Source organism: Phyllobates terribilis, unplaced genomic scaffold (genome assembly GCF_046119375.1).
Source record: "Phyllobates terribilis strain yellow unplaced genomic scaffold, ASM4611937v1 Scaffold_12__6_contigs__length_324123572, whole genome shotgun sequence".
Lineage (NCBI taxonomy): Eukaryota > Metazoa > Chordata > Amphibia > Anura > Dendrobatidae > Phyllobates > Phyllobates terribilis.
This window is the reverse complement of record NW_027362772.1, coordinates 67435241-67579419: the sequence shown is the minus strand read 5'-3', so window position 1 is coordinate 67579419 and position 144179 is coordinate 67435241. Positions and strand designations below refer to the sequence as shown.

General features: G+C 46.6%; 2 protein-coding genes across 2 annotated transcripts; both read right to left on the bottom strand.

Annotated features, from left to right (window-relative positions):
• Positions 1-24022: 24022 nt before the first annotated feature.
• On the bottom strand, positions 24023-93145 carry LOC141172089 (cell adhesion molecule CEACAM8-like). Its single transcript, XM_073655930.1, has 8 exons — positions 93063-93145; positions 88264-88617; positions 87136-87402; positions 86658-86915; positions 85684-85812; positions 25912-25973; positions 25694-25726; positions 24023-24969 (listed from the first exon to the last, which is right to left on the bottom strand). Exons 1-8 carry the CDS (start codon positions 93082-93084, stop codon positions 24922-24924), a joined length of 1173 nt encoding a protein of 390 aa, XP_073512031.1. The 5' UTR covers positions 93085-93145; the 3' UTR covers positions 24023-24921.
• A 23325-nt stretch (positions 93146-116470) lies between these two features.
• On the bottom strand, positions 116471-128448 carry LOC141173075 (cell adhesion molecule CEACAM7-like). Its single transcript, XM_073657713.1, has 7 exons — positions 128374-128448; positions 127877-128230; positions 126333-126599; positions 122976-123125; positions 121003-121061; positions 119002-119034; positions 116471-117308 (listed from the first exon to the last, which is right to left on the bottom strand). The coding sequence occupies exons 1-7, from the start codon at positions 128393-128395 to the stop codon at positions 117261-117263; spliced, it is 933 nt and encodes a 310-aa protein (XP_073513814.1). The 5' UTR covers positions 128396-128448; the 3' UTR covers positions 116471-117260.
• Between the last annotated feature and the right edge of the window lie 15731 nt (positions 128449-144179).

Here is a 144179-nt window from a genome sequence, read left to right as displayed (position 1 = left end):
GACGTAGGAATTAAAGAACCGATACGGTGGTATACTTGTCCTTGTATTGTAAAGGTCGGGCAAAACCCTAGCATTGAGACAATTTGATCTGCTCCAAAAGACGTCATATGAAAGCACATGTTGTATTTTCTTATATTATTTAGAAAAAGGCGAGATTCATCAGTTTCATTAGAGAAAAGCTCTTTTAACCCCTTCGCAACCTTGGGTTTTGTCGTTTTTGCTTTTTCGTTTTTTGCTCCCCTTGTTCCCAGAGCCATAGCGTTTTTATTTTTTGGGCAATATGGCCATGTGAGGGCTTACTTTTTGCGGGACAAGTTGTACTTTTCAACGCCATTACTAGTTTTACCATATCGTATACGGGAAAACGAGAAAAAAATTCCAAGTGTGGTAAAATTGCAAAAAAAGTGCAATACCTCAGAGGTTTTTTATTTTATTTTTTTACCACGTTCACTGAATGCTAAAACTGACCTGCCATTCTTATTCTCCAGGTCATTACAAGTTCGTAGACACCAAACATGTATAGGTTATTTTATATTTAAGCGGTGAAAAAAAATTCCAAAATTTGGTAAAAAAAACAAAAAAAAAATAGCGCCATTGTCCGAGACCTGTAGCGTCTCCATTTTTGGTGATCCGGGGCTGGGTGAGGGCTTATTTTTTGCGCGCCAGGCTGACGTTTTCATTGATAACATTTTGGGGTAGATCAGATGTTTTGATCGCCCGTTATTGCATTTTCTTGCAATTTTGCGGCGACCAAAAAACGTAATTCTGGCGTTTAGAATTTTCTTCTCGCTACACCGTTTACCGATCGGATTAATTCTTTTTTTATATTGATAGATCGGGCGATTCTGAACGCGGCGATACCAAATATGTGTATGTGGGGTTTTTTTTTTATATTTTATTTTGAATGGGGCGAAAGGGGGGTGATTTAAACTTTTATATTTTTTAAATTTTTTTAATATTTTTAAAAACATTTTTTTTTCACTTACTGCATGCTTCAATAGTCTCCATAGGAGACTAGAAGCAGCAGTTGTCTGATCGTCTCTGCTGCATACAGGGGACGAGCAGATCCCCTGCATGCAGCAGAAATGGTCCTGTGCTATGAGCGCAGACCACTAGGTGGTGCTCATAGCGACCAGATCATGACAACCACAGGCGTCTGCTGCAGACCCTGGGTTGTCATGCACGCCCATCGGCGACCCGCGATCACGTGACGGGGTCGCCGATGGGCGGGGCTTATGACGCGCAACCCAGAAGCGCGCGTTAAATGTCGCTGTCGGAGATTGACAGCGGCATTTAACATGTTAACAGCCGCGGGTGGATCGCGATTCCACCCGCGTCTGTTGCGGGCACATGTCAGCTGTAAGAATCAGCTGACATGTGCTCGGTTCAGTGTGGGCTCAGCGCAGCAGCCCTCACTGACCGGGTGGGACGCAAATGTGCGTACTAAGACGTCATGGGTTGAAAAGGGGTTAAAGGTTGAACTGGCTCGTCTATATAAGGAAGAGCTACTTTCCCGCCCAAACAACACACACCTGCTGCTTCCTCTTTCCACTTAAGAGCTCCGCAATATTTGCAATCTATGGTCATTGCTTCTATTTTTATAAGCTTGTGAGTTTCATAATCAAGAGTCTCGTCATACTCAAATGCAGCTTTATTAAACAATATCCATGTATTTCTTGTAAATGTTTGACATCGCTGTGCTGCCCTATCAGCAACAGTGCGTCTGCGAGATTCGGCTATTTCATAAGTTTCAGTGGCTCTTTGGGACGCCATGTAAGTCACTTGCTGCTGACGTCGGGCTTGGGACTGTTCTGGAGTTTCAGCAGCCCGTTGAGATGCCAGATACTCTGCATGCTGTTCACGTCGGGCTTGGGACTGTTCTTGAGTTTCAGCAGCCCGTTGAGACGCCAGATACTCCGCATGCTGTTCACGTCGGGCTTGGGACTGTTCTTGAGTTTCAGCAGCCCGTTGAGACGCCAGATACTCTGCATGCTGTTCACGTCGGGCTTGGGACTGTTCTTGAGTTTCAGCAGCCCGTTGAGACGCCAGATACTCCGCATGCTGTTCACGTCGGGCTTGGGACTGTTCTGGAGTTTCAGCAGCCCGTTGAGATGCCAGATACTCTGCATGCTGTTCACGTCGGGCTTGGGACTGTTCTTGAGTTTCAGCAGCCCGTTGAGACGCCAGATACTCCGCATGCTGTTCACGTCGGGCTTGGGACTGTTCTGGAGTTTCAGCAGCCCGTTGAGATGCCAGATACTCCGCATGCTGTTCACGTCGGGCTTGGGACTGTTCTGGAGTTTCAGCAGCCCGTTGAGATGCCAGATACTCCGCATGCTGTTCACGTCGGGCTTGGGACTGTTCTGGAGTTTCAGCAGCCCGTTGAGATGCCAAAAACTCCGCATTCCGTTCACGTCGGGCTTGGGATTGTTCTGGAGTCTCTGCAGCTCTATGTGCCGCACAACGCACCGCCTGCTCAAGCCTTCATTGCTCGGCTTGTTGAGACGTCTCATCATGTCTAATTATTTTCATAGCTCGGGCTTTATTAGAGCTTTGCGAAATGTTAGACTTACGCTTTCGCGGCATTTTTATAAGTACTAATTACAAAATAGGTACTTAGTAAAGTCCAAACAAAATACTAAAACAATCTAATTAGTTATATTACGATCGCTGTACAGACGATATCAGTTGTATATGACTGGTCTATGAGGAGCAGCTGTGGCGCGGTTACCCATAGCAACCATTCCCAGTGCTCTGTGGGAGCTGAGAGCAGCCTGCTGGTGCTGTGGGTGACATGCTGCGCTGCACACACACAGGGGTGCTGCTGCCGGTGTTGTCAGGCTGCAGTGTGTGCATCCTCCATGGAGCCGCGCTCAGGTTACTTCCCCTCCGCCCAGGTGAGGCGCTCGGAACTTTCCCGGCTGCAGCAGCTGGCGCAGGTGAGCGCATGTTTTATTATACGGTGTTATGTGGAGGGACAATGGCGGCGGGGACCCCCTGTGTGAGGACAATGACGGCCCGGTGCCCCCGGGCAACCTGCAGGAGGAAGCCTCACACTCCTCCGGGCTGTGGGCGCGGGCTGGCCGTGCTGGCACGTGTAGTTCCCTAGTAACCTGTTCCTGACATATGGGCTGTTTTCTGGGCTATTTTTTTTTTTTTTTTAAGTCTGAGAAAATGTCATAAATTATCCTTCTCCCTTCAGCTGTTTCCAGAGTGTAATGTATCAGGGTGAGCTCATGACTGACAGCTGCCAAAGTTTCTAGGAAATGTCAGTCCCTGGGGGTCGTGTGTGAACCCCCTGTGCCACACTTGTACCTGGCCACGGTATATGATCACCCCTGTATTCTGACTGTGGACAGGTGGCAACTGTGACCTCACTATACAATGATCCACTATGGGCAAATTATTGTATTATCAATCTCTTCTGACTGCTGTAAATCAGCCATTTAAATATCACCTGTGTATGTGTGTATATAAGAGTTTGATAAATATACTAAAAAGTTTGATAAATATACTAAAATGTGCATTGTAAAATAGTATCTAATTTAATTAAATTTATGGTTCACAATTTTGGTCATAGTGGCTTCCACATAAAAGGTAGATATATGCTGTCGCAGACTTTTATTTAGAACTATTCAAGACAAACAATTCTACGGTACATCATCTTTGTGTAACTCCAACGGTTTAGGCAGCGTACGCCAAGATAACTCTCAGAGGCCAGATTTTTTTCCGACTTAATTGACATGTATCGTTATATTACGACCAAAATTACATAAAATCATTACAAATTGTAGCCTATATGTTATTCCGAAGTATAATCTATATTACTGTAAAGTTTCATGCAAATCCGTTCAGTAGTTTTTTCGTGAAAGAGTAACAAACATACATACTCACAAACTTTCGCATTTATAATATTAGTAGGATGATTCTTCTTGACTAAATTAGGAAAATCCTCGATAAGCCCCTTATATTCTGTATTCTTAAAAGAAGACGATTTATTGTCAATTCAACGAGGCTTTGTTTTTGTGGAGATAAGTTTTCCATATATACCAACCACAACCGTCTTTTTCTTCGTAAATTCTTTAGCAACTTCAGTACTTTCTTCACATCTAAAATTGCACCATCTATCAAAATTGTGTGTCAGGAATCGGATGTGGTCAATGCTTTGTAGGATTCTTCCTCTATAGCAGAGTCTGAATATGAGTGTGTCCATGTAAACTAAAGTTAAAAAGAAGCAAATAGGAATAAAAGGTGAATGTCGTCTAGTGTGTGAGAGTTGTGTGAAAGACGAAAAAGATGTGCTATAAGAGTAATGCAGAAAGAGACCTGGATCAATTACAATCAAAATGATTCAACCACCACTGCAAATTCGTTTTTTTTGGCAAATGTACAAATGACCTGCTGTTTGCAATAAACCAGTTAAAAAAGAGCAATCTACACAACTCATAACTGACACAATAAGTGGTTTCTTCAAATTCAGCACAAAATGCCAATTTAACTGACTACTGCAGTCTCAGAATTATACAATTCCTTCAAGACAAACATTTTTAGTACTTAGTAGAGAACCTCTTGCTGCAAATGTGATGTATAGCCAGACACCAGCTTCTGGCAGCGTTCCTGAGTCCAGATATGCAAGTCGGGTGTTATTTCAAGTACACTTAATGCAATTAATCAAAGTCTTCATTAACTGTGTCAGGTATCCTTGAGTTAAAACACATCAAATACCTCTACTGGCTAGGGGGCTTGTTAACTCTTATATTTGATTGCATGTTAGAAATGTGTCAAGAGAGTGGACTGTCTTGCATGAATAAGGGAAAAGGATACAAAAATATACAAAGGCAATAAATGTTCCTAGAGATACAGCTGGAAGCAGAGTTTATGACGCGCCCCCAGGGCCGTGGGGTGCTCGGCAGCCGGGCCTCTGGTTGCCGGGGGATATCACGGTGGCTGGCCCGACCAGTGGCCCAGGGCAGTCAACAAAAGGGGGATTTCTGGGGGTTTTGGGGATTTTTCGTGACGCCACCTGTGGTATCTGGTGAGGGTCACCAGCGCTGCAACAGTCCTCTAAGGCAGATGTTAGGGCAGCTCGAGATGGGACGGCTCCACACAGGTGGAGCAGGCCTCAGGGCAGTGTAAGATGGAGTGGTGGTTGCGCTGGGCGTTGTAGTGCAGGGAGAAAAATGGCGCCGATGAAAGAATGGACGGAGGCAGTACAGTGCAGTCATCTGAGATTTTACTCACAATTCTTCAGACAGTCCACAGGTGCACTGTACAGGTTCAGGCCTCCCACGTCGCGCTGCGTTCACCGGACAGGGGTTCAATCCTTCCTCAGGCAACTTGGGAATACCTGGCAGAACCCCACTTTTTCATGTTCCTATTTTGGCCGTCTTCACACTGGTCTTCCTCCCTCCTGCTCTGCACTGCCCACTCTCAGTCCTGTTCGGGTACTCTAAAGTCCCTCCTGTCCGTCGGAGTTACACAGACTTGCTTGACCCTCAGATGACTAGAATGCGGCTACGATCCTTCTGTCTTCTGACAGATGCGGGGCATACGGGTGCCGTCCTGCACGCGCCGTACCCCCTGGGATCCTTTCTTAGAACGGAGCCTACTCCCTGCTCCCCTCCGGGGCCTCCTGACTTGGCCCTACTTGTGGAGCAGATCTCCTAATGAGACTCTGCTCCCGGACTGTTCTTCTGAACTGTCCCGAGCTGTTCTTCTGAACTGCTCCCTAGAACTAACTTCCCCCACCCTAAGATGGCTTCCCTGTCTTATACTCCTACCAAAGTGCTCCCTCTAACTACTTCCACCACCCACACCCCCTACCTTTGGGTTCCTCCCACTCCAGCCAGGGTCAGGGCTCAGCAGTTGCACTCTGCATGTTGCCCCTCCAGCTGGCCTGGAGCAGTGTAGTGTTGGATGCATGTGTTTGGGGTTCCGTGCAGCACTCCCACCTTACCTGAGAGAAGGGAGACACCACACCTCTGGGTGAGGAGCAGTACCTCTGTGGCTACTGAACCCTCAGGGGCGCCACATTTACATGTTTAAGATTACAAATGGAGATGAATGGATGGATCTGCAGTAGGAATGAGCAGTCCCATGGAAATCCGGGTTCTTCTGATTCGACCGAACGCTAGTCTCTTTCTCTCCTTCCCTCTCTCTCCTCCCCTAACTGTGAAACAGACTTTCAGGAGAAGTCTGTGTTCGCAGTTCAGCACCGGACACTGGGTGTTCGGTACGGACCCCAAGCTTTACAGTTTTGGTTCGCCCATCTCTAATCTGCAGAGGATCGACTTTGAGTCGAATTTCCACAATTCGCAATTCTCCATGAATAAGGACACTTTGCAATTCGATTTGCGAGGGCTGCAAAACAAAGGCAATGCGTCATTTCACATACTGAAGAGTCACAGAGCAGGTTAATGACATCAGGCTTCCCCACAATACCTTGCAGCTGTCACATAACATGGTCTATCTAAGCCAATAATGGGGCTATCACAGGCAGTTTAAATGATTAAGGCAAGCCAACATGCACCATTTTATGTTTGTATAGTGTAGGAATAGGAGGTCAGAGCGCACAGCTCATTCCACAGTGATGGAAAAACATCTTAATCTGATTGTGGTGTACTACTGCACTGCTGAAAATGATTGAAAATGGCAGTAAAAAAAAAAATTATACATAGTTTTTTATTTATTTATTTGCACACTTTCCTATTGGAGCAGTCCAATATTAGATCCATACATGCCACCCAATTACAAGGATTGGTTAAAGAAATCAGAAGGGTTCAATACAGTTCTAAGAGTCATCCAAATGTTATCAACATCTTTTCCAGGCAGTATTAAGATTCATAGCGGATTTATTTGCCGTGAAACACATTTTTTGGAAGACTTGGCGAACCTGACATATTTTGAATTTCAAATGATCCACTCATCTCTAGATAAAAGAACAATGGATTCACTTGGCACAAAGCAAAGCTGTCACCTGCTGCCACCAGATTCACGAGTAAGCAGGTGGTCAAAAACCCTTAAGTGACTGCAAAAGATGTGCAGCAAGATTTGCTACCAACAGGCACTGAGGTTTCAGTTTGTACATTAAAGAACATCCTAAAAGCTGAATGTCTCCCTGCCTATATTCCAAGATGTACACCTTTGCTATCGGATAAGAAAAAAAATCTACTCCAGTGTGCTCAAAACCATATAAATAAGCAACAGAAGTGTTAAGATTCTGTTCCATGGGACAATGAAACAAAATTGGAATTTTTCAGGTCTTTAGATCATCAATAAGTCTGGGGGAGGAAGAATGAATCCTAATTGAAAGGAATACTCTGCCTATAGTAAAGCATGGCAATGGCTCAGTAACGTCTACAGTGAAGCATGGCAGGGGCTCAGTGATGCCTACAGTGAAGCATTTTTAAGGGTTCAGTAAAGACTATAGTGCTGCATGGCGGAGGCTCCGTAAAGACTACAATGCAGCATGGCGAAGGCTCAGTGATGCCTACAGTGAAGCATTTTTAGGGGCTCAGTAAAGTCTACAGTGAGGCATGGTTGAGGCTCAGTAATGTCTACAGTGAAGTGACTCGTCCCCTGGGCCGTGGGGCACTCGGATCCGGGCAATAGGGGAACGATGGGGGTAGTAGTGGTGACCCGGTCCGTGGCTCAGGGTGGTCAGACCAGTGGTAGTCCCTTTATAAGTTTTAAGTGATGTCCGACTACGCCACCAGTGGATTGCGGTCAGTGCGGACCGCCGCTGCCAGGTAGACCGCTGGGGCTGATGATGTATGCAACTGGGATAGTGTGACTCCCCACGGGAAGAGTGCGGCCCAAGGGCAGTATAATGGAAGATGGGGGTGATGGTGTAGGGCGTCCCAGTACCGTTAGTGCTGGAGGAGCAAGGAGCACACAGACAACAGATTGCAGTCCAGGGTCTTTACTAGAACAGGTGAACTGACCCACAAACAGTCCCGGCTAGGAGGGGACCTGGATGTCTGAGAGCAATTGGGAAATTGGCCCTGGTCAGGGTGAGGGTGTAGGTCTACCGTGCTCTCTGCACTCCTTCTGGCTATCTCCTCCTGGTAGGGTAACAGCCCACGGTTCCGAGCTCTCCGTGTATTCTCGCCTGTATGGCCTGCAACGTGGGTCTCTTTCTACTCCCGGCCTGGTACGGCTTTGCTAGTCCCTTCCCTTCTCCGGGCTTCTTAGACCAAGGAACATACAGTCCCCTGCGGACTGGTTAACTGCTGCAGGACGTGGAATCCTCATAGCCTCAGACTCAAAAGTCTGGTAAAATGGAGTTCTTTGTCTGCCAAGACAGGCTCACTTCGCTTCTTGTCTCTGGCTTGTGGCTCTTCTACTGCCACACTTCCTCTTAGGGTGCAATACAACTGTCCCTCTCTGCTCTGGGACACCTCTCAGTCCTGAGACAGGTCGTCCAGTTCTCCCTAACCCTGCCCCCAGTTCCAGCTTTTATAGGGGCAGCTTGCTCCCCCTACTGGCCTGAGACAGGAGGTATTGCATGCTAATGTTCCCCTGACTAGAGAACCTCCTCCTTGCTCTCAGACACAGCTTTATTATATTTGTGGCATCCAGGCCAGGGTGACACATTCCCCCCTAGTAAAACTCCGGGACTAAACAGTAAACAAGAATAACATGTATGACCATAAAACATTAACAGACAGACGACACACAGGTTGAGTTCTTAAGGTCACAGTGTGGTCTGTGACCGGGTGTCCATATCACCAATACAACGGGGAGCCTTAACCAGGTGGGGGTCTGTCCTACCCCAAGTCCTTTACAGTCTTAGTTCATTCCTTGGTTAGGCTCCGAACGCAGTCCATACAAGGTCCCGGTTATAAAAAGTCCATAACCTTTGAGTCCTTACGGTAACTGCAAGAAACTGAAACACAGAATTACCAGACATGCATGTAACTTTGCAAACATTTCAACATTTGGCAACAGGGTTATTTACAATTTTAGTGCACCCTATATTCTCCAGCGAGCGGGCATCTGCCCCTTTGTGCTCCTGGTTGACCTCCTTAACCCACTGTCTGGTGGTGGACCGACCTGGCTTTCCCCACTAGAGTTAGGGGTACAGCTACCAGCTGGGTGTACAGGTAGGACAGGCAGCTGTCTGCGGGTCCTTTGGCTCACCGCAGGCATGGCGGGCTCACTGTCAGCAGAGGGTTGACTCCCCTGGGCTGCTGGTACAGTCTCTTCTGCCTCTGGAACTGCTTGCTCCTCTTCACCTTCCGGCTCTGGTGCAGGTCGTTGCTCAGTCGGTTGCAGGAAATGCAGGACGGGTACCACTATTGCATCATTTATTCGAGTCCAGGACTGAGGGAACTCTCCGAGAATGGTGCTGATCATTTCTTCCTTGTCCTCTGCGGGTTCAAGGTCACTTTGATCCTCTTCTGCACTACGGAGTTGCTCGGGGCATCTTTTGAGGTGGTCTCTGGAGACGGTACTAGTGGTTTCTCCTCCGTCCTTGGTGATCACACACACCTTCGGGTTGTCATGATCAGACTGCAGTACGATGTAGGGTTCCCTTTCCCACTGGTCGTCCAACTTATGTAACCTTCTCTTTCGCTTCAGGACCTGCTTACCAGGTTCTAGGGGACCAGCAGGGGCGTGTTGGTTGAAGAGTTTTTCTTGCCTCTCTCTCACCTGGGCCAGGCTCTTCTCCACACTCTCCTGTACCTTCTTGTACTGCAGTTGCCTTTCCGTATCCCAGTCCGCATCCGGGGAGGTGTCCTCAGGTGTTAGGACTCCCATCTCCGGGTCTACGGGAAGCTTACCTGGTCTGGCTCACATCAGGTAAGCCGGGGTGCAGTTTGTAGCATTCACCGGGATATGGTTGTATAAGTCTATCAGGTCCGGCAGTTTTTCTGGCCACAGGCTGCGTTCCTCCAGGGGCAACGTCTTCAGAAGATCAATGACTATATTGTTCATTTTCTCACACATCCCGTTGGTTTGTGGGTGGTAAGGCGTTGTCCGAATCTTCTTACAGCCATAGAGGTTGCAGAATTCTTGGAAGATTTCAGCTTCGAACGCTGGACCCTGGTCCGTCAGGACCTGTTCCGGATACCCGTGTGGACGGCAGAAGCATTGCTGGAAGGCTCTGGCCGCCGTTTGGGCTGTCAAGTCTTTCACCGGGACCACCACTAGAAAACGGGAATAGTGGTCCACGATTGTTAGGGCGTAGATGTATCCTGACCGGCTTGGAGCCAATTTGATGTGGTCTAGGGCTACCAGCTCAAGAAGTTGCTGGGTGACGATGGGCTTCAAGGGTGTCTTCTGGCTGGTGCGGTCTTTTCTCCTTAAGTTACAAGGGCCACAGTCCCGGCACCACTTCTCTACAGCACCTCTCATGCCGACCCAAAAGAACCGTCCTCTTAGCAGGAACTCCAGTTTCTTCCAACCGAAGTGCCCCGCTCTGTCATGGTAAGCCCCCAGGACCATAGCTGCATCCCGCCTTGGAACCACGACTTACCAGGTCAGCTTGTGCGTCCGGTGGTTGACAAGCCTTCTGCACAGCTTGCCTTCGTAGAGGAACAGCTTGCTCTTCTCTTTCCGTAGCTGCTTGGCTTCCTCTGGAGCATCCGGATCTATGCGGGCGTCTCCCCGGGTCAGCAGATTTTTCACCAGGCGGATTGCAGAGTCACTATCTTGGTTCTCGGCCCAGCTGTGGTGAGGTAGGGGATTGATCATAACGGTGGTTAAATCTTCCTCCTTCACGCGGTGGGAGTATTGAGTGGCTCCATACCGGTGAAACGCAGGGAGTTCTACGTCCTCCAGCTCTTCTGGGTCTTCGTCACCTTCAGATAAGTGAGGCATTCTTGATAGGGCATCAGCGTTGGCATTGGTTTTGCCTGCCGGGTACTTAATCACGAAGTCATAATTGGAGAGACGGGCCATCCACCGCTGTTCCAGGGCACCAAGTCTTAGATTGTCTAGGTGTGTTAACGGGTTGTTGTCCGTGTACACCGTGAACTTTGCGGAGGCCAGGTAATGCTTGAAGCATTCCGTTACGGCCCACACCACCGCCAAGAATTCTAGCTTGAAGGAGCTGTAATTCTCCGGGTTCCTGTCGGTGGGCCTCAGCTTCCGGCTGGCGTATGCGATCACCCTTTCTCTGCCCTGTTGATTTTGTGACAGTACGGCTCCCAGTCCCACATTACTGGCGTCTGTGTGGAGAATAAAAGGCTGGCCATAATCAGGGTAGGCCAGGATCTCATCCCCTGTGAGGGCCATCTTCAACTGGTGGAAGGACTCCTCTTCCGGTTTATCCCACTTGAAGGGCGGCTTTTGGCTTCTGGACTTAGACTGTCCTATCAGGAGGTCCTGCATAGGAGCTGCCATCTTAGTGAACCCGGGGATGAATCTTCGATAGTAGCCTACCAACCCGAGGAACTGCCTTACTTCTTTGATGTTCGAAGGGCTTGGCCAGCTCTTGATTGCCGTGACCTTGTCAGAGTTGGGGGCTACTCCTTCCGCACTTACCACGTGCCCTAGGTACTGGACCTTCGGTTTCAGCAGGTGACACTTTGATGGTTTCACCTTCAGGCCATAGCCTGCCAGGGCTTCGAACACCTCGGCCAGGTGCTTTAGATGATCCTCGTAAGTCTCCGAATAGACGATCACGTCATCCAGGTAAAGGAGGATCATCTCGAAGTTTCGGTGCCCTAGACAGCATTCCATCAGCCTCTGGAAGGTCCTTGGTGCGTTGCAGAGCCCGAAGGGCATACAGTTGAACTCGCTCAGTCCCATCGGGGGGGGTGAATGCGGTCTTCTCCTTGTCAGCCTCTGCCACAGGAACCTGCCAGTACCCGCTAGTAAGGTCCAAAGTAGAAAAGAAGTTAGCTGATTTTAGTGCGGCTAAAGACTCCTCTTTTCTAGGTAGCGGATATGCGTCTTTGTGGGTGATATGGTTGATTTGATTTGTCTATAGTCCACGCACATTCTCATGGTGCTGTCTTTCTTTTTTACCAGAACCAGGGGGGCTGCCCAGGGGCTACAGCTATCTCTAATGACCCCAGCTTCTTTCATTTCCCGCAGCATGCCCTTGGCGTTCTGATAATGTGCAGGGGGTACAGGCCTGTGTCTCTCTTTTATTGGTGGATGGCTCCCGGTGGGGATGTGGTGTTCTATCCCTTTTACTCTGCCGAAGTCAAGCGGGTGCTTACTAAAGACTCTCTCGTACTCCTGTACCACCCGGTAGACTCCTTGTTTTTGGTGCAGGAGAGTGGAGTCAGCACCCACATGGAGTTTCTGGCACCAGTCCTCCTTTTGTTTCTGGGAGCCATTACCCTCCGCCTGAGGAGATGGAGGCAAGGGTTCCACGGCCCTGATAGCTTTGTGTTCGACAACAAACAGTTTGGCAAGTGTAGCGTACCTCGGTAAATGTACCTCCCTCTCCCCAATGTTGAGGATGCGAACGGGCACCCTCCCATGACGGACATCAACCACCCCCCTGGCTGTCAAAATGGTGGACCTGCTGTCTGAGTACACGGGTTCTATCATGGCTTGGTAGTCTCTACCTCTCAACCCGATTGCAGTCCGACACCAGATCATCATTTCACTTTTGGGAGGCATGGAAATGGGGAATGGGTCACTCAGTCTTACGCTACCGATTTCACCACCAGACAGTTCTACCTGCTGCCGTCTCATCAGGGCTTTTATCTCCTTGTTGAGGACTCTCTGTTGGCTGGAACTAGCATTCACCGCCACCTGTTGTAGAATTACAATTACCTCTGAAAGACAATTTTCAATCACGTTAGTACCCACAGTTATTTTAGGGTGACTTTCACGACGGTCAATGTCCACAATAATCACTCCCTGTGCCGGTAGTTCAACTTTACCAATTTTAATGGTGATCTCCTTGAACCCCATCTGCGGCACGGGTAAGCCATTACTGGCGATGATGCTCAAGTTACTGTCTGGATACCGTGTGATATCAGCATCAGTCCAATACTGCTTAAAAAGTACATAAGGGATAGTGGTTACTTGCGACCCAGTATCCAGCAAGGTGCTCATGGGGATACCGTCCAGCACCACGGGTAAAACCGGGCGCCCCCCAACGTACTTATCACGCCAATTATAAGGGCCTGGTGATCTTATGCCTGGGGGTCGGCCCTCTGCCCCAGGTTGGACCCGTTTAAATTACAGTACCTGGAAATGTGTCTGGGCTGGTTGCATCGACGGCAAATGGGCTGTCCATCCTCTGCGCAGCGGTCTGTGGGCCTCCCTCGGAACGACGGGATCCTCCTCTGTCGACACCATGGGACATCCTCCGGACTTGAAGCCAACTCGATGGGTCTTGACGGGTCCACTTGTAACGCCTGGACGGTCCTGGTCAACGCCGCGACGCTCCTGGTCAGCTCCTGGACTTGGTGGTGCAGATCTTTCGACGGGGCTTGGTTCAGGGCCTGTGCATCAGCCCCCACGGAGTCCATAGAGGAGGGCGCCGCCTCCTGGTGGTAGGTGAGAGCAGGGCACCGGGGGTTTATAGCGCCACTTATTGCAGGTTCACGGAGCACCCTAATGGCCCTGTCCTTGAATTGGGCAAAGGTCAGATCAGGGTTCTGAAAGAACATGAGGCGCAGTTGGGCCCTGTGGGCACTAGACAGCAGTCCTTCTATGAATTGTTCTGTTAGCAGCTTATCCGTTTCCTGCACACTGCCAGGGTCAGTTTGTTTGATGGCCCTCAAGGCTTCCTGCAAGTTTAGGGCATAGTCTCTGATGCTGTCCTGTGCCCGCTGCTTACATCCATAGAACCGCATTTTAATTTCAGTGGAGGTACGAGTATCAAAGGTACCTCGCAGCCGGGCCAGAATGTCCTTCACAGTCCTTTTCTCCTCAGGTGGGCCATGACTTTACCTCCCGCTGGGCTGCGCCAGTTAACTGCCCTGTCAGTATGCTAACCTTCTGTTCCTCTGTCAGGGGTTAAACTTGGAACAAACTGTACAGCCTTTCCTTAAAATCAGTCAGGGCAGTCCCCTGAGTACTTAGGCAGCCAGGCCGCTCCAGGGATGTAGGGCAGGGAAAATGGCATCACCGCTGCTGCAGCTGCGCTGGTGGTAGTGGGTGCCTCTGCGTCCGACATCTTCCACCCCACTAGTTAAGCGCGGCCTACCTTCCGACGATCCTCTTCTGTAGGCCGCGGCTCCGCTGATGCTGCTCTGGACGAGGACCTTGCGTCGCGTCCTGGTGACATCAGCGTCGCTCTCTCTCCCTTCCAGGACCTTGCGCAGCGTCAGTGCGTGGGGCAGAGCTTCAGGTCTCGCGTGGTTTGGACGTCTGTGACACCCCAGGGGTCTGGTTGCCACATTGATAGAGATGTTATGTCTGAGAGCAGGTGGGAGGTCCTTTGGTCAGGGATCCTGTGCATGCCACACCTCCTGCCCAGTCTTGGGAGGGGAAGAACTTCCCCTATATAAACCCGGGGCTGAAGCAGGGTTAGGAGTCAAGGAGAGTAGAGACAAGAGACAGTCATAGGAAGAAACAGCTGGAGCTCAGTGGGAGCAATACTACTATGAGTCAGGGGCTGGCAGCTGCAGAGCTCGCCCTGACTGAGAAGCTTTCTTACCGGACCCGGCGTCCGAGGCTGTGGGGACTAACTCTTACCCAGCAGCAGAAGCCGACCGGCAGGGGATTTCAGGTCCTCAGGCCCAGAAACCCGAAGGCACGGTCACACGTGTGGGACCAGCACCGCCATCGTGGAGCGGAAGCCAATAGAAGGCCCCGAGTCACCGGCCATACGGGTGAGCACCACACGGTACACTCAGGGACGTGGGCTACTTATATCCGCTTCTAGCAAGGTAGCCAGAAGAGTACAGTCAGTTTGGGAGGCCTACAACTCCGCCTGGCCAGGGGAGATCCCATCTGCTCAAGGACTGACCAGGCCCCGTTCGCTAGCAAGTACTCCGGGAGGGTCTATCGTTGTTACCAGTAAAGACCCTGAATTACACCGCACCGTCTCTGAGTGGTTCCTGCTACCCCCATCTTCCACGTCGGCTGCCCTGAGGCCATACCCCTCCCGTTGGGGGTTATACTATCACGCTGCACAATTCTATACCGGCCTCAGCGGTCTGCCCTGCAGCGGCAGCTCCATAGCTGCAAATCAACGGGTGGCGTAGTCGACACTCAAATAACATCTATCAAGACTGCCACACACTGAGTCTGACCCCCTGGGCACGGACCGGGTCCCCGCCACTCGGAGACTACAACCCTCATCTGATCCGGTTCCGGGTAAGCCCCCGTGCGCGAGACGCTGCGCGACACAGCAGGCCCAGGGGCGCGTCAACTTTGGCGTAGTCGGCAGGATTTCGTGCCCGCAACCACCGGGTACTGCGTGCCTGAAAAGCAAAGACTGTTCAAACTTACCAGTGGTGAGGTTTCCCGCCATCCGGCGCCATCTTCTGCCTTCTTCCCGCCATCCGCGAAGTTTTCCCGCCATCCGGCGCCATCTTCGGCCTTCTTCCCGCCATCCGTGGAGTTTTCCCGCCGTTGGACGCCATCTTGAGGACGCCGCGCGGGAAGAAGAGGGGCGTGGACTTCGAAAGCGCGCGAGAACTGAAGCCCCGCCTCACGTCCGGACGTTGCATAAGGTCCTGAAAGGAGCCCAGCAGACGCCGACGTCACCGGAGCGCGACGGAAGGTCCTCAACCCTGACGATCTACTGCGGAGCCGCGGCCTACGGAACAGGATCATCGCAAGGTAGGCCACGGTCCACTAGGGGGGAGGAAGATGTCGGATACGGAGGAGAGCTTCACTGCCTCAACCCCCGCCAGCACCACCGCTGCTGCAGTTATGCCCTTCACCATGCCCTATATCCCGGGAGCAGCTTGGCTACCCCAGTACTCAGGGGAGTCACATACCCTGCATGACTTTAGAGAAAAGCTGGATAGCCTCTTCCAGGTGTACCCCCTCACAGAAGAGCAAAAAGTGAGCATCCTGGTGGCCCAACTAACCGGGGCAGCTAAAAGGGAAGTAAAATCCTGGCCACCTGGGAGGAAGACTGTCGCAGGGATACTAACCCGGCTGAAGGATACCTTTGATACCCGCACCTCAGCCGAGATTAAGCTTAGATTCTACGGGTGCAAGCAGCGAGCGCATGAGAGTATAAGGGACTATGCACTAAACCTACAAGAGGCCCTGAGGGCCATTAAGCAGACCGACCCTGATGGAGTGGGAAACGAGGACAGGCTGTTGACTGAACAATTTATAGAGGGACTGTATTGTAATGCCCACCGAACCCAGTTGCGGGCGATGGCCTTACAAGATCCCCATCTGGGCTTTGCACAGTTCAAGGACAGAGCCATCCGGGTGCTCCGAGAACCGGCACCGGGTGGCGTTATGACCCACAGGCGCCCAGCTATTACTTACCACCAAGAGGCGGCGCCCTTGTCGGCAGGGCCTGTGGGAGCTGATGCGCAGGCTTTGGACAATGACCCGGCTCCAGACCTACACCATCAGGTCCAAGAGCTAGCTAAGAGCGTTGCTGCGCTAACCCGAACTGTGCAGTCTTTACAGGTTTCCACCCCAGGGAAGATCCAGCTGGCATCCGGACCGGAGGACATCCCGTGGCGTCGACCAAGGAGGACCCCACCGGCCAGAGGAAGACCCAGTGACCGATACAGCGAGGACGGACGACCCATCTGCCGCCGCTGCAATCAACCCGGACATATGGCAAGGTACTGTTCTTTAAACGGGCACAACCTGGGGTAGAGGGCCAACCCCCAGGAAAAAGATCACCAGGCCCATCGAACTGGCGCGACAGATATGTGGAAGGACGTCCAGTCTTGCCGGTGGTACTGGATGGCATTCCCATCAGTGCCCTACTGGACACCGGGTCGCAGGTCACCACCATCCCGTACGTGCTCTTTAAGCAGTACTGGAATGACTCGGATATTACCCGCTACCCTGACGACGACTTGAGTATCATCGCCAGCAATGGCCAGCCCGTGCCACAGATCGGATTTAAAGAGGTGACCATCAAAATCGGTAGAGTCGAACTGGCAGCACAGGGACTGATCATTGTAGATATTGACAAACATGAGAGTCACCCAAAAATAACTCTAGGAACTAATGTAATTGAAAATTGTCTTGCAGAGGTGATTTTCCTTTTACAGCAGGTTGCCAAGAACGCCAGCTCTGGCGAGCAGCGGGTGCTCCAGAAAGAGATCCGGGCACTGATGCGACGGCAACAGGTGGAACTCTCCGGCGGTGAGATTGGTAGCGTAAGAATGTGTGACCCTTTTCCTATTGCCATGCCCCCAAAAAGTGAAATGATGATTTGGTGCCGGGCAGCTATTGGTCTGAGAGGTAGGGATTACCAGGCAATGGTAGAACCAGTTTACTCAGACAGTAGGCCCACCATTTTGACAGCACGGGGGGTGGTTGATGTACGCCATGGGAGGGTGCCCGTTCGCATAATAAATATCGGGGAGAGGGAAGTGTACCTGCCCCGGTATGCCACGCTAGCCAAATTATATACCATTAACCAAAATTCTATACAATCTGTGGAACCCTTGCCTCCATCTCACCCGGAGGAAGGTAACGGCTCTAAGAAAAACATGGAGGACTGGTGTCAGCAACTACATCTGGGTACTGACTCCACTACCTCACACCAGAAACAAGGAGTCTATCGGGTGGTTCAGGAGTACGAGAGAGTGTTCAATAAACACCCGTTAGACTTCGGGCGAGTCAAGGGGGTAGAACACCACATCCCCACGGGAGACCATCCTCCTATAAAAGAGAGGTATCGACCCGTACCCCCTGCCCACTACCAACACGCCAAGGGGATGCTTAGAGACATGAAGGAGGCTGGGGTGATCAGGGATAGCTGTAGCCCCTGGGCAGCTCCACTAGTCTTAGTCAGAAAAAAAGACAACACCATGAGGATGTGTGTAGATTACCGGAAAATCAACCGTATCACACACAAGGATGCGTACCCCTTACCAAGGATAGAGGAGTCATTGGCTGCTTTAAGATCTGCTAACTTCTTCTCTACCTTGGATGTCACTAGCGGGTACTGGCAGGTTCCTGTAGCAGAGGCGGACCGGGAGAAGACCGCATTCACCACCCCGATGGGACTTAGCGAGTTCACCTGCATGCCGTTCGGACTCTGCAACGCACCAGGAACCTTCCAACGACTAATGGAGTGTTGTCTGGGCCACAGAAACTTCGAGACGGTCTTGTTGTACCTGGACGATGTCATCGTATATTCCAAGACGTATGAGGACCACCTGAAACACCTGGCGGAAGTGTTCGAAGCTCTGGCGAGTTACGGCCTAAAGGTGAAAACCTCCAAGTGTCACCTCCTGAAACCAAAGGTGCAGTACCTGGGACACGTGGTGAGCGCTGACGGAGTGGCTCCCGACCCTGATAAGATCACCGCAATTAAGGAATGGCCAAGCCCCTCCAGCGTAAAAGAAGTGCGGCAGTCCTCGGGTTGGTAGGCTACTACCGAAGGTTTATTCCCGGTTTCACCAAAAAGGCAGCACCTATGCAGGACCTCCTGATAGGCCAGTCCCGGAAGGCCAAGAACCAGAAGCCGCCCTTCAAATGGGAGGAGTTGGAAGAAGAGTCCTTCCGCCAGCTGAAGATGGCCCTCACGGGGGACGAAATCCTGGCGTACCCGGATTATAGCCAGCCCTTTATCCTCTACACCGACGCCAGTAACATCGGGCTAGGAGCCGTACTGTCCCAGATCCAGCAGGGGAAGGAACGAGTAATCGCCTACGCCAGCCGAAAACTGCGACCCACCGAAAGGAACCCCGAGAATTACAGCTCATTTAAGCTAGAGTTCCTGGCCGTAGTATGGGCAGTCACCGAGCGCTTTAAGCATTACCTCGCTTCTTCCCGGTTCACCGTGTACACGGATAACAACCCGTTGACACACCTGGACACGGCAAGACTCGGTGCCCTGGAGCAGAGGTGGATGGCCCGTCTGTCCAACTACGAGTTCACAATCAAATACCGGGCCGGACGCTCCAATACCAACGCGGATGCCCTGTCCAGGATGCCCAACCTGCCGGACGAAGGAGAAGATCCGGAGGGACTGGAAGAAGTTGAACTCCCTGCGTTCCACCGTCATGGGACTATCCAGTATTCCCACCGGGTAAGGAGTAAGCAGGCTGCTACGTTGAACCCCTTACCTCACTACAACTGGGCGGAAACGCAAGACAGCGACCCTGCCGTCCGACTGGTGAAGGAGATGCTGACTCGCCCGGAGGCTTGCCTTGAACCAGACGCTCCGGAGGAAGCCAAACAACTATGGGCAGAGAAGAGTCGACTGTTCCTTTACAAGGGGAAGTTGTGCCGCAGAATGGTTAACTCCCGGACGCATGAACTACTCTGGCAAGTAGTGGTGCCACGAAGAGACGCAGCCATGGAGATGGAGGCATACCACGACGGAGCTGGACACTTCGGGTGGAAGAAGCTGGAGTTCCTGCTGCGCGAGCGATTCCACTGGGTAGGCATGAGGGGAACCATTGAGAAGTGGTGCAGAGACTGTGGCCCGTGCAACCTGAGAAGGAAGGACCGTGCCAGCCAGAAGACTCCCCTGCAGTCCATCGTCACCCGGCAACCGTTGGAACTGGTAGCCTTGGATCATGTAAAACTGACCCCAAGCAGAAGTGGCTACGTCTACGTGTTAACCATCGTGGATCATTACTCCCGGTTCTTGGTTGTCGTCCCCGTCAAGGACTTAACGGCTCAAACAGCAGCTAGAGCCTTCCAGCAGCACTTTTGCCGTCCACACGGGTACCCGGACCAAGTGCTGACGGACCAGGGACCTGCCTTTGAAGCGGAGGTCTTCCAGGAATTCTGCAATCTGTATGGCTGCCGGAAGATAAGGACGACACCCTACCATCCGCAAACTAATGGACTTTGTGAGAAAATGAACCAGGTGGTAATGGATCTTTTAAAAACGTTGCCCCTGGAAGAACGCAGTCTGTGGCCTGAGAAGTTGCCCGATCTGGTGGACCTATACAACCACATCCCGGTAGGTTCCACCAACTGTACCCCGGCTTACCTAATGAGGGCAAGACCTGGTAAGTTACCTGTTGACCTGGAAATGGGAGTCCTGACACCCGAGGACATTTCACCAGAAACAGACTGGGACACGGAGAGGCAGCAGCAGTACCGGAGAGTACAGGAGAGCGTGGAGCGAAGTCTCTGTCAGGCTAGGGAAAGACAAGAGAAAACTTACAACCAGTATGCTCCCGCTGTTCCCCTGGTACCCGGAGAGCAGGTCTTGAAGAGGAAGAGACGGCTCCACAAGTTGGACGACCAGTGGGAAAAGGACCCATACACCGTACTGCCCTCAAGCCACGAGAACCCGAAGGTTTGTACCATCAGTAAAGACGGAGGGGAAACCACAGCTATTGTATCCCGGGACCACCTGAAGAAGTGTCCCGAACAACTGAGGAACCCTGAAGAGGAACAAGAAGACCATCGACCCGTAGAGGAAAGGGAAGATATGGTTAGTACTGTGCTCGGGTACTTCCCTCGGTCTTGGACTCAAGTCAATGGTGCAGTTGTGGTACCCGTACTCACCTTCCTCCAACCAGCATCCCAAGCACCTACGGAGCAACAGGTAGAGCTGGAAGAACAGCCGGTCCAGGAGGCAGAAGACCCCACACCCGCAGACCAGGAGGATCAACCCTCTGCTTGCAGTGAGCCTGCCATATCCCTAGTGAGCCAAAGAGCCGGTAGACAGCTGCCCAGTTTACCCTTGACAGCTCCTACACCCTGTAGTTCAGGGCTAGGCAGTCAGCTCCGTAGGTCCACTAGGGCCACTAGAGGCCAGTTACCCGCACGGTGGAGGATTTGAAGTGTATAAATTGTTTTATTTATGTTTACCTGTGTATTGTTGCTTGTGTATAATTTTGTGTTTCTAGTTATTTGTAGGAGTCCTTGGTGGATTTACCGGGAATCCTTGTACATAGTTGGAGTGTAACCCAGGACGGACTAAAGACTGTTAAGGACTCGGGGTAGGACAAACCCCTACCTGGTTATGTCTCCCTGTTTTGGTGAAATGGACACCTTGCTTTTCTTCAAAGACTGCACCCGGTTACGGACATGCCGTAACCATCTTTATATGTTTTTCTTATTGTATTATTATTGTTTTTATCTTGTTATGTTTTTCTAAAATATGTTTAGTCCCGGAGTACTAAATTTCACTAGGGGGGAATGTGACACCCCAGGGGTCTGGTTGCCACAGTGATAGAGATGTTATGTCTGAGAGCAGGTGGGAGGTTCTTTGGTCAGGGATCCTGTGCATGCCACACCTCCTGCCCAGTCTTGGGAGGGGAAGAACTTCCCCTATATAAACCCGGGGCTGAAGCAGGGTTAGGAGTCAAGGAGAGTAGAGACAAGAGACAGTCATAGGAAGAAACAGCTGGAGCTCAGTGGGAGCAATACTACTATGAGTCAGGGGCTGGCAGCTGCAGAGCTCGCCCTGACTGAGAAGCTTTCTTACCGGACCCGGCGTCCGAGGCTGTGGGGACTAACTCTTACCCAGCAGCAGAAGCCGACCGGCAGGGGATTTCAGGTCCTCAGGCCCAGAAACCCGAAGGCACGGTCACACGTGTGGGACCAGCACCGCCATCGTGGAGCGGAAGCCAATAGAAGGCCCCGAGTCACCGGCCATACGGGTGAGCACCACACGGTACACTCAGGGACGTGGGCTACTTATATCCGCTTCTAGCAAGGTAGCCAGAAGAGTACAGTCAGTTTGGGAGGCCTACAACTCCGCCTGGCCAGGGGAGATCCCATCTGCTCAAGGACTGACCAGGCCCCGTTCGCTAGCAAGTACTCCGGGAGGGTCTATCGTTGTTACCAGTAAAGACCCTGAATTACACCGCACCGTCTCTGAGTGGTTCCTGCTACCCCCATCTTCCACGTCGGCTGCCCTGAGGCCATACCCCTCCCGTTGGGAGTTATACTATCACGCTGCACAATTCTACACCGGCCTCAGCGGTCTGCCCTGCAGCGGCAGCTCCATAGCTGCAAATCAACGGGTGGCGTAGTCGACACTCAAATAACATCTATCAAGACTGCCACACACTGAGTCTGACCCCCTGGGCACGGACCGGGTCCCCGCCACTCGGAGACTACAACCCTCATCTGATCCGGTTCCGGGTAAGCCCCCGTGCGCGAGACGCTGCGCGACACAGCAGGCCCAGGGGCGCGTCACGTCCACGCCCCTCTTCTTCTCGCGCGGCATCCTGAAGATGGCGTCCGATGGAGGGAAAACGGTTGAAGATGGCGGGAACCGACGGAAGATGGCGGGAGACGGCTGGAAATGGCGGGAAACGGCTCTGGATGGCGGGAAACCTCTTTTCAGGTATGTGTACAGTCTCTTTCAGGCACGCAATACCCGTTTGTGGCGGGTTGGTTACTATCATGCCGACTACGCCAAAGCTGACTTCCCCCCTGGGCCGTGGGGCACTCGGATCCGGGCAATAGGGGAACGATGGGGGTAGTAGTGGCGACCCGGTCCGTGGCTCAGGGTGGTCAGACCAGTGGTAGTCCCTTTATAAGTTTTAAGTGATGTCCGACTACGCCACCAGTGGATTGCGGTCAGTGCGGACCGCCGCTGCCAGGTAGACCGCTGGGGCTGATGATGTATGCAGCTGGGATAGTGTGACTCCCCACGGGAAGAGTGCGGCCCCAGGGCAGTATAATGGAAGATGGGGGTGATGGTGTAGGGCGTCCCAGTACCGTTAGTGCTGGAGGAGCAAGGAGCACACAGACAACAGATTGCAGTCCAGGGTCTTTACTAGAACAGGTGAACTGACCCACAAACAGTCCCGGCTAGGCGGGGACCTGGATGTCTGAGAGCAATTGGGAAATTGGCCCTGGTCAGGGTGAGGGTGTAGGCCTACCATGCTCTCTTCGCTCCTTCTGGCTATCTCCTCCTGGTAGGGTAACAGCCCACGTTTCCGAGCTCTCCGTGTATTCTCGCCTGTATGGCCTGCAACGTGGGTCCCTTTCTACTCCCGGCCTGGTACGGCTTTGCTGGTCCCTTCTGTTGTGGCAAAGCCTCCGGGCTTCTTAGGCCAAGGAACATACAGTCCTCTGCGGACTGGTTATCTGCTGCAGGACGTGGAATCCTCACAGCCTGAGACACCAAATTCTGGTAAAATTGAGTTCTTTGTCTGCCAAGACAGGCTCACTTCGCCTCTTGTCTCTGGCTTGTGGCTCTTCTACTGCCACACTTCCTCTTAGGGTGCAATACAACTGTCCCTCTCTGCTCTGGGACACCTCTCAGTCCTGAGACAGGTCGTCCAGTTCTCCCTAACCCTGCCCCCAGTTCCAGCTTTTATAGGGGCAGCTTGCTCCCCCTACTGGCCTGAGACAGGAGGTATTGCATGCTAATGTTCCCCTGACTAGAGAACCTCCCCTTGCTCTCAGACACAGCTTTATTATATTTGTGGCATCCAGGCCAGGGTGACACAGAAGCATGGCAGAAACTCAATAATGCCTACAGTGAAGCATAATGGAGACTCGGTGATGTCTACAGTGAAGCATGGTGGAGGCTCGGTGATGTCTACAGTGGAACATAGTGGAAGCTCAGTGATGTCTACAGTGAAGCATGGCGGGTGCTCGGTGATGCCTAGATTGATTGAAGCATGGCGATGGCTCCGTGATGCCTACAGTGAAGTATGGCAGGGTAGGGGCTCGGTAATGTCTACAGTGAAGCCTGGCAGGGGCTTGGTGATGCTGTAGGGGTTTCTTTGTTTCAGCTAATATTGGAAATCTGCAGAGTGTGGTGCCAGATGGATTTAATAAGGTATCAGCATATCTTGTGAAAAACCATCATACCTTCTGCAGGGAAATATTTTACACACTTAACTCCAGCACGAAACTTTAATGCAAGGATTGGCACATAACAAGAGATTATACAATGTTTCTATATGTAAGTGAAAGATAAATACTAACCTAATAATAAATGACAAGCAAAAATCTTAGAAAAGCAATAACAAGACATAGAAGAGAATATGATAATTCCATAGATCACCCAAAGTTTAGAATTCTGTACTGTTTTACTACATAAATTGAAGCTCCACAGATATGATACTGATCGCTTATTAGTAGCCGTTGTTTCAGATGACTTTTCAAAAATACTGCCCTGTGTGCATATATGAGGAGTTATACCATGTCTTGCCATTATATGATTTTTATTCGGCATTTTCACCAAAGTTTCCCTTTGCAGATTCTAGCTTTACTTTCAGTTGTCTCTGAGCTAGTGGGTGGTGGCTTATTGCTATGTTGTCCCCCATGTACAGCACAGACAGACATGAGTGATAACTGTTCTCCTGTCTCTATGTAGAGCATGTTCAGAAGCAGTAATAGCATGGAAGACATCTGCAGTACTGAGCAGTGTATTTGTGAATCCAGATCTGGATTGATATAAAACTTTTACTATAAAGCAACAGCTTATACCTGTGCCCCTTTATTTCGCTATACTTAGCTCCCCACTTCTCAAATCTCTTGCCTTCCTCCATAGATTTTAATAGGCGGCTGTAATTTGACGCCTCAGTGAATAGGCGGTTGCTCTTGTGTTGACTGAGATTTATATTAGCTGTTTCTGTAAATGTTTAGTTTAGGAGACATGGGGGGGTAGAAGAAGTGGCTGATTTGTGGAGAAAGAAGCAGATTTCTCTGATGCAAAGTTTCTTGTTTGCTTGTACTATTGATTTATACAAAGTTTGTTGAAACAACAGCAAAAATTTAACATGGTATTTGTAGTTCTATAGCATAAAAATATAACAAAACTGATCAGTACAACATTTTGGAACAAACAGTTTAGGTAGGAAAAATTGTTTAGAAATATTTGGTTTTCATAGAAGACGTTTAGGGTTTGATTTAAATAAATTTTTTGTTTTGACTAGAAGGTCACAGAAGAGGGATAACAATCTTTTATGCTTTCATCTCTGCATATGTATCCTCAGACTTGAAGTTCAAACCCTGCAAGATAAAAAAAAGTTTTAAAATTATTCAAAAAAATGACAAAAGTATTAATTTGACAGGACACCGTGTGGTAGGTATGGCCCCAGCCTCTCATCAAAGATTTCAACCTCTTAATATATTGCAATCATCATATTATACAGCACTGTGTACTTACAATTGCTCATTTTGCCTTTTTACCCAGATAATTCTTCTCTTTTCCATTAGGTCTATGATATCACATGATTAGAAACTGACTAGCTGAATCCTTCTAAGCTCTATGTAGAAACAGGAAGTCTCTTTTCCCTGCATGAGTCATCATAAGAACTACAATTATACATCACTGTTATTCCCTGGCAGCCCAGCTCCGACCACCTCTTTAACTGCTGCTCTGCTCCTCCTCACTGCCAGTGACTTTGCAGTGATGTAGAATTGTAGTTCTAATGATGACTCATGCAGGGAAAAGAGACCTCCTATTTCTACATAGAGCTTAGAAGGATTCAGCTAGTTGGTTTTTAATCACGTGATGTCATAGAACTAATGGAAAAGAGATTAATTAACTGGGAAGAAAGGCAAAAATGAGCAAATGTAAGTACACAGTGCTGTATAATATGATGATTGCAATATATTAAGATGATGGGAGGAAGAGAAGTGCTTCTTTAAGTCTAATATTAGACTCATTTAGACGGCAGAGAACTTTCTGTTTTTTGGTTGGCCTCCTTAGCATGTACTCCATTGCACTCACCATGTATGATGATTCTTCCTTTGGTTGCTCGGCCTGCACAGTCAATAGAAAAAAAAATCATATTTCATATATCATTTCCAGCTAGTTTCTGCTGTATCTACCAGTTACTAAAGTGGTTTATCAGGGGTTGGATCAGAAGATAAATAGGGGTTTTAATTACCATTTTTCATGTAATTTATTTATTTTTACCAAATCATTGAACCACAATCTCCACATACCATCACCTTGTCGAACACATTTTCATAGACAGGGTTTTCTTCTTGTGTCTTTTCCGTTGACTCTGGAGAAGGATTATAAAGACATTTAAAAAACAGTGCATATATAGTTGCATGGACTCATTTATTTATACAGGATACTCCCTTTTCCTATTAACCCCCAACATTTTGTCTCGAGACCTCCATCAGTGTCACATTTGACATCTGTTATGAACTATTGCGCAGAAATATTAGGTGCCAAATTTGGCATCATGGGAAAAAAAAAAAAATGCAAGAGGGGCCTGCCTTGTAGGAGGTTGGCGCAGCACTCGGGAGACTTGTCAAATTAACTGGGAGGTCTCATCCTTTTCTAATGGCCTCCTGAATAGTGTTGAGCCACCCCCGTAGTGTTCGAGTTCGGTTCGGTTCGTCGAACACCCGTGTGTTCGCCGAACTGTTCGTCGAACTGTTCGTCAAACACCTTCGAACGCCGTTAAAACCAATGGCAGGCAAACAAAAACACATAGAAACACATAGAAAACACCTTCAAAGGTGTCCAAAAGCTGATGACGCGCCCCCTGGGCCTGTGCTGTGCAGGGGGATACCCGGAGCCAGATCGCTGGGGGTTGTAGTTCTCCGTGACGGTGACCCGGTCCGTGCCCAGGGCGGTCAAACCAGTGGCAGTCTATTTGTGTTGTAATAAGTGTCCGACTACGCCACCCGTGGATTGCGGTCAGTGGGGACCGCCGCTGCGCTGCAGACCGCTGAGGCTGATGTTATATCCGCAGCCAAGAATGGAATAACTCCCCACGGGAGAAGTATTGCCTCAGGGCAGCTAGAGTAGATGATGGTAGTGCTGGTGCGGCGATGAAACACAGAGACGTGTGGTTGCAGTTTCCAATGCTTTACTCACAGTTCTTTACTGGTCCTAGTCACCTCGGTACCGGCGGTGACTGCCCAAGCCGTGCTGCGTCCACCAGGCAAGGGGCTCGACCAACTCCCAGGCAATTCCAGAGCGTGGCACAGGACTCACTTCCTTTCCTTTCTCTGGCCGTCCCCACCAGTGACCCACCTTTGTCCAGCTTCCTCGGGCCTTCTGTTGGCGAAACCTCTCTCCGGTTTCCCTGACCCTATGTGGTATGCTTTCCTGGTGGATGTAGTGAGGGGTCGCACCAAGATGTGGTCACAACCTCCGGTTTTGGCTGAGGATTAGTCGCCTCCACCAATTTGGGTTCCGGTACCCTGCTCTGCCAACTCTTCACCCTGTATCTCCAGGGCATATGGGGTTCCTTCTGTCCTCGTGTCTCTGGGCCTTTCTCTGTGTTCCTGTTCCTTGCTTCCTTTCTTACTGTCCATTCTCCTTTCTCTCTCTCTCAGGCTCCAGCCTCCTGACAAGGCCTGCCTGCGGAGCAGAGCCCATGCAGGGGCTCTGCTTCCTGTCTTCTCCTCTCACTCTTGAATTCTTCTCTGCACTGCACTGACTACTGTCCTAAGATGGTGTCCACCTTTTATACCTCCTTCTAACACCCGAGCCCAGGTGACTAGCAACCAATGGGCTCCTGCCTATGCCCAGAGACCCACCCCTATCTGCTCCTACACCACTGGGTTTTCCTCCCCCTCCCCACTCCAGCCAGGAACAGATGCTGTCGTGCCTGCACTTCTGTCTAGTGGGAGCACCGTTGAGCTGTCCCTCGGAAATGGGGTGTGTGTGATGCATGCAGCTAACTGAGTCCTGGTCCACACTCCATCCTTACCCGGGAGTGGAATATCACACCTCTGGTTCGAGGTGCAATACCCCTGTAGCAGCCGAGCCCTCGGGGTGCTACACTGACAATCTGCTTAGAAGACATAACTAACACATGGAAAAGTGACAAGTACATATAGTCATGCGAAAAGAAAAGAGGTGGAGGAGTAAAAGGAGGGGGAGACACAGATATAGGCATGTCATGCCCTTCTAAAATCCAAAAAGTGAGAAGCCGACACGGCCAGTCCGTTACTGCCCGTGCCACCTCCGTGTCGCCAGGTTTGTGCCAGAGCCACGGTGGACCCTGACGGCCAGCCCCCCTCTCCCAATACTGGTGCCTGTCCGCTGGTGGGTCGAGCGAGCCCCCCTGTGGTGGAGGCAGCTCTAAGCTTTTTAATTTAAATTGTCTCTCTAATTTGAATGAATACACTTTAAATCCTTTTACAAGGATCTATTGGAGGGCAAGTCTCATGCCAGCAGCCGCGTAATTCCAGCTCCAGTAGCGTCCACTAAAGCTGCTGCAGTTAAAAAGCTTTTATAAGGATCGAGCTCGGCGGTCCACCGCAAGGCGTCCTACCGCCAGACCCAGCACCTATGCCTTGGGGTGCCTCCTGATGCTCTTCACTGAGAATTCCGGGGTCCCGAAGCATTTCCTTTGAAAAAATTAAGTGTACAAACTACAGGTGGTGTAGCTTGCTTAACAGCTGGGATAATCCGCTGACTAGCAGACACTGCTACTAGGCACAAAGTATTTCCTGGGCTAGATGCAGTTAAAAATTTGTAATTAGATACTCTCGTTGGATGCTGAGAAAGCATTCCATAGAGTCTCCTGGCACGCCATATATTATTCTCTTAAAAAGCTTGGGGTAGGGGTCTAGGGGACCCTTTTATAGCCAAAATCACGGCCCTGTATCGCAATACGTCACCTAGGCTGAAGATAAATGGAACTGTAGCACCCCGAGGGCTTGGTTGCTACAGAGGTATTGCACCTCACCCAGAGGTGTGATATCTCACTATCAGGTAAGGATGGAGTGTGGATCAGGACCCCGACACCTGCATGCATTACACCACATTGCCGTGGGGCAGGGCGACCAATATGCCTCTGAGATGGGCACAACAGTCCCTGTCCCTGGCTGGAGTGGGGGGAGGGAACACTGAAGAAGGGGAACCCTGTAGTGCAGGAGCAGGGAGGAAGCAGTTCCTGGGTGCATTGAGAAGGAAGGATAAAAGGTGGGCACCATCTTAGTTCAGTGCAGAGAAGTCTGAGCAGAAGTGACAGGGAGCAGGGGCTCTGCATGAGCTCTGCTCCGGAGGCGGGCCTAGTAACAGAGGCCCAGGCCTGGAAGAGGGAGAAGGAAGGAAGAGGAGCGGAGAAGGCTCCAGGAATGGGGAACGAAGGGATCCCAGGGGTGCGGACGGGCGAGTCGCCACCGCACGCCCGAATCCACCTGCGTGGGGTGGTCAGGCCAAAGGGTTAGACCGGTTCCCGAAATTAGTGGAGGCGGGAAACGACCCTCAGCTAGAAACCGGAGGCTGTGACATTTTATGTGGCGCAGCCCCTCGCTACACCACATAGGGTCAGGGAAACTGGCGCCAAGTTTACCAAGAGGAGGCCCGAGGCAGCCGGACAGAAGCATTGGTAAGAAAGGCCAGACAAAGGACACACAAAGGGGGTCCTGTGAAGCGCTCCAAAGTTATCTGGGAGTTGTCTGAGCCCCTCACCTGGTAAGCACAGTACGATGTGGGCAGCCGTTACCTGCAGAAGTGGTCTGGATAATAAGAACTGTGAGTAAAGGCCCTGGACTGCATCACTGACTCCGTGTCGTTACTGCTGCTGCCCTGCACCATCACCCCCATCCTCCGCATACACTGCCCTGAGGCTATACTCCTCCCGTGGGGAGTTATGCTACGCTCTGCTGCACCCACAACTAGAGATGAGCGTTGTTCGACTCGAACTGTTCGCCAATCTCAAATTTGAGCTGTTTTGGGCGGTGTTCGAGCCGTTCGGCGAACACGAACAATTTGAGAAAAATTTGGCTGTTCGAGGTTATGTTCGATAACTGTTCGTGCACCAAAATCATAACTGGATTTTTTCTCAGTAATGATGAAAATTAATGTTAATACGCAGTTTGAGTGTACAGCGGGGTGTGGGGACGGGCAAGGGATGGATCTCTGCAGGAACAATGAAGATCTCCATTTTTTTTCTCTTTCCCGCATTTACAGTGGGGAGGTGCAATCTGTCAGCCTATCAGCAGCGCACACACGGAGCGAAGTGCTTTTTTTCACACAAGCAAGGGCATGTGTCATTGGCAGTGTATGTCACATGTCCTTGCCCTATAAGACCAAGCCATTTTCCCCGTCGCCACCATTTTCTCACTGCTGCAGCTGCGTGTTAGACAACACCGCTGTTGCTGTGTGCGCTATACCTTGTTAATTTCAAGCCAATTTTCGCACAAATATACAGATAGCTTGGGAGTAGGGAATAGTTGTGATTGCAGTCCTTTTAAGGACTAGGTTACAGCATTTCCTACGACTTTTATCAGGCAGGTCTGTGCTCTTAAATAGATAGGTTGTGGGAGTAAAGACTAATTGTAATTGGAGTCCTTTTCAGGACTAGGTTACATCAGTTCCTATCAGTTTTTGCCAGGCAGGTCTGTGCCAGTACTGTGCAAGTTTTTTTCACAGCATTTGGCTGAATCTAGCAAAGCTAATCCTTTTTGGCCTATTGCAGAGTGTGTTAGTCAGTGGAGTAGCCTATCTGTGTTGCAAGATATACCACCTGTGTATAGAATACCAATTTTTTTACTGCACCTAGTGAAGTAAAATCTTTTGGGCATAGCATCATTCTATTAGTCCATCTATACTGACCTCCATCAGATTGCAAACTGAATCTAATTTTTTTCTGCATCTAGCTCTGAAAAAATATTTGGCCTTCTAGCAGTGTGTGGGACTTGTTCTATTAGCCCACCTATACTGACCTCCATCAGGTTGCAAACTGAATATATTTTTTTCTGCATCTACCTCTGAAAAAATATTGGGCTTCTAGCTGTGTGTGGGTCTTGTTCTATTAGTCCATCTATACTGACCTCCATCAGGTTGCAAACTGAATATATTTTTTTCTGCATCTACCTCTGAAAAAATATTGGCCTTCTAGCTGTGTGTGGGTCTTGTTCTATTAATCCATCTATACAGACCTCCATCAGGTTGCAAACTGAATATAATTTTTTTCTGCATCTAGCTCTGAAAAAATATTTGGCCTTCTAGCAGTGTGTGGGACTTGTTCTATTAGTCCACCTATACTGACCTCCATCAGGTTGCAAATTCAAAATAATTTTTTGTATGCATCTAGCTCTGAAAAAATATTTGGCCTTCTAGCAGTGAGTGGGACTTTCTCTGTTAGTCCATCTATACTGACCTCCATCAGGTTGCAAACTGAATCTAATTTTTTTCTGCATCTACCTCTGAAAAAATATTGGGCTTCTAGCTGTGTGTGGGTCTTGTTCTATTAATCCATCTATACAGACCTCCATCAGGTTGCAAACTGAATATATTTTTTTCTGCATCTACCTCTGAAAAAATATTGGGCTTCTAGCTGTGTGTGGGTCTTGTTCTATTAATCCATCTATACTGACCTCCATCAGGTTGCAAACTGAATATAATTTTTTTCTGCATCTAGCTTTGAAAAAATATTTGGCCTTCTAGTAGTGTGTCGGACTTTCTCTATTAGTCCATCTATACTGACCTCCATCAGGTTGCAAATTAAAAATAATTTTTATCTGCATCTACAGTACCTCTGAAAAAATATTTGGGCTTCTAGCTGTGTGTGGGACTTGTTGTATTAGTCCATCTATACTGACCTCCATCAGGTTGCAAACTGAATATATTTTTTTCTGCATCTACCTCTGAAAAAATATTGGGCTTCTAGCTGTGTGTGGGACTTGTTCTATTAATCCATCTATACAGACCTCCATCAGGTTGCAAACTGAATATATTTTTTTCTGCATCTACCTCTGAAAAAATATTTGGGCTTCTAGCTGTGTGTGGGACTTGTTGTATTAGTCCATCTATACTGACCTTCATCAGGTAGCAAACTGAATATATTTTTTTCTGCATCTACCTCTGAAAAAATATTGGGCTTCTAGCTGTGTGTGGGACTTGTTGTATTAGTCCATCTATACTGACCTCCATCAGGTTGCAAACTGAATATATTTTTTTCTGCATCTACCTCTGAAAAAATATTGGCCTTCTAGCTGTGTGTGGGTCTTGTTCTATTAATCCATCTATACAGACCTCCATCAGGTTGCAAACTGAATATAATTTTTTTCTGCATCTAGCTCTGAAAAAATATTTGGCCTTCTAGCAGTGTGTGGGACTTGTTCTATTAGTCCACCTATACTGACCTCCATCAGGTTGCAAATTCAAAATAATTTTTTGTATGCATCTAGCTCTGAAAAAATATTTGGCCTTCTAGCAGTGTGTGGGACTTTCTCTGTTAGTCCATCTATACTGACCTCCATCAGGTTGCAAACTGAATCTAATTTTTTTCTGCATCTAGCTCTGAAAAAATATTTGGCCTTCTAGCAGTGTGTCGGACTTTCTCTATTAGTCCAACTATACTGACCTCCATCAGGTTGCAAATTAAAAATAATTTTTATCTGCATCTACAGTACCTCTGAAAAAATATTTGGGCTTCTAGCTGTGTGTGGGACTTGTTGTATTAGTCCATCTATACTGACCTCCATCAGGTTGCAAACTGAATATATTTTTTTCTGCATCTACCTCTGAAAAAATATTGGGCTTCTAGCTGTGTGTGGGACTTGTTCTATTAATCCATCTATACAGACCTCCATCAGGTTGCAAACTGAATATATTTTTTTCTGCATCTACCTCTGAAAAAATATTGGGCTTCTAGCTGCGTGTGGGACTTGTTCTATTAATCCATCTATACAGACCTCCATCAGGTTGCAAACTGAATATATTTTTTTCTGCATCTACCTCTGAAAAAATATTGGGCTTCTAGCTGTGTGTGGGACTTGTTGTATTAGTCCATCTATACTGACCTCCATCAGGTTGCAAACTGAATATATTTTTTTCTGCATCTACCTCTGAAAAAATATTGGGCTTCTAGCTGTGTGTGGGACTTGTTGTATTAGTCCATCTATACTGACCTCCATCAGGTTGCAAACTGAATATATTTTTTTCTGCATCTACCTCTGAAAAAATATTGGGCTTCTAGCTGTGTGTGGGACTTGTTCTATTAATCCATCTATACAGACCTCCATCAGGTTGCAAACTGAATATATTTTTTTCTGCATCTACCTCTGAAAAAATATTGGGCTTCTAGCTGTGTGTGGGACTTGTTGTATTAATCCATCTATACTGACCTCCATCAGGTTGCAAATTGAATATAATTTTTTTCTGCATCTAACCCAGCCAATAGTTTTGGCCTAATACCACAATTTGGCCACTCAGCTCTGCTCGGTTACCATCCATTGTTTTTTTGTGCAAACAACTCCAGAGTTGTGAATTAGTTAACCACCAAAATGAGTGGAAAAAGGCCTGCTGCTGGTGGAAAGGGGAATAGGCGTGTTGGGAAGGGGAAAAAAGGTTGTGTCCTTGGGGTAGGTGTTAAAGCAACAGTAACATCTGCAGAAGAAAGACCATCTTCCAGCCAAACTAAAATGTCTACTTCTTTTAGCGGACAATGTGATAAGATCCCTTTCTTACGGCCACGCCAATCGCTACAAATTCCAGATGAGGCACAAAAACAGCAGGTGCTTCAACGGATATCAAGTGCTCCTTTAAGTGGGCTCTCCTCCACATCAACTTCAACATCACAAATACTCCAGTCCTCAAAGGTGTCACCCAAATCGCACTTGCTTCCTCACAGCTCCCAAATCTCCAGCTGCCCGTCTGAGTATGAGGTAGAACAGATGGTTGAGTCTGCAGAGCTGTTTACTCATACTATAGCCTGGGAATCATAGGTCGACTCCAGCGCTTCTGTGAATCCAGACGAGGAAATGATCTGCACTGATGCCCAGAATCTTTATGAGTTGGATCCAGGACCAGACGCAGAAGGTTCTGACCATAATGTAGACCCTCATTCCCAAACTGTAACTCCTGTTGGTTGAGACAATGAGGAAGACGATGATAAGACTCAAATACCTGATTGGAGCGACAACTTTAGTTTTTTATCAGGGCAGGAACAGGTTGGCTCTGAGGACGACGGGTGTGATAACACACAGGGTGATGATGATGAGGTTGGAGATCCCACTTACTGTCAACCCACAGTCAGCCAAGAGATGAGGTCAGCAGAGGAGGTGGAGGAAGATGCTAGTGACGACGAGGTCAGGTTGCGCCTTCCTGGACAGAGACGTAGTACTGGAAGCACGTCAACAACTGCATCCTCAAACACAACTCTGCCTCTCACCACAAGTCGTGGTGGCTCTTCAGGTCGCATGGGTGCTAAGCCTTGCATAGCCTGGACATTTTTTCAGATCGATAAAGATGACCCAACTCGTGTTATCTGTAACATTTGTCAGCAAAAGCTAAGTAGAGGCCAAAAAATACATAGTTTGAGTACTTCATGCATGAACCGGCATATGGACATGAAGCATAAGTTGCAGTGGGAAGCTCAGTGTGCTACAATGCGGCCTAGCCGGCCGGGCCAACCACCGTCTGCCATATCTTGTGCATCCGCGGCCTCTTCATCCTCTGTGACTGGGGGGACAGCAGTCACACCTGTTTTGGGGCGCAGACCTGCCACCTCTTTACCCGCAACAGCCAGCGTGATTGGCAGGTCATCATTTTCTTTGGAGGTGGTAACACCAGCTGGTGTTGAGCGCTGTCCGACATCGATAGCACCACCTTTGGATCAAGGCAACCTAACATGTCCGCCTGCATCTTCCTCACAGACCGGCAGTTTGCCGGGGACACCCTTATCAACCCCATCTAAGCACAATAGCCAGCCCTCGGTCCCTCAGATGTGGACAAGTAAAAGACCATTTCCTCCTAGCCATGAGAAAGCTAAGAGGTTGAATTTCACCATCTGCAAGCTCTTGGCTACAGAAATGCTGCCTTTCCGCCTGGTGGACACAGAGGATTTTCGAGACCTTATGTCCGTCGCAGTGCCCCAGTACCAGATGCCCAGTCGGCACTACTTCTCAAAGAAAGGTGTGCCTGCGCTCCACCAGCATGTCGCACACAACCTCACCGCTTCTTTGAGAAACTCTGTGTGTGACAGGGTGCATTTCACCACAGACACTTGGATGAGTAGGCATGGACAGGGGCGTTACATGTCGCTGACTGGGCACTGGGTAACTATGGTGACAGCAGGACAAGGGGCTGCTGTCCAAGTCTTGCCGTCCCCACGAGTTGTGCGTCAATCCTCTTTATGTCAAAGTTCCTCCACTGCTTCTGCCTCCTCAACCTCCTCTCGGTCTTCCACCTGCACCCAAAGCCTGTCTGGTCATGCCACAAGCTTTCTAACTGCGCAGAAGGGATCCTGCACACCTCCTTACTATGCTGGCAGTAGGGCTCAACGTCATCAGGCGGTTTTTACTTTGAAATGTCTGGGAAATGTGAGTCACACAGCTGAGGAGTTGTGGTCAGCTCTGGAGAACCAATTTCATGAATGGCTGTCTCCACTGGACCTGAAACCAGGGAAGGCCGTGTGCGACAATGCTGCAAACCTGGGTGCGGCCCTTCGCCGGGGCAATGTCACACACGTGCCTTGTATGGCTCACGTGTTGAACCTGGTTGTCCAGCAATTTTTAGCCCACTATCCCAGACTAGATGGCCTTCTGCAGAGGGCACGGTCGCTGTGTGCTCACTTCCGCCGTTCGCATCCCGCAGCTCAGCGACTTACATCTCTACAGAAGTCGTTGGGCCTCCCACTTCACCGGCTAAAATGCGATGTGCCTACCCGGTGGAATTCAACTCTGCACATGTTGCAGCGACTGTGGCAGCACCGACAAGCCCTGGTGCAATACGTTCTGACGTATAGCCTGGGCCAACGAGATCCAGAGGTGGGGCAAATCACGCTGGAGGAGTGGTCTCAGATCAGGGACCTATGCACCCTTCTGCACAGTTTTGAAATGGCGACGAAGATGTTTAGTGCTGATGATGCCATTATCAGCATGACTATTCCGCTGATTTACATGCTGGAGCACATGTTAAACAGAATTCGGAGTCAGGTGGTGGCACAAGAGGAGGTGGAGGAAGTAGAGGAGGAGGAGTTGTATGCGGAAGGGCTAACATCTGCAAGGTCCAGACGGTCGGCAGCACCAAGGCGGCAGGCATGTGAGGGTGGGGGAGATGGTTTTACCAGGGCGCATGGTAGCAGCCAAACTAGTGAGGAAGGTGCAGGAGCCCAGGAAGAAGTGGACGACGAACTGATGGAAGACTCATCAGATGAGGGAGACCTTGATCACATTTCTGTTGTGCGAGGTTGGGGGGAGAGGACAGAGGAAGGAAGCATGATTGTTACCTCGCCACCAACACAACAGGGACTTGGTGCTCCTGGATGCGCAACACACATGAGTGCCTTCTTGCTGCACTACCTGCAACATGACCCTGGAATTGTGAGAATTAGAAATAATCCTGACTACTGGGTTGCCACACTGTTAGATCCCCGGTACAAAAGTAAATTTGCCGAAATTATTCCTGCCATAGAAAGGGATGCACGCATGCAGGAGTATCAGCAGAGACTGTTGCAGAATCTTACATGTGCTTTTCCACAAAACACCAGTGGTGCACGTAGTGAATCTCACAGTTCCAACTTGCCAACCGTGGGACCGTCAAGTGTTCAGCACTCAAACCGTAACAGAACCACAGTATCTGCTGGTAACATCAATTTTGCGGAATCATTTCACCACTTTTTTAGCCCATCCTTTGCAAGGCCACAGGAGACAAGAAGTCTGACACATAGTCAACGCCTAGAGACGATGGTACAGGAGTATCTCCAAGTAAACATTGAAGCCACGACTGTGTCACTGGACCCTTGCTCTTTTTGGGCTTCCAATCTGGATAAATGGCCGGAGCTAGCAACTTACGCCTTGGAGATCTTGTCATGCCCCGCAGCCAGCGTTCTGTCTGAACGTGTGTTCAGCGCTGCTGGTGGTGTGCTGACAGATAAGCGCACGCGGCTCTCCACTGATAATGTAGACAGACTCACGTTCATAAAGATGAACAAATCATGGATCCGAAACGACTTTTCTACCCCTGTGTCATCCTGGGGAGAGTAAAAGCTTGATGATTGGTTAAAATCACCCTACCAACCGTTTTAAGCTTTCAAATTACTAATCATGTTTATCTGTATCTTGACTGGAAAATAATTTGGGCTTTGTAGCAGTGTGCAGCACTGATCCTATTAGGCCATCTATAATAAGCTCCACCAGATTTAAAATTAAAAATAATTTTTAGCTGCATCTAGCCCGGAAAATAATTTTGGGGCTCCGAGATGCGTAAGACACATAAGTGCCTTCTTGCTGCACTACCTGCAGCATGACCCTCATATTGTCAGAATTCGAAGTAATCATGACTACTGGGTTGCCACACTCTTAGATCCCCCAAACTTTTCGATCAACCTTTTCATTTTAATAAAGACCAAAAAAATGGTCATTTTTGAAATTATAAGCATTAGCAGGTTGTTAGAAACTGAAATCAAACAGTTTTCAACTCAAAACTTTATTCTAGGTGATGTTACATTTTCACATAGGACCCCTTGTTCGAAAGGAGCTTCTGAACTCTCTCGTCCATTGAATTTGTCAGGTTTTGGATGGTTTCTGCTTCATTTGTTTTGCATGAGGACAGAATACCCTCCCAGAGCTGTTGCTTAGATGTGAACTGCCTCCCGCCATCATAGACACTCCTTTTAATGATGCTCCAAAGGTTCTGAATGGGGTAGAGGTCAGGGGAGCATGGGGGTCACACCATAAGTTTGTCCCCTTTTATGCCCATATCAGCCAGAGATGCAGATGTTTTATGTGCAGCATGAGATGGTGCATTATCATGCAGAAAAATGATCTTGCTGTGAAATACACGGTTCTTCTTCTTGAACCATGGCAGGAAGTGCTGTTTGAGAAAATCCACATACATTATGGAGTTCATCTTTAGCGCCTTCAGGGATCCTAAAGGGGCCGACAATCTCTCTCCCCATGATTCCAGCCCAAAACATTACTCCACCTCCTCCTTGTTGGCGCTGTAGCCGTGTTTGCATGGGGTGTCCATCAACCAGCCATCCTCCACTCCATCCATCTGGACCATCGAGCGCTGCACGGCACTCATCCATGAACAAAACAGTTTTGAAATCAGTCTTCATGTAATGTTTGGCCCACTGGAGCCGTTTCTGCTTGTGTGAAGTGGATAGAGGAGGTCGACAGGATGGCGTATGCACAGCTGCAAACCTCTGAAGGACCCTGCATCTTGTTGTTCGGGGGACGTTGGAGGCACAAGCAGCTTCAAAAACTTGTCTGCTGCTATGACAAGGCTTTTTTGCCGCTGCTCTTTCAACCTGACGTAATTGCCTGTAGGAAAGAGTCCTCAATTTGCCCTTATCAGCACGCACACGTGTGTACTGTGAATCAGCTACATACTTCTTGATTGCCAAGACACTTCATCCTGATCATCGCACAATGTTGATTGTAGTCATGCCTTGACCTAAACACTCCACAATTTGTTGCTTCTCAGCAGCCGACACATCCTTTTTCTTTCCCATTTTGGCAGAAAATGTAGGCTGCTTAATAATGTGAGAGAGCCTTCTTAAGTAGTCTTGCCTTTCATTGGACACACCTGCCAAACTAATTAGCACAGGTGTCTGCAATTGCTTACAGTGATATAAAGAGCCCTGACACACATCACCATCAATGAGTTTAACTGACAAACAAACAAATTCTTCCCTTATCACTCCTAAACACTTTTTGCATAATAATTTGGAACGCAGTGTACATGTGCTTTTCCACAAAACACCAGTGGTTCACGTAGTGAATCTTACAGTTCTAACTTGCCAACCGTGGTCTGTATGGAATTGTTCAATAAAGGGCCCAAAATTAAGATAACATAGATGGGAGAGGTCTCTATGAATAGGAATTCCTAAGTATTTGATACCCTGTGAGGGCCAGGCAAAGGGAAAGTTGGACTGGATGGAATCCTATATGGATTTGGGGAGGGAGACATCGAGGGCCTCAGACTTCGCTGCATTGATTTTAAAATTTTACCATGTAACAAAGTGATCTATTTCAGCCATAACAGCAGGGATGAATATATGTGATTGAGTGATATATACTAGGACATCATCAGCAAATAGAGAGCACTTGTACTCGGTGCCTCCCACCTCAATCCATCTAATATTGGGGTTATGGCGAATTGATGAGAGCAGGTGCTCCGTCACTAGGATGTATAAGAGAGGGGACAGAGGACATCCCTGCCTTGTCCCATTGGTGATTGTGAAAGGTGATGAAAATGTTCTGACGCACCCCCTGGGCCTTGGGACACCCGGAGCCGGACCCTTTTTGGTGGATGCTGGTGGTTGTAGTCTTCGTGGCGGCGACCCGGTTCCGTGGCTCAGGGCGGTCAAACCAGTGGCGGAACTATTTATGTGGTTTTGATGTTTAAATGTCCGACTACGCCACCCGTGGATTGCGGTCAGAGTGAACCGCCGCTACAGGGCAGACCGCTGAGGCTGGTGTTGTGGGTGCAGCAGAGCGTAGCATAACTACCCACGGGAGGAGTATAGCCTCAGGGCAGTGTATGCGGAGGATGGGGGTGATGGTGCAGGGCAGCAGCAGTAACGACACGGAGTCAGTGATGCAGTCCAGGGCCTTTACTCACAGTTCTTATTATCCAGACCACGTCTGCAGGTAACGGCTGCCCACGTCGTACTGTGCTCACCAGGTGAGGGGCTCAGACAACTCCCAGATAACTTTGGAGCACTTCACAGGACCCCCTTTGTGTGTCCTTTGTCTGGCCTTTCTTACCAACACTTCTGTCCGGCTGCCTCGGGCCTCCTCTTGGTAAACTTGGCGCCAGTTTCCCTTACCCTATGTGGTGCCTTCCTAGCGGGTGTAGCGAGGGGCTGCGCCACATAAAATGTCAGAGCCTCCGGTTTCTAGCTGAGGGTCGTTTCCTGCCTCCACTAGTTCGGGGACCGGTCTCCCCCTTTGGCCTGACCCCTCCACGCAGGTGGATTCGGGCGTGCGGTGGCGACTCGCCCGTCCGCACTCCTGGGATCCCTTCATTCCTCGTTCCTGGAGCCTTCTCCGCTCCTCTTCCTTCCTTCTCCCTCTTCCAGGCCTGGGCCTCTGTTACTAGGCCCGCCTCCGGAGCAGAGCTCATGGAGAGCCCCTGCTCCCTGCCACTTCTGCTCAGACTTCTCTGCACTGAACTAAGATGGTGTCCACCTTTTATACTCCCTTCTCAATGCACCCAGGAACTGCTTCCTCCCTGCTCCTGCACTACAGGGTTCCCCTTCCTCAGTGTTCCCTCCCCCCACTCCAGCCAGGGACAGGGACTGTCGTGCCCATCTCAGGGGCATATTGGTCGCCCTGCCCCACGGCAATGTGGTGTAATGCATGCAGGTGTCGGGTCCTGATCCACACTCCATCCTTACCTGAGAGTGAGATATCACACCTCTGGGTGAGGTGCAATACGTCTGTAGCAACCGAGCCCTCAGGGTGCTACAGTTCCATTTATCTTCAGCCTAGGTGACGTATTGCGATACAGGGCCGTGATTTTGGCTATAAAAGGGTCCCCTAGACCCCTACCCCAAGCTTTTTAAGAGAATCATATATGGCGTGCCAGGAGACTCTATGGAATGCTTTCTCAGCATCCAACGAGAGTATCTAATTACAAATTTTTAACTGCATCTAGCCCAGGAAATACTTTGTGCCTAGTAGCAGTGTCTGCTAGTCAGCGGATTATCCCGGCTGTTAAGCAAGCTACACCACCTGTAGTTTAGACACTTAATTTTTTCAAAGGAAATGCTTCGGGACCATGGGATACTTAGTGAAGAGCATCAGGAGGCACCCCAAGGCATAGGGGCTGGGACTGGCAGTAGGATGCCTTGCGGTGGACAGCCGAGCTCGATCCTTATAAAAGCTTTTTAACTGCAGCAGCTTTAGTGGACGCTACTGGAGCTGGAACTCTTTTTTTTATTTTATATAAAAGTACAAAAACACAAAAACAAAACACAAATATAAACCACAAATACAAACATTATACAAGAAAAACAAAAAACCCCAGCAAGACATAGCCCAAATCCAAAAATTATATAGAGTCCAACAAACTAACACATGACACTTGACACGAAACACAAGACACAAAACGTCTTCGTTCTTTCCAAAAGACCCCCCAGCAAGGGAAGACCTTCCGTACCTACCAGCCAGGCCACACCCTTAAGCGCACAAGACCCCTAACATCCGCAACATTCATACCTGCACATTCACACCTAACCCCAAAAAGGAAAACTAAATAACCGGCCCACCGCAAAAAATAAGAGATGGGCCACCTGGCCAAAACTAACACTCTACACACAATTATTATTATTTTTTTTTTTTTCCCCACCACCATTTTTAAACACCCAAGGTCCCACGAAAGTCTGTGGCCTCTTAACACCAACAAGGTCCCACGAAAGTTTGTGGCCATTTACGCGCAAAAAGGGTCCCTTTCCCGCATCCCGCAGGATGTCCATTTTCCTTTTTTTTTTTATAAAAACACCCCTTCCCCCTCCCCCCCGAAACCCCCCACCCAACCTAAAACTACATCCCCCCACGCGCAATACACATATATATACATATAATACACATATACATACAATACACAACATAAAAAGTCTGTTTTAACACTTAGCAGTAACATGATAATTTCAAACCACAAAGAACCAACCATAAATCAAAAATCAGACCCAAGTTCAGTGCTTGCAAGCCCTATATTCCGATTCCAATACCGCAAAACAAAAAACTACAATGTGAGGGGAGCAGCCCACCACCAGGAAACTGGAGACTACAGAGGCTCTCACCCTAATCTAACACACAACACCCTGTCCCTCCCTATTAAAGAAAAGAAAAAAAACCTGTCCCTAGCGCCCTACCAATCTTTCCCTACCTGTCCCTACCTGTCCCTCACTGACCCTCACTACCAACCTAATACTAAACTACCTATCCCTGATGACTGTCCCTGTCTGTCCCTCCCTGACCCTACACAACGACCTGACCCTACAAAAAAAAATATAAAGTATAGAAGGAGATTAACTCACCCTATCACAGACACGCATAACCTAACTCTCCCTAGGGCACATTGAATGAGAACCCCCTCCATAGAAGGGAAGCCCTCCCTGCACCCAGCCTCTCATACTCCAGCGAGCGCACTTTTGCCAGGTCACCCAGGATGTTCCTAATCACCTCTTCCCGGGGCAGGGCTTTCAGCTGGGTGGACACTAAGCACCGCGCGTTCCACGTGTAAAACCTAGTCACTAAGCTAACTAAGAAAACAGTGCCCCGATCTCGGCCACCCAGGGACCTGAATGCCCCATAGGCCCACTCCGCATAGGAAAGGCCTGCCAGCCTGGGCCAGCCAATGGAAGCACCCACCCTACTGTAGACCTCTGTATTAAAGGGACACCGAAGCAGGAAGTGCTCCATGCTCTCAAGCATGCCGCCACACTCCTCGCGGGGACAATCCCGGTCATCAGAGTTCCTGTACTTCAGGTTGTCCCTCACATACAGTCTCCCATGGAAGCAGCGCCAAGCCAAGTCCCAAAACTTCAAGGGGATCCGTTTAGAGTTCAATAACCCAAGCCCTACCTCCAGATCCCGGCTTGGGCAATCCTTGAGCGCCAGGGGCTTCTGAAAGTGGGTCAACAGGACCCTATTGTCAAGTAACCTCCTTGACAAGGTCCTGATCTCCCACACTCCCAGACCCCACCGACGGATCACCTTCAGAACCGGGGTAGCATAAGCCGGAAGATGCCCATGAGGCGCTCGAAGGTCCTTCACCTGCCCTCCTGTCTCCCATTCCTGGAAGAAAGGCCGAAACCACCCCCTACAGGAGAATACCCACGGAGGAGCCCTCTCTAACCAGAGGTTGGCGATGTTTGCCTTAATAAAGGTGTTTACTAGGAACACCACTGGGTTGACCATACCCAACCCTCCAAGTCTCCTCGTGCGGTACGTGACCTCCCTCCTGATTAGGTTCAGCCTATTCCCCCATAATAGTTGAAAGAACAGGCTGTAGACCCGTGTCCAAAGAGGCTCTGGCAAGATGCAGACACTGCCCAGGTATATTAGTAAAGGAAGCAAATACCCTTTGGCCAGGCTAACCCTTTCCCTCAGGGTCAAGGACCAGCCCTTCCACTGATCCACCTTCTGGGCGGCAATCTTAAGTCTGCCCTCCCAGTTTTGCTGGGGGTAGTCCCCCGGGCCGAAACTGATGCCTAGTATTTTTGCTGTGGCCTGAGGCCCTGGAAGAGTGTCCGGGAGATCAAAACTAGGATCTCCCCCTCCCAGCCAGAGACTTTCACACTTATCTCGGTTGATCATGGACCCGGATGCCACCGAGTAGCGCTCAACCTCAGACATGACCCAATCTGCCTCCCCTCTCGAGGTTACAAAAAGGGAAACGTCATCGGCGTACGCCACTACCCTCAAGGTGGCATCAGGCTCCACCTGGTCCATCCCGACTCCCACCAACGGTCCACGCTCCACCCTCCTTAGAAGGGGGTCAATCGCAAATACGTATAACAGTGGGCTCAGTGGACAGCCCTGGCGGACACCAGACTTCACCTCAAAAGGGGGTCCGACCCAACCGTTCACAAGTGGAAAAGTCTCTGCCCCATTGTATAAAACTCTCAACCAATCAACAAACCTCCCGGGCAGACCGTACCTCAGAAGGACGGACCAGAGGTACTCGTGGTTAACCCGGTCAAAGGCTTTCGCCTGGTCTAAGGACAGCAAGTACCCCTTCCAGTGACCTGACCTGCTCTGCTCCACTGCCTCTCGGACACCGAGCACAGCACTAAATGTGCTGCGGCCTGGAACAGAGCAGTGCTGGGCCCCCGAAAGGAGCCGGGGTGCAAATTTCACCAACCGATTAAAAAGCACCTTTGCCAGAACCTTTCGGTCCGTATTGAGAAGCGCTATGGGACGCCAATTCTCAATACGTGACGAGTCTTTACCCTTTGACAGAATAATCAGGGCTGACTTCCTCATTGAACTGGGCAGAGCGTCCGAGGAGAGACACTCATTAAACACCTCAGTCAAGAGGGGGACCAAGGAGTCCCTAAAAGTCTTGTAAAACTCGGATGTTAAGCCATCCGGACCAGGCGACTTTTTGGGCCGGAGCCCATCAACCGCCCGTCTCACTTCCTCTTCCCTGATTGCTTCCACCAAAACATGAAGAGAGGGGTCATCCCCTGGTTCAGGGATGGTTTCAGCCAGGAAAGCCGACATCTCATCCCGATCAGGTTCCCTCCCCCCCAAGAGGTGCGAGTAGAAGGATCTGACCACCTCCAGGATCCCTGATTTGGATCTGTTCAGGGACCCCGTACTGTCGATCAGTCCTGTTACCACCTTACAACTCACTGACATCCTGCAGTTCCTGTAAGGGTCGGGCGAGCGGTACCTCCCGAAATCCCTCTCAAAAACCAAGGATGTGTGCCTATCATACTGGCACCCCTTGAGCAAGGCCTTCACCCTAGAGACTTCCTCACGGTCCCCTCCAGTCGAGACGAGCTGCTCGAGTTTCCTCCCCAGATCCCGATACAGGCGGTGCCTATTCAGGCACCTGAGGCTCGAGAGCTGACGGAAGAACCTTGCAACCCTTCTTTTGAAGATCTCCCACCACTCAGACTTAGTACTACAGAGACCCAAGAGAGGTACCTGGCTCTAAAGAAATTCCTCAAAGGATTGTCTTACATCAGCTTCTTCCAACAGGGACGAATTCAGCTTCCACAGGCCTCTCCCCATCCGGGGGGTCTCTGTAACATTCAAGGAAAAGAAAATGAAACAGTGATCGGAGAATTCCACCTCCACAGCGGACACTGCAGAAGAGACGGCCTCCTCCTTTAAATAAAACCTATCTATCCTAGACCTACTGCTACCCCTATGAAAGGTGAAACCCCCGTGACCTGGGGTGTGCCGGATGTGGACATCCACCAGGCGAGCTTCACTTGCTATGCTATTCAGGGCTATGCTATCATAAGCCAGCCGGTCTCCGGGGCCTCCCCTATCACGGGATCTAGTTACAGTGTTAAAATCCCCACCGAAGACCACCTGCCGACTTGTAAAAAGATAGGGCTTGACCTTCAGGAAGAGACATTTACGGTCCCACTTAGATTGCGGGCCGTAGATATTAATGAGCCGGAGCTCCTGTCCCCTCATGAAGACGTCAAGAACCAAGCACCTCCCCATTTCTACCTCAATCACCCGTCTGCATTCCACCGAAGCGGCCTTAAAAAGGACCGCTACCCCGCTATACGGCTCGGCCGCAAGAGACCAGTATGAGGGCCCACACCTCCACTCCCTCTTTGCTTTATAAATGGCCCCCATGTCCGTTAGTCTGGTCTCCTGCAAAAATAAAATGTCAGCCTCAACTCGGGTGAAAAAATCAAAGGCCGTAAATCTGGCCGCATCTGACTTTATACTGGCGACATTAATCGACGCCAGAGTCAACGGGGTAGGTTCTGCCATCATGGGTGATTGAGTTAGATGGCCTTCTTTTTCCCCGTACCCCCCTTTTTCCTCTCGCCTTCTGAGGAGGAGCCCGAGTCACCCCTCCTCTTTAGGGATACCGAGGTGTCCATGCCCGCCCCTCCAGCATCGGACACTTCCTTCCTAGCACAGGTTTCCTCGCCTCCAGACCCCGGGGCAGTCCCCCCCCCAGGGGCAGCCGAGTCCCCCGGGGGACAGACCCCGCCGCCCCCTGAAGGCACCCCAGATGTTGTCTCCGGCTCCTTACCCCCAACCTCCGACACAGCAGAGTCATCGAGGGCTTGGAACCAATTGGAGAGGGGGATCAGAGGGGAGCCGGTGAGCCCTTCCGTAGGCACCGTAGTGGTCAAGGGGGGGGGGGGCTTTAGTTTTTTTTACCCTTTTCCTGTTCTTTTTCCTCCGACTACTGGTACTTTTGTCACCTGATTTTTTTGGCTGCTCCACCACCTCCTCATCCAGACTTTCATACTGGGAGGAGTTATCGGAAGCAGCCGCCTCCTCCCTCTCCATCCTCCTGATCTCCTCGCTCACCGCCTTTTCCCCCAGGGCCTCAGAGGCTCCGGCTGCAACCTCCGGGGAGGGGACAGTCATCACCCCAGTCGCCTGGGGCTTATCCTGCCCCCTGTCCCTTCGGCGCCTCACCTGTTGCCACTGGTGGGCAGGTGTATTTGCCTCGCCTTTCCTCCCTGACCCCTCAACTCCCCTCCCGCCCCCACCTCCAGTTCCAGCAGAAGATGAACCACTGGGGACCCCCCCGCGGCCCTCCTCCGCCTGACCAGAGATGGTGTTGGAAAAGGAATGTGGGCAGCGGCTATACGGGTGACCTAGATCACCACACAGGTGACATCTAATGTCACCACAGGCCGCGGCCAGATGACCTACCCCGCCACACAAGGCACATTTCTGCACCTTGCAGCCCGCGCTGAAGTGGCGGGGGTCACCGCACCTGTGGCAGACCTTCGGCTGCCCCTGGTAGAAGATCAGGATCCTGTCCCTCCCCAGGAATGCCGAGGAGGGGATGTGAGTGACAGTACCACCTGAAACCTTCAATTTCATCATGAAGGTCCAGCCCCCTGACCAAATGCCGAACTCGTCCCTGTTCTTCTTTGGGACCTCTGTGACTTCCCCATAACGAGAAAGCCACGTCATAATATCGATCCCTGAGAGTGACTCGTTATTTGTTAGAACGGTCACCCTCTTTACGCCATTTTGGCGAGACACCGCCTGTACAGCAAAGTCTCGCCAGCCGGGCTCCCCCTTCACCAGTTCAAAATTCGACCAGAAAAGCTCTAAGCCCTCCGGCCGAACAAAACTGATGTCAAAGATGGAGGTACCAAAAGGATGGATCAGGGCAAAGATGTCAATTGCCCTGAAGTCCATCTTCAGGAGGAGCTCCACGACCCTCGCTCTAGGCGGGCACGCTTTACTACCCCTCCACCGAAGACGGACTACATTCCTCCTGGCCACCCCCTGCCCGGCTGTCGGGAGGGACCACACTGTTTCCCCCTCCCTTTTATCTTGGAAGGCAGCCTGGCCATGCCTGTCCAGCCAAAAGGCCAGATCCACCTCTCTTTCCTCTACTGTGATCGTCCGTTCTCCCTTCTTGAGGGCCTCCATAAAACGGCGTCGCAAGTCACCGTCCCTGAGGTCCAGAGGCGAGGAAACCCCCTGAGAGGACCCCGAGGCTCCAGCCACTACCCCCGCAAAACTCCGGGGGCTCGCGGCCGGGGGAGCAGACGGACCAGTCCCCCCCCCCGTGCTCCCCGCTACCAACAAACACTCCATTTACACACCCTACCGCAGACACCCCACCATTTGCATCCCCAGCCACAGACACATTCGTACCCACACCATCCCCATTTGTGTCTACAATCACCCCACTCGCCCCGCTCCCACTCCCATGTGCACCGGGGTCAATGTTTTTCTTTTTTTGTGTACACTTTCTGGGCACAGTTTCACTACCACCGTCCATATTACTTGTGTTGCCAGTACTGCCGCCTGCTGGTGGCATCTTCCCTGCCAGGGGGTTCACTTTTAATGCTGCTGGCCTATCAAGCACCACACTGCAGGACTTAAGCAGTGCAGCACCACTGCTCCCAGCATACCTGGAGCTTCCTGATTTACTGGCAGGAAGAGAGCCAGGTGTAGCTCCTCCCACTGCACCATCCAGCCCTGCTGCAGCTTTCCTGGATACCCGCAGTGCCGGATCCCCTGCCCCAGGTAAGCCCCCAGACACAGCGGACCCCGGCACACAGGCACCCGCATCAGCTACAGCGGCAGCCCCCACACTGGCACTGGCCGCAGCTGTGGTGTCTGTTGCTCCAGGAGCAGCCACCGGCCCCGGCGCTAAGCTCCGCCCCCCGGGCGTGGCCACGCCCACATGGGCAGACCCGGCTCGGAAAGCCACGCCCCCAGCGCCCGGCAGCACAGTACTGCTCACTGTGGCCACTCCTACATGGGCGGCCCCCACCTGTGAAGCCACACCCCCTGCACCCGGCAGCACAGTGCGGCCCTCCGTGGCCACTCCCACATGGGTGGGGGATGCCAGGGAGGCCACGCCCCCCGAAAATGGCCGCGACGGGACCCCCAAAACCGGCCCGGAGCCGGGTCTACTCTCGGGGGTCCCTGATCCAGCGGCATCAATTCCCGGAGGCACAGCTCCCCCCACCGTCACTCCCTTAGCCACAAAGAGCTTGGCCACAGCAACTCCGGCGGCCGGCCCCAGGCTAGGCCACTCCCCCTCGGCATCCACCGGCGGCAGAGCCCTCAGCGCCGACCCCTTACTGGGCCCCTGCGCCGGGGGCCCCGACTTCGCCACGGACCCCGCCGGGGGAGCAGGCCCCACCACCTTCCTTTTACGAACCGGCTCTGCCGGAGCTGCAGGCCCCGCACTTTTTGCCCCGCCAGATGCCTTACCGGATGCCTGGGTCCCCAAAAGTGATCCAGATTTAACGGATCCGTGAGTGAGGGACCCAGACACTTTCCCAGCACACGCCGCCGGAGATGCGGCCCCGGCTGCCGGTGTGCCGCCAGCAGAGCAGGTGGCAGCGGCAGTTACGTTCGCCGCCCCCCCGCACGCCATAAGGCACACCAGGTGCCAGGCCAGCCCCCTCTCTCACAGGGGACCCAGCCTGAGCACCACCATGGTTTTTGCCCGCCGCCGGGCCGCCCTCCGTGCCATGCTCCATGTCAGACACATCCGACACACCACCTTCATTACTACAAACAGAGGCGGCGCTCTGCGTACCATGGCCTATAGTCTCCCCGCCCCCTCGCTGCAGACCCACATCAGGGCCCGAGCCGGGGTGGGTGGCGGGTGCCGCACAACGGGACCGGGGGGCCCCAGAGAGGGGGACATACACAAATTTATGTGTTACCGATGTTTTCTTTTTCATAGCTCTCTTTGCTTTCCTCTTCATCCCCCTCCCGGTTGCCTCGTCCTCGCAGATCTCATCCCCGAACGTCAGCTGGTTAAAACGTACCGGGGACTCAATCTGCCTGATCTGCTTCATGACGAGGCAGCCCCCCTCACTAGTACTACCACCATCCTCATCCTCCCCTTCGCTCCCGCTGCCCTCTGAAGGGCTAGAGTCAGACGGGAGAGCCATCTGCTGAGGGGCTATCCCGCTATGCGATGCCTGGAGATCACTTACCAGGCCACCAGATGGCGGGTAGGGTGCAACCTCCTCCTCACAGTCCTCTTCCTCCTCATCCTCCACCGCCACCACCTGGCTGGAGCTACGTGACCCCTCCAGAGATCCACCGGCCATGGCTCTGAACCGGTCGTCGTTCTCCAACTTTTCTCTGAATGGCCCGCTGCCGGCCAGGATGGTACACCGCCGGTTCTCCACCTCCTGGATGGCCTTCTTAATCCTCCTGACCGCGGCAGATAGCTCAGGCTTCTTGCTGCTAGAGGCCCTGTCGGACCTCTCCTGAGCTACCCTCAACTCCCCCCAGAGGGATTTTAGCTTCCTAGAGGCGTCCTCATACTCGCAGAGGTGCGCATGGATGCGGGAGCCATAGATGACAGTGGACTCCTTCGCCACCTTGGTGCCCCAATCAGGGGGCACCGCTGCAGCACCCCTGCACGTACTCGGCCTACTTCCGGGGGGAGGAGCTGCCGCGGCCGTGGCCTCGGGGGTCCCTCTGGTCTTCATGCCGGACGCCTTGCCTTTTCCGGACCTGGTCATCCCAGCCACGATGGTATTCCTCCTGCCCCCCGCCGGCTTGGACCGGGGGGCAGGAGCTGGGGGCCCAGCCCCGGAGGCCAATCCCACAGCAAGCCTCCTTTCCTGGGAATGGGGCAGACAAAAAGTCCCAGATGGTAAAGGCAAAACCTCCCTTCCCAGGAGCTCTCTCCACACACCAAACACAGCAGCACACGGCAGGCTCCACCTCTTCCTCCTCCTGCAACCGTGGCTGCTGGCATGAGACTTGCCCTCCAATAGATCCTTGTAAATGGATTTAAAGTGTATTCATTCAAATTAGAGAGACAATTTAAATTAAAAAGCTTAGAACTGCCTCCACCACAGGGGGGCTCGCTCGACCCACCAGCGGACAGGCACCAGTATTGGGAGAGGGGGGCTGGCCGTCAGGGTTCACCGCGGCTCTGGCACAAACCCGGCGACACGGAGGTGGCATGGGCAGGAGCGGACTGGCCGTGTCGGCTTCTCACTTTTTGGATTTTAGAAGGGCATGACATGCCTATATCTGTGTCTCCCCCTCCTTTTACTCCTCCACCTCTTTTATTTTCACATGACTATATGTACTTGTCACTTTTCCATGTGTTAGTTATGTCTTCTGAGCAGTTTGTCAGCTTTTGGACACCTTTGAAGGTGTTTTCTATGTGTTTCTATGTGTTTTTGTTTGCCTGCCATTGGTTTTAACGGTGTTCGAAGGTGTTCGACGAACAGTTCGACGAACAGTTCGGCGAACACACGGGTGTTCGACGAACCGAACCGAACTCGAACACTACGGGGGTGGCTCAACACTACCCACAACACCAGCCTCAGCGGTCTGCCCTGCAGTGGCGGTTCACTCTGACCGCAATCCACGGGTGGCGTAGTCGGACATTTAAACATCAAAACCACATAAATAGTTCCGCCACTGGTTTGACCACCCTGAGCCACGGAACCGGGTCGCCGCCACGGAGACTACAACCACCAGCATCCACCAAAAAGGGTCCGGCTCCGGGTGTCCCAAGGCCCAGGAGGCGCGTCAGAACATTTTCATCACCTTTCATAATCACCAATGGGACAAGGCAGGGATGTCCTCTGTCCCCTCTCTTATACATCCTAGTGACGGAGCACCTGCTCTCATCAATTCGCCATAACCCCAATATTAGGTGGATTGAGGTGGGAGGCACCGAGTACAAGTGCTCTCTATTTGCTGATGATGTCCTAGTATATATCACTCAATCACATATATCCATCCCTGCTGTTATGGCTGAAATAGATCACTTTGTTACATGGTAAAATTTTAAAATCAATGCAGCGAAGTCTGAGGCCCTCGATGTCTCCCTCCCTAAATCCATATAGGATTCCATCCAGTCCAACTTTCCCTTTGCCTGGCCCTCACAGGGTATCAAATACTTAGGAATTCCTATTCATAGAGACCTCTCCCATCTATGTTATCTTAATTTTGGGCCCTTTATTGAACAACTCCATACAGACCACGGTTGGCAAGTTAGAACTGTAAGATTCACTACGTGAACCACTGGTGTTTTGTGGAAAAGCACATGTACACTGTGTTCCAAATTATTATGCAAAAAGTGTTTAGGAGTTATAAGGGAAGAATTTGTTTGTTTGTCAGTTAAACTCATTGATGGTGATGTGTGTCAGGGCTCTTTATATCACTGTAAGCAATTGCAGACACCTGTGCTAATTAGTTTGGCAGGTGTGTCCAATGAAAGGCAAGACTACTTAAGAAGGCTGTCCCACATTATTAAGCAGCCTACATTTTCTGCCAAAATGGGAAAGAAAAAGGATGTGTCGGCTGCTGAGAAGCAACAAATTGTGGAATGTTTAGGTCAAGGCATAACTACAATCAACATTGTGCGATGATCAGGATGAAGTGTCTTGGCAATCAAGAAGTATGTAGCTGATTCACAGTACACACGTGTGCGTGCTGATAAGGGCAAATTGAGGACTCTTTCCTACAGGCAATTACGTCAGGTTAAAAGAGCAGCGGCAAAAAAGCCTTGTCATAGCAGCAGACAAGTTTTTGAAGTTGCTGGTGCCTCCAATGTCCCCCGAACAACAAGATGCAGGGTCCTTCAGAGGTTTGCAGCTGTGCGTACGCCATCCTGTCGACCTCCTCTATCCACTTCACACAAGCAGAAACGGCTCCAGTGGGCCAAACATTACATGAAGACTGATTTCAAAACTGTTTTGTTCACGAATGAGTGCCGTGCAACGCTCGATGGTCCAGATGGATGGAGTGGAGGATGGCTGGTTGATGGACTCCCCACGCAAACACGGCTACACCGCCAACAAGGAGGAGGTGGAGTAATGTTTTGGGCTGGAATCATGGGGAGAGAGATTGTCGGCCCCTTTAGGATCCCTGAAGGGGTAAAGATGACCTCCATAATGTATGTGGAGTTTCTCAAACAGCACTTCCTGCCATGGTTCAAGAAGAAGAACCGTGTATTCCACAGCAAGATCATTTTTATGCATGATAATGCACCGTCTCATGCTGCACATAATACATCTGCATCTCTGGCTGATATGGGCATAAAAGGGGACAAACTTATGCTGTGACCCCCATGCTCCCCTGACCTCTACCCCATTCAGAACCTCTGGAGCATCATCAAAAGGAGTGTCTATGATGGCGGGAGGCAGTTCACATCTAAGCAATAGCTCTGGGAGGGTATTCTGTCCTCATGCAAAACAATCGAAGCAGAAACCATCCAAAACCTGACAAATTCAATGGACGAGAGAGTTCAGAAGCTCCTTTCGAACAAGGGGTCCTATGTGCAAATGTAACATCACCTAGAATAAAGTTTTGAGTTGAAAACTGTTTGATTTCAGTTTCTAATAACCTGCTAATGCTTATAATTTCAAAAATGACCATTTTTTTGGTATTTATTAAAATGAAAAGGTTGATCGAAGAGTGTGGCAACCCAGTAGTCAGGATTACTTCGAATTCTGACAATCTGAGGGTCATGTTGCAGGTAGTGCAGCAAGAAGGCAATTCTGTGTCTTGCGCATCTCGGAGCCCAAAATTATTTTCCGGGCTAGATGCAGCTAAAAATTATTATTAATTTTAAATCTGGTGGAGCTTAGTATAGATGGCCTAATAGAATCAGTACTGCACACTGGTACAAAGCCCAAATTATTTTCCAGCCAAGATACAGATAAACATGATTAGTAATTTGAAAGCTTAAAACGGTTGGTGAGGTGATTTTAACCAATCATCAAGCTTTTACTCCCCCCAGGATGACACAGGGGTAGAAAAGTCGTTTCGGATCCATGATTTGTTCATCTTTATGAACGTGAGTCTGTCTACATTATCAGTGGAGAGCCGCGTGCGCTTATCTGTCAGCACACCACCAGCAGCGCTGAACACACGTTTAGACAGAACGCTGGCTGCGGGCATGACAAGATCTCCAAGGCGTAAGTGGCTAGCTCCGGCCATTTATCCAGATTGGAAGCCCAAAAAGAGCAAGGGTCCAGTGACACAGTCATGGCTTCAATGTTTACTTGGAGATACTCCTGTACCATCGTCTCTAGGCGTTGACTATGTGTCAGACTTCTTGTCTCCTGTGGCCTTGCAAAGGATGGGCTAAAAAAGTGGTGAAATGATTCCGCAAATGTGAGATTGTGAGATTCACTACGTGCACCACTGGTGTTTTGTGGAAAAGCACATGTAAGATTCTGCAACAGTCTCTGCTGATACTCCTGCATGCGTGCATCCCTTTCTATGGCAGGAATAATTTCCGCAAATTTACTTTTGTACTGGGGATCTAACAGTGTGGCAACCCAGTAGTCAGGATTATTTCTAATTCTCACAATTCGAGGGTCATATTGCAGGTAGTGCAGCAAGAAGGCACTCATGTGTCTTGCGCATCCAGGAGCACCAAGTCCCTGTTGTGTTGGTGGCGAGGTAACAATCGTGCTTCCTTCCTCTGTCCTCTCCCCCCAACCTCGCACAACAGAAATGTGATCAAGGTCTCCCTCATATGATGAGTCTTCCATCAGGTCGTCCTCCAATTCTTCCTGGGCTCCTGCACCTTCCTCACTAGCTTGGCTGCTACCATGCGCCCAGGTAAAACCATCTCCCCCACCCTCACATGCCTGCCGCCTTGGTGCTGCCGACCGTCTGGACCTTGCAGATGTTAGCCCTTCCGCATACAACTCCTCCTCCTCTACTTCCTCCACCTTCTCTTGTACCACCACCTGACTCCGAATTCTGTTTAACATGTGCTCCAGCATGTAAATCACCGGAATAGTCATGCTGATAATGGCATCGTCAGCACTAAACATCTTCGTCGCCATTTCAAAACTGTGCAGAAGGGTGCATAGGTCCCTGATCTGAGACCACTCCTCCAGCGTGATTTGCCCCACCTCTGGATCTCGTTGGCCCAGGCTATACGTCAGAACGTATTGCACCAGGGCTTGTCGGTGCTGCCACAGTCGCTGCAACATGTGCAGAGTTGAATTCCACCGGGTAGGCACATCGCATTTTAGCCGGTGAAGTGGCAGGCCCAACGACTTCTGTAGAGATGTAAGTCGCTGAGCTGCGGGATGCGAACGGCGGAAGTGAGCACACAGCGACCGTGCCCTCTGCAGAAGGCCATCTAGTCCGGGATAGTGGGCTAAAAATTGCTGGACAACCAGGTTCAACACGTGGGCCATACAAGGCACGTGTGTGACATTGCCCCGGCGAAGGGCCGCACCTAGGTTTGCAGCATTGTCGCACACGGCCTTCCCTGGTTTCAGGTCCAGTGGAGACAACCATTCATGAAATTGGTTCTCTAGAGCTGACCACAACTCCTCAGCTGTGTGACTCACATTTCCCAGACATTTTAAAGTAAAAACCGCCTGATGACGTTGAGCCCTACTGCCAGCATAGTAAGGAGGTGTGCAGGATCCCTTCTGCGCAGTTAGAAAGCTTGTGGCATGACCAGACAGGCTTTGGGTGCAGGTGGAGGACCGATAGGAGGTTGAGGAGGCAGGAGCAGTGGAGGAACTTTGAGATAAAGAGGATTGACGCACAACTCGTGGGGACGGCAAGACTTGGACAGCAGCCCCTTGTCCTGCTGTCACCATAGTTACCCAGTGCCCAGTTAGCGACAGGTAACGCCCCTGTCCATGCCTACTCGTCCAAGTGTCTGTGGTGAAATGCACCCTGTCACACACAGAGTTTCTCAAAGTAGCGGTGATGTTGTGTGTGACATGCTGGTGGAGCGCAGGCACACCTTTCTTTGAGAAGCAGTGCCGACTGGGCATCTGGTACTGGGGAACTGTGACAGACATAAGGTCTCGAAAATCCTCTGTGTCCACCAGGCAGAAAGGCAGCATTTCTGTAGCCAAGAGCTTGCAGATGGTGAAATTCAACCTCTTAGCTTTCTCATGGCTAGGAGGAAATGGTCTTTTACTTGTCCACATCTGAGGGACCGAGGGCTGGCTATTGTGCTTAGACGGGGTTGATAAGGGTGTCCCCGACAAACTGCCGGTCTGTGAGGAAGATGCAGGCGGACATGTTAGGTTGCCTTGATCCAAAGGTGGTGCTATCGATGTCGGACAGCGCTCAACACCAGCTGGTGTTACCACCTCCAAAGAAAATGATGACCTGCCAATCACGCTGGCTGTTGTGGGTAAAGAGGTGGCAGGTCTGCGTCCCAAAACAGGTGTGACTGCTCTCCCCCCAGTCACAGAGGATGAAGAGGCCGCGGATGCACAAGATATGGCAGACGGCGGTTGGCCCGGCCGGCTAGGCCGCATTGTAGCACAGTGAGCTTCCCACTGCAACTTATGCTTCGTGTCCATGTGCCGGTTCATGCATGAAGTACTCAAACTATGTATTTTTTGGCCTCTACTTAGCTTTTGCTGACAAATGTTACAGATAATACGAGTTGGGTCATCTTTATCGATCTGAAAAAATGCCCAGGCTATGCAAGGCTTAGCACCCATGCGACCTGAAGAGCCACCACGACTTGTGGTGAGAGGCAGAGTTGTGTTTGAGGATGCAGTTGTTGACGTGCTTCCAGTACTACGTCTCTGTCCAGGAAGGTGCAACCTGACCTCATCGTCACTAGCATTCTCCTCCACCTCCTCTGCTGACCTCATCTCTTGGCTGACTGTGGGTTGACAGTAAGTGGGATCTCCAACCTCATCATCATCACCCTGTGCGTTATCACACCTGTCGTCCTCAGAGCCAACCTTTTCCTGCCCTGACAAAAAACTAAAGTTGTCGCTCCAATCAGGTATTTGAGTCTCATCATCGTCTTCCTCATTGTCTCCACCAACAGGAGTTACAGTTTGGGAATGAGGGTCTATATTATAGTCAGAATCTTCAGCGTCTGCTCCTGGATCCGACTCATAAAGATTCTGGGCTTCAGTGCAGATCATTTCCTCGTCTGGATTCACAGAAGCACTGGAGCCGACCTCTGATTCCCAGGCTATAGTATGAGTAAACAGCTCTGCAGACTCAACCATCTGTTCTACCTCATACTCAGACAGGCAGCTGGAGATTTGGGAGCTGTAAGGGAGCAAGTGCGATTGGGGTGACACCTTTGAGGACTGGAGTATTTGTGATGTTGAAGTTGATGTGGAGGAGAGCCCACTTAAAGGAGCACTTGATATCCGTTGAAGCACCTGCTGTTTTTGTGCCTCTTCTGGAATTTGTAGCGATTGGCGTGGCCGTAAGAAAGGGATCTTATCACATTGTCCGCTAAAAGAACTAGACATTTTAGTTTGGCTGGAAGATGGTCTTTCTTCTGCAGATGTTACTGTTGCTTTAACACCTACCCCACGGACACAACCTTTTTTCCCCTTCCCAACACGCCTATTCCCCTTTCCACCAGCAGCAGGCCTTTTTCCACTCATTTTGGTGGTTAACTAATTCACAACTCTGTAGTTGTTTGCACAAAAAAACAATGGATGGGAACCGAGCAGAGCTGAGTGGTCAAACTGTGGTATTAGGCCAAAACTATCGTCTGGGTTAGATGCAGAAAAAAATTATATTCAATTTGCAACCTGATGGAGGTCAGTATAGATGGACTAATAGACCAAGTCCCACACACTGCTAGAAGCCCAAATATTTTTTCAGGGCTAGATGCAGAAAAAAATTATATTCAATTTGCAACCTGATGGAGGTCAGTATAGATGGACTAATAGAACAAGTCCCACACACTGCTAGAAGCCCAAATATTTTTTCAGAGCTAGATGCAGAAAAAAATTATATTCAATTTGCAACCTGATGGAGGTCAGTATAGATGGACTAATAGAACAAGTCCCACACACTGCTAGAAGCCCAAATATATTTTCAGAGCTAGATGCAGAAAAAAGTTATATTGAATTTGCAACCTGATGGAGGTCAGTATAGATGGACTAATAAACCAAGTCCCACACACTGCTAGAAGCCCAAATATTTTTTCAGAGCTAGATGCAGAAAAAAATTATTTTTAATTTGCAACCTGATGGAGGTCAGCATAGATGGACTAATAGACTAAGTCCCACACACTGCTAGAAGCCCAAATATTTTTTGAGAGCTAGATGCAGAAAAAAATTATATTCAATTTGCAACCTGATGGAGGTCAGTATAGATGGACTAATAGAACAAGTCCCACACACTGCTAGAAGCCCAAATATTTTTTCAGAGCTAGATGCAGAAAAAAATTATATTCAATCTGCAACCTGATGGAGGTCAGTATAGATGGACTAATAGAACAAGTCCCACACACTGCTAGAAGCCCAAATATATTTTCAGAGCTAGATGCAGGAAAAAATTATATTCAATTTGCAACCTGATGGAGGTCAGTATAGATGGACTAATAGACCAAGTCCCACACACTGCTAGAAGCCCAAATATTTTTCAGAGCTAGATGCAGAAAAAAATTATATTGAATTTGCAACCTGATGGAGGTCAGTATAGATGGACTAATAGACCAAGTCCCACACACTGCTAGAAGCCCAAATATTTTTTCAGAGCTAGATGAAGAAAAAAAATATTTTTAATTTGCAACCTGATAGAGGTCAGTATAGATGGACTAATAGACCAAGTCCCACACACTGCTAGAAGCCCAAATATTTTTTCAGAGCTAGATGAAGAAAAAAATTATTTTTAATTTGCAAACTGATGGAGGTCAGTATAGATGGACTAATAGAATGATGTTATGCCCAAAAGGTTTTACTTCACTAGGTGCAGTAAAAAAATTGGTATTCTATACACAGGTGGTGTAGCTTGCAACACAGATAGGCTACTCCACTGACTAACACACTCTGCAACAGGCCAAAAAGGATTAGCTTTGCTAGATTTAGCCAAATGCTGTGAAAAAAACTTGCACAGCACTCGCACAGACCTGCCTGGCAAAAACTGATAGGAACTGATGTAACTTAGTCCTGAAAAGGACTGCAATTACAATTAGTCTTTACTCCCAACCTATCTATTTAAGAGCACAGACCGGCCTGATAAAAGTCGTAGGAAATGCTGTAACCTAGTCCTTAAAAGGACTGCAATCACAACTCTTCCCTACTCCCAAGCTATCTGTAGATTTGTGCGAAAATTGGCTTTAAATTAACAAGGTATAGCACACACAGCAACAGCGGTGCCGTCTAACACGCAGCTGCAGCAGTGAAAAAATGGTGGCGACGGGGAAAATGGCTGGGTTTTATAGGGCAAGGACATGTGACATACACTGCCAATGACACATGCCCTTGCTTGTGTGAAAAAAAGCAGTTCGCTCCATGTGTGCTCTGCTGATAGGCTGACAGATTGTACCTCCCCACTGTAAATGCGGGAAAGAGAAAAAAAAATGGAGATCTTCATTATTCCTGCAGAGATCCATCCCCTGCCCCTCCCCCCACCCCGCTGAACACTCATACTGCGTATTAACATTAATTTTCAGCATTACTGAGAAAAAATCCAGTTATGATTTTGGTGCACGAACAGTTATCGAACATAACCTCGAACAGCCGAATTTTTTTCAAATTGTTCGTGTTCGCCGAACGGCTCGAACACCGCCCAAAACAGCTCGAATTTGAGATTGGCGAACAGTTCGAGTCGAACAACGCTCATCTCTACTCCTGAATAGTGTTGAGCCACCCCCGTAGTGTTCAAGTTCGGTTCGGTTCACCTTCGAACACCGTTAAAACCAATGGCAGGCAAACAAAAACACATAGAAACACATAGAAAACACCTTCAAAGGTGTCCAAAAGCTGACAAACTGCTCAGAAAACATAACTAACACATGGAAAAGTGACAAGTACATATAGTCATGCGAAAAGAAAAGAGGCGGAGGAGTAAAAGGAGGGGGAGACACAGATATAGGCATGTCATGCCCTTCTAAAATTCAAAAAGTGAGAAGCCGACACGGCCAGTTCGTTCCTGCCCGTGCCACCTCCGTGTCGCCGGGTTTGTGCCAGAGCCGCGGTGGACCCTGACGGCCAGCCCCCCTCTCCCAATACTGGTGCCTGTCTGCTGGTGGGTCGAGCCCCCCCGCGGTGGGGGGGGGTAACATCTGCAGAAGAAAGACCATCTTCCAGCCAAACTAAGATGCCGACTTCTTTTCGTGGACAATGTGATACGATCCCTTTCTTACGGACACGCCCATCGCTACAAATTCCAGATGAGGCACAAAAAAAAAAGGTGCTTCAGCGGATATCAAGTGCTCCTTCAAGTGGGCTCTCCTCCACCTCAATTTCAACATCACAAATACTCCAGTCCTCAGAGGTGTCACCCCAATCGCACTTGCTTCCTCACAGCTCCCAAGTCTCCAGCTGCCCGTCTGAGTATGGGGTAACACAGATGGTTGAGTCTGCAGAGCTGTTTACTCATACTATAGCCTGGGAAATGGAGGTCTGCTCTAGAGCTTCTGTTAATCCAGACGAGGAAATGATCTGCACTGATGCCCAGAATCTTTATAAGTCGGATCCAGGACCAGATGAAGAAGGTTCTGAGCATAATGTAGACCCTCGTTCCCAAACTGTCACTCCTGTTGGTGGAGACAATGATGAAGACGATGATGAGACTCAAATACCTGATTGGAGCGACAACTTGACTTTTCGGTCAGGGTAGGAAGAGGTTGGCTTTGAGGACGACGGGTGTGATAACACACAGGGTGATGATGACGAGGTTGGAGATCCCACTTACTGTCAACCCACAGTCAGCCAGTCGATGAGGTCAACGGAGGAGGTGGAGGAGGATGTGACTAGCCCAGGGGATGGGGATGACTCGGTACCCGGGCCTTTGCCTTGCCTTGGGGATGTCGCGGTGGTCGGCTCCCTGGCCCGTACCCTGGGTTCACTCTTTAAAAGAGTGGATAATTGTTAATTTTATAAGAGTTCGTGACGCCACCTGTGGTATCTGGTGAGAAGCACCAGCACTGCAGCAGTCCACTGAGACCCGTGATAAGGCAGCTCGATGGTATAGCTCCCCACAGGTGGAGCTAGTTCTCAGGGCAGCGTATGCAGGGGGAATGCAGGACAGGCGAGACCCAGCTGGGTCAGAGCAAGAACGGGAACGGACACGGTAGTCACTTCAGTACCTTTTACTGGAGGAAATTCAGGCACATCCCGGAGCACTGTAGGGTGAAGGGTGAATATCAGGATCCTCCCCAATGAGCGGGTGTAGGGCCTCCTGTTTCTTGCCTCTGCGTAGTAAGTTTCTGACCTGCCTGGAGCTAGCCCTAACTTTGTCTCTGTCCTGCGCTGGCTGACCTTGTGGTAGGGCCTTCTCTTGGAGTTCACACTCCCACTATGCGGAGCCTAAGCGTCTCCTGGCTCTGTTACGTATCAGCACCTTAGCGATCCTGGGACTTGTAGTTCTCCAGGGATTCCGGTTATGCCTTACTGAATCTAGCTAGCAGGAGCCTCGTGCTCCACTGCTGAACTATTAACTGAGTTCTCTAGACTAGACTGAGCTCCACTGCAGACTGACCTCTCTTAGGCTTCTCTACTGCAGGAACTCTTCAGAGGAACTGAACTGCCTAGCTCCACCTTCCCTATTTATATCCCTAACGGGCTCCCTCTGCTGATCTGAGGTGGAAGGTGGAGATGTGTGAATGTTCATAGGGGCCTCTTGTGGAGGATTCCATCAATTTTCTCTTCTAGGATCTGTGATACCAAGCACAGCGGGGCGTCACAGATGCTATTGACGACGAGGTTAGGTTGCGCCTTCCTGGACAGAGACGGAGTTCTGGAAGCATGTCAACAACTGCATCCTCAACCACAACTCTGCCTCTGACCACAAGTCGTAGTGGCTCTTCAGGTCGCATGGGCTCTAAGCCTTGCATAGCCTGGGCATTTATTCAGAATGATAAGGATGACCCAACTCGTGTTATCTGTAATATTTGTCACCAAAAGCTAAGTAGAGGCCAAAAAATCCATAGTTTGAGTACTTCATGCATGTACCGTCACATGGATATGAAGCATAAGTTGCAGTGGGAAGCTCACTGTGCTACAATGCGGCCTAGCAGGCTGGGCCAGCCACTGTCTGCCCCATCTTGTGCATCCGCGGCCTCTTCATCCTCTGTGACTGGGGGGACAGCAGTCACACATGTTTTTGGACGCAGACCTGCCACCTCTTTACCTGCAACAGCCAGTGTGATTGGCAGGTCGTCAGTTCATTGGGAAGTGGTAACACCTGCTGGTGTTGTGGTGTTGAGCGCTCTCTGACATCGAGAGCACCACCTTTGGATCAAGGCAACCTAACATGTCCGCCTGCATCTTCCTCACAGACCGGCAGTTTGCCGGGGACACCCTACTCAACCCCGACTAAGCACAACAGCCAGCCCTCGGTCCCTCAGATGTGGAAAAGTAAAAGACCATTTCCTCCTAGCCATGAGAAAGCTAAGAGGTTGAATTTCACCATCTGCAAGCTCTTGGCTACAGAAATGCTGCCTTTCCGCCTGGAGGACACAGTGGATTTTCGAGACCTTATATCCGTCGCAGTGCCCCAGTACCAGATGCCCAGTCGGCACTACTTCTCAAAGAAAGGTGTGCCTGCGCTCCACAAGCATGTCGCACACAACATCACCGCTTCTTTGAGAAACTCTGTGTGTGACAGGGTGCATTTCACCACAGACACTTGGACGAGTAGCCATGGACAGGGGCGTTACATGTCGCTGACTGGGCACTGGGTAACTATGATGACAGCAGGACAAGGGGCTGCTGTCCAAGTCTTACCGTCCCCACGAGTTGTGCGTCAATCCTCTTTATCTCAAAGTTCCTCCACTGCTTCTGCCTCCTCAACCTCCTCTCGGCCCTCCACCTGCACCCAAAGCCTGTCTGGTAATGCCACCTGCTTTCTAACTGCGCAGAAAGAATCCTGCACACCTCCTTACTATGCTGGCAGCAGGGCTCAAGGCATCAGTGTTTACTTTGAAATGTCTGGGAAATGTGAGTCACACAGCTGAGGAGTTGTGGTCAGCTCTGGAGACCCAGTTTCATGAATGGTTGTCTCCACTGGACCTGCAACCAGGGAAGGCCGTGTGCGACAATGCTGCAAACCTGGGTGCGGCCCTTCGCCGGGGCAATGTCACACACGTGCCTTGTATGGCTCACGTGTTGAACCTGGTTGTCCATAAATTGTTAGCCCACTATCCCGGACTAGATGGCCTTCTGCAGAGGGCACGGTCGCTGTGTGCTCACTTCCGCCGTTCGCATCCCGCAGCTCAACGACTTACATCTCTACAGAAGTCGTTGGGCCTGCCAGTTCACTGGCTGAAATGCGATGTGCCGACAAGTTGGAATTCAACTCTGACCATGTTGCAGCGACTGTGGCAGCACCGACAAGCCCTGGTGCAATACGTTCTGACGTATAGCCTGGGCCAACGAGATCCAGAGGTGGGGCAAATCACGCTGCAGGAGTGGTCTCAGATCAGGGACCTATGAAGTTGACGCGCCCCCTGGGTTGTAGTCACTGTGGCGGTGACCCGGTCCATGATCCAGAGCGGTCAATCCAAGGGTAATTTGTATATATGGGTTTTATAATGTCCGACTACGCCACCTCTGGAGTGGGGCAAAAGGGGCCGCCGCTGCGGAACAGTCCTCTGAAGCTGGTGGTTTTGCAGCAATGGTATTATTACTCACCACAGGAAGAGTGTAGCTTCAGGGCAGTGTGGGTGGATGATGGTGGTTGTAGTGCACAAAGTCCGTGTGATGCAGTCCCAAGATCTTTACTCACAGTTCTTGCAGTCCAGATTGCAGGTACCAGAGCAATCTCACCCGTCATGCTGTGCGTACTCAGTGAGGGGCTCAGTCCACCCCCAGATAGCTCCGGAGTACTTAGCAGGACCCCCTTCTGTGTGTCCTTTCTCTGGCCTTCTCCCTGCACCTCACACCCAGTGACACTTCTATCCGGTATCCTCGGGCCTTGGCGGGCGACTTGTGTTCCGTCCCCTGGGTCCTATGTGGCTACCTTCTTAGTGAGACTGGTGTGGACTTTTACCTGCAGTACATGAAATGCTGCAGCCTCCGGTTTCTAGTTGAGCCTTGCTGTTTCTCCGCTAGTTGAGGGACCGGTTCCCCTTATCTGGCCTGACCCCTCTACCTCCTGGTAGCAGCAGGAGTACGGGTGGCCTTCTGCACGGCCCGTAGCCCTACGGTCCCTTCGGTTCCTGGAGCCTTCCTGCTCCCACTCCTCTCTTCTCTCCTTCAGTCCTGGGCCTCCCAGGCTAGGCCCGCCTCTGGAGCAGAGCTCATGCCGAGCCTCTGCTCCTGTCACTTTTCCTCCTCTGACTGGCTTACTCTTTCTAAAATGGCTTCCTATTTATACTCTCCCTGTCATGTGCTCCGCTAAGCTGCTCCCCTAAGCACCCACTACATAGGACCCTCCCACCAGCTAGGGACCTGGGACTGTGCTCTCCCTTAGGAGCAATCTCGCCCTACCCCCACTGCGGGTATGTGTTGGATGCAGGTGTTAGGGTCCCGAGCCGTATGCCTTCCTTACCTGAGGGTGAGATACCACACCTCTGGGTGAGATGCAGTAACTCTGTGGCGACTAAACCCTCAGGGGCGCCACACACCCTTCTGCACAGTTTTGAAATGGCGACGAAGATGTTTAGTGCTGACGACGATGCCATTATCAGCATGACTATTCCGGTGATTTACATGCTGGAGCACACATTAAACAGAATTCAGAGTCAGGTTGTGGGACAAGAGGAGGTGGAGGAAGTAGAGGAGGAGTCGAATGCGGAAGGGATAACATCTCCAAGGTCCAGACGGTTGGCAGCACCAAGGCGGCAGGCATGGGAGGATGGGGGAGAGGGATTAACCAGGGCGCATGGTAACAGCCAAACTGTTGAGGAAGGTGCAGGAGCCGAGGAAGAAGTGGAGGCCGAACTGGCGATGGGCATGGAAGACTCATCAGATGAGGGAGACCTTGATCACATTTCTGTTGTGCGAGGTTGGGGGGAGAGGGCAGAGGAAGGAAGCATGATTCTTACCTCGCTACCAACACAACAAGGACTTGGTCCTCCTGGATGCGCAAGACACATGAGTGCCTTCTTGCTGCACTACCTGCAACATGACCCTCAGATTGTCAGAATTCGAAGTAATCCCGACTACTGGGTTGCCACACTCTTAGATCCCCTGTACAAAAGTAAATTTGCCGAAATAATTCCTGACATAAAAAGGGATTGACGCATGCAGGAGTTTCTGCTGACGCTGTTGCAGAATCTTACATGTGCTTTTCCACAAAACACCAGTGGTGCACGTAGTGAATCTCACAGTTCTAACTTGCCAACCGTGGGACTGTAGAGTCTTCATCACTCAAACCGTAACAGTAACACAGTATCTGCTGGTAACAGCAATTTTGTGGAATCGTTTCACCACTTTTTTAGACCATCCTTTGCAAGGCCACAGGAGACAAGAAGTCTGACACATAGTCAATGCCTAGAGAGGATGGTGCAGGAGTATCTCCAAGTGAACATCGAAGCCATGACTGTGTCACTGGACCCTTGCTCATTTTGGTATTCCAATCTGGAAAAATGGCCGGAGCTCGCCACTCACGCCTTGGAGATCTTGTCATGCCCTGCAGCCAGTGTTCTCTCTGAACGTGTGTTCAGCGCTGCTGGTGGTGTGCTGACAGATAAGAGCACGCGTCTGTCCACTGAGAATGTAGACAGACTCACGTTCATAAAGATGAACAAATCATGGATTCACAAGGACTTTTCTACCCCTGTGTTATCCTTGGGAGACTAAAACCTTGAGGATTTGGTAAAATCACCTCACCAACCGTTTTAAGCAACTGTGGGGCAATTGATGCCACTTAACCCTAGAACGCATGACCATAAAAATCTACACTTTCATATACCTGGGGCCTTTTATCCCAGCGTGCAAATAACATGGAATAACTCAAACTCAAATGACAAACAACTATATACATGAAGAATACCTAGAGTTTCAAAATTCTAACTAAAGTAATCTTGCAGAAAATAGAAAACAATTAACAGGGCGGGCCTGCGAGGCCCCAGGTATGTGTGGCACCCCAGGGGTCTGGTTTTCCACAGTAATGTAATGTTATGTCTGAGAGCAGGTGGGAGGTCCTTTGGTCAGGGATCCTGTGCATGCCACACCTCCTGCCCAGTCTTGGGAGGGGAAGAACTTCCCCTGTATAAACCCTGGGCTGAGGCAGGGTTAGTCAGTCAAGGAGAGTAGAGACAGAGAAGCAGCATAGGAAGAAACAGCAGAAGCTCAGTGGGAGCAATATTACTACGAGTCAGGGGCTGGCAGCTGCAGAGCTCGCCCTGACTGAGAAGCTTTCTTACCGGACCCGGCGTCCGAGGCTGTGGGGACTAACTCTTACCCAGCAGCAGAAGCCGACCGGCAGGGGATTTCAGGTCCTCAGGCCCAGAAACCCGAAGGCACGGTCACACGCGTGGGACCAGCACCGCCATCGTGGAGCGGAAGCCATTAGAAGGCCCCGAGTCACCGGCCATACGGGTGAGCACCACACGGTACACTCAGGGACGTGGGCTACTTATATCCGCTTCTAGCAAGGTAGCCAGAAGAGTACAGTCAGTTTGGGAGGCCTACAACTCCGCCTGGCCAGGGGAGATCCCATCTGCTCAAGGACTGACCAGGCCCCGTTCACTAGCAAGTACTCCGGGAGGGTCTATCGTTGTTACCAGTAAAGACCCTGAATTACACCACACCGTCTCTGAGTGGTTCCTGCTACCCCCATCATCCACATCTGCTGCCCTGAGGCCATACCCCTCCCGTTGGGGGTTATACCATCTACGCTGCACCATCCATCCACCGGCCTCAGCGGACTGTCCTGCAGCGGCAGCTCCATAGCTGCATTCAACGGGTGGCGTAGTCGTCCTACATCTACCGCTGTTACATCGCCGCTCAGTTTGACTCCCTGGGCACGGACCGGGTCACCGCCACGAGACTACAACCCTCAAGAGATCCGGCTCCGGGTAAGCTCCCGCGTGCGCAACGCAGCGCGACACAGGCCCAGGGGCGCGTCATATGCGTTCTAGGGTTAAGTGGTGTCTGTTAGTGTTGAGCCACCCCCGTAGTGTTCGAGTTCGGTTCGGTTCGTCGAACACCCGTGTGTTCGCCGAACTGTTCGTCGAACTGTTCGTCGAACACCTTCGAACACCGTTAAAACCAATGGCAGGCAAACAAAAACACATAGAAACACATAGAAAACACCTTCAAAGGTGTCCAAAAGCTGACAAACTGCTCAGAAGACACAACTAACACATGGAAAAGTGACAAGTACATATAGTCATGTGAAAAGAAAAGAGGTGGAGGAGTAAAAGGAGGGGGAGACACAGATATAGGCATGTCATGCCCTTCTAAAATCCAAAAATTGAGAAGCCGACACGGCCAGTCCGTTCCTGCCTGAGCCACCTCTGTGTCGCCGGGTTTATGCCAGAGCCGCGGTGGACCCTGACGGCCAGCCCCCCTATCCCAATACTGGTGCCTGTCCGCCGGTGGGTCGAGGCCCCCCACGGTGGGGGGGAGAGTAACATCTGCAGAAGAAAGACCATCTTCCATCCAAACTAAGATGTCGACTTCTTTTCGTGGACAATGTGATACGATCCCATTCTTATGGACACGCCCATCGCTACAAATTCTAGATGAGGCACAAAAACAGCAGGTGCTTCAACGGATATCAAGTGCTCCTTCAAGTGGGCTCTCCATCACCTCAATTTCAACATCACAAATACTCCAGTCCTCAGAGGTGTCACCCCAATCTCACTTGCTTCCTCACAGCTCCCAAGTCTCCAGCTGCCCGTCTGAGTATGGGGTAACACAGATGGCTGAGTCTGCCCAGCTGTTTACTCATACTATAGCCTGGGAAACGGAGGTCTGCTCCAGAGCTTCTGTTAATCCAGATGAGGAAATGATCTGATCCGATGCCCAGAATCTTTATAAGTTGGATCCAGGACCAGATGAAGAAGGTTCTGAGCATAATGTAGACCCTTGTTCCCAAACTGTAACTCCTGTTGGTGGAGACAATGATGAAGACGATGATGAGACTCAAATACCTGATTGGAGCGACAACTTGACTTTTCGGTCAGGGCAGGAAGAGGTTGGCTCTGAGGGCGACGGGTGTGATAACACACAGGGTGATGATGATGAGGTTGGAGATCCCACTTACTGTCAACCCACAGTCAGACAGTCGATGAGGTCAGCAGAGGAGGTGGAGGAGGATGTGACTAGCCCTGGGGATGGGGATGACTCGGTACCCGGGCATTTGCCTGGCCTTGGGGATGTCGCGGTGGTCGGCTCCCTGGCCCGTACCCTGGGGTCTCTCTTTAAAAGGGTGGATAATTGTTAATTTTATAAGAGTTCATGACGCCACCTGTGGTATCTGGTGACAAGCACCAGCGCTGCAGCAGTCCACTGAGGCCGGTGATAAGGCAGCTCGATGGTATAGCTCCCCACAGGTGGAGCTAGGTCTCAGGGCAGCGTATGCAGGGGGAATGCAGGACAGGCGAGACCCAGCTGGGTCAGAGCAAGAACGGGAACGGACACGGTAGTCACTTCAGTACCTTTTACTGGTGGAAATTCAGGCACATCCCGGAGCACTGTAGGGTGAAGGGTGCATATCAGGATCCTCCCCAATGAGCGGATGTAGGGCCTCCTGTTTCTTGCCTCTGCGTAGTAAGTTTCTGACCTGCCTGGAGCTAGGCCTAACTATGTCTCTGTCCTGCGCTGGCTGACCTTGTGGTAGGGCCTTCTCTTGGAGTTCACGCTCCCAGTATGCGGGGCCTAAGCGTCTCCTGGCTCTGTTACATATCAGCACCTTAGCGATCCTGGGACTTGTAGTTCTCCAGGGATTCCAGTTATGCTTTACTGGGTCATAGAGATACCGGTAAGCTCGGATCCTGTGTCTGGTAAATGCTTCGGGGTGAGCTGGTTAAGCTCCTCTGCCCCTTATGTACTAACTCGCCACTCGCCTTCGGCCTACTCGGGCCCTCACTAGGCTATACACACTAACGGCAGCTTGCCGCGCTTCACTGATCTTACAGCACCGGCACACCTTAAGCTCTATCTGGGCTCCCTGAATCTAGCAAGCAGGAGCCTCGTGCTCCACTGCTGAACTATTAACTGCGTTCTCTAGACTAGACTGAGCTCCACTGCAGACTGATCTCTCTTAGGCTTCTCTACTGCAGGAACTCTTCAGAGGAACTGAACTGCCTAGCTCCAACTTCCCTATTTATATCCCTAACGGGCTCCCTCTGCTGGTCTGAGGTGGAAGGTGGAGATGTGTGAATGTTTATGGGGGCTTCTTGTGGAGGATTCCATCAATGCACTCTTGTAGGATCTGTGATACCAAGCGCAGCGGGGCATCACAGATGCTATTGACGACGAGGTTAGGTTGCGCCTTCCTGAACAGAGATGGAGTACTGTAAACACGTCAACAACTGCATCCTCAACCACAACTCTGCCTCTGACCACAAGTCGTAGTTGCTCTTCAGGTCACATGGGCTCTAAGCCTTGCATAGCCTGGGCATTTATTCAGATCGATAAGGATGACCCAACTCGTGTTATCTGTAATATTTGTCAGCAAAAGCTAAGTAGAGGCCAAAAAATCCATAGTTTGAGTACTTCATGCATGTACCGTCACATGGATATGAAGCATAAGTTGCAGTGGGAAGCTCACTGTGCTACAATGCGGCCTAGCCGGCTGGGCCAACCACCGTCTGCCCCATCTTGTGCATCCGCAGCCTCTTCATCCTCTGTGACTGGGGGGACAGCAGTCACACATGTTTTTGGACGCAGACCTGCCACCTCTTTACCCGCAACAGCCAGTGTGATTGGCAGGTCATCAGTTCATTGGGAAATGGAAACACCTGCTAGTGTTGAGCGCTCTCCGACATCGAGAGCACCACCTTTGGATCAAGGCAACCTAACATGTCCGCCTGCATCTTCCTCACAGACCGGCAGTTGCCGGGGACACCCTACTCAACACCGTTTAAGCACAACAGCCAGCCCTCGGTCCCTCAGATGTGGAAAAGTAAAAGACCATTTCCTCCTAGCCATGAGAAAGCTAAGAGGTTGAATTTCACCATCTGCAAGCTGTTGGCTACAGAAATGCTGCCTTTCCACCTGGAGGACACAGAGGATTTTCAAAACCTTATGTCCGTCACAGTGCCCCAGTACTAGATGCCCAGTCGGCACTACTTCTCAAAGAAAGGTGTGCCTGCGCTCCACTAGCATGTCGCACACAACATCACCGCTTCTTTGAGAAACTCTGTGTGTGACAGGGTGCACTTCACCACAGACACTTGGACGAGAAGGCATGGACAGGGGCGTTACGTGTCGCTGACTGGGCACTGGGTAACTATGGTGACAGCAGGACAAGGGGCTGCTGTCCAAGTCTTACCGTCCCCACGAGTTGTGTGTTAATCCTCTTTATCTCGAACTTCCTCCACTGCTTCTGCCTCCTCAACCTCCTCTCGGTCCTCCACCTGCACCCAAAGCCTGTCTGGTAATGCCACCTGCTTTCTAACTGCGCAGAAGGAATCCTGCACACCTCCTTACTATGCTGGCAGCAGGGCTCAACGCATCAGTGTTTACTTTGAAATGTCTGGGAAATGTGAGTCACACAGCTGAGGAGTTTTGGTCAGCTCTGGAGACCCAGTTTCATGAAAGGTTGTCTCCACTGGACCTGCAACCAGGGAAGGCCATGTGCGACAATGCTGCAAACCTGGGTGCGGCACTTCGCCGGGGCAATGTCACACACGTGCCTTGTATGGCTCACGTGTTGAACCTGGTTGTCCAGCAATTTTTAGCCCACTATCCCGGACTAGATGGCCTTCTGCAGAGTGCACGGTCGCTGTGTGCTCACTTCCACCGTTCGCATCCCGCAGTTCAACGACTTACATCTCTACAGAAGTCGTTGGGCCTGCCAGTTCACCGGCTGAAATGCAATGTGCCGACACGGTGGAATTCAACTCTGCACATGTTGCAGCGACTGTGGCAGCACCGACAAGCCCTGGTGAAATACGTTCTGACGTATAGCCTGGGCCAACGAGATCCAGAGGTGGGGCAAATCACGCTGGAGGAGTGGTCTCAGATCAGGGACCTATGCACCCTTCTGCACAGTCTTGAAATGGCGACGAAGATGTTTAGTGCTGACGATGCCATTATCAGCATGACTATTACGGTGATTTACATGCTGGAGCACATGTTAAACAGAATTCGGAGTCAGGTGGTGGGACAAGAGGAGGTGGAGGAAGTAGAGGAGGAGTCGTATGTGGAAGGGATAACATCTCCAAGGTCCAGACGGTTGGCAGCACCAAGGCGGCAGGCATGGGAGGGTGGGGGAGAGGGATTAACCAGGGCGCATGGTAGCAGCCAAACTGTTGAGGAAGGTGCAGGAGCCGAGGAAGAAGTGGAGGACGAACTGGCAATGGGCATGGAAGACTCAACAGATGAGGGAGACCTTGATCACATTTCTTTTGTGCGAGGTTGGAGGGAGAGGGCAGAGGAAGGAAGCATGATTCTTACCTCGCTACCAACACAACAAGGACTTGGTCCTTCTTTATGCGCAAGACACATGAGTGCCTTCTTGCTGCACTACCTGCAACATGACCCCCGGATTGTCAGAATTCGAAGTAATCCCGACTACTGGGTTGCCACACTCTTAGATCCCCGGTGCAAAAGTATATTTGCCGAAATAATTCCTGCCATAAAAAGGTATTGACGAATGCAGGAGTATCTGTTGCAGAATCTTACATGTGCTTTTCCACAAAACACCAGTGGTGCACGTAGTGAATCTCACAGTTCTAACTTGCCAACGGTGGGACTGTCGAGTCTTCATCACTCAAACAGTAACAGTAACACAGTATCTGCTGGTAACAGCAATTTTGTGGAATCGTTTCACCACTTTTTTAGACCATCCTTTGCAAGGCCACAGGAGACAAGAAGTCTGACACATAGTCAATGCCTAGAGAGGATGGTGCAGGAGTATCTCCAAGTGAACATCGAAGCCATGACTGTGTCACTGGACCCTTGCTCATTTTGGTATTCCAATCTTGAAAAATCGCCGGAGCTCGCCACTCACGCCTTGGAGATCTTGTGATGCCATGCAGCCAGCGTTCTCTCTGAACGTGTGTTCAGCGCTGCTGGTGGTGTGCTGACAGATAAGCGCACGCGGCTGTCCACTGAGAATGTAGACAGACTCACGTTCATAAAGAAGATCAAATCATGGATTCGCAAGGACATTTCTACCCCTGTGTCATCCTTGGGAGACTAAAAGCTTGGGGATTTGGTAAAATCACCTCACCAACCGTTTTAAGCAACAGTGGGGCAATTGATGCCACTTAACCCTAGAACGCATGACCATAAAAATCTACACTTTCACATACCTGGGGCCCTTTAGGCCCGTGTGCAAATAACATGGAATAACTCAAACTCAAATGACAAACAACTATATACATGAAGAATACCTAGAGTTTCAAAATTCTAACTAAAGCAATCTTGCAGAAAATAGAAAACAATTAACTGGGCGGGCCTGCAAGGCCACAGGTATGCGTTCTAGGGTTAAGTGGTGTCTGTGCCACAATTTTGGGAGTCCCCTTGCTGTGTCTTTCGTGACGTTGACATCGTCAATTCCAGGTGGGTTGGGTCGCACCCCCCCCTTTTAACTGTAAGAAACTACATACACTATGGCTTGGGGTAACACAGATGGTTGAGTATGAAGAGCTGTTTACTCAGAGGTCTGCTCCAAATCTTCAGTGTCTGCTAGTCAGCGTAGAATTTTTAACTGCATCTAGCCTAGGCAATACTTTGGGCGTAGTAGCCCAGCTGCGAAGCAAGCTGCACCGCCTGTGTATCTAATAAGAATTTTTAAATTAATCTAGCCTAGGCAGACTGTGGGGACCCCCAACCAAACCCAGATGCTCAGCCCCCCTACCGCCCCCCTTTCATGGACAACCCAATAATGTAACTCTTTCAACTGGATAGGTGAGGATCGGTCACAGCTTTATTAACTCTTTATACTCATTCCATTAGAAAGGCATTTTATTTCTAAAATAATTCAGCTTGTTGCAGCATGCCCTGGGTCCCCACTCCGGCAAGTTGGCCAACAAGTGTAACTCTCCAACATGTCCTTTCTATTTCCAGGCCACGGAGGATCCAGTGTACTCGAATGCAGGACTCTGACCCCCACCCATCACTCATAACGCTTGTTCCACTCCGTCCTGGAGTCCTGACAGGAATATGTCCAGTCCAATATCTATTAAGTGAACACCGTCGGGCCGTATGAGGCCTGCTTTATCTCCTTCCAGTTGTCGGTGTCGTATCACTACACCGCCTCTGTCTCTTCTAAATTTTGCCATCCGAATATTTATTACCCGCCTTGTCCATTCGATGGCCGTGATGTCTCGCGCACCTTGCCATACCGCTATCGGCACAATCTCTGACCATACTATAGCTAATTTTGTGAAAAATTCTCTGAAGCGCTCAGTGTCTAGTTTCATTATTGCCATTAGTTATGCGCTCTTGTGATGACCTAGGTTGTTTCCCCCGGCCTGTATAACTAAGATGACCGGACCTCTTGCCTCTCTCCCTACCTTGATTACCTCCATTAGTACCTGTGGCCATAGCAGGCCTCTAATACCTCTCCAGTTGAAATATGTGTTATGAAACTCTAATTTCCTCCCGCCTGGGCGGACTTTCGCCCTTTTTTGTGCCCAATATATATACGAGTGGCCTATCACTCACACTGTTGGCTTAGCGTCACCTGTAAAAGAAACAAACCACGTTAGGATAACAAGTCCGGTCTTATGTATGTCGCCAAACACGTGGATCGCCATCTCCCTATCCTCTGAACTTCCGTTTCTGACAGTCCTGCTCTTGCTGCTTCCGTGGCCGCACCTATGCGGAATGAGTGTGTCCCGTAATCTTTGGGGTGGTTCCCTGCCGATGTTATGCATTTATTAAATATAGCTTGGAACAGGTATCTTGATAATGGCGTTCCATCAATGTGTGATACGAAGAAATTACTTTGTGATCTGATGGTTAGATATGTTTTTACTATTGTTACCCGACTCAGTGTACCGTTTGTGGGTTGTAGAAGTACCCAAGTACCCCTGCCCGCTGGAACCGTTTTCGATTGGTGTATGCGTACACGTATTGCATTATTGGCTATGACTACTTCCTGGTGTAATAAGCGTCCACTGGTGGTAATTTTGGATTGAGGGACTAATTCGCTTATACATAGCGCCCCGAAGAAGGCGATCACAAATGCAGTAGACATTAGTGTTGCTTCAAATTGTGAGTGTCATGTTAATGGTGTTAGGGATAAGATGTGAGAAATCAGTTTTAGTGACACGGGACGGGACGTCTACATTCCTGACTTGGCTGACCCCTTTTCCACCCTTTTATGGATTGTCTGATGATGAATCTTTGTCACATCTCCCCAATTCAGTAGTTGGAAGTGAAATGCTACTCCGGTCAGACACCGCTGCGCTGACGCCCCTGATATGCCCCTCATCATTAGCTGGTGGAGAAATTCTATGGTGACTTGTGATCTGGCTTGTTCACATTGGTCAACCCGTCTGCCTGCTACTAGTCGTGTCCACTCTTCCCATGCCTTACCGTATGCTTGCCACGTTGACGGGGCAACTGACACTCTGATTAATGGCATCAACTATTCGCCACTAGATCCCATAGGGAGGGTGGGCAACTGTTGCCCGATGGGTGGACGTTGTGGAAGAGCTCTGTGAAAATCTGCCAATTGAATTGTTATAAAGCGTTAGCAGAAGCTTTATACCCCTCAGCAAAGTGGCTAGCGCGGACCCATACATTGTGTTTTAGGCACAGGAATACTAGCCTGCGTAGTAGGCCTAGCACTGGGAGAGACGATGATGTCATCTTATTAATGCAGTGCGCTAGGCTGGTGTTTTGTGTTATGAAGCATATATTTTTGTTAGCCAGGCGCGCGCCCCATATTTCTATTGCTAAAACTATTGGGAAAAATTATTTTCAGGGCTAGATGCAGCTAAAAATTATTATTAATTTCAAAGCTGGTGGAGCTTGGTATAGATGGCCTAATACAATGAGTCCCACACACTGCTAGAAGCCCAAATATTTTTTCAGAGCTAGATGCAGATAAAAATTATATTCAATTTGCAACCTGATGGAGGTCAGTATAGATGGACTAATAGAACAAGTCCCACACACAGCTAGAAGCCCAAATATTTTTTCAGAGGTACTGTAGATGCAGATAAAAATTATTTTTAATTTGCAACCTGATGGAGGTCAGTATAGATGGACTAATACAAGTCCCACACACAGCTAGAAGCCCAATATTTTTTCAGAGGTAGATGCAGAAAAAAATATATTCAGTTTGCAACCTGTTGGAGGTCTGTATAGAAGGATTAATAGAACAAGTCCCACACACAGCTAGAAGCCCAAATATTTTTTCAGAGGTAGATGCAGTTAAAAATTATTTTTAATTTGCAACCTGATGGAGGTCAGTATAGATGGACTAATAGAGAAAGTCCCACACACTGCTAGAAGGCCAAATATTTTTTCAGAGCTAGATGCAGATAAAAATTATATTCAATTTGCAACCTGATGGAGGTCAGTATAGATGGACTAATAGAACAAGTCCCACACACAGCTAGAAGCCCAAATATTTTTTCAGAGGTACTGTAGATGCAGATAAAAATTATTTTTAATTTGCAACCTGATGGAGGTCAGTATAGATGGACTAATACAACAAGTCCCACACACAGCTAGAAGCCCAATATTTTTTCAGAGGTAGATGCAGAAAAAAATATATTCAGTTTGCAACCTGACGGAGGTCTGTATAGATGGATTAATAGAACAAGTCCCTCACACAGCTAGAAGCCCAATATTTTTTCAGAGGTAGATGCAGAAAAAAATATATTCAGTTTGCAACCGGATAGAGGTCAGTATAGATGGACTAATACAACAAGTCCCAGACACAGCTAGAAGCCCAATATTTTTTCACAGGTAGATGCAGAAAAAAATATATTCAGTTTGCAACCTGATGGAGGTCTGTATAGATGGATTAATAGAACAAGTCCCACACACAGATAGAAACCCAAATATTTTTTCAGAGGTAGATGCAGATAAAAATTATTTTTAATTTGCAACCTGATGGAGGTCAGTATAGATGGACTAATAGAGAAAGTCCCACACACTGCTAGAAGGCCAAATATTTTTTCAGAGCTAGATGCAGAAAAAAATTATATTCAATTTGCATCCTGATGGAGGTCAGTATAGATGGACTAATAGAACAAGTCCCACACACAGCTAGAAGCCCAAATATTTTTTCAGAGGTACTGTAGATGCAGATAAAAATTATTTTTAATTTGCAACCTGATGGAGGTCAGTATAGATGGACTAATAGAACAAGTCCCACACACAGCTAGAAGCCCAATATTTTTCAGAGGTAGATGCAGAAAAAAATATATTCAGTTTGCAACCTGATGGAGGTCTGTATAGATGGATTAATAGAACAAGTCCCACACACAGCTAGAAGCCCAATATTTTTTCAGAGGTAGATGCAGAAAAAAATATATTCATTATGTAACCTGATGGAGGTCAGTATAGATGGACTAATACAACAAGTCCCACACACAGCTAGAAGCCCAATATTTTTTCAGAGCTAGATGCAGAAAAAAATTATATTCAATTTGCAACCTGATGGAGGTCATTATAGATGGACTAATAGAATGATGCTATGCCCAAAAGATTTTACTTCACTAGGTGCAGTAAAAAAATTGGTATTTTATACACAGGTGGTATATCTTGCAACACAGATAGGCTACTCCACTGACTAACACACTCTGCAATAGGCCAAAAAGGATTAGCTTTGCTAAATTCAGCCAAATGCTGTGAAAAAAACTTGCACAGCACTGGCACAGACCTGCCTGGCAAAAACTGATAGGAACTGATGTAACCTAGTCCTGAAAAGGACTCCAATTACAATTAGTCTTTACTCCCACAACCTATCTATTTAAGAGCACAGACCTGCCTGATAAAAGTCATAGGAAATGCTGTAACCTAGTCCTTAAAAGGACTGCAATCACAACTATTCCCTACTCCCAAGCTATCTGTAGATTTGTGCGAAAATTGGCTTGAAATTAACAAGGTATAGCGCACACAGCAACAGCGGTGCCGTCTAACACGCAGCTGCAGCAGTGAGAAAATGGTGGCGACGGGGAAAATGGCTTGGTCTTATAGGGCAAGGACATGTGACATACACTGCCAATGACACATGCCCTTGCTTGTGTGAAAAAAAGCACTTCGCTCCATGTGTGCGCTGCTGATAGGCTGACAGATTGCACCTCCCCACTGTAAATGCGGGAAAGAGAAAAAAAAAATGGAGATCTTCATTGTTCCTGCAGAGATCCATCCCCTGCCCCTCCCCCCACCCCGCTGTACACTCAAACTGCGTATTAACATTAATTTTCATCATTACTGAGAAAAAATCCAGTTATGATTTTGGTGCACGAACAGTTATCGAACATAACCTCGAACAGCCGAATTTTTCTCAAATTGTTCGTGTTCGCCGAACGGCTCGAACACCGCCCAAAACAGCTCGAATTTGAGATTGGCGAACAGTTCGAGTAGAACAACGCTCATCTCTAGTGTCTGTGCCACAATTTTGGGAAAAAATGGCGACTCTTTTTGGAGTCCCCTTGCTGTGTCTTACATGACGTTGGCATCATCAATTCCAGGTGGGTTGGGTCGCTCCCCCCCCCTTTTAACTGTAAGAAACTACATACACTATGGCTTGGGGTAACACAGATGGTTGAGTCTGAAGAGCTGTTTACTCAGAGGTCTGCTCCAAATCTTCAGTGTCTGCTAGTCAGCGTAGAATTTTAACTGCATCTAGCCTAGGCAATACTTTGGACGTAGTAGCCCAGCTGCGAAGCAAGCTGCACCGCCTGTGTATCTAATAAGAATTTTTAAATGCATCTAGCCTAGGCAGACTGTGGGGACCCCCAAACAACCCCAGACGCTCAGCCCCCCTACCGCCCCCCTTTCCTTGACAATACAATAATGTAACTCTTACAACTGGATGGGTGAGGATCGGTCACAGCTTTATTAACTCTTCATACTCATTCCATTAGAAAGGCATTTTATTTCTAAAATAATTCAGCTTGTTGCAGCATGCCCTGGGTCTCCACTCCGGCAAGTTGGCCAACAAGTGTAACTCTCCAACATGTCCTTTCTATTTCCAGGCCACGGAGGATCCTGCGTACTCGTATGCAGGACTCTGACCCCCACCCATCACTCTTAATGCTTGTTCCACTCCGTCCTGGAGTCCTGACAGGAATATGTCCAGTACAATATCCATTAAGTGAACAACGTCGGGCCGTATGAGGCCTGCTTTATCTCCTTCCAGTTGTCGGTGTCGTACCACTACACAGCCTCTGTCTCTTCTAAATTTTGCCATCCGAATATTTATTACCCGCCTTGTCCGTTCGATGGCCTTGATGTCTCGCGCACCTTGCCATACCGCTATCGGCACAATCTCTGACCATACTATAGCTAGTTTTGTGAAAAATTCTCTGAAGCGCTCAGTGTCTAGTTTCATTATTGCCATTAGTTATGCGCTGTTGTGATGACCTAGGTTGTTTCCCCCGGCCTCTATTACTAAGATGACCGGACATCTTGCCTCTCTCCCTACCTTGATTACCTCCATTAGTACCTGTGGCCATAGCAGGCCTCTAATACCTCTCTAGTTGAAATATGTGTTATGAAACTGTAATTTCCTACCGCCTGGGCAGACTTTCGCCCTTTTTTCTGCCCAATACATATACGAGTGGCCTATCACCCACACTGTTGGCTTAGCGTCACCTGTAAAAGAAACAAACCATGTTAGGATAACAAGTCCGGTCTTATGTATCTTGCCAAACACGTGGATCGCCATCTCCCTATCCTCTGAACTTCCGTTTCTGACGGTCCTGCTCTTGCTGCTTCCGTGGCCTCGCCTATGCGGAATGAGTGTGTCCCGTAATCTTTGGGGTGGTTCCCTGCCGATGTTATGCATTTATTAAATATAGCTTGGAACTGGTATCTTGATAATGGCATTCCATCAATGTGTGATAGGAAGAAATTACTTTGTGATCTGATGGTTAGATATGTTTTTACTATTGTTACCCGACTCAGTGTACCGTTTGTGGGTTGTAGAAGTACACAAGTGCCCCTGCCCGCTGGAACCGTTTTCGATTTGTGTATGCGTAGACGTATTGCATTATTGGCTATGACTACGTCCTGGTGTAATAAGCCTCCACTGGTGGTAATTTTGGATTGAGGGACTAATTCGCTTATGCATAGCGCCCCGAAGAAGGCGATTACAAATGCAGTAGACAGTAGTGTTGCTTCAAATTGTGAGTGTCATGTTAATGGTGTTAGGGATAAGATGTGAGAAATCAGTTTTAGTGACACGGGACGGGACGTCTACATTCCTGACTTGGCTGACCCCTTTTCCACCATTTTATGGATTGTCTGATGATGAACCTTTGTCACATCTCCCCAATTCAGTAGTTGGAAGTGAAATGCTACTCCAGTCAGACACCGCTGCACTGACGCCCCTGATATGCCCCTCATAATTAGCTGGTGGAGAAATTCTATGGTGACTTGTGATCTGGCTTGTTCACATTGGTCAACCCGTCTGCCTGCTACTAGTCGTGTCCACTCTTCCCATGCCTTACCGTATGCTTGCCACGTCGACGGGGCAACTGACGCTCTGATTAATGGCATCAACTATTCGCCACTAGATCCCATAGGGAAGGTGGGCAACTGTTGCCCGATGGGTGGGCGTTGTGGAAGAGCTCTGTGAAAATCTGCCAATTGAATTGTTTTAAAGCGTTAGCAGCAGCTTTAGACCCCTCAGCATAGTGGCTAGCGCGGACCCATACATTGTGTTTTAGGCACAGGAATGCTAGCCTGGGTAGTAGGCCTAGCACTGGGAGAGACGATGATGCCAACTTATTAATGCAGTGCACTAGGCTGGTGTTTTTTGTTATGAAGCGTATATTTTTGTAAGCCAGGCGCGTGCCCCATATTTCTATTGCTACCACTATTGGGAAGAAAAATTATTTTCAGAGCTAGATGCAGCTAAAAATTATTATTAATTTAAAAGTTGGTGGAGCTTGGTATAGATGGCCTAATACAATGAGTCCCACACACTGCTAGAAGCCCAAATATTTTTTCAGAGCTAGATGCAGATAAAAAATATTTTTAATTTGCAACCTGATGGAGGTCAGTATAGATGGACTAATAGAACAAGTCCCACACACTGCTAGAAGGCCAAATATTTTTTCAGAGCTAGATGCAGATAAAAATTATTTTTAATTTGCAACCTGATGGAGGTCAGTATAGATGGACTAATAGAGAAAGTCCCACACACTGCTAGAAGGCCAAATATTTTTTCAGAGCTAGATGCAGATAAAAATTATTTTTAATTTGCAACCTGATGGAGGTCAGTATAAATGGAGTAATAGAGAAAGTCCCACACACAGCTAGAAGGCCAAATATTTTTTCAGAGCTAGATGCAGACAAAAAATTATTTTGAATTTGCAACCTGATGTAGGTCAGTATAGATGGAGTAATAGAGAAAGTCCCACACACTGCTAGAAGGCCAGATATTTTTTCAGAGCTAGATGCAGACAAAAAATTATTTTGAATTTGCAACCTGATGGAGGTCAGTATAGATGGACTAATAGAGAAAGTCCCACACACAGCTAGAAGGCCAAATATTTTTTCAGAGCTAGATGCAGATAAAAATTATTTTTCATTTGCAACCTGATGGAGGTCAGTATAGATGGACTAATAGACCAAATCCCACACACTGCTAGAAGGCCAAATATTTTTTCAGAGCAAGATGCAGATAAAAATTATTTTGAATTTGCAACCTGATGTAGGTCAGTATAGATGGACTAATAGAGAAAGTCCCACACACTGCTAGAAGCCCAAATATTTTTTCAGAGGTAGATGCAGAAAAAAATTATATTCAGTTTGCAACCTGATGGAGGTCAGTATAGATGGACTAATAGAACAAGTCCCACACACAGCTAAAAGGCCAAATATTTTTTCAGAGCTAGATGCAGATAAAAATTATTTTTAATTTGCAACCTGATGGAGGTCAGTATAGATGGACTAATAGAACAAGTCCCACACACTGCTAGAAGGCCAAATATTTTTTCAGAGCTAGATGCAGATAAAAATTATTTTTAATTTGCAACCTGATGGAGGTCAGTATAGATGGACTAATAGAACAAGTCCCACACACTGCTAGAAGGCCAAATATTTTTTCAGAGCTAGATGCAGATAAAAAATATTTTTAATTTGCAACCTAATGGAGGTCAGTATAGATGGACTAATAGAACAAGTCCCACACACTGCTAGAAGGGCAGATATTTTTTCAGAGGTAGATGCAGAAAAAAATTATATTCAGTTCGCAACCTGATGGAGGTCAGTATAGATGGACTAATAGAACAAGTCCCACACACAGCTAGAAGGACAAATATTTTTTCAGAGCTAGATGCAGATAAAAATTATTTTTAATTTGCAACCTGATGGAGGTCAGTATAGATGGACTAATAGAACAAGTCCCACACACTGCTAGAAGGCCAAATATTTTTTCAGAGCTAGATGCAGATAAAAATTATTTTTAATTTGCAACCTGATGGAGGTCAGTATAGATGGACTAATAGAACAAGTCCCACACACTGCTAGAAGGCCAAATATTTTTTCAGAGCTAGATGCAGATAAAAAATATTTTTAATTTGCAACCTAATGGAGGTCAGTATAGATGGACTAATAGAACAAGTCCCACACACTGCTAGAAGGGCAGATATTTTTTCAGAGGTAGATGCAGAAAAAAATTATGTTCAGTTTGCAACCTGATGGAGGTCAGTATAGATGGACTAATAGAACAAGTCCCACACACAGCTAGAAGGACAAATATTTTTTCAGAGCTAGATGCAGAAAAAAATTATATTCAATTTGCAACGTGATGGAGGTCAGTATAGATGGACTAATAGAACAAGTCCCACACACTGCTAGAAGGCCAAATATTTTTTCAGAGCTAGATGCAGATAAAAATTATTTTTAATTTGCAACCTGATGGAGGTCAGTATAGATGGACTAATAGAACAAGTCCCACACACTGCTAGAAGGCCAAATATTTTTTCAGAGCTAGATGCAGATAAAAATTATTTTTAATTTGCAACCTGATGGAGGTCAGTATAGATGGACTAATAGAGAAAGTCCCACACACTGCTAGAAGGCCAAATATTTTTTCAGAGCTAGATGCAGATAAAAATTATATTCAATTTGCAACCTGATGGAGGTCAGTATAGATGGACTAATAGAACAAGTCCCACACACTGCTAGAAGGCCAAATATTTTTTCAGAGCTAGATGCAGATAAAAAATATTTTTAATTTCCAACCTGATGGAGGTCAGTATAGATGGACTAATAGAACAAGTCCCACACACTGCTAGAAGGCCAAATATTTTTTCAGAGCTAGATGCAGATAAAAATTATTTTTAATTTGCAACCTGATGGAGGTCAGTATAGATGGACTAATAGAGAAAGTCCCACACACTGCTAGAAGGCCAAATATTTTTTCAGAGCTAGATGCAGATAAAAATTATTTTTAATTTGCAACCTGATGGAGGTCAGTATAGATGGACTAATAGAGAAAGTCCCACACACTGCTAGAAGGGCAGATATTTTTTCAGAGGTAGATGCAGAAAAAAATTATATTCAGTTTGCAACCTGATGGAGGTCAGTATAGATGGACTAATAGAACAAGTCCCACACACAGCTAGAAGGCCAAATATTTTTTCAGAACTAGATGCAGAAAAAAATGATATTCAATTTGCAACGTGATGGAGGTCAGTATAGATGGACTAATAGAACAATTACCACACACAGCTAGAAGCCCAAATATTTTTTCAGAGGTAGATGCAGAAAAAAATTAGATTCAGTTTGCAACCTGATGGAGGTCAGTATAGATGGACTAATAGGACAAGTCCCACACACTGCTAGAAGGCCAAATATTTTTTCAGAGCTAGATGCAGAAAAAAATTATATTCAATTTGCAACCTGATGGAGGTCAGTATAGATGGACTAATAGAATGATGCTATGCCCAAAAGGTTTTACTTCACTAGGTGCAGTAAAAAATTGGTATTCTATACACAGGTGGTGTATCTTGCAACACAGATAGGCTACTCCACTGACTAACACACTCTGCAATAGGCCAAAAAGGATTAGCTTTGCTAGATTCAGCCAAATGCTGTGAAAAAAACTTGCACAGCACTGGCACAGACCTGCCTGGCAAAAACTGATAGGAACTGATGTAACTTAGTCCTGAAAAAGGACTGCAATTACAATTAGTCTTTACTCCCAATCTATCTATTTAAGAGCACAGACCTGCCTGATAAAAGTCGTATGAAATGATGTAACCTAGTCCTTAAAAGGACTGCAATCACAACTATTCCCTACTCCCAAGCTATCTGTAGATTTGTGCGAAAATTGGCTTGAGATTAACAAGGTATAGCGCACATGTAGCACCCTGAGGATTCGGCTGCTACAGGGGTATTGCACCTCAAGCCAGAGGTGTGGTATTCCACTCCCGGGTAAGGATGGAGTGTGGAACTGAGCTCAGTTAGCTGCATACACTACATACATCCCATTTCCGAGGGACAGACCGATGGTACTCCCACTAGGTATATGTGCAGGTACGACAGTGTCTGTTCCTGGCTGGAGTGGGAGGGGGGTGGAACATCCCAGTAGTGTAGGGGCAGATAGGGGGAGCAGTCTGGGTAATGCTAGGAGCTCATTGGGTGCTGGTCACCTGAGCTCACACATAGAGGGAGTATATAAGGTGGGAACCATCTTAGATCAGGGTCAGTCTTCTGTAGAGAGTGAGTGAGTCCTGAGAGAGGTCCAGGAGCGCCTGCAGAGAGAGAGGAGAAGAGAAGGACCCAGAGGGGGAGAAGAAGGAACCCCAAGATCCCAGAATAAGGACAGAAGGGTGAAGGGTTGGCACGCAAGGGAACCGGATCCCAAATTAGTGGAGGAGAGAAACAACCCTCAGCTAAGAACCGGAGGCTGCGTCATTATATGTGGAGCAGCCCCTCACTAAGTCCACTAAGAAGGCACACCAGGCATAGGGTCAGGGAACCCCGAAGAGGTGCACCCACCAAGAGGCCCGAGGGAGCCGGATATAAGTGGACCCCTGGTGAGAAAGGCCAGTAGAGAGGACAGTCAGAAAGGGAGCTCAGGACCACGCTCCAGAATTGCTTGGGGGTTGGCCGAGTCCAGGACCTGGTGGACGCAGCACGGCTCGGGCGGTCACTTAAGGCCAGAGTGACCACAAGAACAGCAGTAAGTAAAAACCCTGAACTGCACAGCCTGACTCTGAGTCTTCTTACCATCCACACTGCACCACCACTACCACCATCCTCTACACCTGACCCCCTGAGGCTATACCCCTCCCGTTGGGGGTTATACTACCCGAAGCTGCACACATACCACCAGCCTCAGCGGACCCTGCTGCAGCGGCGGCCGTATTGACCGCAAATCAACGGGTGGCGTAGTCGACACTAAGAACTAATAACATCTGTAAAGACTGCCACACACTGAGCTTGACACCCTGGGCACGGACCGGGTCACCGCCACTCGGAGACTACAACCCCCATCTGATCCGGCTCCGGGTATTCCCCAAACAACACTGGCCCAGGGGGCGCGTCACACACAGCAACAGCGGTGCCGTCTAACACGCAGCTTCAGCAGTGAGAAAATGGTGGCGACGGGGAAAATGGCTGGGTCTTATAGGGCAAGGACATGTGACATACACTGCCAATGACACATGCCCTTGCTTGTGTGAAAAAAAGCACTTCGCTCCGTGTGTGCGCTGCTGATAGGCTGACAGATTGCACCTCCCCACTGTAAATGCGGGAAAGAGAAAAAAAAATGGAGATCTTCATTATTCCTGCAGAGATCCATCCCCTGCCCCTCCCCCCGCCCCGCTGTACACTCAAACTGCGTATTAACATTAATTTTCATCATTACTGAGAAAAAATCCAGTTATGATTTTGGTGCACGAACAGTTATCAAACATAACCTCGAACAGCCGAATTTTTCTCAAATCGTTCGTGTTCGCCGAACGGCTCGAACACCGCCCAAAACAGCTCGAATTTGAGATTGGCGAACAGTTCGAGTCGAACAACGCTCATCTCTACTCTTGAATGCTCCATGGTAATTGGCATAAAATCATTGTTGATCTATGCTAGACTAAAGGTATATGTGTGCTCCTGATGTGATGTCGATTTCTCATGTGAGAACATATGATTGGGCATGTTGAAATCCAGCATGTCCAATCTTTCTTTTTTCCAAAATGTATGAAAAAATACAAGGTTGTCAGCCAATCCCACAGTAATTTGCACGTACTCATTTAGTCTTTTGTATTCCAACGCTTTCTTTGAAAGTTAAATTCCCGCCCTGGTTTACAGCAAAAGGTGGCAGAAGTGAGTCCAACTATTACGCCACTCCATATATTTTATTTAAAGGGAACTTGATATTTGATTCATGGTGCGTGAATCATGGGCAGCATGAATCAGAGATCGGCTCAGTCATTCCAGCCAGATACGTTTTACGCTGAAAGGCTGCGGTATTTGAGAGAAAACATACATTTAAGAGCTGGCTGGAGACCATACTCCTTGAGTGACTAGTCCAAGAGTCAGGTCTCTGGCAACTTCTCTCCGCCCCGTTTGTATGACTGACTGGTCTCTCCCTGTACATACACATATAGCGGGAGTCTGCCACTTATGGGAAGCAGGAGGGGACAACTCTCCTGCAACTTTTGAAAACAACCAAACTGGATCTTGAGTTATGATGTGTCTTGAGCCTGTGTTTTGTGGTCTGCTTCTCTGTCCACCGAGCCGCAGCAGTGTTTGTTGTCCACCGAGCCACAGTTGTGTTCCTTCGGCTGTTTAGCTTCTGTTACCCTAAAAAGACTGTAGAAAGGATAACAGGTGTTTTCATATGTCTGCCCTATCACCTTTCGGGTGCGGCTTTATGTAGCTTCCCTCTGCTGGTATTTCCTGCTAATGTTTGTCTCATTTGGCTGTCCAGCCATACTGCTGTAGTTTAAAGCAGTCAGTGAAGGACCAGCTAGGGTTTATCTCTCTGCTGTTTTTGTTCTTTATCCAGCACATATCTTCTGTTTCTTGTTAGGAAGTAGGGGGTTTATTTTGTAACAGTATTTATTTAATCCTTTGTTTGTTTTACTCACTCTGGGATCTTTTTCTATTTCAGCACACTTTCCTTTCTGTAGGTAATTTGCACTCTGCTCTGCCCTTCGGTTCCTTAGGAGGAACGTGGAACTCTCAACGGCCTTTCAGGCAGCATACGTCCGAGTTGCCACGGTCTAGTCCCTGGTTAGGGCTATCTCACCTCACGCAGTAACCACTAGGGACTGCGGGTCAGGATCTCTAGTCTGTACCGGAACCGGCAGGGTCAGTTGGAGTTTTTTAGTGAGTTAACCTATCTTCCCGAGTGAGTTACTACACTGTCATAACATGCTGCCCATGATTCAAGTAGCATAAGTCAGATATTAGGTTCTCCTTAAATTATACGCACTGAGTAATGTAAACCTTGATAATGACAGGTACATCTTTGAAGCAGGGTGCAATACTATAAATATGAGTACACACTTACCTTTCCCACTCCTTCGCCAACATTTTCTGTAGAGAAAGAAACTTCCAAAAATACTTGATGCAGCAACCAAGACAAGGGCAGGTCCAATTATAAATTCTCTTATGGTCCAAGTCTTATTAGTTAGGAGCTCTAGACAGAAAAGGGATACAATTATTTTAATTAGAAAAAATAAATTATAAATATTATTTGCATAGTGTAAATTAATTAAAAGTCTTTTCCTCTTTTAGAAAAGTTTTCTCCATTTCCGTTTCATGTAACGTAAAAATTAAATCAGACAGTCCTCACTCTTGCCGGGTCCAGCACCAGCTCTAAACCTTTGCCTTTAATCTAAGTGTTTTGATTAGTGGTGGCAACATGTCAGCAGTTGACATTACCACTGCAGACAATAACTGAGCTCAGCAGCTACACATCGGCGAAGCTACTGAGCTCAGTCGCTGCAGCTAATCACAGCTGTCGACATGACTTCATCGCTATAATCAAAGCACTGAGATCGAAGCAGCGGTAAAGAGCCAACGCTGGACCCAGGGAGGGTGAGTACTATATGATTCTGTTATTTTATATGGCAGGAAACATTTTGGGTCCGTGGTCTGGTACTTGAGGTCAAAGAGCGTCAAGAGCAAAAGGGATAACACACGAAGAGTCACGACAAACCCTAGTTCCGGCAACAAGATCAGGGAATCAGACCCTTTTAAAATACTAAATATTGATGAAAGAGGATGCACAGGATTAGAAAAGCATGATTAGTTTTCTAATCTCCTTTTTTATCCACTGTTAGTTTGTGGTATTGCAGCTTTGCTTCATTTAATTCAATTGAGCTGAGTTGCAAAACCAGACCCAACCTTTGCACAGATGTGGTGCTGTTTTAGAAAGTGAGCAGCCATACTTTTCTAACCTTATACAAGCTCATTACCCAACTAGTCTTACCTAATCCTCATTCAAAACATTATAGAGTAAAAAACACTCTATAAACGTACCTGCAGTCACATTCACATATACAGAGTCAGTAGCTGTGCGGAGAGTCACCGGGTTCCTCGCTGCACACGTGTACAGTCCTTGGTTTTCAATCATAGTATTATTAATTTTAAATTTGTTGTTCTCTTCCTTTAAAACTGTTCCATTGACTTTCCATTGATATTCAGGAGGTGGGACAGAATCAGCAGAACATGACAATGTGATGGGAGAACCAAGGGTCACAAATACTGGGCCTTCTATGTGTACCATATCCGGACCATCTACAAAATAAAGGAGGACTGGATCAAATAAGTAATGTAAAGTTATTCATAAACTTTACATGTCGTCAAGGATAACCAGATCATGAGCAAGTGTACATTGGAAATAAAGTCTATGATGACCACACCAGTACAACTGGTGGCGAAAGGTTGAATTTGATGGACCTAGGTCTTTTTTCAATCTATGTAGCTATGTAACTTTGTAACTATTCTGGTTACTCACAGGCCACAGTCACTGTGTACGGATCACTAGTACTGGTACTGACAAGGTTCTGAGCTTCACACTGGTATTGTCCTGAATCTTTTCGCCTAATACTTGAGAAGGTGAGAGCCTTGTTATCTCCAGATGATTTGGTTTTAGAGGTGAAGTTAGTACCATTCTTCATCCACCTTATCACCATAGCCTGTGTAGAGTCACAAGTTAGGGTGAATCTGTCATTTTCCTTGGATTGAAAAGTAGACGGTATAATTTTGGGTTGAGTGATTGGTTCTGTGAATAGAAGAACATCGGAGAAGTGATTAATATGTGCCGGTGGTTACTAGATGCTCTAGTCGAAATTGACATTTCCCATTGAAATCATGCATCAAGTTAATACTTCCTAAAGAGTTATAGGGTCTTGATGTTCGATGAGTAGTGGGTAATGATGAGTGCATCTTTTGAAATTCAAATTACTTAGTTTCGCTGAATTTGATCAGGAAGTTTACAGAGAATAGAAAGTGTTCCAGAGCCACCAATTGCCCTGAGTAGTCATGAGAATCAGTTCCCTCCGCATTTCCTAAATCTACTCTGAGGGTTCATCCTCCATCCATACTGAACACAAGCAGGCTCGTATATATCATAATGTTTGATGTAATTTGAGGATATCAATAAGGAGTAATTGAATAAACCTAGAATCAAACTGTAGTTGTAAGTGATTGGCTCCAAATTCATCTCTGAATGAGTTTGTCTTCTACTAAAGCTTTGCAGTGCTATTGAATCAGAGGTCCATTATTGGTAAGTAACTGGGCCCATTAGAAGATCGACTGGACTAGTTAGATCATTTAAGATCCCCCCTGCATGAATCTATATAAACATTAAAGTTTTCATCCTTTTTAATAGAAATGGTTGGATCAAGATAATGTAAAAAGGACCATCGGTGGTCTGTATTGTATGGTCTCCAAAAACTTCCTAAGTAGATACAGAAAGCTTATGCTCTACCTCCTCCTTTCTCCCTTTAGGAGGATTGGAAGACCTCAGGAGGTCAGAGATGTAATACCACTGAATACTGTAGTCCACATTTCATTTCTCCAGTGCAATCGACAATGTGAGTTTATAACATATGGAAAGATTGGAAGAGTAAGTGATACTCACCATAGACGGTAAGAGACACAGTCACTGTTTCTAGAGAGCTACTTGTCCGTATCTTCACTGTATAATTCCCCTCATCTGTGATATTAAGATCTTTTATCTGTAATGATCCATTACTGAATGCCCTAAAGCCAACATTATTCAAAGGTTCAGGAGTTGATATGGGACTACCACCTGGTGAATATGCCAGGATCTGATACTGAGGATCTGCTTTTGGTCCTTTATACCAGATGAAACTTACAACTGTCTGAGTAATCCCAGTAACACTCAGGGTAACAGATCCATTAACAACCGGATACTGAGGGATCGGCTGGATACTGATCTGTCCACTGGTCACATCCATCATGAGGACGAGAACTAAAAGAAAAAGCATTGTGACTTCAAGCATTGGTCATAATACAAACATTATAATTTGTAGACAAGCCATAAATGTTAATTTAGGGATCAAAAGATTTATACAACCGGGCTGGTGCTCTATGTAAAAGCCATGCATGCTCCTCTGGGAAATTAAATATGCAAATTGTCTCTTCAGAGAGGAAGAAGACTAGAACTCTAGTGCCACCTATTGGAAGCAGTGATCCTTATAGGTCTCCTAACACTGACATCCCAGGCTTGGCTTGTCACTCTCCACAAGGAGAAATATTACCCCTTAGAGTGTAGTCCACAACCTTTCAAATCAGATCTCATACTTTGCACTGATGAAGGGCAATACCCTGAAACACCGTGTTTGCAAATTGAGAATCTGGTTTGGCTTTTATTCTAAGTGATATTGAAAGGATCGTTTAAGAGTCGATATTGACTTTTAGGAGTGATACTTCCAATTGTTGGCACTAGAGTTCTAGTCCTCCTCCTTTCTGAAGAGACAAATTGCATATTTAATTTCCCAGAAGAGCATGCATGACTTATAAGTCGCCGCACTCTGACATGCCAGGCTTGGCTTGTCACTCTCCACAAGGAGAAATGTTACCACTTAATAACCACTTAGTGACCGGACCAATTTTTTGAAATCTGACCAGTGTCACTTTATGTAGTAATAACTCTGGAACGCTACAACATATCCCATTGATTTTGAGATTGTTTTTTTGTGACACATGATACTTTATAATAATGGTAAATTTAGGTTGATATGTTTTGCGTTCATTTATAAAAATATCAGAAATTTGACAAAAATGTTTTAAAAATTGCAATTTTCAAACTTTGAATGATTATCCCTTTATTCCCAATAGTCATACCACACAAAAACATTAATAAATAACATTTCCCTCATGTCTGCTTTACATCAGCACCATTTATAAAGTGTTGTTTTATTTTGTTAGCATTTTAGAAGATTTAAAAATGTAGCAGTCATTTTTCATTTTTTTCAAGGAAATTTACAAAACTTATTTTTATAGGGACCTGTTCAGTTTTCAAGTGACTTTGGGGGTCCTATATGTTGGAAACCACCCAAAAGTGATAATATTTTAAAAACTGCACCCCTCAATGTATTTAAAATTGCTTTTAGGTAGTTCATTAACCCTTCTGGTTCTTTTCAGGAAGTAATGGAAAGTGGCATGACAAGAATGAAAAAGTTTATTTTTACCACCTAAATTTTGATAACTTCTGTACAGTCCGCTATAACCGCCAGACTCTAAGGCCATTATTTGGCCATGAATTGCCAAGGCAAACATCATGACCACACAATCAAGATCTCAGGGTACTAGTGAGGGTAAAGAGGGAGCCCCCACACTCTGTTAACTATTTAGATCCTGTAGTCACTTTTGACAGTAGAATCTAAAGGGTTAAAAGTCCATGGTCGGCGCCAACACTGATCGTGGCTGATGCAGAAAGTTGTCAGCTATGGTTTACAGGTGACAGTTACAGGATTGTCACTTGTCGGGGAACGCTAGTCTCTTATATCGCAGGTCAGTAAAAAGACGTGTAGTGGTCACTAAGGGTTGAAACCCCAGTCCAAAGCCTCTCACCTAGGCAAATCAGATCTCAAACTTTGCACTGATGAGTGGCAACAACCTGAAACACCATATCTGCAAATTGCGATTCTGGTTTGGCTTTTATTCTAAGTGATATTGAAAGGCTCGTTAAAAAGTCAATATTGAGTTTTAGGATCGCTACTTCCAATAGGTGGCACTAGAGTTCTAGTCCTCCTCCTTTCTGAAGAGACAATTTGCTTATGCAATGCATAGGGAAAAATACATGATGATTCCACATGTAACTCATGTAGAAAAATCTGTCATATATTTGCAGTGAAATTTGCGTCAGAAGCCCAAGATGAATATGTCACTGATTTTCAATTTAAACTGTCACAGGATGGCATACCCTAACGGAATTAATCCTAGTCTAGCTACCCACAGTGGTTTCCACTCAGAAACAATCCAATAAGTGACGTGGAGTCATCTGGATGTTTATTTGGAAGTTGACACTCTTTATCTGAGCGCTCTATCCATGGATCTGACTGACGCAGTCTCGATCTGGATGCTACATTACATGATTAATTAAGAATAATGATTAAGATGTTGCACTGTGAACCTTTGACACATGAGCTAAGTAGAGATTGTAGTCTTGATCACATCTTCTCATTGCCAATTGATCAAATCGATGTCCCTTAAATGGACAGATACACAGTAACTCTGCTGATGATAAGTTTATACTATAATGTGTTTTTTCATCCTTCTTATCACAGGGTCTTTTAGAAATTAAATCAATGCAAAAATTGAATTAAAAAGTTACATTATATTTATGTAAAATCAGACATCACTCTTTATCAAGTTATCACCTACTCTTAGGATAGGTGATAACTTGCTAAATGCTCAAGGTCTCATCCCAGGAAAGAGGCTTTATAGTGCATCATCTGAATGGAACACTGTTCAAGGATTCTGGCCACCACTCCACTCATTGTGGGCTGCCAGACATAGATGAGAACTGTGACATCTAAGTTCTGTATATTACCTTCTCTGACAAAATATGCTACTAAGTTTTATGTATTAGTCTATATAGAAGCTCCTATAGATACAATATGTTAGGTAGAAATGTTCTGTACAAGAAGGATATGTTGTGTACAATAAAGGACATAATTAAGTAGAGTAGACTCTAAAACCTCTAAGAAAGGGCAGCTCATGTTTGGCAGACCCAGAAATTTTCTGGAATTGCACATTTACATGACAATTATGTAATACATTCAATGTAATTGTGCTACGTATATTGAGAAAATGGTCTAATCAGATATGATTAAATAAATGGCACTGGTAGAGTATCCTGATCTACTCCTCAAAGGTCACCTCTTCAGGTCGTGTTCGATAGGTATGGCCGGAGAGTACACAGACAACACACTTAAGTGTCAGGGCGATATGGCATTGTTTCACAGAAGGTCAAAAAGTCACGGTCTCTTGGAGTACTCTCAAATCATCCGCCTGGATGCCTGAACTTCTGTAGTGTGAATTTGTGCAAGACATATTTTATTAAGCATTACAGATTAGCAGATTATTATAACTCTAAAAACATTTAAAGGGTTTTTACCAAGATATGAAGTTATCCCCTAAACATTGTATCTTTGGAGGTCTGCCTGCAGGGATCCCAGCAATAACAAGGACAGGGCTCTGAAGATTTCTGGTAGAGTGAAGCAAAGGATAGCATTCTCACCTTTACTCCATTCATTCTCAATGGAAGTATCTAATACAGACGCGTGCTACGTTTGGCTATTTCTGACACTCCCGTTAAGAGTGAATGGTTATAGAGGTGCACATGCTCAACCTCAGATATTCGGAGTCCCGTTCTTGGGATTAGGCAAGGGTCACACAACAGTATTTTCTTTCATCCTAGAAAATTGGTCTGATTATGCTAATCACACTCTGATCCGAGTGTGAACATAACTTTCTCAAAACAAGCCCTAACACCTGGGAGGGCAACACTTCTTTCCCCTCGAAGAAGCAAGGCGAAACGTGCGTTGGGGTGCAGTACTCTCGCATGTGGATGCCATCAGCATTCCTGCTTTAGTTAAAACTAATTTTATACCATATCTATTGTTTTTTTGGATCCACTTCAGGCATCTTTGCTTGAAATTCTGCTTAGGATTGTTACTATAGCCAGTTGGTGGTCATTACCTTATATATTGCCTACAAAGGGTTTTGTTACTGCGTATCCTCTTGGCATGAGACACCTTATCTTATTTTATTGTGCATTATGATGATTATGTTATACAGATATTTTTTTGCATAAAATACTTTCTTCCACACATCTTGATTCAAGAGGACATTTTTCTTGGGTTAATATGTTGCATCTGATCACAGCTCACAGTGTGATCCAAATTTCTTGGATGAGAAGAGGATGGGACAAAACATTTCTTCATCTTCTCCATTCTGTCAGTTTGTGACTGCACTAAGATGTCATCAAAGTGCAATCCGATTTTTTTCCACATACTCATTGACTTGCATTGCCGAGAGCGATCCGAAAAAAAATCGAACATGTGCATGACCCCATATAATAACATTGGTCTGATCCGGTGTTTTTTTGGATCGCACTCAGACTGAAAATACGATCATCTGCATGAGCCCTTACTAAACGTATGACTACTGGGATAGAGTATAACCTCATATCTTAGTACAAATCCTATAAGATGTTCTGCCAATCTGGAGTAACTTTCTACAATATAGTTGGTCACAGTGCCAACCAGAAATTGCTTGACTGTGCTTTAACGCAGTAGAGCACATTGTTCCACTCTTAGTATTTGTAGCAGGCAGGTCGGATTACTACTTGTAGCAAAGGTACATTGCCAACGTCAGACCATAAATGCAGCATTGTATGTATCTTACCTGTTAGTACAAATCCCCTCATTGGCGATGACAGATTGTTAGAGACGGTCGTTGTAGATCTTTCTTGGAATCGGGAAGTTGCATCTGATGGACAAACAGCAGCACTCTCTATTATAAGTCCAGTTAAGCTGTGAACACGTCATTTGTTTTAGCCTATCATAACATAACGTTGACATAAAGGGGGGATGTTCTAATGCGAGGATATTTTAAAGTCGGTTTTCCTCGTTATTTCCAGCAGATTTTTAAGTCTCATACTTGTTTCCAAAAGTTGGCTCATTATTAGATATAACGTTTCTGTCTACAATTGATATTCTACTGTTTACTCCATCCCAATACTGTAATTTATAACAAAAGCCACATTTATAAATCTGGCATTAACCTTTTTTGCATAACCAACCATACTTAGATCAAATCCATTTATTAAAAGTGGATAGAACGGCGCAGAATAGCAAAAAGATGCTCAAAAATTACGTGCGCCAAAATTTGAAAACTTTGAAAAAATTCCACAAAAATTTGACACGTACTCCAACGACATTAGTGATATGTTGTTAGGATTTGCCAATGTCTGGTGGGGATCTGATCAGTGAGACCCCTACCAATCCGTAGAAGTCAATGTCTGCAGCGTCAGACCATCATTCAGACATTCGCGAACATGTCCTATCCATGTTTTTTCACAGATAGAACTTGCATCCGTTATAATCTATGGGGGTGTTCACATGCCGATTGTCCAGATAGAAAAAAACACAGAGACATCTGAAATTTGAATCAGAATCATCAATTTAAATCCATGGGTCTGTGAAAATAACAGCACTTCAATAAACCCATATATCATCCGATTGCGGTTTTTACTGTTTAATGGGTATTAAATGTTTTGGGGGTTTTTTTCATATGAGAAAAACTAAAGCAAAGCTAATGGCAAAAATGGTCAACACAGACCAAAAATAGATGAAAATCTGATTCAACACAAAGATTGGTCTATATGAGTGTTATTGGATATAGACAATATTGGACATATTGTTGAAAGCCTGCCATATAGGTAATCATTACACAGGTATGCAAAAATGTGGGTCTATGAACATTTTTTCAAATCCAATGACTAATTCTTATGTTTCAAATGGAAGATTAGAAGTATAATAGCACCAAACCCACAAGGTTAATTATTTTCTTGATATCAGCAGTTACTTGCGATCTTTTATGGTGCTGCATATGCTGTAGCTCAAATCAGACATACAGTTAGGTCCATATATATTTGGACAGAGACAACATTTTTCTAATTTTGGTTCTAGACATTACCACAATGAATTTTAAATAAAACAATTCAGATGCAGTTGAAGTTCAGACTTTCAGCTTTCATTTGAGGGTATCCACATTAAAACTGGATGAAGGGTTTAGGAGTTTCATCTCCTTAACATGTGCCACCCTGTTTTTAAAGGGACCAAAAGTAATTGGACAGATTAAATAATTGTAAATAAAATGTTCATTTCTAGTACTTGGATGAAAACCCTATGTTAGCAATGACTGCCTAAAGTCATGAACTCATGGACATCACCAGGCGCTGTGTTTCCTTCTTTTTGATGCTCTGCCAGGCCTTCACTGCGGTGGTTTTCAGTTGTTGTTTGTTTGTGGGCCTTTCTGTCTGAAGTTTAGTCTTTAACTAGTGAAAAGCATGCTCAATTGGGTTGAGATCAGGTGACTGACTTGGCCATTCAAGAATATTCCACTTCTTTGCTTTAATAAACTCCTGGGTTGATTTAGCTTTATGTTTTGTGTCATTGTCCATCTCTAGTATGAAACGACGACCAGTCAGTTTGGCAGCATTTGGCTGGATCTGAGCACACATTATGGCTCTGAATACATCAGAATTCATTCGGCTGCTTCTGTCCTGTGTCACATCATCAATAAACACTAGTGACCCAGTGCCACTGGCAGCCATGCATGCCCAAGCCATCACACTGCCTCCACCGTGTTTTACAGATGATGTGGTATGCTTTGGATCATGAGCTGTACCACGCCTTCACCATACTTTTCTCTTTTCATCATTCTGGTAGAGGTTGATCTTGGTTTCATCTGTCCAAAGAATGTTCTTCCAGAGCTGTGCTGGCTTTTTTAGATGTTTTTTAGTAAAGTCCAGTCTAGCCTTTTTATTCTTGATGCTTATGAGTGGCTTGCACCGTGCAGTGAACCCTCTGTATTTACTTTCATGCAGTCTTCTCTTTATGGTAGATTTGGATATTGATATGCCTACCTCCTGGAGAGTGTTGTTCACTTGGTTGGCTGTTGTGAAGGGGGTTCTCTTCACCATGGAGATTATTCTGCGATCATCCACCACTGTTGTCTTCCGTGGGCGCCCAGGTCTTTTTGCATTGATGAGTTCACCAGTGCTTTCTTTCTTTCTCAGGATGTACCAAACTGTAGATTTTGCCATTCCTAATATTGTAGCAATTTCTCGGATGGGTTTTTTCTGTTTTTGCAGCTTAAGGATGGCTTGTTTCACCTGCATGGAGAGCTCCTTTGACCGCATGTTTACTTCACAGCAAAACCTTCCAAATGCAAGCACCACACCTCAAATCAACTCCAGGCCTTTTATCTGCTTAATTGAGAATGACAGAACGAAGGGATTGTCCACACCTATCCATGAAATAGCCTTTGAGTCAATTGTCCGATTACTTTTGGTCCCTTTAAAAACAGGGTGGCACATGTTAAGGAGCTGAAACTCTTAAACCCTTCATCCAATTTTAATGTGGATACCCTCAAATGAAATCTGAAAGTCTGAACTTCAACTGCATCTGAATTGTTTTGTTTAAAATTCATTGTGGTAATGTCTAGAACCAAAATGAGAAAAATGTTGTCCCTGTCCAAATATATATAGACCTAACTGTACCAATATGAAGAAAAGTTAAAACCGCACTCACCAGATCTCCTTGGCTTAAAAGTCCTTTATTCCATAATGCGTGGACAACATAGGAAGACATGCGGCAAGCAGGTAAGAAAGGGGAGTAGATGCAGGGGAGGGAGAGAGGACAACGGCCGTTTTGCGTCCAACTGATGCCTCTACGGTGTAGGACCTGTCTTCAGTAGAGGACTCATAGAAGCGTCAGTGGGAAGCGAAACGACCGTTGTCCTCTCTCCCTCCCCTGCATTTACTCCCCTTTCTTACCTGCTAGCCTCATGTCGTCTTATGTTGTCCACACATGATGGAATAAAGGACTTTTAAGCAAAGAAGATCTGGTGAGTGCTGCTTTTCACTTTTCTTCATATTGGTAATCCTTAAGTTTTGTTATGACCTGATTTAAAAAAAAATGCTTCTATTTTTAACCATCACATATAGATTTTGCACAAAATGCTTGTGAAATTACGTACAAGTGAGATGAACAAGAAAAATCTTTATTGTAGGCAAAAATTTACGCAATGTTATGTATAAAAATATATTGAACATTCATTCTGCAGCTTTATTGGAAATTAATTCTTGCACCTTTCCCTTTTCTCTTCAAAGCTTCTCTATACAAGGCCTACGGATCTTCTCTATGAAGCATCCAGCAGTAGTCCCGCATCATGTACACGTTCCACCTACCTTGGTATCGGCAATCCATCTCCTTGATATCCTAATGAAATCTTTCTTCTTGCTCTTCGCTAAGAGAACCAGAGTTTTCAGGAAAGTAGTCCAAATGGGAATGTAAAAAAGTAGCTTCAAATTCATCAGACAACCCAAGGCTTCAAAATGTTTCAGCATGTTCTCCACGATGGACTTCAATTTTGGATTTTTGCTGTTACCTAGAAATTTCTTCATGACTTCTCTAAGAGAATTCCAAGCCCTTTTCTTAACAGCTTTCATTTTTGTTTCAAACACATCGTCCTTCATGAGTTTCCGAATATCTGGACCCACAAAAATGGGTTTTGTTTCAGATAGTCCCTGAAACTTGGTACACAGGTTCCTAAAGGTCTTTCCTTCTTTTGGTAGCGCTTTCACAAACTGCTTCATCAATCCAAGCTTAATGTGGAGTGGTGGCAGGAGAACTATCATATTTTTTCACATGGGCAGGCCACTAGGTGGTTATCTTTTTGCCACTAGGTGGCCATCTTTTTGCCACTAGGTGACTATCCTCTTGTCCACTGCCTGTTGTCAAGTCTAATCTGTCTCAGGCAGCAGATACATTGAACCGAATTATAGAAAATGGAGCTTTGTCTCTCTTCTTTTATGTCTATCAAATTCCATCCAAACAAAGCAGAGAGAAGGGCTTTCAGTTGAGACAACAAAAATCATTTGCCGATGACAGGCGCAATGCATGCTGGGGAATAAAAGAAAATAAATTCCAGCACCTATAGTGATGGCAAAATGTTAATGATGTGAAACTGGATACTCAATAAAGAGCGGATAGATGTTAGAGTATGAAAATCGGAACATTTGTTGGACACATCAGACTGGTATCTTATGTACATAAACCAATTTTAACTTGTTGAGTGGGATGAAGGGTGCAAGGTCGCGCATTTCGACAGGCTGCTTCATTATCCTGTCATTCATTCTGATTCGCTTCAGAATTTCTGATCATAATTGACCATCTGTACTATTTTCAGCACTGACTGGATTAATTCCAAATCCGATCATCCCCTCTAAACAATTATGTCTTTTAAAAAGCTAACAAAATTTGAGTATTCCCTCCTCAACGGCCACATAAACAGGAACCTAGGAATGGAAGCATTGTCATCTGTGACAGGATTTGAATAGGTTGTTTGGAACATTAATCTACTTTATCCTCTATTTATCCAATAACCCATAGTGCGCATTAACTGAAGTTTACTTTAGGCTTGCGAAGAACAAGAATACGAGCTACATGTACACAGCATCTCATGTGTTTGTTGTGCACCTCCACATCGCTCCTACAGGATCTTTTCTGACCTCCCGTTCTACATACTTAGACATTAATATGGAGTCGGCATTCTGCAGATATAACATCTCACGCTCTTCTGGCAAGGATTTCTACAAGATTTTGGAGATGTCTGTGGGAATGTTTGCCCCTTTATCCAGAATAGCATTTGTAAGGTCAGACACTGATGTTGGGGAGAGGCCGGGTTTGCAATCTCTGATATAGGTGTTGGAAGGGGTTGAGGGTCAAACTCTGTGCTGCCGGTCATGTTCTTCCATACCAAACTCCTTCAACCATGTATTTATGGAACTTGTGCACTGGGCACAGTGATGGGGATCCAAAGAGGGCCTTTCACAAAGTTGGTATTAAAGTTGGTCAAGATGTCTTAGTATGCTGTATGTTACGGGGTCTCCAGTTCGTGTTTGAGTTGCTGCGGTTCCTTCCACTTCCTCAATAATATCACTCACAGGTGATGGGGGAAGATTTAGGAGGGAACAAATGTCATGAATGGACTTGTTACCCCCAGGGCTCCTATAATAGGACCGCGCTGGAATCAGTGAGCTCTGCACCACTGCCATTCTGTCCCATCCGTAAAGGTAGTCGGCATGGTGGAGGCTGGAGGTTATACACCGGGAGTGGGGTGCAGAAGTTATATACTGGTGGCAAAGGGACCAGATGTAACACACCGGGGAGTGAGGAGCCGGTTGTTATACACTAGGGAGGTGAGGGAACAGATGTTGTACACCAGAGCGGTGAAGGGCCGGATGTTATACACCAAGGCGGTGAGGGACCGGATGTTATACACTGGGGTTGAGGGGCCAGATGTTATATACTGGGGGGCAGTGGGACTGAATGTTTTACATAGAGGGTGGGGGGCCAGATGTTATTCACTGTGGGGGCAAGGGGTGGATTTTATACACAAGTGGTGGCAATGAGGCTGGATGTTACACAGGAGGGGCAATGCGACCAGAAGTTATACATAGGAGGAAATGGGGCCGATTATACACGGGAGTTTAGGGGCTGGATTTTATATACTTGGGGGAAGTGGGAAGGGATGTTTCACACCCGGGTCAATGGGGCTGGAAGTTATACACAGAGGGCAGGAGACCAGATGTTATACACGGAGGTGTCGAGGGGCCAGATGTTATACATGGGTTGGCCCAGGGGTCAGAAGTTATACAATGAGTGGGGGTACAATGAGGCTTGATGTTATACACTGGGGTAAGGGGGGGTAATGTGGCTGGAGGTTATGACGCGCCCCCTGGGCCGTGTGTGGGGGAATACCCGGAGCCGGGTCTCTGTGTAATGTCAGGGGTTGTAGTCTCCGTGGCGGCGACCCGGTCCCGTGGCTCAGGGAGGTCAAACAAGTGGTGGATCTGTTTACTTAGTTTTTAATGTTTAAATGTCCGACTACGTCATCCGTGGATTGCAGTCACTGAGAACCGCCGCTGCGGGGCAGACCGCTGAGGCTGATGTTGTGTGCGCAGCAGAGGGTAGTATAACTCCCCACGGGAGGAGTATAGCCTCAGGGCAGTGAGTGCAGATGGTGGGAGTGAAGGTGCGCGGGAGCAACAGTAATGACTCAGAGTCCAGTGATGCAGTCCAGGGTCTTTACTCACAATTTTACACTCCAAGCCACTTCTGCAGGTGTGGCTGCCAACGTCGTACTGTGCTCACCAGGTGAGGGGCTCGGCTAACTCCCAGGTACCTTTGGAATACTTTTCAGGACCCCCTTCATATGTCCTCTCTCTGGCCCGTCGGACCCCACAATTGACCACGTTTCTGTCCAGCTGCCTCGGGCCTTGGCAGGCAAACGTATGTTCTGTTTCCCTGGGCCTTATATGATGCCTTCCTAACGGGTGTAGTGAGGGGCCGTAACACGTGAAATGCCACGGCCTCCGGTTGCTAGCTGAGGGTAGTTGCTCTCCTCCACTAGATGAGGGATCCGGTTCCCTTTCTTGGCCTGACTCCCCTACTCTGGTAGCGGCGGGCGTACGGTGGCAACTGGCCGATCCGCACCCCTGGGGTCCCTTCACTCCACTACTGGAGCCTCCTCCGTTCCTTCCTTTCTGTTTTCTCTCTCCAGGCTCAAGCCTTGAGACTTGGCCTGCCTGCGGAGCAGAGCCCATGCAGAGCCCCTGCTCCCAGCCTTCTTCTCTCCCTGCTCTCCCCTCTCTCCTCTCTGACTCCAAGATGGTGCCCACCTTATATACTCCTCCTTTCAGTGCACCCTGAATCTACTCTCCCCACCCACACACTACCGGGTTCCCCCTTTCTAGGTGTTCCCTCCCCCCACTCCAGCCAGGAACAGGGGCAGTTGTGCTCACGCTTGGGAGCATTGTCGTCCTGCCCCCCGGAAATGTGGTGTAGTGCATGTGGGTGTTAGGGTCCTGAGCCACACTCCATCCTTACCTGGAAGTGAGATATCACACCTCTGGGTGAGATGCAATACCTCTGTAGCGACCGAACCCTTGGGGCGCTATATTCCCCCCTGGTAAATCACAGCACATCCGCGGGCTGGAACAGAGTAAAAGACAATTGATTTCAAGACATGCAGAATTAAAGTTTTTTTTTTGTTGTTTTTTTTTTAACGTTACTTGTCATAAAACTTTTCTCTTGATATAGCTTTCGATATACACATATAAAACATTCTTTTAAGTAGAAAATATAAAACATTATCAGCAATATTTCAACGGCGAAGTCTCTTTATCTTTAACAGGCCACAGTCCTTGCCGCGACTAGGTGTCTATGTCACCCAGCAAGGTGCAATTTTACTAAGTGCAAACTTTCAAACACCTTCAGGTGTCTGTTGAGGTAGGCGTTTATAAAACCAATAGGGGGCACTTTAAGAAGTGCAACTATTTACAAGGGTTGGCTGCTCCCAGTCCTCAGCCGGATAGAAAGGGTTGGCTGCTCCCAGTCCTCAGCCGGATAGTTCACTGACCCTTTTCGGGTAACTTTAACAAACAAACTGACAACAATCCCGGAGCGGGTGAACTTTTTTTTTTTTTTATAATCCGCAAACGGGCGTGACTCTTTCTCTTCCACCCTGACGGGTAACTATATACAGTGCTTTCTGCTGCTCTCTAGTAGCGGTGTCCCCCTTGTGGACTTTCCTGCTCCTCGTACTCTTCAGACCCGTCCGGGTCCTCCGTGTAGCAGGATTCAGGGTAGCGCTGTTCTTCTACCCACTGGACGTTGAGGGCATACCACCGGGGCAGGCCTCGATGTCGGGTGTATGACACCTGATCCCCCGGGAACAGATCCCGTTTCGGGTGACCCGCGGGCAGGTGACTCTCCACATCCCTCCGGTTAACAAAGAGGTCTGTGTTTGTGGTCGGGTCCCGAATGAACCCCATCAGGTCCTCCCCAGTCTGATCCCACTCTATTTGGACCTCATCATCTGGGAGCTGGAGGATGGTGATTGGCTGCGGAGCGGAGAGGAGTGGAGGAAGCGGGGCTTTGGCCTCTGCGGACAGGTCCCTCCGGTGGCAAGGGTGAACCCATCCGCGTAGTAGGGGGACCGGCTCTCCCTCAGGACCGGTAATCTGACTATACAAGTCTGTGCCCAGGGGTGGTAATGTTGGGACCGGGGGCGCTAGCTGGTGGAAGGCGCCTGGGGGCTTCAGGCCTTGCGACCAGGCCTGGAGCGGTCCGCTTCCGACCGCACCCGGGATCCAGGGGCACGGCCTGGGGCGTGGTCCGGCGGCTGCGTTCGGGGCTTGGGGCCTAGGTGTAGCCGGCGGGAGCGGAGGAGGTGCAGCGACTCCCGGGGCAATCGGCTCCGCGACAGGGTCCAGGGGCAGGCTTGTAGCGTCCGGGCTTGTAGCAGGGGCGTCCCCCTTACCTGCTCCCATTGCAGCGCTGATCTCAGCCTCCGGTGGTCTCTCTCTGTCCTCAGGGGCAGGCACGCTGTCGGGTGCTGGCAGCGCCACTTGCTGCCGGGTCGCGACCCGCCGGTCCATTTCTTCTTTCCACCCCGCGATGGCCTCCCGCTGCGCCTGGACCATCCTCCGGTCTAAACCCTCCAGTCCAGCCCGGAGGAATTCAGGATCCTCTCCGGGGAGCTGGGCCATCAGCTCCGCGAGGCTGTATGGAGTTGCTTCGGCCTGCAGCTGGCCACTCGTGAGGGTACCGGGACTGGCGCTCCTCACCATCTCCGGGTGTGGTCCGCCAAGACTGATCCAAACCACATCCTGCCCTTCGGTTTTCTTTCCCTTCCGCCCCTTTGGGGGTGGTCCCGGGGCAACCTGCTGGCAATCACTCTCAGGGGCAGCCCCCCCACGTTGATGGACATATCTACAGCCGCACTCATGGCCGTTGGGGGTGGGGTCTGTCTTTGGCGCCATTCTGGGACCTGGCCCATGATGGGAGGTGGCTTTTTGTTGCCTTTTGGCGCGCACATAATGGCGTCCATTCAATACAGTGAAACAGTCTCTAGGCACACAATACCCGATGCTAAAGGGTTTGTTTAGAATCCTGCCGACTACACCAAAGTTGACGCGCCCCCTGGGCCGTGTGTGGGGGAATACCCGGAGCTGGGTCTCTGTGTAATGTCAGGGGTTGTAGTCTCCGTGGCGGCGACCCGGTCCCGTGGCTCAGGGTGGTCAAACCAGTGTCGGATCTGTTTACTTGGTTTTTAATGTTTAAATGTCCGACTACGCCACCCGTGGATTGTGGTCACTGAGAACCGCCGCTGCGGGGCAGACCGCTGAGGCTGTTGTTATGCGCGCAGCAGAGGGTAGTATAACTCCCCACGGGAGGAGTATAGCCTCAGGTCAGTGAGTGCAGATGGTGGGGGTGATGGTACGCGGGAGCAACAGTAATGAGTCAGAGTCCAGTGTTGCAGTCCAGGATCTTTACTCACAGTTTTACACTCCAAGCCACTTCTGCAGGTATGGCTCACCTTGGTGAGGGGCTCGGCCAACTCCCAGGTACTTTTGGAATGCTTTTCAGGACCCCCTTCATGTGTCCTCTCTCTGGCCCGTCGTACCCCACAATTGACCACGTTTCTGTCCAGCTGCCTCGGGCCTTGGCGGGCAAACGTATGTTCCGTTTCCCTGGGCCCTATATGGTGCCTTCCTAACGGGTGTAGTGAGGGGCCATAACACATGCAATGCCACGGCCTCCGGTTACTAGTTGAGGGTAGTTGCTCTCCTCCACTAGATGAGGAATCCGGTTCCCTTTCTTGGCCTGACCCCCCTACTTTGGTAGCGGCGGGCGTACGGTGGCGACTGGCCGGTCCGCACCCCTGGGGTCCCTTCACTCCACTCCTGGAGCCTCCTCCATTCCTCTCCTTTCTGTTTTCTCTCTCCAGGTTCAGGCCTTGAGACTTGGCCTGCCTGCGGAGCAGAGCCCGTGCAGAGCCCCTGCTCCCAGCCTTCTTCTCTCAATGCTCTCCCCTCTCTCCTCTCTGACTCCAAGATGGTGCCCACCTTATATACTCCTCCTTTCAGTGCACCCTGAATCTACTCTCCCCACCCACACACTACCGGGTTCCCCCTTTCTAGGTGTTCCCTCCCCCCACTCCAGCCAGGGACAGAGGCAGTTGTGCTCATGCTTGGGAGCATTGTCGCCCTGCCCCCCGGAAATGTGGTGTAGTGCATGTGGGTGTTAGGGTCTTGAGCCACACTCCATCCTTACCTGGAAGTGAGATATCACACCTCTGGGTGAGATGCAATACCTCTGTAGTGACCGAACCCTCGGGGCCCTACAGTTATACACCAGGGCGGCCATGGGGCCAGAGGTAACACACAGGGGGCAATGTGGCCAGAGACTATACAAAGGGGGCCCTGGGGCTGGATGTTATATACTAGCGGTGAGGGGGTTGGATGTTATACATCGGCGAGGAGGGGTTCAGATGTTATACACTGGGCTTGAGGGGCTGGATGTTATACATCGGGGGTGAGGGGCTGGATGTTATACACTGGGGGGAGTTGGACTGGATGTTATACACTGGGAGGAGGGGCCGAATGTTATACACTGGGGGCAATGGGACTGAATGCGGAACCTGAACTAAGTGTTTAAGACAAATGTCCCTATACTTTTCTCCTTAATTAGTCTCTGATATACTATAGAGTTATAGAGTTTACTGTGGCTGTTAATACGGTTCTTGCCCAATCCTCACGCTGCCTCCTTGTTACAGCTGAAACCTCCAATGGAGTGCTGCTCTTGTGGTCGCAGCCTTGTTTTAAAGTGTGACCTTGGCTTTTGGTGACTCTCCGCTGCATTCCCCAATTTTTCCCTGCTTGCGCGATACTTCTCGGCTTATCCACTATACTTTGACGACTCCTCTGCTTCTGCATCTTTGCACATCACTAACTTGTGATCATTCTATTGTAAGTGTCTGGGGGTCCGGGCCTGATCTTAGAATCATAGAATCATAGAATCATAGAATGGTAGAGTTGGAAGGGACCTCCTGGGTCATCTGGTCCAACCCCCTGCTCAAAGCAGGATTCACTAAATCATCTCAGACAGATGTCTGTCCAGCCTCTGTTTGAAGACGTCCATTGAAGGGGAACTCACCACCTCTCGTGGCAGCCTGTTCCACTCATTAATCACCCTAACTGTCAAAAAGTTTTTTCTAATATCTAATCTGTGTCTCCTCCCATTTAGTTTCATCCCGTTGCTTCTAGTCTTTCCCTGTGCAAATGAGAATAAAGATGATCCTTCTACAATGTGACAGCCCTTGACATATTTGTAGACAGCTATTAAGTCTCCTCTCAGTCTTCTTTTTTGCAAGCTAAACATTCCCAAATCCTGCAACCGTTCCTCATAGGACATGGTTTGCAGACCAGTCACCATTCTGGTCGCTCTTCTCTGAACTTGTTCCAGTTTGTCTATGTCTTTTTTAAAATGTGGTGCCCAAAACTGTACACAGTATTCCAGATGAGGTCTGACCAAAGAGGAGTAAAGACCGATAATGACTTCACGTGATCTAGACTGTATGCTTCTGTTAATACATCCCAGAATTGTATTTGCCTTTTTTGCTGCTGCATCACACTGTTGACTCATGTTCAGTCTATGATCTATTAGTATACCTAAGTCTTTTTCACATGTACTGTTGCTTAGCTCTATTCCTCCCATTCTGTATATGCTTTTTTCATTTTTATTGCCCAGATGTAGTACTTTGCATTTTTCCCTGTTAAAAACCATTCTGTTGGTTGCTGCCCACTGCTCCAGTTTATTTAGGTCTTTTTGAATCCTCTCTCTCTCTTCTCTAGTATTAGCTATCCCTCCTAGCTTTGTGTCATCAGCAAATTTAATCAGTTTACCCTCAATTCCTTCATCTAAATCATTGATGAAGATGTTGAACAATACAGGTCCCAGGACAGAGCCCTGTGGTATCCCACTTGAGACATTCATCCAGCTGGATGTGAAGCCATTTACAACCACCCTTTGAGTCCGATCACTAAGCCAGTTATGAATCCACCTAACAGTTGCCTGGTCCATTGCATACTTGGTCATTTTTTCAATAAGGATGGTGTGAGATACTTTGTCAAATGCTTTGCTGAAGTCAAGATATACTATATCTACAGCATTTCCCTGATCCACCCAGTCAGTGATTCTGTCATAGAAGGAAATTAAGTTAGTCTGACATGACTTGTTAGTTACAAACCCATGCTGACTCTGGTTAATCACTTCATTCTTATCCAGGTACTTACATACATGATGTTTAATAATTTGTTCAAAGATCTTTCCTGGTATAGAAGTCAGACTCACCGGCCTATAGTTCCCTGGGTCCACCTTCTTCCCCTTTTTGAAGATAGGAACAACATTTGCTCTTCTCCAGTCTTCTGGGACTTCTCCTGTTCTCCAAGAATTTTCAAAGATTATGGAGAGTGGTTCTAAAATTTCTTCTACGATCTCCTTCAGTACTCTGGGGTGTAATTCATTTGGACCTGGAGACTTGAACTCATTTATGTTAGCTAAATATTCCCTCACAATCTTTCTGTTTACAGATAACTTGGATTCTTCTATTCCTTTAAAAGGACAGTGAAAATCAGTTGATGTTACATTTTCTTTCTGAGAAAAAACAGATGCAAAATAGGAATTAAAAAGTTTGGCCTTCTCAACATCCTCTCTTACCATTTCTCCATTTTCATCCTGTAAAAATCCTATAGCATCTTTGACTTTTCTTTTACTTTTGACATACCCCCAAAATCCTTTTTTATTGCTTTTGACATCTCTTGCAAGCCTTAATTCATTGCCAGCTTTAGCTAACCTGATACGTGCCCTGCAGGATCTGCAGACTGCATTATAATCTTCTTTAGATATGCCTCCCTCTTTCCATTTAATAAACATTTCTTTCTTTCTTTTTAGCATGTGTTTAAGTTCTGTGTTCATCCATCCTGGTTTCCTTAAATGCTTCCCATTCTTCCTACTTTTCGGGATTGTTAACGATTGTGCTTTGAGAATCTCATTTTTAAAAATTTCCCATCCTTCCTGGACATTTTTGTCCTTAAGGACATCCAGCCATTGGATCCCTCCTATTCTCTTTCTGAGTCTCTTAAAATCTGCCTTTCTAAAATCTAACCTTGAAGTTTGAGTCTTCACATGTCTTCCTCCTCTAGTTATCCAAAATTCTATAATAGCATGATCGCTGCCTCCTAGGGTCCCAGCCACCTTTACCTCCTCAACCATTTCCTCCCTGTTTATAAGGATTAGATCCAAAGTAGCAGATCCCCTTGTTTTCTCCCCTACCTTTTGGAAGATAAAGTTGTCAGCAAGAGAGGATAAGAATTTGCTTGACCTGTTAGTTTTACTTGAGAGAGATTCCCAACAAATGTCTGGATAGTTGAAATCTCCCATGACCACTACGTCATATTTTTTGGAGAACTTGGTCATTTGATACATAAAGAGTTCATCCATATCTTCAGCTTGCCCAGGTGGCCTGTAGTAAATGCCTACAATGGTGTCCTTTCCGTTGTTCTCTCCTTGTATTCTTACCCAAACAGTTTCCACAGAACTCCCAGTCTCTGAAGCTTCAATCTCTGTGCAGATATACGCTTTTCTAACATACAATGCGACACCTCCTCCTCGTTTATCAATTCTGTTTCTTGCAAATAATTTGTATCCTTTTAGCCTTTTATTCCAATCATGTGTATCGTCCCACCAAGTTTCAGTGATTCCAATGACATCATATTTCTTTTCCTGCATTAGTAGTTCCAATTCTCCTTGTTTGTTGCCCATGCTTTGTGCATTTGTATAAAAACATTTTAGTTTGTGATTGGTTTCTCTTCCTCCCATATTTTTATTTAGATTTTTTTGTCTTTGTTCTTTCTTTCCACTTCCAGTAGCAGAGATCTCAATAGTATTTGTCAGCTGTATGGCTTTTTCTGGCCTTTTGCTTTCCTTCCCACATTGTTCTAGTTTAAAGCTCTCCTGATGAGTGTAGCAAGGCGACTTCCAAATACATGTTTTCCAGTCTTCGTAAGGTGCACCCCATCTCTAGCAAGTAGTCCATCGTATAGGTAATTCATCCCGTGATCCAGAAATCCAAATCCTTGTTGACGGCACCATCGACGTAGCCAGTTGTTCACCTGTAGAATCTTATTCCACCTCATTGTTCCATGGTCATCCACTGGGAGGATGGATGAGAAGACCACCTGCGCTCCCAATTCTTTCACTTTCTTGCCTAAGTCTTCAAAGTCACTGCAGATGGTTTCCAGGTCCTTTCTTGCGGTGTCATTTGTCCCCACATGTATTAGCAGGAATGGGTAGTGATCTGTAGGTCTGAAGAGTCTTGATATCCTGTCAGACACATCTTTAATTTTTGCTCCAGGAAGACAGCACATTTCTCTTGAGGTTATGTCTGGTCTGCAGATAGCGCCCTCTGTTCCTCTTAACAGGGAATCCCCCATGACCACCACTCTTCGTTTTTTCTTCACAACATTCTTCTTTCTCCATCCAGGAGGATTCTGAGGACTTACAAGGTTATTCATTGCTGGCAAAGTCTTATCTTGCTGTATTTCTTCAAGGTTCTCCTGCGTGAGAGCCTGGTACTGGTTCCTGAGCAGTATGGGTGCTGACTGCCTCTCGATCCTCCTGCTTCTGTGGGTCACATGCTTCCATTCCTCTGTTTCGTCAGGTGCAGTTCGAATTTCTTCTCTTTCTGAATCATGAAGAGATAATTCTGCTCTGTCTAAGAACTCTTCACCTTCCTTAATGATTTTCAAGGTAGTTAACCTCTCTTCTAGATTTCGCAACTTTTCCTCCAACAGGGACACAAGCTTGCATTTCTGGCATGTGAAGTTTGGCTTTTCCACTGGCAAGTCTGTGAACATGTAGCAGGATATGCAGCTCACCAAATGGCTCCTGGACTCTTCCATGTTCTTACTGTTAATGTTCTGAAAACAGTGAAAAATGCCTAACGGCGTGCGGTTTACCGATGTCCTCTTTTCAGCTCCAACAGCCAAAATCCAGTGTTCTTTGAGCTTGCGGAGACTCTTCACTTACCCCAAAATGCAGTGGAAATATGCAAATTATCTCCTCAGGACTCCTCCCCTGGTTTACCGATGTCCTCTTTTCAGCTCCAACAGCCAAAATCCAGTGTTCTTTGAGCTCACGGAGACTCTTCACTTACCCCAAAATGAAGTGGAAATATGCAAATTATCTCCTCAGGACTCCTCCCCTGGTTTACCGATGTCCTCTTTTCAGCTCCAACAGCCAAAATCCAGTGTTCTTTGAGCTCGCTCTCCGCTCTTCACTTACCCCAAAATGCAGTGGAAATATGCAAATTATCTCCTCAGGACTCCTCCCCTGGTTTACCGATGTCCTCTTTTCAGCTCCAACAGCCAAAATCCAGTGTTCTTTGAGCTCGCTCTCCGCTCTTCACTTACCCCAAAATGCAGTGGAAATATGCAAATTATCTCCTCAGGACTCCTCCCCTGGTTTACCGATGTTCTCTTTTCAGCTCCAACAGCCAAAATCCAGTGTTCTTTGAGCTCGCGGAGACTCTTCACTTACCCCAAAATGCAGTGGGAATATGCAAATTATCTCCTCAGGACTCCTCCCCTGGTTTACCGATGTCCTCTTTTCAGCTCCAACAGCCAAAATCCAGTGTTCTTTGAGCTCACGGAGACTCTTCACTTACCCCAAAATGCAGTGGGAATATGCAAATTATCTCCTCAGGACTCCTCCCCTGGTTTACCGATGTCCTCTTTGCAGCTCCAACAGCCAAAATCCAGTGTTCTTTGAGCTCGCCGAGACTCTTCACTTACCCCAAAATGCAGTGGGAATATGCAAATTATCTCCTCAGGACTCCTCCCCTGGTTTACCGATGTCCTCTTTTCAGCTCCAACAGCCAAAATCCAGTGTTCTTTGAGCTCGCGGAGACTCTTCACTTACCCCAAAATGCAGTGGGAATATGCAAATTATCTCCTCAGGACTCCTCCCCTGGTTTACCGATGTCCTCTTTTCAGATCCAACAGCCAAAATCCAGTGTTCTTTGAGCTCGCGGAGATTCTTCACTTACCCCAAAATGCAGTGGAAATATGCAAATTATCTCCTCAGGACTCCTCCCCTGGTTTTCCGGGGTATCTCCTAAACAAAGGTTCTGCACTCCTCTTATGGGTAAAACAGCTGATATATCTGACAGTATGTTGTATGATGGTATATTTTTCCTTGAAATGCAGCAATGTTGTTTAGTTGCTTTTCTCCTGTTTTTTCAAAGAATTTATTCTAGCAATATGAAACGTTATCATTTGGGGGGGAAACATTTCCTTGTTATTTAGTTTGTTAAATTATTTGCTTGTAATCACCTTCATAAAATGCACCATTACTGCCGTGCTCACTTTGTCCACTAGGTGGCGATATCATCCACATTCACCAATGACCGGTCTTACAGTGTTCTTTATTTAGAAAAGATAGAAAATTACAGGTCACAGCATACTGCCACATAGAGCCATTTTATTAGCCACATGGCAGACTAATAATTCTGCTACATAATGTACAAATCATAATAACTTCAAAAATTAGCAGGAAACCATCAGGAGAGTTATATTGTACAGTCCATGAACTATTCATGTGTTCTCCGTGTATTGGTGTCATCTTTTATTGTAATCCTGCATGTAATAATATGAGATGTTTGCCGAGAAGTGATCTATGCAGAAAAGAAAGTATTCTTCAGCAAAATTCCGCTGGCATTTCCGGTTTTAGGAACCTGCGAATGATTAATGTCCAAAATGGATCTGTTGCAAAATTATTAAATAAAGGCACAAAGCTACTTTATAATATTGATCTGCTCCTCTAGTTCTCCACCAACATGTTTTGTCACATCCCCAGGGGGTATGGGTCACTGAGAGTAGCAAAATACACCAAGGGGCTAATTCTATATAAAGCATCAGCCACTGTCATTGAGAAGCCCCCCGACGCACGTTGACCAGGCTACTGTTAGGAAAGCATTTTGATGATCTTTGAACCAATGAGACTTGTGGACTTACTTTTAATAACTGTCAGGCTGAATTATTCGCTCTCAAATTATAGCTCACTCATCTGCCTATGAAGACTGATTGACAGCTCCTCAGTGTCCCTCCTCCCTGTTGAGATCTCACATTCCTTAGTATAAGCTGCAGCTGTCAGTGAGGCTGGGTGGGCAGAGATTGAATATACTTGGACTCATGGGCTCTCTCCCTCTTAGGCCTCCTTAACATGTCCGTGTTTCCGGTACTTATGGTATTAGTTTTTTTCACGGATACCACACGTACCCATTATAACCTATGGTGCTTTCCATATGTCCATATTATTACATGGACCGTGTGTCTTTGCAAAACACTTGGAGACATGTCTGTTTTTCTCCAGCAGCAAGAATGACAAGGGCCAATAAAAGTCTATGGGTCCATGAAAATCATGTACAGCACACGGGTGACACACTCATGGTAAAAACAGACACATGGACAATACACGGATGACACACTGATGACAAAAACGGAGACTCTGATGGTAAAAACGGACACTCTGATGGTAACAATGGACACACTGATCGTAAAAATGGACACTCTGATGTTAACAATGGACACACTGATGGTAACAATGGACATACTGATGGTAAAAACGGACACTCTGATGGTAACATTGGACACACTGATGGTAAAAACGGAGACTCTGATGGTAACAATAGACATACTGATGGTAAAAAAGGACACTCTGATGGTAACAATGGACATACTGATGGTAAAAACGGACACTCTGATGGTAACAATGGACATACTGATGGTAAAAATGGACACTCTTATGGTAACAATGGACACACTGATGGTAAAAACAGACACACTGATGGTAAAAACAGAGACTCTGACGGTAAAAACGGACACTCTGATGGTAACAATGGACATACTGATGGTAAAAATGGACACTCTGATGGTAATAATTGACACACTGATGGTAAAAACGGACACTCTGATGGTAACAATGGACACACTGATGGTAACAATAAACACACTGATGGTAAAAACGGACACTGATGGTAAAAACAGACACTCTGATGGTAACAATGGACACACTGATGGTAAAAAAGGACTCTGATGGTAACAATGGACACACTGATGGTAACAATGGACACACTGATGGTAAAAACGGACAGTCTGATGGTAACAATGGACACACTGATGGTAAAAATGGACACTCTGATGGTAATAATTGACACACTGATGGTAAAAACGGACACTCTGATGGTAACAATGGACACACTGATGGTAACAATAAACACACTGATGGTAAAAACGGACACTGATGGTAAAAACAGACACTCTGATGGTAACAATGGACACACTGATGGTAAAAAAGGACTCTGATGGTAACAATGGACACACTGATGGTAACAATGGACACACTGATGGTAAAAACGGACAGTCTGATGGTAACAATGGACACACTGATGGTAAAAATGGACACTGATGGTAACAATGGACACACTGATGGTAAAAACTGACACACTGATGGTAAAAACAGAGACTCTGATGGTAAAAATGGACACTCTGATGGTAACAATGGACATACTGATGGTAAAAACGGACACTCTGATGGTAACAATGGACATACTGATGGTAAAAACGGACACTCTGATGGTAACAATGGACACACTGATGGTAAAAATGGACACTCTGATGGTAACAATGGACACGCTGATGGTAAAAACAGACACACTGATGATAAAAACAGAGACTCTGATGGTAAAAATGGACACTCTGACGGTAACAATTGACATACTGATGGTAAAAAAGGACACTGATGGTAACAATGAACACACTGATGGTAAAAATGGACACTCTGATGGCAACAATGGACACTCTGATGGTAAAAACGGACCTTCTGATGGTATAAATGGACACGAGGATGACACACTGATGGAAAACACTGAAGGGGCAGACATTAAGGTTTATAGTATTTACCAGAGTGATACAAATATATCAATAATATCCAAACTAATGATTTAATATTAACATATTGATTACTTTGTATATTAAAATACCGCAGCAAATATTGAGCAAAAATAGCAAAACAAAACATAAATTTGTTGCAAAAATAGCACACAAATGTATAACATAACATTTATTAAGCTTTGGCATTAGTCATTTTTTTCCATTTTTTTTTCTTCTTTATTTCCATTTTTTTGCCTTTTATAACAAAAGTATACAAAAATAGTGTAATCCAGCTATATAAACTGAAGAAGTTACAATCCCTGGGATGGTCCAAGGCTGTGATTTCCACCAAAATTCTTGCCCCAAAAAGAATGAAGACTGCAGCTATAAGTGCTCGGGGGGCTTGACAAGAAGATAGAAGAAGTTTTGGAGATGTGTTAACTCTGGAGATCGCTGTACATATCTTGAGATGGATACTGCAAATCCTACAAAAAATTGACAAAGTAGAATAAATTTCCTAACCCAAAGATCAGATCTTGAGGAAGTACATCTTTCTGGTGTCTTGAGGGCTATCATAAAAGGGGGAGACACTGAGCTTGGAAATATAAAGTTTTCTTTTTTTTAAGTAAAAATAAGCACATGCCTGTTAAAGGGAATCTGTCAGCATTTTTTTGCTATGTAATCTAATAGCACCGTGATGTAGGGGCTGAGACCCTGATTCCAGCGATGTGTCACTTATTGGGCTGTGTGTTGCTATTCCCCAAATAAATCATTGTTTTTCAGCAGGTGATTATCACTACAGGACTAGGTGTCTCGTGACTCCTGGTCCAACCACACCCCCACCACTGATAAGCAGCTTTCTGTCAATATACAGTGTGCACAGTAAGCTACCAAATAGGGGTGGGGGTGTGGTTGGACCAGGAGGCACGATACACCTAGTCCTGTGGTGATAATCTGCTGCTAATAAAACACTGATTTTATTGATAAAGCAACACACAGCCTAGTAAGGTTACATTTCCACAATGAGGTTTTGGTGAGTTTTTTTATGCTGCGTATTTTCAAAAAAATACAAGTAACCTATGTTATTTAATGGATGAAGAAAATCTGCAATATCAAAAACTCATGGTGGGAACTTAGCCTTAGCGGCACATCGCTGGAGTCCAACTCTCAGCCCCTACATCATGCTGCTTTCCGATTACATAGCAAAAACGTGCCGACAGATTCCCTTTAAGTAAAAACTTGTACAAAATATGAAACAGCAATTCTGGCATAACTTTTGTTAGAATATGCTTTGCACCTATTCTTTTTTTTACTCCTCTTGGAAATGCATGGATGAATAGGAAACAAAGGGGGAAATTCATCATACGTTTTTGGCCAGTTTTTAAAAAGATGGACATTTTTTGCTCAATTTTTGTAAAAAAAAAAAAAGTAACTTGACTTTTTTAAGCCAGTTCTAACTTTTTTTTTTTTTTAAAAAAGTGGATAAAGATCAGCAGAAGAGGAAGTGGTCTGTCTTACAAAACACAGTCATTGTCAATAGGATGCACAGTATATCACACCTTCAACACTCATTTGACAGTGTCAGTGTACAATTTTTTTCACCTTTATGACTGACCAGATGTACAGCTTGAAGCTGTTGTGGATAAAAAGAAACTCTAAATAATGTTTTATCCTCACCCATAATCTCAAAAATGACTTTTTTATTTTTCACAACCCTCAAGTGTTCTTTGAGCTCGCGGAGATTCTTCACTTACCCCAAAATGCAGTGGAAATATGCAAATTATCTCCTCAGGACTCCTCCCCTGGTTTACTGATGTCCTCTTTTCAGCTCCAACAGCAAAACTCCAGTGTTCTTTGAGCTCGCGGAGACTCTTCACTTACCCCAAAATGCAGTGGGAATATGCAAATTATCTCCTCAGGACTCCTCCCCTGGTTTTCCGGGGTATCTCCTAAACAAAGGTTCTGCACTCCTCTTCTGGGTAAAACAGCTGATATATCTGACAGTATGTTGTATGATGGTATATTTTTCCTTGAAATGCAGCAATGTTGTTTAGTTGCTTTTCTCCTGTTTTTTCAAAGAATTTATTCTAGCAATATGAAACGTTATCATTTGGGGGGGAAACATTTCCTTGTTATTTAGTTTGTTAAATTATTTGCTTGTAATCACCTTCATAAAATGCACCATTACTGCCGTGCTCACTTTGTCCACTAGGTGGCGATATCATCCACATTCACCAATGACCGGTCTTACAGTGTTCTTTATTTAGAAAAGATAGAAAATTACAGGTCACAGCATACTGACACATAGAGCCATTTTATTAGCCACATGGCAGACTAATAATTCTGCTACATAATGTACAAATCATAATAACTTCAAAAATTAGCAGGAAACCATCAGGAGAGTTATATTGTACAGTCCATGAACTATTCATGTGTTCTCCGTGTATTGGTGTCATCTTTTATTGTAATCCTGCATGTAATAATATGAGATGTTTGCCGAGAAGTGATCTATGCAGAAAAGAAAGTATTCTTCAGCAAAATTCCGCTGGCATTTCCGGTTTTAGGAACCTGCGAATGATTAATGTCCAAAATGGATCTGTTGCAAAATTATTAAATAAAGGCACAAAGCTACTTTATAATATTGATCTGCTCCTCTAGTTCTCCACCAACATGTTTTGTCACATCCCCAGGGGGTATGGGTCACTGAGAGTAGCAAAATACACCAAGGGGCTAATTCTATATAAAGCATCAGCCACTGTCATTGAGAAGCCCCCCGACGCACGTTGACCAGGCTACTGTTAGGAAAGCATTTTGATGATCTTTGAACCAATGAGACTTGTGGACTTACTTTTAATAACTGTCAGGCTGAATTATTCGCTCTCAAATTATAGCTCACTCATCTGCCTATGAAGACTGATTGACAGCTCCTCAGTGTCCCTCCTCCCTGTTGAGATCTCACATTCCTTAGTATAAGCTGCAGCTGTCAGTGAGGCTGGGTGGGCAGAGATTGAATATACTTGGACTCATGGGCTCTCTCCCTCTTAGGCCTCCTTAACATGTCCGTGTTTCCGGTACTTATGGTATTAGTTTTTTTCACGGATACCACACGTACCCATTATAACCTATGGTGCTTTCCATATGTCCATATTATTACATGGACCGTGTGTCTTTGCAAAACACTTGGAGACATGTCTGTTTTTCTCCAGCAGCAAGAATGACAAGGGCCAATAAAAGTCTATGGGTCCATGAAAATCATGTACAGCACACGGGTGACACACTCATGGTAAAAACAGACACATGGACGATACACGGATGACACACTGATGACAAAAACGAAGACTCTGATGGTAAAAACGGACACTCTGATGGTAACAATGGACACACTGATGGTAAAAACGGACACTCTGATGGTAACAATGGACACACTGATCGTAAAAATGGACACTCTGATGTTAACAATGGACACACTGATGGTAACAATGGACATACTGATGGTAAAAACGGACACTCTGATGGTAACATTGGACACACTGATGATAAAAACGGAGACTCTGATGGTAACAATAGACATACTGATGGTAAAAAAGGACACTCTGATGGTAACAATGGACATACTGATGGTAAAAACGGACACTCTGATGGTAACAATGGACATACTGATGGTAAAAAACGGACACTCTTATGGTAACAATGGACACACTGATGGTAAAAACAGACACACTGATGGTAAAAACAGAGACTCTGACGGTAAAAACGGACACTCTGATGGTAACAATGGACATACTGATGGTAAAAACGGACACTCTGATGGTAATAATTGACACACTGATGGTAAAAACGGACACTCTGATGGTAACAATGGACACACTGATGGTAACAATAGACACACTGATGGTAAAAACGGACACTCTGATGATAAAAACAGACACTCTGATGGTAACAATGGACACACTGATGGTAAAAAAGGACTCTGATGGTAACAATGGACACACTGATGGTAACAATGGACACACTGATGGTAAAAACGGACAGTCTGATGGTAACAATGGACACACTGATGGTAAAAATGGACACTGATGGTAACAATGGACACACTAATGGTAAAAACTGACACACTGATGGTAAAAACAGAGACTCTGATGGTAAAAATGGACACTCTGATGGTAACAATGGACATACTGATGGTAAAAACGGACACTCTGATGGTAACAATGGACATACTGATGGTAAAAACGGACACTCTGATGGTAACAATGGACACACTGATGGTAAAAATGGACACTCTGATGGTAACAATGGACACGCTGATGGTAAAAACAGACACACTGATGATAAAAACAGAGACTCTGATGGTAAAAATGGACACTCTGACGGTAACAATTGACATACTGATGGTAAAAAAGGACACTGATGGTAACAATGAACACACTGATGGTAAAAATGGACACTCTGATGGCAACAATGGAGACACTGATGGTAAAAACGGACCTTCTGATGGTATAAATGGACACAAGGATGACACACTGATGGAAAACACTGAAGGGGCAGACATTAAGGTTTATAGTATTTACCAGAGTGATACAAATATATCAATAATATCCAAACTAATGATTTAATATTAACATATTGATTACTTTGTATATTAAAATACCGCAGCAAATATTGAGCAAAAATAGCAAAACAAAACATAAATTTGTTGCAAAAATAGCACACAAATGTATAACATAACATTTATTAAGCTTTGGCATTAGTCATTTTTTTCCATTTTTTTCTTCTTTATTTCCATTTTTTTGCCTTTTATAACAAAAGTATACAAAAATAGTGTAATCCAGCTATATAAACTGAAGAAGTTACAATCCCTGGGATGGTCCAAGGCTGTGATTTCCACCAAAATTCTTGCCCCAAAAAGAATGAAGACTGCAGCTATAAGTGCTCGGGGGGCTTGACAAGAAGATAGAAGAAGTTTTGGAGATGTGTTAACTCTGGAGATCGCTGTACATATCTTGAGATGGATACTGCAAATCCTACAAAAAATTGACAAAGTAGAATAAATTTCCTAACCCAAAGATCAGATCTTGAGGAAGTACATCTTTCTGGTGTCTTGAGGGCTATCATAAAAGGGGGAGACACTGAGCTTGGAAATATAAAGGTTTCTTTTTTTTAAGTAAAAATAAGCACATGCCTGTTAAAGGGAATCTGTCAGCATTTTTTTGCTATGTAATCTAATAGCACCGTGATGTAGGGGCTGAGACCCTGATTCCAGCGATGTGTCACTTATTGGGCTGTGTGTTGCTATTCCCCAAATAAATCATTGTTTTTCAGCAGGTGATTATCACTACAGGACTAGGTGTCTCGTGACTCCTGGTCCAACCACACCCCCACCACTGATAAGCAGCTTTCTGTCAATATACAGTGTGCACAGTAAGCTACCAAATAGGGGTGGGGGTGTGGTTGGACCAGGAGGCACGATACACCTAGTCCTGTGGTGATAATCTGCTGCTAATAAAACACTGATTTTATTGATAAAGCAACACACAGCCTAGTAAGGTTACATTTCCACAATGAGGTTTTGGTGAGTTTTTTTATGCTGCGTATTTTCAAAAAAATACAAGTAACCTATGTTATTTAATGGATGAAGAAAATCTGCAATATCAAAAACTCATGGTGGGAACTTAGCCTTAGCGGCACATCGCTGGAGTCCAACTCTCAGCCCCTACATCATGCTGCTTTCCGATTACATAGCAAAAACGTGCCGACAGATTCCCTTTAAGTAAAAACTTGTACAAAATATGAAACAGCAATTCTGGCATAACTTTTGTTAGAATATGCTTTGCACCTATTCTTTTTTTTACTCCTCTTGGAAATGCATGGATGAATAGGAAACAAAGGGGGAAATTCATCATACGTTTTTGGCCAGTTTTTAAAAAGATGGACATTTTTTGCTCAATTTTTGTAAAAAAAAAAAAAAGTAACTTGACTTTTTTAAGCCAGTTCTGATAACTTTTTTTTTTTTTAAAAAAGTGGATAAAGATCAGCAGAAGAGGAAGTGGTCTGTCTTACAAAACACAGTCATTGTCAATAGGATGCACAGTATATCACACCTTCAACACTGATTTGACAGTGTCAGTGTACAATTTTTTTCGCCTTTATGACTGACCAGATGTACAGCTTGAAGCTGTTGTGGATAAAAAGAAACTCTAAATAATGTTTTATCCTCACCCATAATCTCAAAAATGACTTTTTTATTTTTCACAACCCTCAAGACTTTTTAGTCTTGTCTTGTGGCACAAGGACCGGCAAAATTGTGCCAAATTTAGTAAGGCGCTTACGCTTTTCAATAAATTTGGCACATCTTACACCAACAGGCTTCTATTTAAGATTGGAGCATGAAACTCCAATAATAACTAGTGATGAGTGCAAGTGCTCGTTACTCGAGTTTGCCTAGGGTGCTCTGGTACCCACCGAAAATCGCGTGTGCTCTAGTGATATGTTCGAGTCTCCACGTCCGCATGTTTCACAGCTGTTAGACAATCACAGAACATGCGGGGATTGCCCGTGCTTGTCAGGCAATCTCTGCATGTTTTGTGGCTGTCTAACAGCACCCTTGGTAAACTCGAGTAACAAGCACTTACGCTCATCACTAGTCATAACTAATTTCCCCCCATATGTTCCCAGTATGGGAATGATAAAGATAGTTATATGCAGAAAGACACTTACCATATAAGTAGGCTCCTGGTTGTCAGGATTAGGCTGCAAGATAGTGCATAAAGAAATTGCATAAGTTTTTCCAAACTTTCTGCCTCTTAGGCACATTGTATCAAGAAATAATGACTATTCCCACTGCCAAAAGCTGGAATGTAACTAAGTTCTACACACAATCTGCTCAAACATAAATTGATTTCTAGGCGTTCCTATATTTTCTCCACTATCTAAAATTTAATTATATGATAACTGCAAATTAGCTTTAATCCAGAAAATATAAAACTGTCCGTGCAGTGCCCAACATAGCTCGTTATCCTGTAGGTCAATGTTTGACTTATAAAGAGCATTGAAAATGATGAATATTAACAAAACACCTATTTGTAGACACCAATTTTTGCGTTCTTGCCCCTCACCATTATAGAATAGATTACCGGTTGGCTGGATCAGATGTCTGATGCAACTCTGGGGTTCGGGCTTTTATTGAGGACATACGTCTGTTATATAAATTCTCATGTTTCAAAGCTCATTTATCCCATACTGTAGATAGAGGATAACTTTCCAATGTGAGACCACCCCTACTTTGAGACTCCATAAACAAGCTGAATGTCCTCAATGAGAAACATAATTCTTTCCCCAGAGTTGACAAAAATCTCCTGTGCAGATCAACATTCAGTGACAACGCTGGTCAAAACCAGTGAGGAATTCAACTGAGCTTTCAATGTTTAAAGGCTTATTCTGACAATATCAATATTTTTTTTTTGTACCTTTGTAACTTTTTTCAGCTCATTCTGCCCCTGCATCCAGCTTCCCAGAGCTAAATGGGCAGCTCTATTCTTATCAACTAAAGCTGCATTTCTCAGCAGCACCCTGCTTCTCTTCTGTGCTGCAGGCCCCTCCATCTATTCACCTATGTGCTTCCAGATAGAGATACATTTATCCTAACTTATAGAGAAAGAGGTGAGAGACAGAGAAATGAAAGAATGAGTAAAATAAATAATGAGTGATGAGAGAGAGAAAGAAGACAAAGAATGAGAGAAGCAGAGCGAAAGTATGCAGGAGAGAACGTGAAAGAGAAGAGAAAGGGATAGAGAGGAAGAAAGATGGGAAACAGAAGTATTGTAGTCAATTATTGTACTTATTAGTACAAACACTATTTTTTTTTATTTCATAAGGTTACTTTTGTTAGAAAAATATATATATCGACATCTATTAATCAATGTGTTGGCTTATCATAGTGATGGGGTTGGGGTACAAACATTGTATAAACATTTTATGTACCTGCAATTTGCCCTTGAATGTCCCAGTTTCCTATAGTAAATATGGTCATGCTCACCCCTGCATGCATACCATAGTTGAGCCGAACTACAAAGAGGGTGTTTTATTAGACAGGGTCATTAGGTGCATCTAAGTCTTATTAATCAGATAGGATCATTAGTAGCATCTGCAGCTGGTATCAGTGGGATCTTCAGAACCAAGCATAACAGAATTCTGCTACAACCTGACTGTTAGGACAATGAAGATGCCATGAGAGTGCTTCATTACACGGGGTCATTAGGTGCATCTGCTCATGCTTGACCAACAGGATTAGAACTATTTAAGGATGGATCAAGCAGAAAATGGTAGGTGAAGTGAGCCCTGGGGGGCATCATTAGGGGGAAATAGCACACTTGATTAATTTTGCATGTACACAAAACTGAAGTTTGTGAAGGAAAACAAGTTGCAGGTTCTAAATTCCAACTTCTGGAAACCAAGACTATTGATAAGTTCAGATGAGTAATGGATGTAATCAAGTCCATTTCAGGACTCCCTGCTGACACTGCTAAGACTGGACGAACATGGTTTCTTCAAACACATTGACAATGGGCACAAAAGCACCCAGAACTATAACGGAAAATACATGTTGAAAGAAAAAGGAAATTAAAATAGACAAGACTAGGAACTCTTAGTAATGATGATGATTGCCACATATAAGGAAGACTCTATTGGACGAAGGTTAGTGAAGTTTTGGTTTCTCACCACTGTCATAGCTTCCACATTGTAATACTCAACGGGATGATCTTGTTTAATTGCCTTTTCTGCAAGTTATGTAAAAAAAAAATTTAGATAACCACATTCTTCAGGATCGTCTTGCCAAATAGTGAGAATGAATCTGTGGACATAATGTTAGGTTAAATCCATAAAAGATACAAATCATTATCAAATACAGTACACATGACATGTTGCATTGTGCAAACCGTTATCAGCTGCGAGGAAACTTCACCTTATTTAATGTGTACTTTTAGGTCTCTCCAGAATCCAAAGCATGAACTTTGAAAAGGAGGGATAATGATAAAAAAAATAATAAAAGGCCATACTCGCCTTTCCTAGGCTTGTCCCTCACCTGTCCTGTTGCTGCAGCTACCTTCCATTGTCCTCCATTTTCTCCTTTCAGTCTCCAGATTTTTCAGGGTTCACTAGACCTCATATGGTCACATGAGGAGCAAAGACATTGATGTTACCCCACACAACCTTCTACTAGCAGGTGGGTTGAGGGCAGGAATAGGACAGGTGAGTATAGTCTTATATTATTTTTCAGCCCACTCATGGTCCTCAAAATAATCTGGCCAAAAATGTTGGATTTTCCAGAATCTGAAATTTCATAAATTTGACATGTTATGAATTGTTTTGCCTCATCTCTAGCTGTAAAGTGTATTGTATTAATCAGCAAAGTGAATTACATGAAACTCTGGACTATAACGTAGTTCTACTTTATCTCTTTACTTCTAGCGACCTGTAGTTCCCCTTTTCTTGGCTTCAGACTTTTGAAAATGTTCACTAACTATTTCAGTCACAAAAAATTAATCTAGTGTAAAACAGTAAATTCTAGAAAGGGAGGAGGGAGAAGCAGCTGCAGTTTTCCTGCCTCATCCTGCATATCAGACACATGCTGTGAAAGGGGAGGGAGAGCCACCTGAGAAAGATATTTCAATGGCTGGAGCACTCAGCAAAGCTCTTACAACACCGCGCGGAAAGCCCACCTAATAAAAAAACTATAATTTTCTAGTGATATCTACTGGTAAGAAAAACTTGACTCGTTGGTCTGTATGTAAGGTGCCCAAGCGAGGTATTCGTGGGCGAGCTGTGGTCCCTGCTCACTCTGGCACTCTACAGACAAAGTGTGTCCTCGTCATGGTGAGCTGCTGTGTATGTTGTGTCTCCCTCTTACTTCTGACCAGCAGGCCTCTTCTGACTCCAGGAATCCTTCTTCTGGAACCAGAGCAGGAATCAATTCAGAGGGCATAGGGTTCATAAAAACAACCAGAACTTTACTGGGTAGCTGGCAGTATGTATAGTATTTACAGGCAGGTATAAAGGATAAGGCCCAACGGGTTGTCATATTTCCCACAGATACCGGATACAACTTCAGCCCTGGTTTCCAATCTAGATGCAGCATCTCTGCTGCTTTCTTCTCTAGCCCTAGAGATTCTTCCTCACCAATGACAGTATATCTGGATCCCATTTCACTCCGCCTCTGAGAGTTTGAGTATTAAATCTTCTGCAGCCACGCAGACAGAATGTGCCCCTGAGCCTAACGTCTTCCTCAAGGTTCCCAGGCCAGAGAAAGGGACTCGTGCAGAGGCATTCTTTGGTGACTCACTGTCTAGAATTCTAGGCCCACATGCTGTACTTGCTGTACTGCACAACTACTGACTGAACTCACTTCCTGCACTAGAGTCTAACACTGAGTTCCCCCTCCCCTCACTGAGCCGGCTGTTACAGTTTACCCTGCCCAGGCCAAACTGCAGCCCTAGAGGTTTCTAGCTTCAGGAACATGCATTTAACCCTTCCAAGTATCAGAGGGCAGACTATTACCTCCACCACTACTATATGTACATGATCAAGGATCTATTATAGAAATTGTATTATGGTCTACAAGTTGTACACATAGACAGATGATGTAACATATTATTTTAAGTATTCATGTTTGTATTTTTATTCTATCCCCTTACCTCCTGTCTCTTCCATTGCAGGATGTTTGTGTCTTTGAAAGAAAAAAACAAGAAGGATTCCACCAGCCAACAGGGCAAGTCCAAGTATGGTCCCAATGATGATTCCTGATATCTCTCCAGCATTGAGGTCTGATGTGGATTCACAGATACCTTCAATACCAATGTGTGGATACAAGAAAAAGTAGATAAGTATATTATAAAGTCAGTAAAGATGAGTGAATAAATGTGTGGCCGCTAAATGGGATCCCAGTGAACTGCCTCCTACCTATTGGCATCCACAGCTTATCTTTTGAGAAGTTGGCTGGGGTAACATGATCATTACAGCATGACACGCATGTGACATCATGTCAAGCCTGCTAACTAAGAAAGGAGCTGCAGATTCCAGCAAGTAGTGTAACATACCCGGCGGTGTCCTTGCATAGTGGTCCATCTCCCACTGTACAAGAGCGCGCACTTGATTTCCAGTCCAGACTATCACTTTGGCTTCTTTCCATATTGTCTGCTTTGCTCTGCTCTGTCTGCTTTGGGCGACGCCCGCTGAACTTCCTGTTTCTTGTAGCTGCTGCAGACACACCCCTGATGCTTCCTCAGCCTATTGCTGTCTGTCACCTGGCATTTAACCCAGCTCCTCCCTGGAATCCTTGCCTGAGCATCTTGCTCTTTCAGTTGGCTTCTTGTCACTGATGTGCCAGATCCTGTCTTTGTTTCCTGCCTCGCGGTATCAGTTCCCGTGTCTGAACTGTGTCCTGTCTGTGTACTCTAGCCAGCTGCCTTTCCTGGAAGCTGTAATTCCAGGCCCGTGTGAACACGCTCTTAGCCTGTTACTTCTGCCCTCTAGGGGCCGCATACCTAGATCTGTTGTCTGTGTCTTTTCCCAGTGTCTGCTTCTGCCCTAACTATCTTCCAGCCTGTTTCCCGTCTCTCTTTATGCCCATATCTTCCCTTTTTCTGCAGAGTCTGTACTCAAACCTACTCCTGCTCGTTGTCACTGTACTTCCGTTTGTGAGTTTGTGGTCCACTCGCTACTTCACTGCAAGTACCCTGTGGGTATCTGGTTCTGCCTTTCCCTTCCTGTCTGTTCTGTGTGAACAGAGCCCTGTCCCCTCTGCCCTGCCTTTGCTTGCTGCTCTGGCAGTCTCACTCTGCTCTGTCCCTTTGCTCACTGCTCCGGCAGTCTCGCTCTGCTCTGACCCTTTGCTCACTGCTCCAGCAGTCTTGCTCTGCTCTGACCCTTTGCTTACTGCTCCGGCAGTCTCGCTCTGCTCTGACCCTTTTCTCACTGCTCCGGCAGTCTCGCTCTGCTCTGAGCCTTTGCTCGCTGCTCCGGCAGTCTCGCTCTGCTCTGACCCTTTGCTTGCTGCTCCGGCAGTCTCGCTCTGCTCTGACCCTTTGCTCACTGCTCCGGCAGTCTCGCTCTGCTCTGACCCTTTGCTCACTGCTCCGGCAGTCTCGCTCTGCTCTGACCCTTTGCTCGCTGCTCCGGCAGTCTCGCTCTGCTCTGACCCTTTGCTCGCTGCTCCGGCAGTCTCGCTCTGCTCTGACCCTTTGCTCCCTGCTCCGGCAGTCTCGCTCTGCTCTGACCCTTTGCTCCCTGCTCCGGCAGTCTCGCTCTGCTCTGACACTTTGCTCACTGCTCCGGCAGTCTTGTCCTGCTCCACTCTTGCTCACCGCTCCAGGCGGCCTCGTCCTGCTCTACTCTCGCTCACCGCTCCAGGCAGTCTCGTCTTGCTCTGCTCTTGCTCGCCGCTCCGGGCGGCCTCACTCTGCTGTGTTTGTCCACCACATCTGCGGTTCTGTTCCTGAGTCCCAGTCTGTACTGGGTCCTATCCACTCTGTGCTCCAACCTGTCGTACCTGCCAGTACCTCCCTGCCTGCATACCAGTCGTGCTTACCAACATCCACCTGCCTGCATACCGGCCGTACCTGTCAGTACCTCCCTGTCTGCATACCAGCCGTGTCTGCCTGTACCCACCAGTCTGTGTGCCAGCCTAACCTGCCTGTTCCTGTATTCCCCGGTGTGGGTTAACAGCCGTGTCCGGGGTCTGACCTGGAGTAGCACCTGGTCCCTCTGCTCGGTTCCTCCTTGGTGCACTGGCGTCGTATGCCGTCGTGCGACCTTGGTCGGATCGGGTGGATACTTAGTTACGCCCCTCCAGGCATTCACTCTCCGGTACGGTCCAGTGGAATCACTACATATACACGCACACGCCAGTCAGTCCGGGCGTGTGCATTACAAGTAGCATGTGGTTCACAGCACCCTTGTCCAGATAACACAGAATGCTAACCTGTTCGAAGGTACCAAGATGGCCAACATTCCAACATTCCAGTCCTCCAAGACTTTAATCACAAGCCCTGCAAAACGCTTTCAATCTTTACTAATTCATTTAAAATTACATCAAGGGCTTTAGCAATGACATGTGAATGACCAATAAATGGCACCGCAATAGAGGGGCAAGGCAAAATTTTATAAACAGTTAAATCTGCAGATAGGAAAAAATCGTAGGATGAGATTGGTCAGGGCATGGGCATATGGCTAGTGGGTGAATATCACAGTAAGAGGTAAAGCAATTGGTGTCCTGATGCTTAGAAGCAGCCACAGGCCAAAGTCCCGACTAAAAGATACATTCAGATAAGATCTGATCCTGCGGGATATAAATATGAGTATCAGTGGAGATTACCTAGGTCTAATACTGTGGTCTTCCGGAACCACATCCGAAACGCGCATTAGGGTGGTGGCACCGCAGTATTGGACTAAGGTAATCTCCACTGATTCTCATATTTATATCCCGCAGGATCAAACCTTATATGAATGTATGGTTCCATTTATTGGCCATTCACATGTCATCGCCCTAACCCTTGATGTAATTTTTAATGAATTTATAAAGATTGTTTTTACTTTTCTTTTACCTTCTGATTTTTTGGTGCAATTTTTTCATTGGTTCTCAAAAGAGGAGATGTAGATGCTGGAAGATCAGAAGTGGTTAAAAGGGCTCCCATCGAGCAGCCATAGAATTCCTAATTAGCTCCTCGATCAGGGTTCTACAAATTTATTCACTAATATCTAATAGGCAACCATGTGAATAATGTTGCATCCAAAATCTGCCTACTATGATTGCATGATAATATCTGGTCTCTAATCTGACAGCAGGTACCAATAGATTGAGCTGAATCCTTTATACAGTATACTGTTCCCATTAACTACTTGGCTTTGTGTAAATCTAAGTCTCTAAGTGTGTCTTACATATGTGCACACAAGAAATGCATACACATACATGTGAACACCCCTTAGACAAAATCATACATTGATTATGATACTACTTTTACAACCACCACTGTCAAATGACTCCTGTTACTCACAGTAAACACTCAAAGTGTAGATGTCACTGATCATCTTGTTTATAGGACTTTCAGCCTCACACCAATACTTTCCTGCATCTGAACGCCTGAGATTAGGAAAAGTGATGGTCCTGTTATCAGGAGATCGAATGACTCCAGGAGGAATCGGTTTTCCTGTTCTTCCCCATTGGATCTTCACCGAATAGATTGTGGCACATTCCAGTCGAAATGTCTCATCTCTAATTGCATACGTAGTAGATGGTTTGATAATGGGTTTAGTAACTAATTCTGAAGGAAAGAAGAGAAAACAAGGATAAAAGACACAAAGGAGACAGTTAATTCAATAATATATCAAAGAAAACAAAATCTAAGGAAAGGAAGACCCAAGAACATTGTGTGTCCATGTAGAAGTCAAGATTAAAGAGGAATGAATATATTTGCACAATCCTGGTCCTGCAGCTGAGATCAGCATTATGTGGACACAGGAGCTTCTCTTTTGATTTGCTGGCCTGAAGTGACATCATTGTTGTGGGGTGAAGCACATATGACATCACGCCAGACTGGCTAATCAAGAGAAGAGACACGGATTCCGGCAGTTATGAGGTGGTTCTCAGGGCTCCCGTCCAGAGGCCAATGACTATTGACCTTCATTCTGGACTAAGGTCCTACAAATGTATTTGTTCATCGCTATCCAATATGCTTGCATGGGATGCTGCTATAATTATAAAGATGGTTCAGGGCCCACTCAATGTTGACTAGGTGCACAAGGAGACATCTATTAAAATGGATTTTCTGATGAACATTTTTTTTTATTTTGAATGCTTAGCTTTGGATGGTCAGACTCTCCTTAAAAAGAGCAGCAGAGTATGGATTTTATTACTACAGATTGTGGCAAGATGACTCACCTGGCTGCTTTCAGAAGTAGACTCAGGAACGTTTTTGTCTGCAGGTTTATTTAAAATGGCATAAAGCACTGCAGATTGAGCAAAATAAACACAGCCTTGATGGCATAATGGCAAAATGAAAGATAAACGATAGCACAGTCCATATGTGTGCGGGATTCTCCCGCTAGGAGTTGCCGCACACTTCAGCTCCTCCTGAGCTGAAGTTCCACAGTCTGGAGGCGTCCTTCTTCAAACTCACAACCGAGAAAAAAAAAAACAGTGATTGAGCATTTAACCTGGCTCAGCCACACCCTGAGGCGGAGATATGGTGAATGACTTCCCACACTTCTCAATGTCATTCACAAAAAAACACTCCCTTTGAAAATGGTGGTTTAACCCCCCAGCACATAACATGGTGGAGGAAATGTGTAGGTTTAGTTCACTGACGCTCATAACCGCAGTGAAACATATCTCCCCTCACATATAACACCAGTGACTCTGTCACAAGATACAGTTGTAAAGAAACACCATTGTTAAGTATGAGGGGAATCTGAGCATAAATTAGGTCCACCTACTCAAATGGGGAGGTTTTGGCGGCATAACAGCCATTTTGAAGTTTATTCCAATGTCCCCTTTAAGAATATCTTTGTAATTAGGAATGGAATACCCAATTTTACTCACCATACACATACAGTTGGACTGTGCTGCGATCTTGCCCATCATTCATGGAGACTTGCACAGTGTAATAATCTTGGTCTTCGGTATGAAGATTTGAAATCTTCAAGGATGCATTTGGAAAACTACTGACTCGAGGAAAATACAGAGGCCCCGGACTCTCAGGTGGGTCGTCTCTTCTATTATATGAGAGGATCTGATACTGTGTCCTGGCGAGTTCTCCCCTAAACCAAGAAAAAGTCCGGATTGAAGCATCGATGTGTGTAACGTGAAGAAGAACTGATTCATCGAGAAGGGGATGAGGAGGAATCAACTCAATTTTAATTCCAGTGGTAGAAGTCATCCAAAGACAGAAGACACCTGAGAAAACAATGTGAAAAATGTCATCATCTGGAAAGTCAAGGAGCTAAAATCCAAAATATCTAGTAATCCAAACCCATTAGGTCTCCTACATTAGTCAAAGATATAGTAAGCTATAGGGCACTGGAAGACACCTTCATTACCTGCTAAAGTGAAGCCCCTCATGCCAGTGGTGCAGGTTGGTGTCTGTCTCCTTCAGGTAAAACTGCAGAGCTTGTGTTTGTCATGTATATTAGATCATGCTGTAATGTTTAACCAGCTCTGACACAGTCTCACACTCAACCTTCTATGGCAGTTATGGGAGAGACAGATTTAAAACTTTTCAAAAGAGCAGGTTTCGGCCTGGATTATTCAGCAAGACATTGTATTACATCGCTGCCTATTCATTTGGTAGGCATACCAAACAACTGCATACTTACCTGTCCTGATTTGTCAGAAGGAGTCCATCCAGACAAACTTGCGAGTGCCCACCAGGTTTTTCCAGCTGTACCTACAATTCGCAGTTTTTGGGCTGGATTTGGGAAGTCACAAATGGGACCAAGGAAGAAATAAATCATTCCTAAGATGCCCAAATCAATGCTGGTAACTATGTTTCTTGTAGTAAAATATTTTGTTCTGCAACGTAACTCATAGGCTCATAGAATATAGGACATTTTTGGCCAACACTCTAATAACACAGGAAAAGTACCGCTGCACACTGCCGCACTGTACAGCAACATTATTATGCCATACTGTGCCATTAACATTTCAGCAAAGGTGTGATTGACAACATCAATTAACTGTATCACCAAGTGCTGGAGCAGAGCACAACTGAGTGGGTGCACAATTGCTATGTGAGGGGCACTATGGTGAAACCATTGCTGACTGACTGGTAAACTAAAGAGAGATCTTTCACTGAGATAAGGAGCACAACAGTGTCTCTAATAGTGGGGTGAAAGTGTGAACAAAACAGCACCATTTCATAGTAGAGGCCCTAAGGAAGCCAACTTTGGTCAGTGGAGGCACTCAGAGGCATCATTACTGAAGGGAGGAACTAAGAGGCACCATACCTGAGTGGAGGGTGAAATTTTCATATGGAGGATACTAAGTTGACACCAACACTAGCGTGCAATTTTGCTTTGTGCAAAGGCACTATTACTGTTCTGGGAATGAGGGCACAATTGCTGTGGATAGGGTTACATAATGGACACTATTAATTTGTAGCAGACGCACAGGTGGTACTGTTACGAGGGTACTACAACAATGGAGAGCAGTTTCTAAGGAGCAACTATGACTGTGGGGTGGTGGTCAGAATAAGTCATTGTGGTGGTCTGTGCCAGTAAAAGAAGGAAAGAACAAAGAAGGAACTACAATCAGAGGTGGTAGTTAAATGAAGTCATCATGGTGGTCTGGGCCAGATAGAGAAGAAAAGAATGAAGGAAGAACTACAATCAGAGGTGGTAGCCAGAAGGGGGAATCTTGGTTGGTCTAGGCCAGATCGAGAAGAAAAAAATAAAGTAAGAACTACTATTACAATCAGAAGTGGTAGTTAAAAGAAGTCATCATGGTGGTCTGGGCCAGATATAAGAAAAGAATAAAAGAAAGACAGCAATCAGAGGTGGTAGCCAGAAGAGGTAATCCTGGTGGTCTGGGCCATATAGAAAAGAAAAGAATAAAGTGAGAATATATATAATCAAAGAAAATGTAACATGTGAGTCTATGGATGTAACTATACTGCATTCACTTATGTGAGGTCTATAGCATTATTGCTCTCTGCAAAGTGCCAGTGTATTCCTAATGTATAATGACTATATTGGCACTATAGGGTGATATTATTGAATATTCTGGTCATTGTGTGGACTTATTATTTAGCTCTTGTACAGATAATTTATTTAATAAGTGCAGTATTATTCAAAGATAAGCTCATTAAACCTAAAATGCATTTCTTTCAATCTAAAACTGCAAAATCAGAAAGTTAAAATCTAGATTCACACATTCTCCGTCTGTACCGAAACCAAAGCACACTCACAACTCCTGGTGCAATGAACTCAGACAAGGTCAGTGACACAGTGTGACGTAATGCAGCTTTATTGACTTACAGTAGCTGTTAGCCTTCTGTATATTATGCTAGATCAAAGAGAATTGCTAATGAAAGAATGAATTATCAAATGTTTTAAAGAACACCATGAGCCAAGAAAAAGCACTGGATGGGATTTGCCCATTTCACCACTCCACCCTTTGCTCATAGGACTCTAATATGGATATGAGAAAGTTCTGTGGTTGCCCTTGTTAGCGCTTGATCAAGCCGAAGTTCTATCACTTAGTTTATCACTTTTCTGTACCTGCCTCCTCCTGTTCCTTAGATGAGGTTTACTGTCCTGAGAGAGAACACCACCCCAGTGTGGTGGGGTGTCCTCAGTGGTGGTGTTTCTCTTGAGAAGAAGTCAACCGAACTGGACCTGTAGTGACTCGGAGGCCATAGTGAAAATGAAGATCTAATATATTGTAATGATGGAAGGGGAGGAAAGTGGCAAAGAATGGTGTATGGCTGTACGATGCAATATGTTGCAGCTTTCAATGGGAGTTGGGGAGTCCTCGTATACCTCTGATGGAAGGCTCACAACCAGATCTCAGCAAAGGCTAAACCACCAGTGAGAAAAACCATGAGATAAATTGCAGAAATCCCTCAACCCAGCATTTGGCAATCCAGAAAATGTTTTCGGCAAAAAAATTGTAATATACAGGCCGAAGACGGAGCAGATTGTTTTGTCTTGAGAGTTTTGTGTTCATTGAGTTATACTTTTCTATGTCTGAATAATGTAATATTTTCATATTATTTAACATTAAATTATACAGGTATCACATCTGTGGACATACAGTCATGGCCAAAAGTTTTGAGAATGACACCAAAATTATATTTTCACATGATCTGCTGGCCTCTGGTTTTTATTAGTGTTTGTCTGATGTTTATATCACATACAGAAATATAATTGCAATCATATTATGAGTACCAATAGGTTATATTGACAGTTAGAATGAGTTAATGCAGCAAGTCAATATTTGCAATGTTGCCCCTTCTTCTTCAAGACCTCTGTAATTCTCCCTGGCATGCTCTCAATCAACTTTTGGACCAAATCCTGACTGATAGCAGTCCATTCTTGCATAATCAATGCTTGCATTTTGCCAGAATTTGTTGATTTTTGTTTGTCCACCCGTCTCTTGATGATTGACCACAAGTTCTCAATGGGATTAAGATCTGGGGAGTTTCCAGGCCATGGACCCAAAATCTCTATGTTTTGTTCCATGAGCCATTTAGTTATCACCTTTGCTTTATGGCAAGGTGCTCCATTATGCTGGAAAAGGCATTGTTGGGCGCCAAACTGCTCTTGGACAGTTGGGAGAAGTTGCTCTTGGAGGACATTCTGGTACCATTCTTTATTCATGGCTGTGTTTTTAGGCAAGACTGTGAGTGAGCCGATTCCCTTGGCTGAGAAGCAACCCCACACATGAATGGTTTCAGGATGATTTACAGTTGGCATGAGACAAGACTGGTGGTAGCGCTCACCTCTTCTTCTCCGAATAAGCTGTTTTCCAGATGTAACAAACAATCGAAAAGGGGATTCATCAGAGAAAATGACTTTGCCCCAGTCCTCAGCAGTCCACTCCCTGTACCTTTTGCAGAATATCAGTCGGTCCCTGATGTTTTTTCTGGAGAGAAGTGGCTTCTTTGCTGCCCTCCTTGAAACCAGCCCTTGCTCAAAGAGTCTCCGCCTCACAGTGTGTGCAGAAGCACTCACACCAGCCTGCTGCCATTCCTGAGCAAGCTCGGCACTGCTGGTAGTCCGATCCCGCAGCTGAAACAGTTTTAAGATACGGTCCTGGCGCTTGCTGGTCTTTCTTGGGCGCCCTGGAGCCTTTTTGACAACAATGGAAGCTCTCTCCTTGAAGTTCTTGATGATGCGATAGATTGTTGACTGAGGTGCAATCTTTGTAGCTGCAATACTCTTCCCTGTTAGGCCATTTTTGTGCAGTGCAATGATGGCTGCACGTGTTTCTTTAGAGATAACCATGGTTAACTGAAGAGAAACAATGATACCAAGAACCAGCCTCCTTTTAAAGTGTCTAGTGATGTCATTCTTACTTAATCATGACTGATTGATCGCCAGCCCTGTCCTCATCAACACCCACACCTGTGTTAATGGATCAATCACTAAAACGATGTTAGCTGCTCCTTTTAAGGCAGGACTGCAATGATGTTGAATGTGTTTTGGGGGATAAAGTTAATTTTCTGGGCAAATATTGACTTTGCAAGTACAGTAATTGCTGTTAAGGTGATCGCTCTTTGACATTCAGGAGTATATGCAAATTGCCATTACAAAAAATGAAGCAGTAAACTTTGGAAAAATTACTATTTGTCTCATTCTCAATACTTTTGGCCATGACTGTAGTGTAAATACTAGGTTAAAAGATATGGACACCTCTATGGCCATTTTTTTACTTAAATGCATGTACAGTGGCATATAAAAGTTTGGGCACCCCTGGTCAAAATTACGGATATTGTGAAAAGTGAAGCAAGTTGAAGATTAAATGATCTTTAAAAGGGCTGAAGTTAAAGATGACACATTTCCTTTGTATTTTAGGCACAAAATATAGATACAGTATATGTTTTCATCTTTTACATTTTACAAATTACAAAAAGGAAAATAAGCCTATGCAAAAGTTTGGGCACCCTGTATGGTTAGTATCTAGTAGCACCCCCTTCTGAAAGTATTTGTAGCCAGACAAAAGTCTTTCAACTCTTGTTTGAGGGATTTTCATCCATTCTTCCTTGGAAAATTCTTACAGTTCTGTGGGATTCCTGGGTCGTCTTGCATGTACTGCTATTTTGAGCTCTAGCCACAGATTTTCAATGATGTTCAGAACAGGGGACTGTGAGGGCCATTGTAAAACTTTCAGTTTGCGCCTTTTGAGGTTGTCTATCGTAGATTTTGAAGTGTGTTTAGGGTCATTATCCAATTTGTACAAACCATTCTCTTTTCAACTTCAGCTTTTTTATAGATGGTTAGTGATGAGCCAGCATGCTCACTACTGCTCGGTGCTGGCCTGAGCATCTCACTGCTCGTGATGCTCGGCGCTCGCCGAGTATTTCCGAGGTTGCTCGGCGGGAGCTCGGGTCCCCTCCCTGCATGTTTGCCACTCTTTAGAGCACCAATCAACATGCAGGCATTGTCTGCCACACACTGTAATGCCACAGCCATGTTGGTTATGGCATTACAGTGATTGGCTGGCCGCACAGCGTCATCAGGTCTATATCAGACCTGGCGCCACTATGCTCGTCACAGTCACTCCGGAATTAGACAGTGTAGGGAGAGCTGCTGCTGAGCTAGGGAGAGATTTGCTTGTTTCTAGTTAGTGTAGGTATACCAGACTATATTAAAGACACATATCCATCTCAACTAACAGTCCTTCTGAGGACTAATCCAGCTGCAGAGATATCAGTGCTAGGCAAGCAGGCAGGGTATATAGCAGACTGCAGTGCACATAGGAAGAGGGTCCATTCCTGTTCTGTCTGCTGGTGCTTTTACAGATATTTGTAGAAATAGCCATAGGTATCAGGGGCCAGGAATATTTTTTTTTATCTTAATCCTGATTATTTGCTTAAAAAGCAATCCAGAGAACACCATTTTTCTGCGCCATTTGCTTGTTGGCACTGCAGAATACAGCTAGTTCCTTTCCACATTACAGCGCTAAAAATCCAACTATTTAAAACTGGTTTGTCCATCACATGAATCACATATAATTGCGCTGAAAATATTGCCATTTCTGGCCTCCATTGAAATGTTGCATTGTGTCAGTGAACTTATTGACACAAGGTCAGCGCTGTTAAAAATAGTTACCTATAGGCCAGCTATTTAAAACTGTGGTTTGTCCGTCACATGGATCACATATAATTGCGCTGAAAATATTGCCATTTCTGGCCTCCATTGAAATTTTGTAGCAGTGTGTCAGTGAACTTATTGACACAAGGTCGACGCTGTTAAAAATAGTTACTTACAGGCCAGCTATTTAAAACTGTGGTTTGTCCGTCACACAGATCACATATAATTGCAGTGAAAATATTGCCATTCAGGCCTCCGTTGAAATTTTGTTGCAGTGTGTCAGTGAACTTATTGACACGAGGTCGGCACTGTTAAAAATAGTTACCTACATGCCAGCTATTTAAAACTGTGGTTTATCCGTCAAACAGATCACATATCAGTTCGCTCCAAATTCAGTAGTGAGCGTGGAAAATATTGTTCTCCATTTATTATGGGCAAGGCACATGGCAAGGGACAGGGAACTGGACGTGATGGTGATGGTGCATGCAGAGGCCGAGGCCGTGGGCAAGCTGAAATTGTGCCACAACAAACACCCACATCTTCTCGCTCAACCTTCCTGTCCCAATTAATAGGGGACCGCAGAACACCACTATTGAACACCGAGAAGTGTGAAAAGGTTATTGGTTAGATAGCAGATAATGCTTCCAGTCACTTAGCCACAACCACCACTACCACCCTGTATTCTACACGGTTAAGTCTCAGTAGCCGTGAGTCTGGACCACATGTTCCTCACCCTGATCCTCCTTCCTCCCACCATGCCGAGTGCCCAGAGACAACTGATACCACACTTGGACACTCCGAAGAGCTGTTCACTTTTCCATTTGTAGATTCAGGCCTCTCGCCCGGTCCACTTGAAGCGGAGCAAGAGGAGATGGCATGTAGCAATGCCCAAATATTTGAGCAGCCACAGTCATACGAAGGCGACGGTGGGAAAGTGTCACAAGAGGTGGACGATGATGAGACACAATTGCCAGAAAGTCAGGAGGAGGACCAGGGTGCGTAAGTAGAAGACGAGGTGGTGGATGATATAGTAACTGACCCAACCTGGCAGGAGGACATTCAGAGCGAGGACAGCAGCACACAGGGGGAGGGAGGCAGAGCCCCGCAACAGGCAGGAAGAAGCAGTTTGGTGGCCGCAGACAGAAAGCGGGCAACTGTTCCCCGTAACACCAACACGACAGAAGTTGCCAGTACAACTGTTAGGTCTTCCCGAGTCTGGTTGTTTTTAAAAGACTCTGACGATAACCACAAAAAGGCCATTTGCACCACCTGCCAGGCCAGCATCATCAGGGGTAGCATAATTACCATCCTGACCACCACCAGCATGATCAGGCACATGGCAGAAATGAACCCAACTTTGTGGGCCGAACCCCGGGGTCCAGGAACAGTGTCTACGGGTGACACCACTGCTTCTTCCGCTGTTGTGCGTGCAAGCCAATCCCCTATCCATAGTGCATGCGAAGATGCCTCCTACCCTACACCTGTCATTGCACACTCTCAACTAGCAGCATCAGCAAGCATGTCCTTGTCCCAGCACTGCGTTCAGTTGTCCATACCCTAGTCTTTGGAATGAAAGCGCAAATACGCAGACAACTCCCCACAGGCCACACTACTAAATTCCCTCATTTCGCGACTGCTTGTGCTCGAAATGTTGCCTTTTAGGTTCGTGGAGACAGAAGCTTTCCGGAATCTGATGGTGGCGGCCGTTCCTTGGTACTTGGTCCCCAGCAGCCACTATTTCTCCCGGGGTGTCATCCCCGCATTACACAAGCACGTGTCCCACAACATTAGCCGTGCCCTCAACAATGCAGTTACAGGGAAAGTCCACCTAACCACGGAAATGTGGACAAGTGCTTGTGGGCAGGGACGGTACATTTCGCTGACGGCACACTGGGTTAACATAGTGGAAGCCGGGACCCAGTCGGACCTTGGGATGGAACACATCCTCCCGACGCTGAGGATTGCGGGCCCTAGGTCAATCAGGGTTGCCCCGACAGTCTACAGATCCTGCACCTCATCTGCCTCAGCTGCCTCCTCCTCTTCAGCCTCCATCTCCGAAATGACACATCAGTCACAAGCTGGAAGCACTGCAGCACTGCCCCAGCCAAGCGGCAACAGGCTGTGCTGAAGCTAATATGCTTAGGTGACAAACCGCACAATGCTGAAGAGTTGTGGACAGCTCTGAAAGAGCAGGCAGATCTATGGCTGACATCGCTGAATTTACAGCCAAGCATGGTCGTGTGTGACAATAGCCGGAACCTGGTGGCGGCTCTGAGGCAAGGCGAGCTCACACATGTACCATGCCTGGCCTATGTGCTTAACCTCATGGTTCAGCAGTTTCTGAAAACCTACCCGGAGCTGCCGGATCTGCTTGTCAAAGTACGCTGCCTGTGTGCCCATTTTAGAAAGTCAGCTACAGCTTCCTCCGGCCTTGCCGTGCTTAAGCAGCATTTGCGGCTTCCGGCTCACCGACTGGTGTGTGATGTCCCCACGCATTGGAACTCTACACTGTAGATGTTGGGAAGGATTTGTGAGCAGAAGAGGGCAGTTGTTGAGTACCAGCATCCACAAGGCCGTCGGTATTTAGTTCTGACTCCACACATAAGACCTCAGGAGTGGACATGGATGTCAGACATTTGTACCATCCTCCAAAACTTTGAGGACTCCACCAAGATGGTGAGCGGCGATGATGCCATAATTAGCGTCACCATCCCGCTTCTCTGTCTTCTGAAACGTACTCTGCTCACAATCAAAGAGGATGCATTGCAGGCGGAGCACGATGAGATGGAGCAAGGAACCATACAGGGTGATTACACACAGCCCAGCCTCATCTCATCCCAACATGGATTGGGTGACAATGAGGAAGAGGAGGAGGAGGAAGAACAGGAGCTAGTTTCATGCGCTATAGACGGTACTACCTGCACAACTGTGATACCTTCTGTTCAGCGTGGATGGCCTGAGGACAGGGAGGAGGAGAGCATAGTCAGTCGTCCTCTTAGTGAGGACATGGAAGTCTTGCCTGTTAGCAGTCTGGCATGCATGGCTGAGTTTATGTTCCGCTGCCTTTCCCGTGACCCTCGCGTTCTCAAAATTTTGGGTGACAGTCATTACCGGTTGGTGGCACTTCTAGACCCATGCTACAAGGAGAACTTTATATCTCTTATTCCTGAGTCGGACAGGTCTACAAAAATGGGGCAGTACCAGAAAAACCTTGTTGCGGAACTATTAAAAAAATTCCCATCTGAAAACGCTGGCGGCAGAGGTCACAGTTCGTTAAACAATCAAGGAGTACAGCCGAGAGAGACACAACTCAAATCCAGCAGAGGCAGGGGAACACCTTCAAAGTTCTGGGAGAGTTTTCTCAACCCCCTCCTATATCACAGGCCCTGAGTTGCTGGGTACTCTCACAAGGAGTGCAAAGTTTTGGAAGATGCCGAGGGAGTACCTTGCCAACCGTACCAACGTCCTCCGTGATTCCTCTGTGCCTTATAATTATTGGGTATCCAAGCTGGATACATGGAATGAACTGGCTCTCTATGCCTTGGAGGTCCTGGCCTGCCCTGCGGCTAGCATTTTATCAGAGCGGGTTTTTAGTGCCGCTGGTGGAATTATAACTGATAAGCGCATCTGCCTGTCAACTGAAATTGCTGACAGGCTGATTCTTATAAAAATGAACAAGGGCTGGATTGGGCCAGACTTCTCAACACCACCGAATGATAGCAGCGTATCATAAATTCAAATCCAGTGTCTTTTTTGGGAGGTGTATTCCCATGCACCTTTTCACACCCAGACATGGGTATACGCTTCCTGATTTAGGCTATTTGCTCTTGTCCTTCTCCTCATCCTCATCCTCCACCACCATATCACCAGGGTGACCGTGGTCCGTGATGCAACACCCACATAATTTTTTTAAATGTGTTTATGATGTCAGTAAAAAAAAAAATTTATACAGTATATTCATGTATACCCCCCAGGGGTAAATGTTTGTCACCCCATACACTTAGTGCATGGCCATTAGAAGTGTAGGCTCTCCTCCACGTGTTTTCAAAGGTGCATTGGAGTGCCTCCCAATTTTTGCATTCACTGCATAGGCCAACACTATGGGAGACCCACTTCCTAATAATGGGAACATTTTTTCATGAGGCCCTCTATGTATCTTCCAAGGGGCATTTGAGTGCCTCCCAATTTTTTTTTCAGCCCTTGCATTCACTGCATATGCCAACACTATAGGAGTCCCACTTCCTAATAATTGCCCTCTACGTCTCTTCCAAAGGGCATTGTAGTGCCTCAAAATTTTTGGCAACCCTTGCATTCACTGCATAGGCAAACACAATGGGAGGCCCACTTCCTAATAATGGGAACATTTTTTTTCAGGAGGCCCTCCTCTACGTCTCTCCCAAGGGGCATTGGAGTAGGTCTAAATTTTTGGCCACCCTAGCATTCACTACATAGGAAAACAGTATGGGAGACCAACTTCCTAATAATGGGAACATTGTTTTCACGAGGCCCTCCTCTAAGTCTCTTCAAAGGGGTATTGGGGTGCGTCCAAATTTTCAAAGAGGTATTAGGGTGCGTTCAAAATTTTGGGCAGCCCTGCCACTCACTGCATATGCAATAACAGTATAGGAGACCCACTAGTTAATTATGGTAACAAAAAAGCATAGCCGGCTGATGGCTCTTTAAGAATAGTAAATGCCACCTGATGGCCCTATAAAAATTGGCATTGTGACTTTCAGAGTCCCTCTTTCATAAATAAACAGGATGTGTCTGATCATGTCTCACGCACCATATGGCCATTTTCCTATTTTGTAATTTTCAAAATGAAAAAAAAGATGATATCTATATTTTTTTTTGCCTAAAATACAAAGGAAATGTGTCATCTTCTACTTTTGGCCTTTCAGGGATCATTTAATCTTCAAGTTGCTTAACCGTTCACAATAGCAGTAATTTTGACCAGGGGTGCCCAAACTTTTACATGCCACTGTATTTGTGGTTAAAAATCATTTGAGCAATTGGGTTTCATAAAAAACTTGCAGTAGTCTGCTGTTACAGGCTCTTCATTTTCCAGCACATTGCTGACAGAAGAATGAGTTAAGCTCTGTTCACATGTCCAGTTTTTATTTCTGTTTTTAGATCCTTTTGGGGATCACGGTTGCACACTGTGATTGAGAGCCGACTTTGATTGACAGCTCCTATGAGGAAATAAGTTAATTTTCTCCGAATAGCGACACTTTCAATAAGGTAGCCGGACAGCATTATAACTCTATTTACCTGCAGATTAACCCTACTGTATATCTGGAGGTAAATAATGTTTTCGAAAGTGACAGGTTCCCTATATGTCAGGCTATTGCATTACCTCTTTTTGCCAGTTGGTGGCAGATTGCATCAATAAAGTTTTAAAATATAATTTTAGGTCTGAAGGACAGGAATTATGCTCAGATGTACATGTTATGGTGCATTGACTGCAGGAGGAGCAGTGCACAAACTTGGAGTGCTGTCTTTTGATCTGATTATGTGTTCTTTCAGTGGGTGAGGTTTGTAAAGACGTGCACCCACATGCTGCACTTGTTTTCTGGCAAAGAGTCACTTACAGCTTAACCCCTTCATGACCCTGCAATGTTTTTGTTTTTGCACTTTAGTTTAGTTTCTTCCCACCCTTATTCCTAGAGCTATAACTTTTTTTTTTATTATTATGTCGACATAGTCATACGACAGATTGCTTATTGCAGGTTGAGTTGTAGTTTTGAATGACACCATTCACTCTTCTAAACAGAAAAAAATTATGAGTGCCGTGATTTTAAAAAAGTAATGATTTGGCTTTTATCCTAAGTCATATGACAAGGCTCGTTAAGGGGTCGATAGTGACTTCTAGGATCGCTGCTTCCAACAGGTGGTGCTGTAGAGTTCTAGTCCTCTTCCTCTCTGAAAAGGCAACTTGAATATTTAAAAAAAAACAGAATTTATTGCATTTTTGTGAAAAGTGCAGTGGACTTTTTTTTGGACACAGCGATAACAAATGTTTATTTTTTATTTTTCATTTCTTTATATTTGAACTGGAAAAACAGGGTGATACAAACTTTTCTATATATTTTTAAAAGCATTAGCAGAACATTACATCAGCCAGAGAAGACTCGTATGACTTCATGCGCTGGGCTTCCCCACAATGCCTTGTTGCTATCACATAGCATAGCACAGCCCATCAGGGAGGACATTATAGCCTGTATAAAAGCTGAGGCATGGAATGTAGCAGCCATTGTTTGGAGAATATAGTGAGAAGACATGATACAACTTACTCATAAAAAAAGGGAAAAAAGCCAAAAAACACTGAATAAACTGTGCAGATAGTGTGTGACTGCACACCAGTGATGAACAGTTTCCATAGATTTACGGTACCCATAGCCAGATATGTCGAAATCACAGTGATATTATTAAGGCTGTGTTTGCATTAAAGAACTTGAAAAGTGTTCAATCCAATTCTAGGAGACCTCAGACTGTTACACAAGTCTATTCAAGGCAAGGAACAATAGAAGATTTTTAGTTTTTTCATAATTTCACCATATTTTTTCAGGGCAGCTAGAGTCCTTGCGATTCATGGACTCACAAAAAAAAAAAAATCAGAGAAGCTGCCGAATTTAAAAATTCTAAAATTGTTAAATATTTTCACAATATCTATTCATTATAGTTTTCTAATTCATAGTGACCAAACTCAAAATGCTTCAGAGGAAACAACAGCCCATTTTGTTTCTTTCAATAATGATTCTTCAGACATTTATGATCACGTTTTCAAATTTTTACGCATTATTGCAAAACGTGCTAATCATGAAGATGACTAGTATTTATACACAACTTATGACTCTGGGTAAACTTCCTTCCTCCTCTTCAAAAGAAAAATCCAAAATAGTTAATTATTTCGAAGCCGCACTAGAGGTTTACAGGCGACTCGTACTTCCTCCAGGAACTTCAGCGCAATAATTAGGGACATGTTTGCAACAAGATGTCATCATACTCCTCGAGAATCTGTATGATGACATTTCCAAGGAATTGCTTTCCAAATTCCACAGAATTATCTTCACTTATCAAGACAAAAATATCCTTATTCCTGCACATAGGCTCGGACCGGCCCACTGGAGAACAGGAGAATCCTCCGGTGGGCCCCCATGCAAGAGTAAACCACTAACTCCCAACATGAGCAGTAGTTGGCCAATACATTAGTTCACTATGTACAGACAAAAGTAGGATCCCATCATTCATTCATTCAACAAACTACCTAGTTTATTTTTATATAGAAGCAGAAGTAAATTTGTCAAAGAGGGTAATATAATATTTGCATGAAGCTAAACAGTGGACCCCCAAGTCAATGTTAGTGATGGGCCCTTGGCACCCCAGTTCGAAACTACCTACACATACTCCAATACAATAAAAAATATTCTAATAAAGCATCTTAATAGAAATTTTAAGATTTAGCCATTTCTCTCTTTATGCCCAGTCATATTTTAGGTTGCATTGTTTTTGTTTGGGTTTTTTTTGTGGTTCTTTTTTGTATTTGCTTGTTTTTTTTATTTTTTATTTTTTTTACATGTAGAGCTCTAAAGATTTGTATCATCTAATTACTCTTAGAATTTTGGCTTCATATTTTTCTTGATACTCAATGCGTAATTTGTATCTAATTTTTATATTCTTTATATATACAGTACAGACCAAAAGTTTGGACACACCTTCTCTTTTAAAGATTTTTCTGTATTTTCATGACTATGAAAATTGTACATTCACACTGAAGGCATCAAAACTATGAATTAACACATGTGGAATTATATACTTAACAAAAAAGTGTGAAACAACTCAAAATATGTCTTATATTCTAGGTTCTTCAAAGTAGCCACCTTTTGCTTTGATGACTGCTTTGCACACTCTTGACATTCTCTTGATGAGCTTCAAGAGGTAGTCGCCGGAAATGGTTTTCACTTCACAGGTGTGCCCTGTCAGGTTTAATAAGTGGGATTTCTTGCCTTATAAATGGGGTTGGGACCATCAGTTGTGTTGTGCAGAAGTCTGGTGGATACACAGCTGATAGCCCTACTGAATAGACTGTTAGAATTTGTATTATGGCAAGAAAAAAGCAGCTAAGTAAAAAAAAACGAGTGGCCATCATTACTTTAAGAAATGAAGGTCAGTCAGTCCGAAAAATTGGGAAAACTTTGAAAGTGTCCCCAAGTGCAGTGGCAAAAACCATCAAGCGCTACAAAGAAACTGGCTCACTTGAGGACCGCCCCAGGAAAGGAAGACCAAGAGTCACCTCTGCTTCTGAGGATAAGTTTATCCGAGTCACCAGCCTCAGAAATCACAGGTTAACAGCAGCTCAGATTAGAGACCAGGTCAATGCCACACAGAGTTCTAGCAACAGACACATCTCTACAACAACTGTTAAGAGGAGACTTTGTGCAGCAGGCATTCATGGTAAAATAGCTGCTAGGAAACCACTGCTAAGGACAGGCAACAAGCAAAAGAGACTTGTTTGGGCTAAAGAACACAAGGAATGTAGTGGGTATGTCTTCCTAGAAAGGAATCCTCTGCGGTTTGGAGGAGTAACCGACCCATATTTCTCTATTTTAAGAGATATCTCTATTATTTAACCATTTTTCAAAATCTTTAGACATCATCCAATAATATATATGTAGAATCAACTGCCATTATAAATAGATTACATTAATATCCTGAGTTACAGAATGTATCACTTTTCAGAGCTGCATTTATAATTCTGCAGGCTTCAGAGCTGACTTCTCCAAACTTGTTCAGTGTCTGTTTATAGCGCAAACCGATTGCACCAGAAACTATTGAATCATCTGTTCTAGGAAATTCAACTGTCCCCCTTTCTTCCCAGAATTTTCAGTTATTTGATGGGCGTGTCTGTCAAGAAAAGGACCAATAAAATCAAAAAAGAAGAAAAAACAAACGAAATTATGGTCACAAGATGCAATAAAATGTAATTTTATTAAAGAACAATTTGATCAACAAATTTGAAGTGAGTCTGCCACATAACAAAAAGGAGGCTCATCTAATATATACTTACCTTGTAATGTCTTCACATACTGTTCCGTCCAGATGTGTCCGGATCCCACAATTCCGAGCAGCTGAAGTTCGCCGACCGCCATATTGGGACACCCAACTGATGGGTGTCTCAATATGGAAACCGCTGGTGGTACCAGCCTCTTGCGAGGTACCACCAGCTGAACACCGTCGCCCCACACACACACACACTGTATACATCGTCGCACCACACACACACACACACACTGTATACGCCGTACGCACCACACACACACACTGTATACGCAGTACGCACCCCAAACACACACACTGTATACGCTGTACGCACCACACACACACACTGTATACGCTGTACACACCACACACACACACACGCTGTATACGCTGTTCGCACCACACACACACTGTATACGCTGTACGCACCACACACACACACACGCTGTATACGCTGTTCGCACCACACACACACTGTATACGCTGTACGCACCACACACACACACACACACACACTGTATATGCTGTACGCACCACACACACACACACTGTATACCGTGTACGCACCACAAACACATATGTGGCACCCCTGCGGGGGATTACCACAGGATCCATAGGTGCAGGGAGAGATGTACACTTGGGCACACACAACACCTTCCACCCCAGGTCTGAGGGGAGGAGTCAGTTTCCAGGGAGACAGCAAAGCGGCAGTTAGTCTGGTGAGGGATGAAGGAGGAGGGAGACACAGAGAGCTGTTGGCTGAGGACCAGTTAAGCCCTGAACTAGGAAACAGGTCCGTGTTGTGAAGCGCCCTAGAGAGAGGGACGGAGGCTAGAAGGAGAAAGAAAGAGATAAAACTATTATCCCTTTTGCTCACCCGGACACCGGAGTCCGAGATTGCTATTAATTCAGGAATAGCATAGAAAACCCGGACAGATCAGGAGGATCTACTCCCCCTGAAGAACAAGGGGAAAGAGTTGCCAAACTTGACCAAGTATAGGACCAGGGGCCCAGAAAGAGAATTGGTAGCCCCAAGGAACGGTCCTCATTGT

What these genes read in the sequence shown, in the direction of transcription:
- LOC141172089 (XM_073655930.1), bottom strand. Translation starts at nt 93,084, where the DNA reads ATGAGGGGATTTGTACTAACAG. An exon ending in GAGGGGATTTGTACTAACAG is followed by an intron (nt 88,618 to 93,062) that starts GTAAGATACATA and finishes TTTTTCTTTTAG; the next exon opens with TTCTCGTCCTCATGATGGAT. An exon ending in AGGAAGAATCATCATACATG is followed by an intron (nt 24,970 to 25,693) that starts GTGAGTGCAATG and finishes TTTATCTTGCAG; the next exon opens with GGTTTGAACTTCAAGTCTGA.
- LOC141173075 (XM_073657713.1), bottom strand. Translation starts at nt 128,395, where the DNA reads ATGAGGGGCTTCACTTTAGCAG. An exon ending in AGTCCAACTGTATGTGTATG is followed by an intron (nt 126,600 to 127,876) that starts GTGAGTAAAATT and finishes TCTTTCCTTCAG; the next exon opens with AATTAGTTACTAAACCCATT. An exon ending in TGCAATGGAAGAGACAGGAG is followed by an intron (nt 121,062 to 122,975) that starts GTAAGGGGATAG and finishes CATAACTTGCAG; the next exon opens with AAAAGGCAATTAAACAAGAT.